The sequence below is a fragment of the Natator depressus genome, chromosome 10 (genome assembly GCF_965152275.1).
Source record: "Natator depressus isolate rNatDep1 chromosome 10, rNatDep2.hap1, whole genome shotgun sequence".
In the NCBI taxonomy this organism is placed as follows: domain Eukaryota; kingdom Metazoa; phylum Chordata; order Testudines; family Cheloniidae; genus Natator; species Natator depressus.
The window spans coordinates 17,533,156-17,645,140 of record NC_134243.1 but is presented as its reverse complement, the minus strand read 5'-3'; the positions used below and the strand labels follow the sequence as shown (position 1 = coordinate 17,645,140).

The 111,985-nt window shown below is 41.6% G+C and overlaps 3 protein-coding genes across 13 annotated transcripts; 2 read left to right on the top strand and 1 right to left on the bottom strand.

Annotated features, from left to right (window-relative positions):
* The first annotated feature begins 10,277 nt into the window (after positions 1-10,277).
* TMC5 (transmembrane channel like 5) lies at positions 10,278-65,353 on the top strand. 3 transcript variants are annotated; one of them, XM_074965366.1, is made up of 24 exons: positions 10,278-10,452; positions 26,287-26,454; positions 27,269-27,486; positions 28,251-28,358; positions 30,620-30,736; positions 31,502-31,531; positions 31,892-31,991; positions 33,125-33,215; positions 33,597-33,845; positions 35,272-35,423; positions 36,058-36,202; positions 36,733-36,888; positions 37,428-37,591; positions 38,174-38,252; positions 38,822-38,919; positions 39,303-39,398; positions 41,719-41,794; positions 42,820-42,953; positions 45,490-45,663; positions 58,578-58,656; positions 60,209-60,295; positions 63,587-63,688; positions 64,010-64,052; positions 64,735-65,353. In XM_074965366.1, exons 2-24 carry the CDS (start codon positions 26,381-26,383, stop codon positions 64,848-64,850), a joined length of 2,688 nt encoding a protein of 895 aa, XP_074821467.1. In that variant the 5' UTR covers positions 10,278-10,452; positions 26,287-26,380; the 3' UTR covers positions 64,851-65,353. The 3 variants fall into 3 exon arrangements, with proteins under 3 accessions (XP_074821467.1, XP_074821469.1, XP_074821468.1); XM_074965368.1 differs by lacking the exons at positions 64,010-64,052; positions 64,735-65,353 and adding an exon at positions 62,958-63,012 and having other exon boundaries at positions 63,587-63,664; XM_074965367.1 differs by lacking the exon at positions 31,502-31,531 and having other exon boundaries at positions 10,279-10,452; positions 64,735-65,352.
* A 4,840-nt stretch (positions 65,354-70,193) lies between these two features.
* Positions 70,194-84,748, bottom strand: GDE1 (glycerophosphodiester phosphodiesterase 1). Of its 3 annotated transcripts, none has more exons than XM_074965363.1 (6): positions 84,650-84,748; positions 77,800-77,975; positions 76,867-76,972; positions 75,979-76,071; positions 73,508-73,719; positions 70,194-72,917 (listed from the first exon to the last, which is right to left on the bottom strand). In XM_074965363.1, exons 2-6 carry the CDS (start codon positions 77,904-77,906, stop codon positions 72,770-72,772), a joined length of 666 nt encoding a protein of 221 aa, XP_074821464.1. In that variant the 5' UTR covers positions 77,907-77,975; positions 84,650-84,748; the 3' UTR covers positions 70,194-72,769. The 3 variants fall into 3 exon arrangements, with proteins under 3 accessions (XP_074821464.1, XP_074821463.1, XP_074821465.1); XM_074965362.1 differs by lacking the exon at positions 84,650-84,748 and adding an exon at positions 82,170-82,507; XM_074965364.1 differs by lacking the exon at positions 84,650-84,748 and adding an exon at positions 82,170-82,253 and having other exon boundaries at positions 77,800-77,971.
* A 452-nt stretch (positions 84,749-85,200) lies between these two features.
* Positions 85,201-110,731, top strand: CCP110 (centriolar coiled-coil protein 110). Of its 7 annotated transcripts, none has more exons than XM_074965356.1 (15): positions 85,201-85,341; positions 88,243-88,392; positions 89,024-89,152; positions 91,239-92,856; positions 94,258-94,385; positions 95,699-95,903; positions 96,641-96,777; positions 97,252-97,368; positions 98,535-98,636; positions 98,839-98,955; positions 99,501-99,580; positions 100,645-100,707; positions 102,278-102,337; positions 102,912-102,994; positions 108,140-110,731. In XM_074965356.1, exons 2-15 carry the CDS (start codon positions 88,255-88,257, stop codon positions 108,190-108,192), a joined length of 3,030 nt encoding a protein of 1,009 aa, XP_074821457.1. In that variant the 5' UTR covers positions 85,201-85,341; positions 88,243-88,254; the 3' UTR covers positions 108,193-110,731. The 7 variants fall into 7 exon arrangements, with proteins under 7 accessions (XP_074821457.1, XP_074821460.1, XP_074821459.1 ...); XM_074965359.1 differs by having other exon boundaries at positions 85,202-85,397; positions 95,714-95,897; XM_074965358.1 differs by having other exon boundaries at positions 85,202-85,397; positions 95,714-95,903.
* Positions 110,732-111,985: the final 1,254 nt, after the last annotated feature.

Here is a 111,985-nt window from a genome sequence, read left to right as displayed (position 1 = left end):
GGAGGGCCCAAAAAGCCTCTGGAAGGGGCTTGACCCAGCTGACTCGTGGAGTAGGTATACCTGATTTGAGAATCCTAAGCACTGTAAGGAATTGTTTATTTTGTTATTGTTCATTTAGTTTGTTATACTCGACAAAATAGCTTGTGTTAAGAAGATTGCTCCTAATAGTGAAGGTCACCTGGACTTTTAAAACAGTACCAGTGCACTAACTTTTAACAGAAAAAAAACTATAAAAAGTTTAGTCATTTTTTCTATCTTGACTCCAGAATTGTTCTAAATTAACCTGGACACTGAAAAGTATTCAGGGGTAGCTGCAAACTTTTGTCTTTGAAAACTTTTTGTATGTTTGTATAGTAGCTACAACCCCACAGGCTGTATTTTTAAATATTAATCTGATGTAACAACTTCCTTCTTGTTCAGCTGTGGGTTTATAAAGAATGTCTAGTATTTTATAGCAAATGCTTGTGATCACTATCTGAGTAAGGGTGTACCGTACCTGTACTACAAATGCTTGTGATCACTATCTCAGTAAGGGTGTACTCTACTGTACCTATTTATGCTTTCATGACTGCAAAGAAGCAGATAGTATAAACATTAAACTAAGAATAGGCCAAACAGGATAAATAAGATTTTTTAACAAAGAGCAGGAAAAAAATCATTCTGCAGTAGCACAACCTAACAAATACAAAAGCCTAAATCCTGTGACTGTGCGTGTGGACTGCCTGTGCACCCATTCAGAACCCCATTGAAGTCCGTGTTTTCAGTGTATTGATCTTAGGTTTTGTAAAAACTTATTCTTGCAAACCTTAAATTCTAGGTCAAATTTTATCAAACAATGAGGCCTTAATTCTGCAATTTACTCTGATCAGGTGGACCCTTTAAAGTATTCTCCTGCAGAGTTACAATGGAAACAGTGCAGCATTAGATTTAAATAAAAGTATCTATCTGTGAAACTGCATAAAAACCTCCATAAAACAGAAGTGAGACAGTTTTTCTGTCTCAGTTGATGGAAAGGTACAAGGAAACAAACCTTGAAAATTTATATTTGATCTTTTAGCTTTAATGTAAGCTAGAGTTGGTAGCAGAGGTAAGGAAACGTTTATATTATGTTTGACCTGAAAATTTTCCTTTAATCCTGTGCTCAGCTTTGCACAGAGGACTTATTTTCTGGAATACTTCATAAGTAGATTTATGAAAGTTACCTGGAAAAGAAAAATATATTAATTTAAAATGAAACTTTGTGCTAAATCCAGCCATACCATTTGTGAAAGAGATTCTAATCGGAGAATTTCTAATTGTACTGACTGCATTCTAATAGCTATGCACACCTTTCTGATTGATTCTCTGTAGTAGACGTGAGTGAGTCACCACTGCGTAATGCTATAGGCTTTCAGGATGATGAGGTGGTAATGAATCACAGATGGAAGGAGAAACTTCATAGATCTTCCACTTGTGATTGGTTACCTCAGACAAATACATGTTTTCAAATTGCTTTATTAACACTAACTAATCTTCAAGCTACTCTATGAATAGATAAGGCAATCGGTTTTCCCCAAGTCTAAAATGTGGATAACAGATAGACACATTGACTTGGCTAGGTGAAAAAGTATGTGAACAGCCTAGTGTAGTCAAAGCAAGTTGTAGCTTTAACACGTTACCTGGTTGAAAGAAACCTGTTAATGTCTCTGCACTAGGAAAAAAGGTGTATTTTAAGTGGCCCAAGGCCACACAATAAATGACTGTCAGAGCAGAGCTTCTGACTAGACTTTGCAAAGAGCAGTTTTCTTCCTCCTCGTGTAGCTTTTTAAAATGCACAAGTATGTGTTTTCACAGATGACAACTTCTGGAAGTAAATAATTTTGTGTGTGTGTAATTACAACAGCGTGGCTCTTTGGCCCCTTCTTGTGGTAGAGCTGTAGACTTCTGAGAATCTGCCTGGTGGCCCTGAGATAACAAAACTGTATTGTAGCTTAAGTGAGGTTCCTGCATTTAGATCTTGAGATCCTGGGTTTGACTCCTGCTGTAGCCAGCACATCACCTTTCAGATGTTGAACTGTGGATAATCTCCAATCCATTTCAGGAGGTTTGAAATCACATATAATGACGTTTCATATTGGAATTGTTGAAAAATGATTTCACTGTTATTGCCCAGCTCTATTCCTAACTCCACAATATGTACACCAGAGGCTACTTGTGCCAAATTTGCCTAATAATTCATTTTTGCTGTGATAGCGGCTAGGAACCAACCAAGAATGAATTCCCATTGTGCTATGCATTGAGCAAACATGGATAAGAGATGGTCCCTGCCCTGAAGAGCCTACAGTCTAAATAATGATTCTTCCAATGACATCTTTATTATAAAGAATTTCTTTCTATAAGTGTTACTTTCCTTATCACTAAGACCAGTTTCCTGAATGGAAGAAACAGTGCAACTGCTAATTAAAAACACCTTCCTTCTGAACTTCCCAGAAAAGCATAACTTTCCACATGACACAAAATTATTAGGTGAATGCCCCTCTAAAATCATTCTTTAAATTGTAGAGTTGGTTGAAAAGGAACACATTTTTATTGGAAAATGTAGAAATTTTAAATGGTTTGTCCAGCTCTATACAATTACCACAGCAGCCTTCTGCCAGGTGGGGCTGTAGGAGAAAAGCCATGCAGCTGAAATCACTTTAAATGATACTCCATGGATTCATAGGCTCCAAGAGCATAGGTGGTCTTGCTTTTTCCACATTATTGGTACGACACACTTTTCTCCAGTGGCTCAAGTAAAGAGGAATTTGAATGACTGCTGAATACACTCTCCTGTTGCAGCGTGCTTTGTCATCACAGGGCTGAATCTCCATCCAGCAGCAGCCACCAGATTTCAGGGGACAGTCTTTCTCTGGTGGTTCTTTCACAATACAACATTTTAAAAAAAAAACCCAATTCTTTCAAGTGCACTTCTCAACATAGGTCAGTCCTTCAACCTTTTTTCGTTCAGTGCCACTACTCCCTTGCTTTAGCGTGTAGTTTGGTCAGCATGTGAGCAGTTCCTAATTTGGTGGTACAGCATAGCTACAAGCTAGTGCTTTACAATCATGCCAAGATTGTGGCCTTAAGAAAGGTGTACTGTTATGGCATAACTCTAAAATTTCATTCAGAAACAGTACATTTAATAAGGGCATTTAATGCAGCATAAACACTCCTTAACCATCTCAGAAGCTTGGAAAAGCACCAACAGGTTGGTAACCAGCCAAAATAAACCTCTGCCATCAGAATAACAAAGCTTCAGTAGCCCTCTAGAACTGCATGTCACAGAATTTATCATGTATGTCAGGCAACCCTGTACTGACTATTCAAGCTTGCTGGTTATTCTTTCATCCAAATATTTATAGAAGTCACAATTTTCCAGCTGAGCAAAGAGCTTAACTCTTCCTTAGACTTTCAAAAGGTACATGTAAAAATTCTCTCTGACCTCTGCATGTTAAAAGGGCAGCTCATGTCATGCTAACTAAAAAGTCTAATGGCTAGGATAATATACATAATTAATAACAACGTGTAAGAACAGAGACAGTGTCGTCTAGTGGATAGGACACCAAACATGGCTCAGGGAACCTGGGTTCTACTCCTTGCTCTGTTTCTTGATTTTGAACAAGTTGTTTCCACTTTCTCTACCTTTTGCCTTTTTTATCTGTTTTGACTGTAAGCTCTTTGGGGGCAGGGTCTGTTTCACTATGTGTGTGTACAGGCCTAGCTCACTGCAGCCCTGATCTCAGCTGACCCTCTAAGCACTACCATTATACAAATAATATGAAGAACAGAACCAGTACTAAATTCTACAGGTAGGAGCCATTATTCCAAAGTAACTTTGCTGGCTGTATTTGAGTAAGCTAGAGCCTTGCAGTCAAATGTTTTTGGATCATTCATTTAGAATAAAATACATATGTTACTTGAATTCTTTATTGAATGCTTTCAGACTCATTCATGTTCAAATTTATTTATATTAACAAATGGAATTGAATCAAATACAAGTAGCTGTTGCATCATAAAAGGTGTATTACATAAACTGACTTGTAATTTTAATCTGTTTAGAAACATAACAGTTTCAGATCCTTGGCAGATAAGATGAAAAGTTTTTGATTTTAATAATATTAAAAAAAACAGCTAAAGAAGACACCTCTCGACCTATTTTTCCCCACTTCTCAGAGTTTACATTTGTGGATTTGAGTCTTAAAGGAAGAAAGGCGAAAACTTGCCCTCATTGTCTGGTTTAGCTCAGCCATCCAAATGACTACCCTGCTATAATGCATTTGTATATGACAGAAGGCAGGATTTATTAAGTTGACTCTTTTGGGTCCTGATCTTACTCTAGGGTTGCCAACTTTCTAATTGCACCCTTGCCCTACCCCTTCCCCGAGGCCCCGCCTCTGCCTCACCGCTTCTCCAAGGCCCTGCCCCCTGCTCACTCCATCCCCCCTCCCTCTGTCACTTGCTTATTTTCACCGGCTGGGGCAGGGCGCTGGGATACAGGAGGAGGTGAGGGCTTCAGCTGTGGTCAGAGATGAGGGGTTTGTGTGCAGGAGGGGGCTCTGGGAGTGGGGCTGAGGGGTTCGGCATGTGGTAGGGGGCCCTGGGCTGAGGCAGGGAGTTGGGATGTGTGAGGGGGTATGGGCTCTGGGCTGGGGGGTGTGGGCTCCGGGGTGGGGACAGAAATGATGGGTTCAGGGTGCAGGAGGGGGATCCAGGCTGGGGCAGAGTGTTGGGTGCTGGAGGGGATGAGGGCTCTGGCTGGGGTTGCGGCTCTGGGGTGGGGCTGGGGATGAGGGGTGGGGTGCAGAGGGGGGTGGGGTTCAGGCTCTGGGAGGGAGTTTGGGTTCAGGAGGGGGCTCAGGGATGGGGGTGCAGGGCGTGGGCTCTGGGAGCGAGTTTGGGTGCAGGAGGAGGATCAGGGTGCTGGATCTGGGGGGCACTCAAGTCGGGAGGCTCCGCACAAGTAGCGACACGTCCCTTGGCTCCTAGGTGGAGGAGCGGCCAGGCGGCTGTGTGCGCTGCCTCCACCCGCAGGCGCCGCCCTCACAGCTCTCACTGGCCACGGTTCCGGACTTTTAATGGCCTGGTCAGCAGTGCTGATTGGAGCCTCTGTTATGCTATACAAAGCACATGGGATCTTTTATAAGCGAGAAGGCAAATATGCCATATTTATTGAAAATACAACAGTTAACATATGCTTTTCAGTCACACAACATACACACAAACACACAAGTCCTGCAGATGGTCTTTATAGTTACCAGTCTGTTGTAGCTCGAGTCAATCTAATGGCCAGTTAGACTGAGCACGAGTGAGGAGCTGGGCTCTGTCAGTCGTGATCCGATGCTCCGAGGCTTTGCAGGACTGAACCCAGAGTTCCATGGCAAAACGCCCCATCTTTATAGTTGTAAATTCCCATTTGAGTCCATGCATTTTGCAATGTCATCCTGTAATCATTAGTCCTTAAGTGGTGGTAATCTTGGGGTTTTCTGCTGTTATCATTTGATGGTTATTGTTGGGCTTCCCATCGTTGTCTCCTATTTGTTGTCTCGCCTTCGGGGGTGCCTGCCTCACCTCTGAGGTCGTCAGTGCTGCTAACATGTTTAGCCTCGGATACAATGGATGTTTTCTGATTTCTCCTGGTGTTTCCAAGTCTCTCACTTTTTCTTGACCATCTGGACATTTGTGATGGCCTTCACACCTTATCTTTTTCTGATGCATGCATTCCTCATTCACACAAACAGTCTCTCACAGAAACCTTCAAAGGTATACAGAATACATTATAAATTAAGTCTTGCTAAATCCTACAATTAAAACAATTTACACTGGGGCTTGAGGCCCTCAACATTTCTCTAATCTATTTATCATAGACACAATACAAAATCCTTTTACTTACTAAACCTTAAAACAAAGAAATGTATATTTAACTAGAATGCCTAATTTGTAATACATATAGGAAACCATAGTAGACATTTTTCAGAGTAACAGCCGTGTTAGTCTGTATTCGCAAAAAGAAAAGGAGTACTTGTGGCACCTTAGAGACTAACCAATTTATTTGAGCATAAGCTTTCGTGAGCTACAGCTCGCTTCATCGCATGCATACTGTGGAAAGTACAGAAGATCTTTTTATACACACAAACCATGAAAAAAAGGGTGTTTACCACTACAAAAGTTTTTCTCTCCCCCCACCCCACTCTCCTGCTGGTAATAGCTTATCTAAAGTGATCAGTCTCCTTACAATGTGTATGATAATCAATGTGGGCCATTTCCAGCACAAATCCAGGGTTTAACAAGAACGTCTGGGGGGGGGGGGTAGGAAAAAACAAGGGGAAATAGGTTACCTTGCATAATGACTTAGCCACTCCCAGTCTATTCAAGCCTAAGTTAATAGTATCCAATTTGCAAATGAATTCCAATTCAACAGTCTCTCGCTGGAGTCTGGTTTTGAAGTTTTTCTGTTGTAATATCGCAAGTTTCATGTCTGTAATCGCGTGACCAGAGAGATTGAAGTGTTCTCCGACTGGTTTATGAATGTTATAATTCTTGACATCTGATTTATTCTTTTACATAGAGACTGTCCAGTTTGACCAATGTACATGGCAGAGGGGCATTGCTGGCACATAATGGCATATATCACATTGGTGGATGTGCAGGTAAACGAGCCTCTGATAGTGTGGCTGATGTTATTAGGCCCTGTGATGGTGTCCCCTGAATAGATATGTGGACACAGTTGGCAACGGGCTTTGTTGCAAGGATAGGGTCCTGGGTTAGTGGTTCTGTTGTGTGGTATGTGGTTGTTGGTGAGTATTTGCTTCAGGTTGGGGGGCTGTCTGTAGGCAAGGACTGGCCTGTCTCCCAAGATTTGTGAGAGTGTTGGGTCATCCTTCAGGATAGGTTGTAGATCCTTAATAATGCGTTGGAGGGGTTTTAGTTGGGGGCTGAAGGTGACGGCTAGTGGCGTTCTGTTATTTTCTTTGTTAGGCCTGTCCTGTAGTAGGTGACTTCTGGGAACTCTTCTGGCTCTATCAATCTGTTTCTTCACTTCCGCAGGTGGGTATTGTACTTGTAAGAATGCTTGATAGAGATCTTGTAGGTGTTTGTCTCTGTCTGAGGGATTGGAGCAAATGCGGTTGTATCGCAGAGCTTGGCTGTAGACAATGGATCGTGTGGTGTGGTCAGGGTGAAAGCTGGAGGCATGTAGGTAGGAATAGCGGTCAGTAGGTTTCCGGTATAGGGTGGTGTTTATGTGACCATCGTTTATTAGCACAGTAGTGTCCAGGAAGTGGATCTCTTGTGTGGACTGGACCAGGCTGAGGTTGATGGTGGGATGGAAATTGTTGAAATCATGGTGGAATTCCTCAAGGGCTTCTTTTCCATGGGTCCAGATGATGAAGATGTCATCAATATAGCGCAAGTAGAGTAGGGGCGTTGGGGGACGAGAGCTGAGGAAGCGTTGTTCTAAGTCAGCCATAAAAATGTTGGCATACTGTGGGGCCGTGCGGGTACCCATAGCAGTGCTGCTGATCTGAAGGTATACGTTGTCCCCAAATGTAAAATAGTTATGGGTAAGGACAAAGTCACAAAGTTCAGCTACCAGGTTAGCCGTGACATTATCGGGGATAGTGTTCTTGACGGCTTGTAGTCCATCTTTGTGTGGAATGTTGGTGTAGAGGGCTTCTACATCCATAGTGGCCAGGATGGTGTTTTCAGGAAGATCACCGATGGATTGTAGTTTCCTCAGGAAGTCAGTGATGTCTCGAAGGTAGCTGGGAGTGCTGGTAGCGTAGGGCCTGAGGAGGGAGTCTACATAGCCAGACAATCCTGCTGTCAGGGTGCCAATGCCTGAGATGATGGGGCGCCCAGGATTTCCAGGTTTATGGATCTTGGGTAGTAGATAGAATATCCCAGGTCGAGGTTCCAGGGGGTGTGTCTGTGCGGATTTGATCTTGTGCTTTTTCAGGGAGTTTCTTGAGCAAATGCTGTAGTTTCTTTTGGTAACTCTCAGTGGGATCAGAGGGTAATGGCTTGTAGAAAGTGGTGTTGGAGAGCTGCCGAGCAGCCTCTTGTTCATATTCCGACCTATTCATGATGACAACAGCACCTCCTTTGTCAGCCTTTTTGATTATGATGTCAGAGTTGTTTCTGAGGCTGTGGATGGCATTGTGTTCTGCACAGCTGAGGTTATGGGGCAAGTGATGCTGCTTTTCCACAATTTCAGCCCGTGCACGTCGGCGGAAGCACTCTATGTAGAGGTCCAGTCTGCTGTTTCGACCTTCAGGAGGAGTCCACCTAGAATCCTTCTTTTTGAAGTGTTGGTAGGGAGGTCTCTGTGGATTAGTATGTTGTTCAGAGGTGTGTTGGAAATATTCCTTGAATCGGAGACGTCGAAAATAGGATTCTAGGTCACCACAGAACTGTATCATGTTCGTGGGGGTGGAGGGGCAGAAGGAGAGGCATTATAACTTATCCTAAAACAAAAGGGTGACCATAATCCGTCATAAGGATTGTTCTGGTCTGTCCCTGCCTTAACATCAGTACAGACACTAGCAGTCTGTCAGATGCATTCCTACCAATGTCCCAAAGGGTCATTCCTTTCTGCTATTCAAAAAGGGTGGCTGGTAAAATGAAATCAAGACATACATTAGTACCTCTATTCTTATAGTACAATTATAAAATCCTGCTCCTACACCTCCAGGGTCCCTTTTCGACCAGGCATTCTGGTCGAAAACTGGACACCTGGCAACCCTAAGGCTCACTCCCATTTAAGACAGTGGCAATGTTCCTGCTGATGTCAGTGGGTGCAGGAATAGAACACATTCATGAGCACACAGAACTTGAATGAAGAGACAATTCAATCTGTTTGGATTATAAATTTTTCAAGGCAATAACTAATTCTGCACTTTTTTGTAAAGTCCATAGGACGTGAGTGACCTATTTTTGTGCCTGTCATGTGCTATCTTTTTGCCATGCATACAGGAATATTTTTTTGAACTTCTGGGTTCTTTTCCTAATTTTGATCCAGACTCTCTGTATAATCTTTGGGCATACAACGTTCAGTACAGTTATGCAAGTGTGTAAGTTTTTGCTGTTTAGTAATGAGTTAATGGCATTCTTAAGAGATGTTTCAAAGGAAGAGAGAAAATAAGTCATAGTAGGGGGAGAATTGTGCTATGATCCCCAACCTGTAGTGAGCTTCTTTCAGGCACAGTTGCATCACTGCAGCATGGGGCTTATGTGTGGCTAAACTTGATCAGTTTTTTAATTGAATACTATGGAAACTACCCTGGGAACAGGCACCCAACAGAAGCACTTTTTTGTATAATGTTATACATCAAAATAAATGAATATATTTCAGAAGTCTCCATGAAATACAGAACCCACCTGACGTCAACCACTGGTCCTTCAGCTAGAGAATCAGCCAGCACACCTTCAGATGGTGAGAAAAGAGAGCCCCACCATTGCAGAAAACAAAATACAGCCAAGATAAACCCCAGCGCCAGGCATTACAAAGTGGGCCTAGCACCAAGACTCAGAGGTCTGGTCTTCAGGAAAAAGGGTGTGTTCGAACACGTGTTAACTACTTAACACCCCTGTCAATATTCCCTCTAAGTTTTGACAGACCACATGCACAAAAAATTTCTTCTGTGCAAATTTTTGACAGGCTGTGTACACAAAACATTTCTTCTGTGCAAATTTTTGTGCACACGGTGTTTCACCGTGTGCACGGGGTTTGGGATCTGTGTGGGCACGCACACGCGCTCATCTTAGAGGGAACAGTGACCCCTATCTACATGGTGGCTGGGAGGTGCTTCCCAGCGCCTAGACAGACCGGCCCTGGCTCCACAGCAGCTGTGTGTGGCCATGGCCACATTGGCAGCAGTTGTGTCTAGCCCCAGACTACAGACCCGCCCCGCCCCCCTGCCAGGGTACCCACGCAGCACGTGGGCACCTACGTGTTAAAACTGCAACGGCCCCGTCTACACTAGGGTTCCAGCCCGTGTTAGAATTCCCGCTCGGTTTGGGGGGGTTACTGATCGCGCCCTAACCCTGTGCCGGGCGCCTCCGCGGAAGGGCAGAAGCACAACTCCCCGCGGGTGGAGCCAGGGCGTCCGGCTGCAGAGCGCAGCCACCCATCCGAGGGCAGCTTCGGGTGTCCCAAGCAGAGCGCCCGCCTGCTTTGAACGCCGCCTGCCAGCCAGCGGAGCGAGCCCTGCCTTGCGATTCATCCCCCTCCCCGCCCCCGGGAGGTGCGAGCGGCCAGCAAGTCCTGCTGGATTTCCGGGAGCAGCGGCTCTGGAGGTGCGTGAGAAGCGAGCGCTCTGTCCTGCCCGCCGGGTGGCTCGGATCACCGCTGTGACTGGGCTGGCGGCGGCTCCATCCCTCCCTCTGCACGGTGCAGGGCTGCAGCCCGGAGAGCGGACCCCAGCCCACCTCCTGTGGGTAAGTTACAGAAGCTTCTCTCTGCCTCTCTCCTCTGCTCTCTTCCCCCAACGCCCCTCAGTTTAGTCCAGGGGGCGGCATCTTGGATGAACTTTCTGGAAGTTGCATCCCCTCTGGAGATAGGGGGTGGCAGCGGAGTTTGGCTCTGACTTTACTGTGTCTGTCGGGGAAGGAGATCAGCTCTAGAACGCTTGGGTGAAAGAAACTCTGTCCAAGCGGTTGCCTTTAGACTGTGTCATTCCAGTTTATGCCACACCAAGGCAACCATGTAAACGCTGCTTGGCTAAACTTTGGACCTGTTGACCTATGAGGAAGTGAAATGAATAAATTGGGTTGATGAGGAAAGTTCTGACCATCAGTGATAACGAAATGTTATTGAAGAAGAGCAGGTTTATAGTGTTGTTGCCAGTAACAATCAGTAAAGTTTACCAGGCTCTCAAGACCGTGTACGGATTTGAGCTCTATTGTTGTTGTGATTTCTATTGCTATTTTCAATGGTTTAGAAGTTCATTATATTTTACACACTCTCTCTCCCTCTCTATATCTCTAGAGCAGAAATTTAAGGTCAATGTACACCAGGATGTTTTACATGTCAAATAATATTGATTAGTACTGAGCTTCATACGAAAATGTATGTAAGCGCTATAAAGTCCATTCTCTAATTCACAGCAAGATGTAAACACATGCAAAAGATAATTTTAAAAATTTGGATTAAGGCCTCCATGACACAGGTAGGACAGATTATCTGAACTCTGTTAAATTTAAAAAGCAAACACCGGCTTCTAAACCTTGATACTAACTTAGATGGACCAAAAAAACCTCTGTATCCTATACGCTCAGTGAAATGTTCTGCCTCTTTTAGACTAGGAGCTAACATGGAAATGTAGATCCCTGCCGGTGCTGTGTGCTGTTGATAGCCTGTGCTGTACAGGAGGTCAGACTAGATCAGGGGTTCTCAAACTTCATTCCTCTGCGACCCCCTTCTGACAACAAAAATTACTTCATGACCCCAGGAAGGGGTGCTGAAGCCCAATCCCCACTGCCATAGGCAGAAGGGCGAAAGCTGAAGCCCGAGCCCCGCTGCCCAGGGTGGGGGGCAAAGCCAGGAGGAGGGCCAAAGCTGGAGCTTGAGGGCTTCAGTCCTGGGTGCAGGGGCTCAAGCCGAAGCCTGAGCCCTGCCACCCAGGACTGAAGCCCTGGGCGGCGGGGCTTGGACTTTGGCTTCAGCCCCAGGCTCCAGCAAGTATAACACCAGCCCCGGTGACCCCATTAAAACTGGGTCACGGCCCACAGTTTAAGAACTACTGGACTAGATGATCTGATGATCCCTTCTGGCCTTAAACTCTATGATTCTATTAACGACACGGAAGGTCTCCAGGACAATGACACCACTGAGGTTTGATCCTGCTTGTATTGGAGTCAGTGGCAAAACTTCTATTGACTTCAACTGGAGCAGGATTGGGTCCTTGCTGAATAAGTTGCAGCAATTTTCCTCCCCACTCGAGAGGTTAGCCCCTTGCTGTGCATTCATTTTAAAATAGTCGCTCCTTGCCAGGGGATGTTGTGAAGGCCAAGACTGTTGCAGGGTTCAAAAAAGCACTAGATAAATTCATGGAGGATAGGTCCATCAATGGCTATTAGCCAGGATGGGCCAGGATGGTGTCCCTAGCCTCTGTTTACCAGAAGCTGGGAATGGACAACAGGGGATGGATCACTTGATGATTATTTGTTCTGTTCATTCCCTCTGGGGCACCTGGCATTTGGCACTGTCGGAAGACCGGATACTGGGCTAGATGGACTTTTGGTCTGACCCAGTATGGCCGTTCTTAAGGGACAGAGTCTGACACCCATACTGCAATATAGTAGCAGTTGACTTCACAGTTAGTTCCCCTGACTTCAGTGGGACGACTTGTAGAGTGAGGTACCATTCAATGGGTACAGAAATCTGGCCTCTAGTTACAGGTTAATGTGGAGCAGTGTTTCTCATCCAGTGGGTTGCAACCTCCCACCAGAGGTCAGAAGGCATTGAGTTTTATTATAGTCGATAGCAAAGAATATCTTGCTCTTACACACCCTTTACCCTTCAAGGCCAGGTATTCTCTATCAGCCTGGCACACATACATAAATTAGGTAGGCTTCTTATTATCACTGATACCTTTTTTAAAAAAAATATTTTTTACTCTTGCTTTAATAGTAAATATAAGGGATTTGAAATTTGTTGACTTTGAATAAGGGGTCACCAACCAGAGAAGGCTGAGAAACACATAAGTAGAGGATCAAATAAAAACACTCAGACTTTGGCGCGAAGGCTTGGCTGCTTTAATCTGAGAGACCTTGATTCACTGGAATAGCACCCGTTCATTTGCTAAAGTTGGTTAGCCACTGCAGCCCTGTAGTTTGGCAATAACATATTTGTTACTGCAATGTGAACATCCTATAGAGTGCAGTCTGATTTAATTTGTACAGAAACTTATCCTCTGCCAGGAAAGGGATTGTTAATCAATTTACTGTTGGTAGTATGATATTACAGTTACTGTACTGCACCTACAGAGCTAAAAGCACAAGCACCTTGAACTACGTAGCTAAGGGTATGTCTACAGTACGAAATTAGGTCGAATTTATAGAAGTTGGTTTTTTAGAAATCGTTTTTATATAGTCGATTGTGTGTGTCCCCGCACAAAATGCTCTAATTGCATGAAGTGCATTAATTCGGTGGAGTGCTTCCACAGTACCGAGGCTAGCGTCGACTTCCGGAGTGTTGCACTGTGGGTAGCTATCCCACAGTTCCCGCAGTCTCCGCCGCCCATTGGAATTCTGGGTTGAGATCCCAATGCCTAATGGGGCAAAAACATTGTCACGGGTGGTTCTGGGTACGTCGTCAGGCCCTCCCTCCCTCTGTGAAAGCAATGGCAGACAATTGTTTTGCGCCTTTTTTCCTGAGTTACCTGTGCAGACGCCATACCGCGGCAAGCATGGAACCCGCTCAGCTCACTGTCACCATATGTCTCCTGGGTGCTGGCAGACATGGTACTGCATTGCTACACAGCAGCAGCAACCCATTGCCTTGTGGCAGCAGATGGTACAATAGGCCTGATAATCATCGTCATCATGTCCGAGGTGCTCCTGGCCACCTCGGTAAGGGCAGTCAAGAGTGCCTGGGCAGACATGAGCACAGGGACTAAATTAGGAGTGACTCGACCAGGTCATTCTCTTTAGTCCTGTTGGCAGTCCTATTGTACCATCTTATGGCGAGCAGGCAGGAAATGAGGATGGCTAGTAGTCTTATTGCACCATCTTCTGCCGGGCAGGCAGGAGATGAGGATGGCTAGCAGTCCTATTGCACCGTCTGCTGCCAGCCAAAGATGTAAAAGGTAGCTGGAGTGGATCAAAACAAGAAATACACCAGATTTGTTTTGTATTCATTTGCTCCCCCCTCCCTCCCTCCATGAAATCAACAGCCGACAATCGTTTCTGTGAGGTCTGTCAGGGGCACCTTGAAAAGTTTAATGGAGATTCAGTCCTGCCTGAAATACCGGGGGGAGGGATAGTTCAGTGGGTTGAGCATTGGCCTGCTAAACCCAGGGTTTTGAGTTCAATCCTTGAGGGGGCCATTCTGTGTGACGGTTGTTCTTGTTTCTCCTTGATGTAAAGCCACCCCCCTTGTTGATTTTAATTCCCTATAAGCCATGTCATCAGTCACCCCTCCCTCCGTCAGAGCAACGGCAGACAATTGTTCCGTGCCTTTTTTGTGTGCAGACGCCATACCACGGCAAGCATGGAGCCCGCTCAGATCACTTTGGCAATTAGGAGCACATTAAACACCACACGCATTATTCAGCAGTATATGCAGCACCAGAACCTGGCAAAGTGAAACCGGGCGAGTAGGCGATTTCAGCGCAGTGACGAGAGTGATGAGGACATGGACACAGACTTCTCTCAAAGCACGGGCCCTGGCAATGTGGGCATCATGATGCTAATGGGGCAGGTTCATGCGGTGGAATGCAGATTCTGGGCCTGGGAAACAAGCACAGACTGGTGGGACCGCATTGTGTTGCCGGTCTGGGATGATTCCCAACAGCTGCGAAACCTTCGCATGTGTAAGAGCACTTTCATGGAACTTTGTGACTTGCTTTCCCCTGTCCTGAGGCACCAAGATGAGAGCAGCCCTCACAGTTGAGAAGCGAGTGGCAATGGCCCTGTGGAAGCTTGCAACGCCAGACAGCTACCGGTCAGTCGGGAGTCAATTTGGAGTGGGCAAATCTATTGTGGGGGCTGCTGTGATGCAAGTAGCCAATGCAATCAAAGATCTGCTGATATCAAGGGTAGTGAGCCTGGGAAATGCGCAGGTCATAGTGGATGGCTTTGCTGCAATGGGATTCCCTAACTGTGGTGGGGCCATAGACGGAACCCATATCCCTATCTTGGCACCGGAGCACATAGGCGGCGAGTACATAAACCGCAAGGGGTACTTTTCAGTGGTGCTGTAAGCACTGGTGGATGACAAGGGATGTTTCACCAACATCAACATGGGATGGCCGGGAAATGTACATGACGCTCGCATCTTCAGGAACTCTGGTCTGTTTCAAAAGCTGCAGGAAGGGACTTTATTCCTAGACCAGAAAATAACCGTTGGGGATGTTGAAATGCCTATAGTTATCCTTGGGGACCCAACCTACCCCTTAATGCCATGGCTCATGAAGCCATACACAGGCAGCCTGGACAGTAGTTAGGAGCTGTTCAACTACAGGCTGAGCAAGTGCAGAATGGTGGTAGAATGTGCATTTGGACGTTTAAAAGCACGCTGGTGCAGTTTACTTACTCGGTTAGACCTCAGAGGAACAAATATTACCACAGTTATTACTGCTTGCTGTGCGCTCCACAATATCTGTGAGAGTAAGGGGGAGATGTTTATGGCGGGGTGGGAGGTTGAGGCAAATCGCCTGGCTGCTGGTTACGTGCAGCCAGACACCAGGGCAGTTAGAAGAGCGTAGGAGGGCGCAGTGCACATCAGAGAAGCTTTGAAAACCAGGCTACGGTGTGAAAGTTCTGTTTGTTTCTCCTTGATGAAACTGCCCCCCCCCAGTTCACTCTACTTCCCTGTAAGCTAACCACCCTCCCCTCCTCCCTTCGATCACCGCTTGCAGAGGCAATAAAGTCATTGTTGCTTCACATTCATGCATTCTTTATTAATTCATCACACAAATAGGGGAATAACTGCCAAGGTAGCCTGGGAGGGGTGGTGGAGGAGGGAAGGACAAGGCCACACAGCACTTTAAAACTTTAAAACTTATTGAATGCCAGCCTTCTGTTGCTTGGGCAATCCTCTGGGGTGGAGTGGCTGGGTGGCCGGAGGCCCCCCACCGTGTTCTTGGGCGTCTGGGTGAGGAGGCTATGGAACTTGGGGAGGAGGGCGGTTGGTTACACCGGGGCTGTAGCGGCGGTCTGTGCTCCTGCTGCCTTTCCTGCAGTTCAGCCATACGCTGGAGCATATTAGTTTGATCCTCCAGCAGCCTCAGCGTTGAATCCTGCCTCCTCTCATCATGCTGCTGCCACCTTTCAGCTTCAGCCCTCTCTTCAGCCTGCCACGTACTCTCTTCAGCCCGCCACCTCTCCTCCTGGTCATTTTGTGCTTTCCTGCACTCTGACATTGTCTGCCTCCACGCATTCATCTGTGCTCCGTCAGTGTGGGAGGCAGCATGAGCTCAGAGAACATTTCATCATGAGTGCATTTTTTTCGCCTTCTGATCTTCACTAGCCTCTGGGAAGGAGAAGATCCTGTGATCCTTGAAACACATGCAGCTGGTGGAGAAAAAAAAGGGACAGTGGTATTTAAAAAGGCACCTTTTATAGAACAATGGGTACACTCTTTCACAGTAAACCTTGCTGTTAACATTACATACATAGCATATGTGCTTTCGTTACAAGGTTGCATTTTACCTCCCCCCACCGCATGGCTAGCCCTTCCCCCTCCCCATGGCTAACAGTGGGGAATTTTTCTGTTCAGCCACAGGCAAACAGCCCAGTAGGAACGGGCACCTCTGAATGTCCCCTTAAGAAAAGCACCCTATTTCAACCAGGTGACCATGAATGATATCACTCTTCTGAAGATAACACAGAGAGATAAAGAACAGATGTTGTTTGAATGCCAGCAAACATACACTGCAATGCTTTGTTCTGCAATAATTCCCAAGTACGTGCTACTGGCCTGGAGTGGTAAAGTGTCCTACCATGGTGGATGGAATAAGGCTGCCCTCCCCAGAAACCTTTTGCAAAGGCTTTGGGAGTACATCCAGGAGAGCCACAAATGCCAGGGCAAATTAATCATTAAACACGCTTGCTTTTAAACCATGTATACTATTTAAAAAGGTACACTCACCAGAGGTCCCTTCTCCGCCTGGGGGGTCCGGGATGCAGCCTTGGGTGGGTTCGGGGGGTACTGGCTCCAGGTCCAGGGTGAGAAACAGTTCCTGGCTGTCGGGAAAACTGATTTCTCTGCTTGCTTGCTGTGAGCTATCTACAACCTCATCATCATCATCTTCCTTGTCCCCAAAACCTGCTTCCGTGTTGCCTCCATCTCCATTAAAGGAGTCAAAGAACACAGTTGGGGTAGTGGTGGCTGAACCCCCTAAAATGGCATGCAGCTCATCACAGAAGCTGCATGTTTGGGGCTCTGACCCGGAGGGGCCGTTTGCCTCTCTGGTTTTCTGGTAGGCTTGCCTCAAGCTCCTTAAGTTTCAGGCGGCACTGCTTCGGGTCCCTGTTATGGACTCTGTCCTTCATGCCCTGGGAGATTTTGACAAATGTTTTGGCATTTCGAAAACTGGAACGGAGTTCTGATAGCACGGATTCCTCTCCCGATACAGCGATCAGATCCTGTACCTCCTGTTCGGTCCATGCTGGAGCTCTTTTGCGATTCTGGGACTCCATCATGGTCACCTCTGCTGATGAGCTCTGCCTGGTCACCTGCAGCTTGCCACGCTGGCCAAACAGGAAATGAGATTCAAAAGTTCGCGGTTCTTTTCCTGTCTACCTGGCAAGTGCATCTGAGTTGAGAGTGCTGTCCAGAGCGGTCACAATGGAGCACTCTGGGATAGCTCCCGGAGGCCAATACCATCTAATTGCATCCACAGTACCCCAAATTCGACCCGGCAAGGCCGATTTCAGCGCTAATCCCCTTGTTGGGGGTGGAGTAAGGAAATCGATTTTAAGAGCCCTTTAAGTCGAAAAAAAGGGCTTCATCGTGTGGACAGGTGCAGGGTTAAATCGATTTAATGCTGCTAAATTCAACCTCAACTCCTAGTGTAGACCAGGGCTAAGTCTTTCTAGCTGGGGCTGTAACAGATTTGTATTCTCTGTGCACGGGGTACAGAGGGGGATGGGTAATGCACTCACCAATGTGTTACACTGTATTTTAAGTACTCATGGCTTGTCTGAAAAAAGCAATTACATTTTGTTGCTATGAAGTTGTCTGAGAACTGGATACAAGGAAGAACAGAGTGGACAGAAATAGCCATGACAAGTGGACAGTTTTCTGTTACAAAACATAGTTTTCTATGTACTGAAATCACTTCTGAACTCATTCATTACAACATATTGGGGGGTGTGTGTGTGTGTGTTTCCCCACTTGAGTCTGATGTTTTAATTTTGAAAATAAATGAACTCCCAGAGGTAGCCACACAAATAGTAGTGAGGTTAAAACATTCTAAAAAGGAAGTTGGGAAAAGTATCTTTTGAAGCTTGAAGACGGTAAATGTCTTGACCATTCTTATAAAATTATAACTACTTTAATTTACATTGGTCTTTTCAATTGGACTAGTTGATGAGGCTCTTGAAACTGATACATCTCATTAAATTATAATCTGAAACTGGCAACAAAATTGGTTAGGTTTACTTTACCAGTGCAGAATAAAGAAGCTGATGCAAAACAAAAGGAGCCACTCTATTAAAATTAAACATACAATAGTTAAGACTTTTTAGCATATTGTTGTACTATGCTGTGTCTTTCCATATTTAGTTATCATTCCAAACTTTCATTTTCTTGTGTCCAAACCCAGTTTCTTCTAACACCAGTATTCTGTTGACTGGAGCTGTCAGTGCTGACTAGTGGAAAGTAGGAGTTGCAAGATTACTATTTATTTTTAAACGCAGACTCAGTTCTGTTCTGCTTCACAGAATGCATCAGTGCATAGTTTGGAACGGTCTCTTACTTACATGTGAGCCTAGATATAACTGTGATGGGTCCCTTGGGAAATATATATAACTGGTTTTCCAGTGATCTAATTATGGGCTGGATAAAGTCTTACAAGTTCTGTAAGTAGGGGCACAGCACAAGATTCAACTGATCTTCCTTCTGATTCTTTAGCAGAAATCTCTCTCCTCGTAGGATTCACAATTTCTTACTCATGCAAATCTTTCCTTTTCTCTCTGATGCATCACCCTACCTTTCAGTTTGGCTATTTCTAATGTTAATAGTTATAACGTTTTAGGACCCCCTTTTCCCAATCAGAGAAAGTTTGGACAGAATGGTATAGCCTTTTATTTTATTTTATTTAAAGTGAATTCTGTAATATGGTATTACACCACCATGGGTTTGGCTCTGGCAGCTACAGTTTCAAGCTTAACAGAGTGAAAGTCACCTCCTCTACTTTCTTTAGAGTTAGAGTCTCTAGGAACACCAAAGAGCAAGGGTAGTGACCACACGTACATTCTATTTTACAAGTATTATGAAAGTTACAATGAAAGCTATGATTACCCAAGCATATAGAAATTCTATACCAGTGGTTCCCAAACTAGGGGTGCCACTTGTTCAAAGAAAGCCCCTGGCAGGCCAGGCCGGTTTGCTTACCTGCCACGTCTGCAGGTTCAGCCAATCGCAGCTCCCAGTGGCCGCTGTTCACCACTCTCGGCCAATGGGGGCTTCAGGAAGCGGAGCAGGCCGAGGGACGTGCTGGCCGCCCTTCCCACAGCCCCCATTGGCCTGAAGCGGCGAATCACGGCCAGTGGGAGCTGCGATCGGCCGAACCTGCAGACGTGGCAAGTAAACAAACCAGCCTGGCCCACCAGGGGCTTTCCCTGAACAAATGGCGTCCCTAGTTTGGGAACCACTGTTCTATACAGACCTATGCACAATTTGCAAATATAGCTTTACTCACATCCTTAACAATAGTGTTAGGGTCTGATCTGTCTCCCGTGGCTTGATCATCAGTAGAGAGAGGGTTTCTGCTGGACTCTCCCATAGGGAGCTCAATTTTCCTGTTCTGGGCATCCCCTTTTTATAATATGATTCTGTGTATACCTACATTCTGTGCGTGTCCATAAAAGTGTCAACCCCCTTTTCTCTTATTGGTCTGTGTCCCCTAGAAACATAAGGGACCCCAATTTTCTGTAGGCTGTGTAAGTTCCCTTTGTTCTCACTAGCATCAATGCACAGCCTGTATCCTGTGGTTAAGACACATGTCTAAGACAGGTGCACCTTTACACTATTTTTATGATCTAATATTAATCTTCTGGGTATTTTTGTGCAATATTACCTCTTGGTACCTCTTTTCCCATAATCTTAAAGCATCAGGTTACTTTTTTTCCAGTCACTTATGTCATCATTTCTTATCTCCAAAGCCTAAAATAGCTAAGCTAAAGTCTTGCGGGCATCAACCTACAGGTTTTTGCATTTCAGCTTGTCCTACTCATGTCTATTACTTGGGTCCACTAAATGCTGATCAATCTTATTCTTTTATAATCCTACAAATTCATTCTGCTTAACATACAATGAATATATATGATAACATCACACAATAAATGGATAATAAACTAAAATCATTGGCTACAATGGGCTGAGTTTTTGTAGTTGCCTTATACAATAGAATCTCAGAGTTACAAACACCTCAGGAATGGAGGTTGTTTGTAACTCTGAAATGTTTGCAACTCTGAACAAAACATCATGGTGGCTCTTTCAAAAGTTTACAACAGCACATTGACTTAATACAGCTTTGAAACCTTACTATGCAAAAGAAAAATGCTGCTTTTAACCATCTTAATTTAAATGACACAAGCACAGAAACCGTTTCCTGACCTTGTCAAATCTTTTTTTAAAAATTTATTGTTTCAGTAGTTTACGTTTAACACAGTTCTGTACTGTATTTGCTTTTTTGTTTTGTCTCTGCTGCTGCTTCATTTCATACTTCCAGTTCCCAATGAGGCGTGTGGCTGACTGGTCAGGTCATACTCTGGTGTTGGGAATGCTGAGGTTCTACTGGAGTTTCTTTTAAAGATGTTAGGGAATAAAAATAGCGGATGTCACATGCTGGGTTCCAGGTTGTGTCATCCTCTAATAGCTTGTCCACAGAGGATAATAATCGGCAACTGGTTTAGTGGAGTTATTCCTTCAGCTTAAGTCACAGAGGCCTGTGTCTTGATGCTGAAGGTCCCAGGCATCCCCTGAAAAATCACTCTATTCCCATCAGATCAGTAAACATTACTACTGTATATTTATACTTACATAAAAGCAAAAAATAACGGGTTGCATGGACTCTGCTCTTGATCAAAGTATACCAAAAATTTGATATTTGCATACAAATAAGTTACTTTTCAATGCCATTCTGTTACATTGATACTGGGGCTATTACTATGCAAGGTGGGGCAAAATAAGCATGGCTTAGCGTGGCAGCTACTGGGAGTTCAAAATGGAAGAAGAAGGGAAAAAACAGCCCACAGTATAGGGGCGGTTAACCATTTTACCATCAATCCTCAGTCAGTAATGGAGTATGGAATAGACCTTAGCTCTGGACATGAAGAGGGAAAAGCACAAGCATTTCAGTGCTTTGCAAAATCTTCAAGACTTACTGCAAGAACCTCAAAATCGGGTAGTGTCATGCTACTGTCATGCTGCATTGCGTTCTAGCCTGGTGAGTTGGAATAAATCATATGGTATGTATTTGATTAACTGGGCCTGTCTCATGTCATGTGACCAAGGAATCAGGCCATGGCAGTAGGAGCCCTTGCTAGCTGATTGCTCAGGGAGGTTGCGTTGTGGTTGAGCTGTGATCCAGTGGCCTTCTGTAATTGCCCCAGTTTGGGCCTGATGCTGCAAGGTGCTGAGCACCCTGGGGCTATTGGGACCTTTCCAGAGAGCACCCCATCCTGAAAACCTCATTTAAATCAAATGTGGAAAATGTCCACATATCTGGAGTGGCTGAATTGTGAGTTACAACAGTGCCTTAAAAACATGCATGTGTGCATATGTGCACACATCCTCCCTCCATGGCAAGGAAAGGACCGTCTGGTCTATTGCTACTGTACATTTTCAAATTCAGTATTGCAAGGATGCCTAACTCAACAGCCCCCAAACAATGAGGGAAACAACATTAGTGCATGAGATAGGACATGAGAGAGTTATATACTCTATCCTGTACCACCTCCAGGATTATTTTCTCAGACTGTGTGTGTGGTAGGTGGAGTCTGGGTAGGCGTGTCAAGAAATGAAAGTAGTGGTACAGTGTCTGGACCTTGCTTGCTGTGCTTATGAAAACATAGACATTTGCACTGTGCTTGATCTAGGAAGATTTGCAGGATGGGAGAGAAAAACATGGCCATTGTGTATCAGTCAGCTGGCTGCACTGACTTGCTTCTGCCAATCTGGAAACATGTTAAATCAAAAATTAAAGCATCAACGAAGCAAGAGACAGATTAAAAAAGCTAAATCTATTTCTAGAAGAATCTCTAGTTTCTAGACAACTGAAAATGACTTTTTAATGTAAGTTTATCCGTAAGAATTATAAATGTGTAGGGGCTTTACTTTTTGGGATGGGGAATCTACATGTGTGGGGGCGGAATAGGCGAAGAACATTGTGGTCTTCATGAAATTTAGTAAATTATTTCAGGTTTCAGAGTAGCAGCCGTGTTAGTCTGTATCCGCAAAAAGAAAAGGAGTACTTGTGGCACCTTAGAGACTAACAAATTTATTTGAGCATAAGCTTTCGTGAACTACAGCTCACTTCATCGGATGCATGCAGTGGAGAATACCTGTGTTGCTTATATCCATCCCTATTCAACAAATAATTCTAAAGAGCATGTTTCAGTCCCATAGAAGTCAATAGGGCTTAATCATATGCTTAAGGTTAACCACATTTAAGTGCTTTTCTGAATAAGGCTAGGCTGCTGAACTGTGCTATAAGAGGGAAAGTGAGTCCGGATTATGACACTTATCTCTCACTTATCACAATCAAATTGATTGCCACTAAAACTAGCTGTCCTTCGTTGTGAAGTCACTCGATCTCTCGTAACATACACAATTCAGGCTCTATCTATCTTGAAACAAGGGTTCAGTGTAACAATGAAAATGTCAAAGTCTCAAATACACCCAACAGCTTAAATAAAACCAGATGCCATGGGAAAGTCAAGTCACAGCATTTGTTGTTGTGGACCTAGTCCTGCACCCTCTTACGTAATTGATAAAGTTCCCACAGACATCTGTGGTTCATGAGTCAGCCTTTTTTTAATGGTTATCTTACATAAACTTCAGCTGGTGCTTGCCAGAGCCTGTATTCCTCTTAGAGTTTTATCTCACAGGGTCTGACTGGTTTTGTCCCTAGTTATTTTGCTTCAGAGGCAGACACTCCATTAGCTACTGCTGTGTTGGATCAAATAGGACTTGCCTGATCTGGTGAGTCAGCAGAAGAGCAGTGTAGAATCCTAGAACCTGATACCCTGTCACAATATTAATTTCTTTTAATATCAATTTCAGATTGACTAATTAAAATGTGCTAGTCATGAGGAACTGGGTAGAGTATATTAAACAGGAAAGGAATCCATAATATAAAAGCTCAGAGGGTGACAATAAAGAGAGAAGCAGCCGGGCCTTTTATAAACTAAAGGCTACTTGTGGGAAAGAGTGTAGTTTAATCTGCTATATCAAATATTAGTGGTTCTTGGATGACTGACATTGCTTTTGTGCTTGTAGTAGTTCTTTATAGTTCAAACAACTATTGTTGGCTTTAAAAAAAAAAAAAAGATCTTCAAGTAACTTCTAGATTGGTTTCTTTTTTTAACTTCAGGATTTGCATGACTACAAGCAGACACTTTGTTTGTATACTGACACTGCTAGGAGTATAATGGCAGCACTCCCTCATGCTTTAACTCATTTATTTGAAACTTGATAAGACAGGATGTGCATGTTTACTAACACCTTCCTGTGTGATTAACATTCTACATGAGGACAGAATGAAATCCCCATATTGGCAGAACTAGGGCCTGGAGCTGCCTTACCACATGCGTTTTAGAGGGAGGGAGGAAAATGCGGCTGTTCTTTTGGATCTTGACCCAGAAAAAATGAGCCTACAAAAGTGTCTGAGGTACCTGAACTGTGTAACCCCAGAGGCTATTTACTGATCCAAAGGAAAGTGCCCGCTCCCTAATGGCAGTCTATCCCTTTTATATGGCCCCTGTTACCACAGTATCTGAGCGTCCCCCAGTCTTTAGTGTATTTAACATCACAGCAGGTCTGCGAGGTAGGGAATTGCTACTATCCCCATTTTCCTGATGAAACACTAAGGCACTGAGACACAGGTGACTTGCTGACAGTCAGTTAGGGAGTCTGGTGGAGTAGGGACTTGAACTCAGGTTTCTTGAGTCCCAGGCTAGGGCTTTAACCACTGGACAAGCCTTCCTCTCTGTGACACTGAGACTTGCTGAATGACTCAGTAATGACCCTTAATCTTCTCCTCCCCTCCCCTCCCATCTCCCAAACAGTAGTTGTTCTCCTGTGAAGATTCATTCAATCAGAGAAGAATTTTTGAAGTGAGACTAGTGTAACAATATTTAGCTCTTGCTGACTGAGAGGACCAAATCAGAGGTCAAAGAGAAGGAAGGCATCACGTGACCTGACGATGACCCCCCCACTTCCTCTCTAATGAACCTTGGTGAAAAGGTAAAAGGGCTGGGCCCCATTCCACAGCAGTGCCTCCTGGAAATTCATGGAGAGATCATGGTACTGGTTGCACTATTAGAACCTAAACAGAATGAAATGGAGACCAGTGGGGCATGGGACCTACCTTTTATGAGTTTGTCTCTCAGGGTTGCTCTGCAAGTCCTCATGGATGAGCTTTATTTTTTAGGGGGAGCAAGAAGAAGAGGTGGTATGTGGATTTTTGTGTCTGGCTGACCTTTTCCCATGGGGAGGTAGGCTTGCTGTGACGGAATCTTCTGTTGCCTTTCCAAGAGCATTGTGTGTCTCAGAAGTAGAGCTGGTCAAAAATTTTCCAACAGAACTGTCTTTCATTGGAAAATGCTGAACTGGTTCTCCCAAATCGAATTCTAAACAAATTCTTCCTGTGAAAAATTACTAATTTTTGACTTTTGTCCTGAATCAAAACAAAAGTGTTCTTGTTTTCCAAAAATTTTAAGTTTTTTATGCGAGGGAAATTCTGTTTTCCAGCCAGCTCTCCTCAGTAGACTGACTATACTGTAAACCTGGCAATTCTTGTAAACCCTATGCTTTTAAGTTGGGTGTGGTGTGAACGTGCTAATTACTAAAAAACTGGTAGACAATTTTTTTTATTTAGCACACACCAATTCTTAAAAAACATATTTATCAAGTGTTGTCAAAGAAAAATTCTCACTATTATATTAATAACTGGGAGTCAGTCCTTCCTCAAGCAAAACCCCCATTTTGTCTGCTGCAAAGAGGAAGGATTAGGTTCGGGATTTTATATACATATATATGTACATTTGTATAACTGATTAATTTGGTCAGCTGATTACTGGCTTAATATGTTACTTTAAGGCTCTTGCAATCTTTGGTCTATCTTGATATGTGTGGGATTGTTACCAGAACAACATGACAAGTTTAGCATTAAGTGCTTATGTTTATAGTTTCTTGTGGGCAAATATCAGATTCCATTCAGTAATTGTTTGCAAAGTGGGATGGGCAATTTCAGAATATATTTAAGTTGCTTAATATAGTTTTTATTGCCAAGTACTCAAAGGCATTAATCTGGATATAGCTGTGTGACTTGATCATGATATAATACACAATACTAAAACATGATTAATATATTATAATACACTTGCCTTTTGTACTAGTTTATTTTCACATAAACATGGATATTTTTGTGGGGTGCTATCTGCTGGGCCTTTACCCTATGTTCCTAGCATTCACTGAGTATAATCCCTCCCCTCAGGGTTGACCTCGACTAGCTACATTGAAACAAAAACTACAGTGTCTTGTCTCATTAGGGTTGTACAGTGAGATAGTTATCTTGATGTAAAAACCTACCTTTTTTAAAGCAGTGAAGACATAACCAGCTATACTTAACCACCTCTCTACAAGACTCTTCAGATCTACTAATGGAAACTTCTATAGCTGTGCCAATTGCAGGAGCTGGGCTCTGGTTTGAAATCAGTGAAATGTACCTAAAGAGAAACAGGATCCGTCTGTAGATCAGGGATCATTGGTTTGTTATATATCTTTAAAAAAAAAACAACTGATTTCTATGTTGTCAAAATGTTGGGAAAATCTTTTTAGACAAAATCTTCATGCTCAAGTGCAGTGCTTTAATTTTAGATAAGGGCTTGTATTTCTACATAGCAAATTTCACTATCTTTGTAACTACCAGTAAATACATGTTGTCCAGAGGGTAAATAGGACCCAGATGATGCTATACTCACTTGAGACGGTTCTCCATTTATACAGATCTTATTGCTTTATTCATTATTACTCCAGGAAGAATAAAGCAATTTTTTGTCTTGTTCAGATTCTATTATTATTATTATTCTATCTATTATTTTTGTTCCTTGCTACTAGGCAGAAAATCTATGGGATCTAATTTTGTCTTTTATTAGATTCTAAATGAATCACCCGCTAATATAATACTGAAGCACTAAAGACTTCAGGTAAAGAAGATTTCTCACCCATAATCAAGAAATCAGATGCATCATGTTTTATCACGATAATGAAGCCTTTGAAAACCCAGACTATCATTACTCAGAGACATTGGAGATTGACAGAAGGTAAGTTTGAGGAATAATTTATAAAAGTTCTGACCAATAGTACTGTTGGTAATAAAGGAAATTGAATATTTAGAACTCATGGGAGTGTGGGGGATGGAACTTGTTACCAGTTCTATTTTTGCCCTTCATTTCAATCACTCCTTAGTTCTTGTCTGAGAATGTCTGTGGAGTCTCTCTTGCAGTGTTGTTGTAGCCATGTAGGTCCCAGGATATGAGAGAGACAAGGTAGGTGAGGTAATATCTTTTACTGGACCAACTTCTGTTAGTAGAAGGTACAGATCTGAAGAAGAGCTCGGTGTCACTCAAAACGTGTACCTTCCACCAACAGTAATTGGTCCAATCATACCACAACTACTCTCTCTGTGTTTCTACATTTGTCAGAGTGGCTCTGTTATTATTTTACACTTTAGAGTAATATGTTCCAGGATTTATAGTTGCAGGTACCAGGGATTTGTTGGTTTCATCAATTTTTCAGCAGATGTGCAGCCAAAAAGTTTACTGCATGCTTGGAGCCTGGAGCCTGACTTTACAAATGCTTATGCATATACTTACTTTGAGTGGTCCTCCCGCTGATTTCAGTGGGACTGAAGTTTTAGTCTTTTTAATTCAGTTTGTGATTGGCGCTTATGTCAGAACTTTGATTCTAAGGATTGTATATTATGAAAATGTTTTTAAAATGTGGTGAAGTGAGATGATACATAACTTATTTATGTCAAAACATTGTTTGAATACTGCACATCTAGAAACAAAGGTAAAAAGATATATCTTACCTTTTTGGTCACTGTTATTCACTCCTTTTTGTTTGCTCACACAGCAGAGAAAGGAATTCATCCTTTCACCAAAACCTTCATGATTCCTCCCTGGATGATGACTCGTTGTACGATTCCTATGAAGGTCACAGTGGAAGAGGACAAAGAAACCAGGATTATCCCTTGGCTATACCGATGGCCTCAATGCACCCTGGTTTCCAATACAGCTACAGCACATCGAGATCAGCTATGCCCAACACAAATCCATATGGAAATCCACATAGTACGTAATTCCACATACCAAAATCCTATGTATAATAGACAGTATTTTGGGGGTTCATTCCTGAGGTTGATCCAAATACCTGCTCTTCTTGGTTTCTAAAGGAGCTCTACATTCAAGGCATGTTTTATAGAAGTGTTTTATAGAAGTATCCCTCTTAGGAAACTTAAAATGTAACATCTTTGTGGGCAAAATGAGAGGGAGGAAATCTTAGTTTTTTTTTTAAAAAAAGAACATTTTAGCAAGGATTATTTCCATCCTGTCACTCCAGAGTTTTATTTTTTCTTATGTTGTGTTTGGGAGGGGGAAAAACAGAACATTAACATTAGTTACCTACATTTTAAAAAGTGGGTTTTGGGTGCTTTCTTTTCTGCGTGCCCAACTTGAAACGCCTTAATGAGGCCTCATTTTTAAAAAAAATATTTTTTTGAGCACTTTCTGAAAATCTGGTACCTTTATGATGTCTTATGTTGAGCCTCCAAAAATTGAGACACCCACAGTCACTAGCTACTCTTGAAAATGTAGGCAGCTAGCATCATTAAGTTTGCCTTTCAGTAGTCTACGGCATGGTGTAACTATACTATACAATATAATGATTGATTTTAAATGGGCATACTGTATTAGAACGAAGGAAGAGCATAATTCTAGAGTCTATTGTGCTATGCACAGTAGCACTGAGTTTATTACTGTATCAACAAAGCCAATCTTCTGTGAAGAGTTTTAAACATTTCTTTGTGGCTTAATACTTCTGCTTTTCCCTCTAACAGCTAATCCTTCCTTTGAGTATGAGCCAGAACTAGCATACACACCTCCCTCCACCTTTCATGCCGCGGATGGTCCTGATGTACGCAGATCTTCTGATATGTCTGATGGAGGTAAGGCTTAAGGCACAAAGATGGAATGGCCAATGAGAACATTGAAACTTTAATCTCTAAAGGAGGATGACAGCTGTCTTTGGCTTGAACTAAACCAGACTTTATCCCTTGATAAGACATTTCATACTAACGAATGTAGAAGGTTCTTTATTTAGTTCAGGTGGCTGATTGTCCAGTAGTCCTCACTGAATCCTAGTCACCATTAAATATAAAAATCTTTCTTAACAACACCACTTCATTGTCCCGGAGCTTCCTGGAACATCCTTGTGGGTGGTGGACCCCATCTCGTGGCAATGAAAGTGGAGTTGGTTGGGAATTTTTTGATGAATTGTTTTTTTATGAAAAAATGCCCGTTTATCTAAACTGAGACTGTTCATGAAACAGGTTTTGATTTGAGGAATCTGCCAACTTGAAAAAAAGGTTGTAGGGGGGAAAATGTCAAAATGTCTTGACATTTTCAAAACAAAAACATCAAGTTTTCCAATTCAGTGGCTTTTCACTTTTAAAACCTTTTAGTTCAATTTCAGAGGGTTGGGGGAGGGGCTGAAATTGAAACAAAAAGTTTTGATTGACCTGGGTTGGGTTTGTTTGGGGTTTTTTTTTTTTTTTTTTTTTTGGTTTGTGAATATTTTTGAGATTTTGACTTTTCGTCATGATTCGATCTGAGAAGAAATTTTGAACTCTCAAAAATTTATGTGTGGGACATGCAAACTGCTCTCTCCCTCCACCCCTCCCCAGCTGTATGTGAAGAGTATGGTATGAAGCAGAGTTACCTATTTGAACGTGAATTCTCTATAAGCAGGTGTACCCCTGTGAAGTTATTCAGGGGGTTGTGGGCCCAAATTCTTTGCTACTGTGCTTCCACTGACGTCAGTGGAATTACACCCGCAGAGAATTTGGCCCACCATGTCTCTGTGTGAAGGATAGTCCTTAGTAGTACCTAAAAGGGTGGGGCTTCAGGCAGAGGGGTAGGGGCCAGGGGCTAGCCTCCCCCACAGACACATTCACCCACCACCCATGCAATTAACCGACAGGTCCTTTGGGCCTAGAATAGTGTAGTTTAGGGTTGAATCTTTGACTAGATACTGGAACACCGTCTGTCTTAAAATGATGGTATTAGTGCCACTTTATTGTCTGTGCCATGCATAACAGACTATATTGTGGATCCATCAGGTTTCAGCATCCTGTAATCCTTTTCATTGTGACATATTTGGTAACTATTGGCTGCTTCTAGAATTCCTTTAATGAAGAATTCTCTTCTAGAGTTGTTGCCTAGATACGCTGGAAAAACAGACCTCTCTTAGCTATCCTTAACCAACATTAACCTTTTAGGAACATGTAAATGGATCTGATTAGCATCTGATTTGGGAGGGAAATTGGAGTCTTACTGGAAAGTAACAATTATGTTGCTTCATGGAAATGACCTGTTTCAAAGTTCCACATTATAGAACATAGAGTGAGGGAGAGAAACTTAATAAATTTCTCCTTAAGACTTCTAATGCTTGGGAAATGGATACCCAGAACAATCAACTGAAGGATAAACTTCCAGACATTGAGAGTCCAGGGAGTAGCTCAGAAAAAAGACAAACACATTTTCCTTTCTCTAATCCTTTTAAATGGATACAAAGAAAACTGGCTCTGAGTACAAATGCTACTATCCCCATTGTTTATTCAAATCTGAAGGGAGACATTGCTGAAGACCCACAAAGGGAGCATTTGTTAGCAGACACTTCAGAGTTTCCTGGTCTTCTAACCCCAGAAAGCTTAAATGCAGAAGGGGAATGCAGCTCTGAGCTGCCTGCATCTTCTTCCCAAGTGGCTGCTAGTGACCAGAAAAAGGTGTTTGTAAACTTTTCTCGCTCTTCAGCTTCAGTAGAGGAAGGTATAAGCATCCAGTGAACATAGTGCTTTTGAATATTGGGATGGGGTAAGAAGATGTGTTGAACTCTGATAAGAAAATGGGAGCCTATCTCTTAGGGCCAGATTCAGATACCCTTACTTATGCTGAATAGTATGTTATTCCAGCAATAATCTCACTGAAGTCAGTGGGAGTACTTGTGTAGTAGGGTTTACCCTGCATGTATCCCAGTCTGGCCCTTAATGTTCAGTTTTCAAGTCTGAAAAATTACACATCAAATGTGGGAGGATGGGTATTCTTTACTTAACTGGACTATGTGGAAAGTGAATGCGTAATGAACAGGTCTGGCTAAGCTAATTTGGCATTAAATTTCTTAGTTCACTAAAAAGTGTGTCTTGTTCAGGTAGCTTCAGTCAGAGATATAACAGAAGACAAGCTGACCTGGTCTACAGGATGCCTTCCAGCCTTCTCAGACTAGACTCAAATGCAGAAACATATAACGAAGACACACATAAACAAGGTAAGGTACTTAGAGAAGTGGTGCTGGGATTTAAATATATTCTTATCCCAGAAAATTGTGGAGGGCCTTGATAGCCAATATAGAACCATAAGAGAACTTGAAACAACTTGCCACAAATGGCATTCTCTACACTAGAGAAACCCAGTTGTGAAACAGTAGGAGTGTTGAGGGTTGGGCTTGCTAAATACATTAGCAAGAGCTGGGTGTAAAAGCCTGACATGGTTGTGTTTTGCAATATTTGGCCTTGTCTTCACTAGGAAATAAGATGTATATTTGACATGTTAGCTAACATGTTCCTTAATTGTGCTAAAATCCTGTCTAGATAAGACAAGTTGTAGTTCTAACACATGTTAACAGGTTGCGGTAAACCTTAAGCTCCCCACAAGGTTTTATTGTGCCAGGCTAACATGGGTTAAAATGATAACTGTTTAATCTACACTAGAATTTTAATATGTTAATTAACATGCTACCTGACATGTTTTTAAAATACACCATTTTTCCTAGTGTAGACATGGCTTTTATGCCCCTAGCTGATGCTATTTTACATTTTTTGATTCACATTCAAGTGACCCTCTCAAGCTGACAATTATTAAAACGCATAATAAGCCTCAAAATAACAGATCAGAGCACTATATATAAAAAGCTTTTCAGCAAATGTACAACTTGTTTCCATTAGCGCAAAATTTACACACTACTACTAATGAAAAATCTTTTTTTAAACAAAATTAATTTTCAGTTCACTGTTTGTTTTTTATGAAAATTTAGAAACCAAAACCCAACTAGAAAAAACAGCAGGTAAGAACCTTTTTGGAAAGTTTGAGTCAATGTTTTTGCTTATTTTGTATTACAGCCCATTGTACTAACAGTAAACCATCACTGGGTATGAATGGTTTTTGAAAGCATTAAAAATTGTATTCTCCCAATGTATCAGTATTACAGAACCATTCATTCCAGAAAACTAAGAATATTTAGTGCAATACCACTGCTAGTTATCACTAGCTCTCAATTTCATATAGTTTAGCTGAGTCTTGGTAGCAGTGCATATTAAAAGTCTTATTTCCAGTCTTCTTCCTCTCATTGTTTGCATGAAAGTTACGATGTTGTTATCTAAAGTTCTGGATAGATATAATTTTTTTTTGTACATCCCACCGACAGAAGAAAAATTGATCAAAAATCTTGCAAGCATGTCCAGCAGAGAGAGAATTAAAGCAATCCAGAAGACACAAAAGACCATGAAAGAAAAGAGAGACATCAGGTAAAAGCAGAATGTTTATTACAGCTTAGTACTAATGTGAACACACATACTGTTTCTGGCATCTACTTAACAAATGCAGGTGTCTGCTTATTTCCTTGCTAGATTCTCAGTCAATTATGGAACAAAACAACTGGAAAATAACTTACATTAATAACATGTTTTAAAGTAGCATCTTATAAGGCGAGTCAGCATTCGGTAAGGATGGCAGGATATGCATTTTTGTTGGATGGGAGCAACATTTCCTCTTGTTGACAGAAATATCCTGTTCTGTTTATATAAGAAATGTCATATGAAATATGGATTGTGATGTTTAAGAGTTTCAAAAGTGTTTTCAGCAATAAGAGTGGAGAAGAGGCCAAGCAAAAGAGGTTGAAAGTAATGGCTGATTTACCACTATCACAGTGCCATTGTAGAGGCTATCCAAAGCCCATCACCAACAATAAGCAGGTGTTAGATGCAAGGATGCTAGACTGGCACCAGACTTGTCTGTCCTGAGGCAGGTTGCGAGTTAACAGAAAGACAAACAGCAAAGCTGTCTCCCTAAAGTCCACATTTGAGTAACTTTTTGGCTGCTACTGAGTAGAGCTGGCTGGGAATTTTTTTATCACCTTTTTTCTGAAAAATGCTGATTTGTCAAAACTAAAACTGTTTTCAAAACCAGGTTGATTTTTAGTTGAATTTTGCAACTTGAAATTTTTTTAAAAAAGTTTTTTAAATGTCAACATGAATTTTTTTGATAATTTTAATATGAACAATTCTGATTTTTTGCTCTGGTTTGAAACAACTTTCTGTTTTGAAATGTGAAACTAATTAGACTGAAAGCATTGTTTTAAAAAAATGTTGAAATTGAAATAAAATATTTCGATTGACCCAAACTGAAAGTTATTTGTTTATTATTTTGGGGGGACTCTTTCATCTAGCAAAATTTTTTTGTGATGTTGATCTTTTGTCCTGATTTAGGATGGTAAAAATTTTCAAACTCTAAAAAGAATACACTGGCCATATCCTGCCCAACTGTGCTCCTGAGCACGTACATAACATTTGTGTTTGCAGCAGTCTGTAAAACACAATATGGTATGTTAAATGAGAAGTTCCTCTTTGTTTTAATCACCCTCCTCCATGCTGTTCCACAGAAATAAAGTTCTCATGGAGAAAACGAAAAAATCAGCGAGCTACCGTACTCAGATTAACTGTTGTACACAGTGTCTGTACAAAACAGCATTGGTAAGTGTAACCTGCCTTGTTCACACAAGTTGGGTTAAACTTTTTAAAACGAAGATCTCATTGCTAACTCCAGAATTGCATAGCATATTCCCTTGTGTTACCTTTACTTGCCAATAGGCCAAAGAACCAGTGCACTTTTATTTTTATTTATTTATTTATTTATTTATTAAGTTGGATTATGGTAGCATTTAAGAGCTCAAATCAAGGAAAGGCATCCTACAAATGAGAAGAAAGTGACGGAGGGGAAAATGTTCCTAATTTAAAAATACAAATATGAGAAATGGGGGATTGTCTTGTGTGACTTTAATTTGAATACTATGTAACAAGTGCAGTATCAGATTACCTGTTAATGATCATATTTCTGTCTCCTTCTAATATTAGTCCTATCAGCAATTTAAAAATGGCCTGTCGGAATATTGGCACCTATTGCAACTATGGCAGAAGACTCTGAAAGTCATCGGTGGCAAGTTTGGAACTAGTGTTCTTTCATATTTTGTTTTTCTGAAGTGGTTACTGACTTTCAACATCTTCTCATTCCTTGTAAACTTCAGCTTCATAACAATCCCACAGCTTATAGTATCAGGACCAAATAACCTTTCGTTCAACGGTCTGGAGCTTCTCTCCGGGGCTGTGAGTATGTAGAGGCGGGCACAAACTAATACTGTATACAAGAGATACATTTTATAAAATCATCCTAATACAAAAAAACAGCCACAAGTATTTTCTAGTAACAGCTGGGTGGAGTGGAAAAAGTTTTAATAGTGCTCTTATTTGCTTCCGGTCACTGTAAAAATTTTAAGTTGACTTATAGTTCATATTGAACAAAAGTCATAACCAACTAACAGCTGCCCAGTCGCCTGTATGATATTAATTGATCTCACTCTAATTCCTAGAGCATTTGTGTCCTATTCAAAAACTGCTTGGTGCCTTTTTGACAGCCTCTCAGCAAGCGATTGAATAGGCATGAAGACTGCATTATCCTTTAACCCCTTCTGCATTATCCTAAGACACTATCAGCAGTGAATCTTCCTATGCTATCCTTCCTCTGCAGATGTGTTAAGGACTTCAGTTTCTAATGCTGTGAACCCGGCACATTTCATAAGCACTGAATTCTTGATTTTTGCAAGGAGCTGGGCAAATCTTGCATAGAGATTTGTTGAACTCAGAGGGGCTTTACTTGAGTGGACCTTTAAATCTGTGCTGAGATCTCTGCACCATCAGGGCCTAAATACCTAAATATTTTTTGGTGGAAGAAAAACCTAAAGTTAAACACCCCAGTATCGCAAACTGTGCTAATTTTACTGACACTCCGCTCCTGTTTGGTTTGTTTATTTGGTCAGAGAGGAGGAGCTGTTCCATTTTTGGGGAGGTTAGTTTTTTCCACACCTGACCTTTACAAGAAAGTTGCATCATTTCCATTGTACGCCTAGGGGGAGTCTATCTACACCTGGGGCGGGGTGGGAGGGTCTATCTAGTGAAATAATAACTCAGACTGGTAGCTAAGACCTTCTCAATGTGAGGAAGCCATGTTGGTTTTTTTAAGAAGGGTAAATATGAACATTCCTGCTGGAATTCTCTTGCAATGTTGCATTTGTGCATTTCAGTTAATGGTTCTCAGTCTTCAGGTGTAAAACGGTTGTGCTCCTAAGTTTCTGGATGCAAAGGAAAAGTACAGCGATAAGGGATTACAGTATTTGCAGAGTGCTTCTTGGGAAGGATGGCCAAATAAGCTTTGATCTAGTGCCAGTTGCAATAATTTTAAATAAGGTCCACTCCTTCAAGGTGTTGTGCACCTGCAGCTCCTTACGATGATTTCTAGGAAAAGGAGGGGTGATCCACTGGCCAAAAGAAGCACTTGGCACCTGTAAAATTGTGATCAGTAGTGGGGGGGAAAGAAGGCCCTAATCCTGCAAAAACCTTACTAGAGTGATCTCATTGGGGTGAATGGGTCTGTTCCTGTCAATCAAGTTTTGCAGGATAAGACCCTTGCATACTCCACTATATTCAATCAACAGCATGTCTTTTGAGTGCTAACCCAATTTCCATATCATTTTAGGGTTATTTTAAAAAAACAGTGCTCTACTACGGTTTTTACACCAACTCTACAATCACGAAAACTGAGAACAACTCTTCCTATAATATGCAGCTGGCCTATATTTTCACTATTGGGATTTATTTCATCATCTGCTTCTTTAGCTTGGTGTACAGGTACAATAACTATATATTCCTCCTGCACTTTAAAATGGATATATTTGTATGAAGACAAAAAAGCTATTAATTAACATTTTAAGAGCGTCTACTAATAGTAGTAATAATATCCTGGGCCACTAGTTTGGACATGCTGCTGTTGACAAATTCCTGTTTCTAGTTCCTGATGGTAATAAAAGAATCTGGTAAAATTAAATACGCTGTCATCAAATTTCCCCAGTTTAGGGCTACGTAGTGTCCAAAGGGCTGCCAGACCCACCAGAATCACTGCAGAGCCACCAATGACCCCCAGAAGAATTCTGGCTCAGTCAGTTGAGTGTAATCCCCTGTTATGAATGCTGCTGTCCATAACTTCCACGAGTGATTTGCTGCATTTAATCAGACGCAGCCATGGCTGACATAGAATAGGGGAAAAGAAGGCAGGAAGTAGGAGGGTATGTAAGGAGACCTGACCATAAAGGGAAAGGGGAGTGACTGTAACTGAACTCTGCATTCACTAATCAAGGAAGGTAGATTTCTGTAGTTTGCAAGACTGATTTCCCTCTCCCCCCCGCGCCCCCTTTTTGGGTCTTTCCTCTCAAAGACTCCCTGCATTTCCCTAATACTGATCTCCTGCATGTAACTTCTACTGCAGCATGGCAAAGTCCTTCCGTAAGAACTTCATCAATCCTCACACTTACTCTGGAAGTGCTGCCAAGCTTCTCTGCATCTGGGACTTCAATATAACCAATGAGAAAGCTGTGAAACTGAAGCAAAGCAATCTCAGTACGCAAATAAAGGTACAGAATGAAATGGGTCAGAAAGAAATCCTCTCCCCGTGTGAGCAGATCTAACTCTCGGTTTGAATGTATGACTTGCTCAAGAAAGTGCCATCTGATACTTCAGAGATCCGACTTCTTCCTGCCCCACTAGTTGACTATGTGAAGCTTTTCTGTTATGAGCCATTTACTTACCTGCCATTGGCTTAGCAACATATTTCTAAAGGACGTCTTTTTTGTCCTGGCAGTTGAATCTCTACAAGTGGCATGAATATTTTCCCATCTCTATTTTTTTCCCCCGAGACCTGCAGCCAAATGGTGGCCTTTAGCTAGAAGGTAGGGGGAGCACTCTGCTCTTTGCCTGGCATTATTTAGTGTACTGCTGATTTAACTGAGATTGTTTCCATATAACATGCTTCTGTCCCTCTTTGTGGCATATCCTACATAGCTGTGCACATGAACGAACAGTTGCCTTGCCCCTAGCTCATGTTTTTCCCTTTATTTTTGTTATACTATTGACTAAGGCCTAATTCGCAAGTGTTTGATTGCAGGAATCCCTGTCTGAAGTGACTCTCGAGGTACTGAACCTTTCTCTAAAGCAGAGAATTGCTCGTATCGCTGTGCATCTGGTGGTTTGGGTGGCTTCCTTGGGAATAGCAGCTGCTTGTTGTGCTGGTGTTTACTTCCTCTCAAGAAATAATCTACAGGTAAGGACCAGGTTTGGTAAACTGCTACCCTAGAAACACAGGCTTCAACATTGGTATGCTGGACTCTTGAGTGCCAATGACTGTTCATGATTAAGGCTTGAAAGACAATAAGGCAGTATAGGTGTTGCTTCTGCCAATACTCTCATATAACCTTCAGTAACTTAGTACTAGGTTAAACAATCAAGGCCTAGAAGGCAGAAGGAAGAATTGCTTAGTTTGGATTCCAGTAGCCTTATTCTGCTAGGTACTACAAAGAAAAACAATGAAAAGACTGAACATGCTATCTCTGGTGCACTGACCTATCTCTGGTGCACTCTAAGGCCCCAATACTGCACTCGGATCTGCGAGTGCCATCCCTTAGCCAGTGTGGCTACAGAGGTCCATCCTAGCAGGTCGGGGCATATGAAAGCCTAACAGCATAGGTTAAATGCAGAGCTGTGACTCTCCACGAGAATGCAGGCAGCGCTGCGTGCAAACTCTTCCACAAAGACCACGCTGAGGGGAGTCTCTCTTGCACTTTATTTTTCTTTCCCTTTAAGTTCCTGGAAGGTAACAAAAGTGAGCTGGAAAACGAGGCTGCCACGCTAGTGCTGCCCATTGTTGTGTCTCTCCTCAACCTCCTCGTCCCCTTCTGCTTCGCCTTGTTTGAACTCCTAGAGAAATTCCAGTATCCCAGACATCAGCTCTACGTCACGGTTATCAGGTATCCAGTGCCATCCTCTCCTAGTTAGCCGCACGAGCTGCCTGAAGCTGGCTGCACATTTTCTGTCGACGGTAAGGCCCATGACAAAAGAGTACTGAAAGCATCAGGGCAGTCACTTCATTCAAAGGACTTGTGACTCCACCTCTAACGCTGCCTGTTATGTACTCGGCGCTCGCTACAGTGCCACAGCCTCAGTGGAGGCAAAGGTATTGTTTCCCTCTCTTCCAGGCATATCCTGGTACACTGGGCTTTGCTCAGCCTGTGGTGCAGACCCCAGGGCGGGAAAGATGGAAAATGGAGGGAGGGTTGGTTACAGCAGTACAAGGTACCAACATCCCTGCTCCACTGAGAGTGTCTTCTAAAGCTGGCCAGGTGGAGCGGCACCATACTTCAAAGCTGACATCCCTAGTGTAGGACAGTGTGCAAATACTGCTGCCTTTGTCCCACATGGAACGTCACACATCTCACTTGCAACATTTGTTTCACAGAATCAAATGCATTAGAAAGGAGTGATGTGCTACTGATGTCACATCCCTCCATGTTTGTTTAACAGGAATCAATATAGTCACTTCTTCTTTGTAGAAATATTTTTCTGAAAATATCCATAATTGGAATCCTCTGCTACTACTGGCTTAACGATGTGGCTACATCGGAGAAAGAGGTAAAGTTTTAATCCCTCATGTATACAAAACTTTGCCATAAAACACGTGGTCAGGAATTAGCCTTAAAACACTTCCATAATATTTTGTCTAAACATCAGGAAATATGTGATCAGTGGAGGAAAAGGTATGGGAAAGATGACAGACTGTTGGGATGAAATTTATAGCCCAGGTGCAGAGGGCTCTTAAGAGAGGGAAGGAATTGTGGCCTTGACATTCTTCAGTTGGATCCAGGAATCTTTGGAGAAACAATTGTTGTGGGGAAAAAAGTCATAGAATGACATTATTCATCCGGCGTAGGTCAGAACTAGCTGTAGCTCACTCTATAGACAGAGACAATGATGAACTCTGTTGTACCGGATCTTAGCACATTTTTGAGCTATATCCTCACTGGGGTTGTTTTGGGAGGCTGTCTGAGGGGGAGGGAAACTAGAGTGAACAAGGATCTGAGCCAGAGCCTCTTGAAGTTTTTCCATTTGTCTTTCAATGAGCTTTGGATCAGGATCCGGAAGTTCAAACACTAGACAGAAGGATTTGAATTAAATACACCCTTTATTTTTCTCTCTTAAAGTGCTGGGAAAGTCTAGTTGGCCAAGATATCTACCGTCTCATTGTGATTGACTTCATATTTTGCTTGTTTGGCTCTTTCTTTGGAGAATTTGTACGAAGGTGAGTGCGATTTCTAGATTATATCCTTACTGATTTGATGTCAACCCTTAAATTAATGCTCAGTTTGTACCCATTATCTGAAAGAGAAGTGTTTTCACATTTACATTTTAGCAGCTTCATCCTATATAGCATAACTCTTGGCACAAATGAAAAATGTTCTTTAGCTTCTGTCATCCATGCAGCATATTCATGAACATCAGTATTTTGCCAAACATATATGTGCTTATTCTTCCATTTGCTGCCTAACTGACAAACGGTGCACACTTTTGCATAATACACCATTAATATAGATCCACATATAGTTAGTTATTGTTACTTATATGCAGGAATTTCCTTTAAAGATTGTTGCAGTTCTATAGTTAATGATTTTGTGTCATTTTCAGAATCATTGGAACTAAATGTTGCAAAAAACTTGGAGTGCCAGAATTTGATATTGCACGAAATGTTTTAGACTTGATCTACACACAGACTTTGGCCTGGTAAGTGATGAGTTTTCATTCATACTTGCTGTAAGATATTATTATTTATTCCTAGAGAGGCACTATGAAAAACAGCCTGATGATGACGTTTGCAATGGATAAGGATATGGCAGGAAATTGCCCTGGGAGACCTCATTGAATTAAGTTTAAGTAGCTTAGGGTTCATTGTATTAAATGAATGATTGATCTATTATTGTGGGCCAGGATTGTATGTAACCTGGTCTTTTGAAGCTACACCCTATTTCCTGATTATTCTTCCCGAGTCTCATGATCAAAGGCCCAAGCTGTATAAAGGAAGGACTGACCTATTCCTAGGTCGGCTAGTTCTGAGCTAAGGCTTCTATGAACCTGTAACCGCAGGAAAACTCTCTGTGGGGTTTGAAGGACTGACTCTTACCAGAGCCATTGTTGGAGTTGGGAATGATCTCTGGGGCGGGGGGAGATTAAAGCTTATTAGCAGGTTTGTAGACTCCTTTATTGTTTTTAATATGTTTTCTCTGTAATGCTTTCACCTTAACAATAAGTGTGTTTTGCTTATAAAGAGCTGTGTGGTAATCTGTAACTGCTGGCAATACACTGGTCACAGCCTTCAGCAAGAAAGCAAAGCACAGACAGAGGCCTGTTTAGGCAGTCTGGCTTGCTAGTGTAGGCAAAGGACTGTGCAGCCTGGAAACAGGCCAGTCAGGAGGGAGAGAGACATGGGTCTTTGCCCAGGAGAGGCGACGGCTAGGAGGTGGGAGCCTAGAGCGGGTCCCATGGTGAACCACGGAAAGGGAATACAGATGCATTTGCCCTGAACTGTGACCACTTTTACAAGTGCTTGGCTACCACAATGGTACAAAAACCTCGATAGAAAGACATTTTAACCTACCTTTTATTAAAATTGTAACTTAAAGGCACTCCCATCTCCTGTTTTTTGTCATCCCCCACTCTGTAGAACATAGGCGTGGGAAGTAGGGGTGGGGTGCTGCAGCACCCCCAGGTTTTATGCGAGGCCGCTGGCCCTGTGCCCCGCTCCCCAGCCGCTGCCTCTGAGCAAAAACCTGGGGGTGATTCCTGTGCCTATGCCTGGCCCAGCCCTCTGCCCGCACTCCTTTCCCCAACCCCTTACCTCACCTGGGGCTCAGGTCCCAGCCACTGGCCCCACTCCCCGGCCGCTGGCCCTGTGCCCGAGGTGTCACACCTGGCCCCACGCCCAGGGCTCTGCTCCTGGGGCCCTGACTGCTGGCCTGGTTCCCCAGCCGCTGGCCCCATGCCCAGCCCTACCCCCTGCTCTCAGGCCTTCGCTCCTGGGGCCTGCCCCGCACCTGGGGCCCCGCTCCTAGGGCTCCACTCCAGGGGCCCCATGCCCATCCCCACAGCTGGGGCCCTGCTCTTGGCCCTGCACGTGGGGTCCTGGCTGCCAGCCCCTGCCCGGGGTTCCACTCCTGGCCCCACACCTGCCCCTAGCTGTGGCCTCGGCCCCCTTACTCCTGTCCGGGTGCCCCCCTCCTGGAGACACCATCCTGCTCCCAGCCTCAGCGGGGGGTGGGGGGGCAAGGGGGCTGGCTTTCAGCACCCCCACTACTAAAAATATTCCAGCGCCACTGCTGCAGAATTGAAATAAAACTAATAACAGTGACTTTATGCAGCACCTACACAAAGTAGTCTTCTTTCTGGCCACAACTGAAAACTTGGGGGTGGAAGGAGGTTGTAGAAGGAGCATCCTGGGTCTTTGATATTATGTCTTACTTCCCTACTGAAGCAGCATCACCACTGAGGCTTTTCTAATATCAGATGGTGTTAGCAACAAGGAGGGAAGGAGTCTGTCCAATGAGCGACAGAATAAGGAAGGTTTCAGAGTAGCAGCCATGTTAGTCTGTATTCGCAAAAAGAACAGGAGGACTTGTGGCACCTTAGAGACTAACCAATTTATTTGAGCATAAGCTTTTGTGAGCTACAGCTCACTTCATCAGATGCATCCGGTGAAGTGAGCTGTAGCTCACGAAAGCTTATGCTCAAATAAATTTGTTAGTCTCTATGGTGCCACAAGTACTCCTGTTCTTTTTGAGAATAAGGAAGGAAATTGTTTTCCAGATTCTAAAAGAATATTGCAAGGGGAGGGTGTAATAAAATGTTTTGCTTTATTTTTAAGTATAATTTTTAAAAAGGTTAATTTATCTAGTAGCAAGTTTTGCTTATTGTTACATTTCACAATATTAATATTACAATAACTTTATCCAAATATATTCTACTTTCATACCATGCAGTAAAAACCAAAGACTGAGTTCTCATACATTTTTGGACTCTTTCTCCCCTACGTTTTTTTTTTTTCTTGTAGGATTGGCATCTTCTTCGCACCTTTAATGCCAGCCATGCAGATTATATCATTTTTTATAATATTTTATGTAAAAAAGGTAAGGAGCTTTATATTTTCTCTTCAAGAACCATGAACCCTAACTAGTCCAACATCAGCAAGAGCAAATTCTTACTTGAGTTTTCAGGAGCAAGGTGGAAGCTTCAGGTTCTCGAAACATGGATTGTTACTGTCAGGAGCCTTGAATGATACTGTATCTATGTACTGCCTCTGCAGAAAAAGCTCTTTGGGGGGGCAAAAAGAGAGGTTAAAGGCAAAATGTGTCAGGTGGAGAGAATGAAGTAGTGAAATGAAAGCTTGGGTGGGTGGGTGTGACACACACACACACACACACACTCTCACACACCAGCCAAAACCAGAAGCCCCCCCATTGTTGTATGCATGACCACACTATTTTCAGTAATTGAACACTTAGACTGTGTCTACACTATGAGTGCTACCGCTGCAGCTGTGATGCTGTAATGTATCCTACACTGAGAGAAGGGGGTTTTCTGTTGATTTGTAGGCAATCCACCTCCCCAAGCGGTAGTAGCAAGATCAGTGGAAGAACTGTTCCATCGACCTAGCCACATCTATACCAGTGGGCGAGGCTGGCTTAACTACGGCGCTCAGGGGTGTGAATTTTTTCTAAATTTTTCTAATTTTTTAGCTAAATTGATCTAAATTGTAAGTATAGACCGCCTGAGTCTACTGCCATAGCATATAGGAGAAGTTGACTTCCGCTGAGTCCTTCTCAAACTCAACAAATATTAAATGTTTTGTGGTCTTGAAATCAGAATTATACCATTGATCAAAACTCCCTTGAACTTTGGGGTTCAGGTGAAATGCCCCTTAGTCTGTTTTTCAAAATCCTGACCAACAGAATCCAGTTTTGCCTCTCGCTATTTGAAAGGCTGTACTTTATAATGATGTAGTATGTTTGTTGCTGGAAGTGCCGTTTGGAAACTGCTGATGAATGCTATTCCTATGAATTTGCTAGGAATTTCAGTTGGATTGACTGAAACACAGGTATTTAAGTGGCATGTAACACAACTCCATCTGTGTGTGTGCATCTTTTTTTTAAAGGTCAGTCTAATGAGGAATTGTCAACCACCTCGCAAAGTCTGGAGAGCTTCTCAGATGACAACGCTCTTCATTTTTCTGCTGTTTTTCCCTTCCTTTACTGGAGTCTTGGCTGTAATGGCGGTCACTATCTGGAGGTAGGAAAGAGCCTCAGCATTCAGTCTTCACTATCTCCAATCTGAATTACACCTTTCACAGAAATCAAACAGGGTAGAGATATTTTAATACATAGTAAAGAAAAATCTGCATTTTCTTCCACTGAAAGCTTTAGAGTGTTGCTCATAAACTGTTCAGGACTCTGAAGAACACTATTGCAAACTCACAGAGTTTAAGTTAATCTCTTGAAAGCTGTGCTCAGCTTTTGAAAGAGAGTGGAAATTGAGACCTTGCGGCTCCCCACAAAGGTCTGAGGGATGAGAAGGAAGCAGAGGAAGGCTGGTACTGGCCTGTGATGTGAGTAATCTAGGTTCATTTCTTTCCTCTGCCACAGACATCCTGTGTGATTTCAGGCAAGTCATATACTGTCCCTTTGCCTCAGGTCCCCATCTGTAAAATGAGAGAGAGTGGAATTTCCCTACTTCACAGGGTAATGTGAGGATAAATGCACTAAGGACTGCGTGAGGCACTCAGATACGATGGTAATGGGAGCCATGTAGGTATGATAGATAGAAGCTGCTATTCCTGTTTGTCCATTTTCCCTACATTCACTTCTGCTCTCCCACCTGGAGGAACAAAAGGAGGCCCAAGAAACAATGCAAGATGTGTGGAGGAAGAAAACTCTTATAAGAAAAATCAGATGAGCTGCAAACCTCTGTTTGGCAGCTTGAGTTTAGTTTGGTTATTACATGAAGCATTTGCTGTTCCAGTCTGGCTCTCCCTCCTCTCTTTCTCTCAGAAGTTTCTGTGACAAACCCATTTCCTCTTTTCTCTTGCAGTTCTCACCCCAGTACAGCAGCCTCACTTGCTAGCTACCAAAAAGTGACTTAAGATCAAGGGCAGGCCCAGAAATCAGGGTTCAAGTGGGATGTTTCCTAATAGTTCTTCCTAAACACTGGGAGGTTTCACTGAATTCAGACTTGCATGGCTTGGCTCCGTTCCGATCTCTGCAAACCAAACCATCCACCTTATCACAAACAGAAACCTTTATTAACCTATCTCATGAATGCTAAGACCTTTTTATTTTTAGTCTGAAAATTATTGCTTTTGCTAGGGGCTGAGTCACATCCTGTTTTTACCAAAAATCGTATCTGAATATTCTTCTACAAAAAATGGGGCGGAAGAACAAGGTGGTGGTGTTGTGGTTTTTATTAAGCATGCATGATGCATCTGTAAAAGCAATGGTTTCTTACATTCATAAGTTTACTGCAAAATCTATGGAGCCTCTACTATGGCAATTAACTTGTTATAACTAGCTAGAGATTTGCACCTGAAAGGCAGTGCTGCCCACTGATCTACTGTGAGAGGGTCTTGTGTCTCTGCTCAGATAGTCAACTGGGCCCATGCTATCGGCCGGGGAGTCACCATGTTATACCAATAAATTAAAAACCAGCAGGATCTTATTAAAGGGAAAAAGGCACAATACCACATTTATTGTGAATACAGAAAGAATCATAGTAAGCAGTTAGTTATAGCTATAACATTCCATTCAATCTCATATTTATTCACACATTCATTCATACAAACACACACACACACAGGTTCTGCAAGGTTGTTATCATAGTTACCAGCCTTAGAGTTGCTCATGCCAAGCCACTGGCCAGGTAGCCTGGACGTGAGGAGGGAGCAGGGCCTTGTCAGATGCTCATCTGATGCTCCTGGAAGTTGGTTTGCAGAATCAGACCCCGAAGTTCTCACTTTCTAGAGTCTATTTTTATAGGAATTTCTTCCTATGCCAGTCTATGGGAATTGCTTCATCATGCTGTTGCTGAATCAATCAGCAGATGGCACATTCCTGACGGCTCCGTGCTGCCAGATGTTATCTTGTTCTTTGGTTCTCCCATTCTGGAGGCTGTTGGGTGGATTCCAGTCTGCCCTCCGGGGGTCCTCTGGTTATTTCCACTTGATGCCTTCTTCAGCCGATGGACACTGGATTCTTAGGCTGGCACCTCCCTGATCATTCAGTTATTATCCACACCAAGCATCCATCCACATACATCCTCTATCTCTGTTTTAATCACAATTGTTAATACAAGAAAAGGGCGGGGAGTCTCTGGGTGCTGTTTCTGTTGTTACAGAGTATTGCTTTGAGTCTCTCTCTGTGTGAATTGCTTTGAGAACAGACTCTGTCTTAGAATGTACTAACGCAATTAGCAGCTTGCAAGTTTCACATACAGAGGGAGAGAAACAGTACCAAAAACCAAGAAACCTCTTAATTAGTAATACCCTGGAATTTAAACTCTGGGGAATCAAACTCATTTGTGATTTTAATACAGAACTTCTTTAATATGATCCAACAACCAGTGTAAAAACTCAAACACAGACATGCAGCAAGCCTTCTATCAGTTAAGATTTGCTCAGGCAGTTACACTTTAGTGAGTTGAACTGCAGGCAGTCTCCCAAGAAGACCTAGTACTCAGCGGCAACGGGTGTAACTAACCCAAGGGTGAAGGTACAGAGGCCCAGAGGAAATGAACTAGCACTTTTTAAAAAATATACTTTGTCTTGTTTTTCCAGGCGGACGCCTTCAAACCAGTGTGGTCCATTCCAAGGCTTGACCTCCATAATTGATGCTGTTTCTGGGTGGATACATATATTGGACAGCTATTCCGGCTTGAAATGGGTGGTGTGGATTTATCGTAACTTAATTGGAAGTGTGCATTTCTTCTTTATCCTCACCGTCATCGTCCTGTAAGTGTCCATAAATGAAACTAGGTGGGGAGAAAGTGAGCGAAACTTCTTCATGAGGTGATCATTTTCTGTGATGCAAATGCAAAGGACATTTTAAATCTTCATTGGTGGAAACAATAAATCTATTGGAATTTAGTGAGAATTTGTGGTATGTGAATAGAGACGCAAAGACAATTTGTTCCATTTTATATGAGGTGCTCAGAGCTCTTTACAAAGCAACCTCACGCTAGCCTTATGAGAGACCATTCTTCAAGTACACCCACTTTATTGGGTATCCAGATTTACAAAGCCTCTTCCCACTAGTGCACTTAAACTTACAAAATAAGCAAATCATCTTGGGTACAACTGATAGAATGGTTTGTTCTTCCAGTTTGAAAGGTAAGCAAATTGATAAGTAAACGGGGCAGATTTACAAAGGCCCAAATGACAGGCCGGGTCTACACTACGAACTTTTGCCAGTATAGTAACGTTGATTAGAGGGTGATTTATTTTTGGTGACATTTTTATACCAGCAAAAGCCCTAGTGTAGATGCAATTATGGGTGGCAGGGGAAGGGGGTCCTTTTGCTAGCATAGCTTCTTTTGTTTCGAGGAACTAGTATAAGTTATGCCAGAATAGAGGGTTTGTTTGGGTTGCTGGCACTGGTAAACTTTTTCTAGGCTGTGGGCCAACACTGCAAAGCCCTTTAGTGCCAGAGATGCAGCTTATATTAACAAAAGGAGTTCATTTGCTGATATAAGCTGCATCTTCACTGGGTTTTGCTGGCAGAGCTTTGTCAGTTAGGGGTGTGATTTCCTACTCCCCCCTTTCCCCCCCCCCATCCCACCACCTCCACACGCTTCCAACCAATGTAGCTATGCCAGCAAAACTTTGTAGTGTAGACCTGGCCTATATCTACGCTACAGACTTCTGCTGGCATAGCTATGTCAGTCAGGGGTGTGATTTGTAACTAGCACAGCCTGTGCCAGAAAAAGCCCCTATTGTAGGTGCAGTTATACCACTGACACGGTGCTTTTTACCTGACAAGCTTGGTTAACTGCTGTACCGGAACAAAGCATGGGTAGGCTGGTATAGCTGCATCTGCACTAGGAGCCCTTTGCTATTTTATACTGGCATTCCCATACACCAGCAAAGCACTTCTAGTGTAGATTTGGCCCTAGTAGAGACCTGGCTTTGGCATGTAATTCCCATTGGCACCTAACTGCCAGTTGTGCCTTTGAAAAGCAATCCCAAAGTGTAGGCATATTCCAATATTTGTGATTCTGTTCATAAGAAATTGTAAACCTGCAATATTGATTCATAATATTTATTAAATCTGCATTTATAATTCTTCTATTTGACATAATTGTAAATCTGCAATATTGATTTACAATTCTGTATTAAAGCTTGCAAACCGTACCTTGCAAACCGCTCAATTGGCTTTGCTTTCTCTAAATTGATACTTTCTCACTTGTTATTAAGATTGACGCTTGTAAAACTAAACGGCTTAATTGACTCTGCTTTCTCTGTATTGGCGCTTTTCATTGATTGTAATTGAGATTGACGCTTATAAATGTAAACCAATCAATTAACGTTACTTTCTCAAATGGTTATGTTCAATTGGCTCTACTTTGCAAACAGATACTTTGTGATGGAGATTGACATGATTGTTAACTAACTTCACTTTATGTTCAATTGGCTCTACTTTGCAAACAGATACTTTGTGATGGAGATTGACATGCTTGTTAACTAACTTCACTTTATGTTCAATTGGCTCCACTTTGCAAACGGATACTTTGTGATGGAGATTGACATGCTTGTTTGTAACACCCATGAAGAACCGCGAATTGGAGCGGCACTCATAGAAATGTCACATAGAGACCCCCCACCCTCTATAGTTTGGATCAGGAATGTTAAAAAACTGGGAGTCTCAAATAAATAACACCTTTGTATAATAGAAGAAAGGCAATACCGAAGGAATGTTAAAAGACAGGGAGTCTCAAATAAAATAACAATACTCGGTGAAATGAGAAATACGTTTTTTTATTAAAGTAAGGAATGTATGTGAATGAATGGTGGGTTTTGAATAATCAGGGAAGTGCCAGCCTAGGAATTTAACATCGATTGGCCGAAGAAGACGCCAGGTGGAGACAACCAGAGAACCCCACCGGAGGGCAGACTGGGATCCACCCGACCAATTCAAAGGATGAAGAAAGCTGATGAGCACCTGACAGCCGTCCTGGAGCAGTCATGACTAACAATATGACAAAGCAAATTCCATGGACTGGCATAGGAAGAAATTCCTATAAAAATGGATACTAAGGACTGAGAACTTTGAGTCTCCAGTTCTGCCACTACCCTTCAGGAGCATCGGATGCGCATCTGACACGGACTCGGCTCCACTCTCGTGTACAGGTTACCTGGCCAGTACCCTGTCACGAGCAACCTCTAGGCTGGTAACTATAAACCCCTATGCAGAACTGGTATGAATGAATGAATGAATGAATGAATGAATATATATATATATATATATAGTTAAGCAAGGAATAAGTAACGATAGGACAGTGTGAGTTTTATATTTCTTTATTATATTTACAATAAATGTGGCATTTTGCCTTTCCCCTTTAATAAGATCCTGCTGGTTTTTAATTTATTGGTACAACATTTTGGTGGAGAATTGCGAAAGGGGGAATATTGGTAAAAAAACCTCAGTTATTGTAAATATTGGTGTGCACACCGCCAGCTCTAGTGAGCTAGGCATTTCTATTAGGTTAACCAGACCTGCTGGCCTCCGAGAAGGTAGCAGGGGACCTGCTGGCCTCCGAGAAGGTAGCAGGAAAAACAGATTAAACCAGACCTGCTGGCCTCCGAGAAGGTAGCAGGGGACCTGTTGGCCTCCGAGAAGGTAACAGGAAAAACAGATTAAACCAGACCTGCTGGCCTCCGAGAAGGTAGCAGGGGACCTGCTGGCCTCCGAGAAGGTAGCAGGAAAAACAGATTAAACCAGACCTGCTGGCCTCCGAGAAGGTAGCAGGGGACCTGCTGGCCTCCGAGAAGGTAGCAGGAAAAACAGATTAAACCAGACCTGCTGGCCTCCGAGAAGGTAGCAGGGAGAAACAGGTTAACCGGACCTGCTGGCCTCCGAGAAGGTAGCAGGGAGAAACAGGTTAACCAGACCTGCTGGCCTCCGAGAAGGTAGCAGGGAAGAAAAAGCATAGATTAAGCACTGAATAAAATCAGGAGTGATAGAAAAATTAAAAATTTGTTAGAATGTTAAAGAAAAAACAGGGTAAAGCAGGTATGGAGGGAGGAATGAAACCGGAGGGAGCTCCAGCCTCCGCTTTCATTAGAGAAATTACACCTTTCAAACAAGTCCTCCAAAGATATGGACATAATCCATGGACTGAACAAGTCCTTGTAGATGTCTGTACTATATCAGACCTAGAGGATAGATTGGCTCAATACATCCTCATGTACAAACCTTCTAGTGCTGCCAAACGAGACGCAGCAGCTATTTGGCTATTATGGGAGGCATGTAATAACAGTTACCTCCGCCTAACTACCTGTAAAGAAAATAAAATTTCTCTGCAGGAAAAACTAACCCAATTGGAAAAAGGGATAGAGAATTGGAAAGTGGTGGCAATAAACTCACAAAGCCAGATGGAAATAATAAAAGAGGCACTGCAGGAATACAAAAGTAAAGAGAGATTCCTGACAGAGCAAACTACCGCATTTAAACAAATAGAAAAAGAAAACCAAGCCCTAATTAAAGAGAATCAGGTCCTACAAGGGATGGTTAAAAAGCTAACATTAGAACAAGGCAGAACCCCGGTAAACCACAGTCGTTGTGAATCTATCATCAAACAGCTTAAATTGAAATTGGGCTTTGCCACCCGTCAAATTGCGGCTGTTAGCTCAGGAGAATGGGACCCTGCCGACCTTAATCTAAAATCAGATTGCGGGGGGGAAGCCTGGGATCACTGGGATCCCCAAGGAATTTGGGAGAAAGATATTTTGGACGACCTAAAGGAAAGTCCTTCAGCCTCAGTGGCTGCTTTAGAACGGCGCACCATTACTACCCCCAGGGCGGACGCTGAGGGAGGGGGTAATGAACAAATCACAACTATCCCGGTGTCAGCAGCAGACCTAAAAGCAATGGCGGACCACCTAGGTACACTAAATAGGGAATCCTTTTCCCGGTGGTGTACCGATGCCTTCCTATTAGCCGGGAGGGAGAGATTAACCACTACAGAGATCTACCGGCTTATGGGGATATGCGCAGCTCCAGAAATAAGAGCCACACTGGACCGCATTAGGGTAGAAGAAGCTACCAATGAATTATCCCTAATGGCGATTTTCGGGGAACAAATAGGCAGGAGAAATTTTATAGCCCAAGCTGTGGCTTCAGCCCAGGGTCCTAATGAAGACCCAGAAAACTATCTTACTCGATGGGCATTAATGCAGGTGATGGCCGGTCTAGTAACCGTGGCTGGCATTGCCAATTTATATACCTTACCATTCCCCATCTCCTCCCTGAGAGATTGTGCTGCGTCACTACTACCATATTATTCAGGGAAACTGGCTGTTTGGCAGGATGGCCATCCTGCTACTTTAGAAGAATTAAGGGGGATGGTGCAGCAAATTACCACACATGCAGGACCAAAACCTAACATAAAAAAAGAAAGAGTGGCATATGTAGCTGCCATGGAGCCAACAGTCACCTATTCAAATGAAAGTGGGGAAAAGGGAATTTTAGCACCCCGTGGAGGTTCCTGGAGAGGGAGGTCTCGAGGACGGGGAAATTATCATGCAGGAGGGAGGTTATATCCAGAAACACACAGAGCTCGAATAACTGAGGAGAATAGACCATCTCAGGGATGCCCCGATAAGCTCGATCCAGATATGCGTCGAATGATGTGGAGATTGTTAATGCAGCTGGGAGGGGATCGGGAAAAATGGGACAAGGCTCCTATGGCTGATATCATGAGGGAAATCCTAAGACTGCAAAGCCAGCAGAGGAGGGTATCTGGGGTAACCACCCCAAGCGCTCCTCCGATGGATTTGCCTCCTCCCCCTGCAGAGGATCAAGAATACTTCTAGGGAAGCCCGCTGAGTGTAGAATCCCCACCTGGTATAGGAGCACAGCAGTGGAGATTCATAGGAAAGTTAACATGGGATCCAGGAGGAAGACCCCACATATACATTCAGCAGGGAGACCAAGCTCCTACCCTAGCCCTAATTGATACCGGAGCCTCAGTCTCCTTAATTAAGACAACCCCCCACAATGGCAGGAAGGGGCAGGAGGTAATCCTGCAGTCATTTCAGGGGAAACCCAGTATGGGACAAGAATGGACACAAGTCCCTTTCACAGTACAAGGTTTCCCGTCCTCAGTGCAATGCTATAGCACAACTGGGAACTTAATTCAAACAAAATACATGACTAACGATGTAATTCTAGGAACGGACTGGTTGTTTAAAAACAATATCCTAATCGATTTACCCCGGAGTGCCCTGTGGAGGCTGGAAGCTCTCCCCCCTTTTTTATCAAAAGAGAGCCAAAACAACGTGGTTTCCAAAAGAGGAGACCGATCAATTGCAGCCCTCACTGCCCAACAGAAAGAGGAGTGGCGTGCAAAGTTTCCCGTGGTCTGGACCCAGAAGAAAACAGATTGTGGTAAAATCAATGCTTGTGTCAAAATTATAGGGGAACTAATACCGCCCCAGAAACAATACAGGTACCCCAAAGAAGCTGAAGCACAATTGATCCAGATCATCAAGGACCTGGAAGAACAGGGGGTTATTAGGAAAACTAACTCTCCCTTTAACTCCCCTGTGTGGCCAGTCATAAAGGCAGACGGACAGTCCTGGCGACTAACTATTGACTACAGAAGGATCAACAAAGGAAGCATACCCATGGCTCCCATTGTGGCAGATATGACACAAGTTATCCAAAAAGTACAAGCCACCTCCAGGTACTTTTCAGTTATAGATCTGGCTAACTGTTTCTTTGCAATACCCTTACACCCTGATTCACAGGACCGGTTTGCCTTCACCATAAGGGATCAGCAATACACATTTCAACGCTTACCCCAAGGATTCCAAGACTCTCCAGCTATTGCCCACAGACATGTGGTAGATATGCTGGATCAATTAAGTCCAGCAGATCGACTACTCGTTTTTTCCTATGTGGATGATATTTTGGTTTTCGGGGAGCTCGAGACGCAGGTACAAAGGCTTACAGAGGATGTCCTCACACTGATCCAGGACACCGGATTCAAGGTAAGCCTGGAAAAAGCACAATTGGTGCAAACCCAGGTCAGTTACCTAGGGATTATCATTGGTCAAGAGGGAAGGCAGGTAGATCAAAGGAAGGTGAGGGCATTAATTGAAATGCCAGCTCCTACCGATGTACACTCCTTAAGGGTTTTGCTAGGGGGATTCAACTTTTTACGGCCCCATATCTATAAATATGCAGAGATCACCCTTCCTTTATGGAAATTACTTAAGAAAAAGACACATTGGGAATGGGGTCCAGACCAGGATACGGCTTTAAACACCTTAAAACAAAAAGCCCTAACCGCCCCTGCTTTGCGCTTCCCGGATGAATCAAAACCATTTGTCATCCGGTTAGCAGCTAATGAAGTGGCCATGGCAGCCACCCTCTTACAACAAAGTGAGAACCAGAAATTGGTACCCGTAGCATACGAATCTAAGAAATTGCAGGGAGCGGAATTAAATTTTGACACTTGCGAACGGGAGTGCCTGACAGCAGTATGGGCTGTTCAATCCTTTGAGCCGCTTACGGGCAGTGCCCCAATTACAATACAGAGCACACATACACCTCTGAAATACATCCTGTCTGGAAAGTTGATAGGAGGCAGGGTATCTAATACCAGGATGGCGCAATGGACCCTAACCCTGGTAAACAGAGGAGTCCGGGCTGACACAGTGGCTAAACCTGACATGCTGACTCATGCTCTTATCGAAAGGGGGACTAAGCATGAATGTCCGCTAGTTACACTAGAACAGAGAATCATGCAAGCCCAAGCGCCCCCCCTTGAAGAACTAGATACAGTGGGTCGGGAAAGACACATTTGGTTCACCGATGGCAGTTCCATGGTGATCCATGGCAAAAAGAGAATCAGATATGCAGCCATAAATTTAGAAGAAGAGGTGTTAACAGGATATTTAGATCACGGCTCGGCACAACATGCCGAACTCCATGCAATATATCAAGTTTTAAAACAGTATGCAGCAGACAAATGCCCCAAAACTGTATACATCTATGCTGACAGCAACTATTGCGTGAATGGAGTGCAATATTGGATGTTTGATTGGCAAAAGAATGGCTGGAAAGCCGCGGATGGTAAAGAAATAGCGTACATAGAGGAATGGAAATGGATTTATGCCTGGGTTACCTCTCATCCCGATCAGTTAAAAATCAAACATGTAAAGGCACATGGGAAAGGCTCAGCAGCTGAAACCATCTGGAATAACCGTGCCGATGCTATAGCCAGAGACTATGAAGGGATAGCAGCAGTAACCCGAAGGCAGGAACAGAAGGTATTAGGATCAGTCCACGTCCCAGGAAGAATTGAAAGGCAGGAACTGGTGAATATAGCTCACCAATTCATGCACGAAGGAGTGGAGGGGACGTTGGGAAGGTTGAAGCAAGTGGCAGAATGGAGGGGGATGAGAGATGATGTAGAAACATGGGTCAGGAACTGTGTTCAGTGCGCCAGAGATAAAGCCCGACCCCCATACCAGCCTCAACTGCTACATCAAAGAAGGCTGGGTCCCTGGCATAGGATCCAAATAGATTTCATTGACAAATTACCACGAAGTAAAGAAGGATTCCGGTACTTGCTAGTAATCATAGATTCGTTCTCAGGATGGGTGGAAGCTTTCCCTACTAGGGACAATAGCGCTCGTACCGCGGCTAAGAAACTATTCTCTGAAGTAGTTTGCAGATATGGGACTCCCGAGATTATTGATTCAGACAACGGAGGATCATTTGTGGGAAACATATTTACCCTAATGCTTAAAGCTTTGGGGGTGTCACACAAACTTCATGTTCCATACAGACCCCAGTCCTCGGGACAAGTGGAACGAATGAACCGCACTATTAAAGAAGCTCTCAGGAAAGTTGTGGACCGCACCGGTAAAGACTGGCCTGAGAAGCTTCCACTAATACTGGCAGCTATCCGCAGCAGCAACAGGCTGAGAACTAAAATACAGCCTTACCAAATCCTCTTCGGGCAGGCAATGAGGCTGGTCATTAACCCTGAGCAAACATCAGATACGGAGATAAACAATCCGCTCGGAGCTCATGAGCACTGGCAGTGGCTAAAGCAGCTGCAGGAAGATAAAGCCACCTTACAGCATAGGGTGAGCCAAGCCATTGAGCTCATGAATACAAGAATGGAAAACAAAAAACCCGGGGACTCACTGTTATGGGAGCCAGGGGATCAGGTAATGTACTTAAGGCTGGGCAAAAGGGATCACACATTAGAGTCGAAGTGGACTGGACCCTACTCCATAGTTGATCGCCTCAGCCCTCTCATTTATCGCATAGACAAGAATGGGAAATTAAAATGGGTTCACGTTTCACAACTCAAGCTGTTCTCATGACTTAATCCTCTCACACTGTAATTGTATTTTCAGACACAACACCCTGATAACAGTTGTGAACCAGGACCTGCAGACGTGGTACGTTTATTTTCATTCCTGCAGGCACCAAAGACTGCTGCTTAAAACCGCCAGCTCTGATCCTTATCAGAAGGGCAAAACAATGCCTCCAACGAGATGGAAATCAGAGCTGCCACAGAGGCGGCAGCCCCCGTTCTGGATCAAAGCGTTAACCCTACTTACAGTGGTGAGCACACGACACTCAGGCGCTTTCATGACCATCAATAACAATGATATCCATGCTCCGGGATACATGGGACAAGGTAAATCAATTCTCACTGCCTTACTAATACATGCACAAGCCAACAACACACCATGGCTTCCACCACAAGAGACAGACATTCACTTAAGATGGGTTGATCTAAAAACTAATCTCACATTAACAACTTTAGGGGAAACACATGTATATATTGGAGAAGGGGAACTGGGGCTACAAGTAAATATCTCAGTCGCCGCAGGAAGGAAAAAATATTGGATGGTGGGGGTACGGACGGCAGGATATGTGGGAGATACCACCATACTTTCAGACTACCCCTCGCTCCCTTATATATGGGAGGGCTTTATAAAATCCGGGGACCTTGTAACCGTAATTGTAGTCTACTGCCCAAGTCACACACATGCAATGACATTCCCAGATGGGTGTGAATGGACTTGGGAAAAAGAGTATGTGTTTATAAGAAACACCCCGGTACAAATGGCAAAACCAGCGTTATTTAAAACTCAGACTACCCCGGTAAAAGCCTTGGTGAGCCCCCTGCTGGTTAAAGTAAGAATTGACATGGATTGGACACGACTAAATGTATCAAAAGTAGAGCCCAAGTGTATGCCTTTTTCTCTCCCCATACTAATAGCCTGGCTAAAGACACATAAGCTGTCCCCTCCAGATACCCCTCACCCCAGAACTAAAAGAGACATTATGGATACCATGCTAGGTGGGTTCGGAGCAGGAGCAGGACTTGCCAACTCAGTAGATTTGGAAACTATTAAAAACAAATTAAACTCCCTGGCTCAACTACAGGACAACCTGATACAAAAACAAGTACATGCCAATGTAGACTTGGTCCAAATTGGTCTGGGCAACTTAAAGGCGCAGTGGAATCTCTGGCAATGGCTCAATACTACTACATGGCTTATGCACAAGAAAAGTTTAGATATAGGAAACCACACGGCCATAGCCATGGGATGCACTGAAATGCAGATACTTGCCCTAGCCACGCTGGAACATGAAATGTTCTGGGTCATATCGGGAAATATTAAGGTTTTGATGCATTTGGTAAAACAAAGAAAGAGATCTTTATTTGACACTTATCAATATGACTGGATGCAGTACGTTTCCAGTAGCGTAAAACCAGACTTGTTAATAGGGGAAATTGTTGTCAAAATTGCACACCAACGGTCCCTGGAGGCAAAGGTATGGAAAGTTAGCCCACTTCCCATATTACACATGGGATCCTTCTGGCTACCCCAAACCTCGAGCCAATGGGCTGGGGAGGGAGGGAAGCTATTGGACACTAGAGGTTGTACCGAATGGACTCCTCAACAGTGGGTGTGCCTCACCTTGCCTGTGGCTCCAGAACCTTGTAGTAAAGATACATCACTAGGATCATGTATATGGGACGAATTGGACAATGAGACCAAAGTATTGTATAATGGACAATGTGTGTGTATTAATTCTTGGGAGGAAGTATTCTGGGAAGACGGGAGTGTTAGCAGTCCTCCAGTAGATGAATGTAAGTGCAATGTAAGTGCTATATTCACTAAAAGCCACACATACTACTTACCACAGCCAAAAAAGTCTCAGCTAACATTAAATGCAGAGTTGGCTGAATTCTCCATTGACCTTGGAATTCAATGGCACGACCTTACTGATAGTCTAATAAGAAGTAAAGAAGTGACACATTTTCTAGAACAAACAAATGATCAGGTGGGAAATCGAACTATTCATATTATACATACCAATGGGGACATGTTAAGAATTGCCACAGCAGAAAAACAAATAACAACTTATCACTGGTATGATATATTCTCTGGATGGTCCCCAACCACCACTGGTATCCTATCAGTAATGCTACATCCCTTGATAATAGTTTTATTATTAAATTGTATCTGCATAATCGGAATGTGTGGTATGGGTTTTTGGATAAAAAGAATGTACACTCGATTAGAATCGCAGAGTCAAATAGCCTCACAGTACCTCCTCTTGAACAGGCTACATAATAGGTGACACTGACGATTATCTGTATATCTTAGTGTCAAAAGGGGGATTATGTAGGCATATTCCAATATTTGTGATTCTGTTCATAAGAAATTGTAAACCTGCAATATTGATTCATAATATTTATTAAATCTGCATTTATAATTCTTCTATTTGACATAATTGTAAATCTGCAATATTGATTTACAATTCTGTATTAAAGCTTGCAAACCGTACCTTGCAAACCGCTCAATTGGCTTTGCTTTCTCTAAATTGATACTTTCTCACTTGTTATTAAGATTGACGCTTGTAAAACTAAACGGCTTAATTGACTCTGCTTTCTCTGTATTGGCGCTTTTCATTGATTGTAATTGAGATTGACGCTTATAAATGTAAACCAATCAATTAACGTTACTTTCTCAAATGGTTATGTTCAATTGGCTCTACTTTGCAAACAGATACTTTGTGATGGAGATTGACATGATTGTTAACTAACTTCACTTTATGTTCAATTGGCTCTACTTTGCAAACAGATACTTTGTGATGGAGATTGACATGCTTGTTAACTAACTTCACTTTATGTTCAATTGGCTCCACTTTGCAAACGGATACTTTGTGATGGAGATTGACATGCTTGTTTGTAACACCCATGAAGAACCGCGAATTGGAGCGGCACTCATAGAAATGTCACATAGAGACCCCCCACCCTCTATAGTTTGGATCAGGAATGTTAAAAAACTGGGAGTCTCAAATAAATAACACCTTTGTATAATAGAAGAAAGGCAATACCGAAGGAATGTTAAAAGACAGGGAGTCTCAAATAAAATAACAATACTCGGTGAAATGAGAAATACGTTTTTTTATTAAAGTAAGGAATGTATGTGAATGAATGGTGGGTTTTGAATAATCAGGGAAGTGCCAGCCTAGGAATTTAACATCGATTGGCCGAAGAAGACGCCAGGTGGAGACAACCAGAGAACCCCACCGGAGGGCAGACTGGGATCCACCCGACCAATTCAAAGGATGAAGAAAGCTGATGAGCACCTGACAGCCGTCCTGGAGCAGTCATGACTAACAATATGACAAAGCAAATTCCATGGACTGGCATAGGAAGAAATTCCTATAAAAATGGATACTAAGGACTGAGAACTTTGAGTCTCCAGTTCTGCCACTACCCTTCAGGAGCATCGGATGCGCATCTGACACGGACTCGGCTCCACTCTCGTGTACAGGTTACCTGGCCAGTACCCTGTCACGAGCAACCTCTAGGCTGGTAACTATAAACCCCTATGCAGAACTGGTATGAATGAATGAATGAATGAATGAATGAATGAATATATATATATATATATATAGTTAAGCAAGGAATAAGTAACGATAGGACAGTGTGAGTTTTATATTTCTTTATTATATTTACAATAAATGTGGCATTTTGCCTTTCCCCTTTAATAAGATCCTGCTGGTTTTTAATTTATTGGTACAACAAAAGCAGTTATGGGTTTTGCCCAAGACTCCATAAGTCAGCAGGAAAATTGGGAATAGTAGATGGGAGTCATTGCTCCCAATCTCATAGTCCAATCACATTCCCTTCTAAGAGTCAAATCCTGATCCCATAAAAAAATCAATAACAAAACTCCAAGACATTCCAGTGGAACCAGGATTTGCCTCTATGTGATAGTTACTAAGGTTCATGAATTGGCAGGGGAGGGGGAGGGACGGTGCCAAGAACTGGTACAAGGTTGGTTGAAAACAATGGATTCCTGTCTAGAACTAAAAGGTACCTTATGGTGTTGACCTGCCTGCCTTGTATTTGTGTAAGAGCCCATAGAGCTTTGGGTCTTTCCCAATAGAACTTCTGACCCATTTAGTATTTGCCTGCCATTACTCATAAGTGGGACAAGGTGGGTGAGGTAATATCTTTTATAATACTGCATATTACTTACAAATAATCACTGTGTAAAATGAACAAGAGCTCTTCTTGTTTGGCAGTTATTTGGAAGAGAAGCATCACCCAAAATAAATACTTCTGTGCTGAACTTTCTTTTCCTTTCAGAATGATCACATATCTTTACTGGCAAATCATAGAAGGAAGAAAGATAATGGTCAGACTCCTGCATGAGCAAATTATTAATGTAAGTTTGTTTTTCAGGTTTCTATTATTTAAATAAAAAAACAGGCAGCAAACATGTTAACTGGTTTCCCCATGTCTGTTGCATACGACGCGTACACACAGATAGGTTTCTGTTTTAGCACAAGTGCGAAGAGGAAAAAATCTCCCTACATACACTTGACTAATCAACTCTGTATGCAGTTTATTTTAAGGTTATGCAGGGCATTACATAATTTGTCAGAGGCATTACTTGAAGCAAGGAGATGCTTTGCTTTCCGCAGAGGTGTGGTGTCAGATGGCTAGGTGTCAGGCTATGGTACTTGCAGGATTAATAGTCTGATCCGGCTCTGCAAACTGTGTGTCTTTGTTAGATTTGGTTTCTAAATAGACAGAAATTGCATTGGTGGGTATAGTCTTCTCAGTGCAAATGCCATTCCCATTAATGCCAATGTCTAATAGGACAGTAAAGCCTGGGTGTTGTAAAAAACACCACAGAGCAGTTGCTTTATTTTCTTTGTGAAATATTAAATTGTGAAATAAACTTTCGTAAATATTATTTTTATGCTTTTTGCTTGGTATGTGTGAGGAGGGGTCTGAAGTTCATCATCCCAAAGGCTTTTGTGACAATAAAGACAGACTTAGAGTAGCACCTTGAGTTGTGTGAAAGTTTTGGGTCATGCGCCCCCATCCCTCAGACTTTGGGCTAAGCAGGATTTGGTTAGTCTGGAGAGCTGGCGGGCTTGCTAGGGAGAGGACAGGAGCTGCCAGAGCTGACTCACTTTCTGAAGCTGGGATGTGGGGCCTATTTTCTGCGTGTAAAGTCTGTGTAGAAGTGATCTTGGGTGAAATTCAGCAGTTGGCGAAGGTCCTGTGTATGCTCCTTGGGTGCAAGAATAAGAATTATCATGTCCCAGGGAGGTGGGCTCCATGCTGGCTCCGAATGTACTGATATGTGGGCACCACTGGATCTGTTCTAGTGGCCCAGACCACCCTGATGGAGGCAGAAAGATACAGCCTGTTGGCTAGAGCAGTGACTGCAGAGGGGCTGCACTGCAGGCTTCCTGTCTGTATGCCTGCAGCTGGAGGAGATGTTTTTATCTCTCCTCCCCCCACTCCCCTGCAGGGTAGCTACGTAATCTGTTTAATCAGATTCCTGCAGGATTTGAGACAGTAACTATATGCATAACAACTCCCTCTTCTGCATTCTCTCAGCTGGCTTTGGGAAAGCTAATGCTTCAGGCTGCTTCTCTCCCTGCCTCCTCAGTAAACCTTTGGGGATACAGCCCACCTAGAGATAACACTTTTGACTAATGGAGTTAGAATAACTTGGGTCTGATCTACTTTGGGAAATTATTCTGCTATACATATGCCAGTCAATTTCTGTTATAGCTGTGCCAGCATAACTCTTGTGTGGACATGATATTCTGGAATAAATGTGATTTTATTCCACAATTATTCCACTTCGATTGTCATTGCTATCCTGGTCAATTTCCCTGTGTAGACAAGCCCTGCGATTGCATTAGGACTAATATGCACACTCAGGTTACTAACATTCTTTTTTTTCTTTATTGTAGGAAGGAAAGGATAAAATGTTTTTGCTTAATAAACTACGTGCACTGCAGACATCAAAACTAGGCCCACCAAAAGGAGAACAACAAGAGGTCAGTTCAAAGGCGTGGGTGTTGCCGTGTTCACATTCTTTAGATAAATAATCATAAGGCCAGAAGGGAACCCTGTCTATGAACGGCTGATTTTATAAATCAATCACCATTTTGGCATACATCCACTCTAGTTGTTAACACCTTTGCAAAGGTTAGTTTGGACAATGCCAATGCACTTCTAACTTACCCGGGGGATCAGCCTAAGGTAAAAAATCTCAAGTAAAGACAATCTCCCTGTTGGTGTTTACAAAGCCATAGGTAAAACCTTCCTAACGTAGATGTGGTGTCACAGCCACAAAAGGGCTCATCCATTCTCAGGTCTCCTATAGACTAGGGGAAAAGGTGCTTTCCCCTTCACCGTCAACTGAGCTAGGTCACAGGAGCTTATTACTCCACAGAAAACCCCATTCAACATGAATCTGGACAGTTTTTAATACCTTTTGGCTGGAATATAATAGGTCATGGTTAGCCTGAACTGGGGTTTTCAATCTTTAAATGAGCTCAGCTGAGTTAATTTGACTTGAAAAAAGGACCCTTTTTTCCTAGCCTAGACAAGGCCAAGGTAAGAGTCCGTCCCTAGAGCGGATTCAGCCTGGGAGAATTGTTCTGATGTTGATATGCTATCCTGCTGGTTGTGTATTGTCACTCAGTATCCTGCTGGGATAGATGGATGGAGCTCTGAAATAAGACAGGAATATTCCTGTCTAATTTCTTTTTACCATTGTGCTGGTCTCAAATGCTGGTTAATCACATGCTGTATCTTCAAAACTCTCCTCTGGGCTCTTTAATGCTAAGACCACTTGTTTCTCTGTTACAGCCATTCTGCTTTTCTTTACAGATTCCCCTCTCTTCCTGTGTCACCCCCCACAAAGCCACCAGAAAGAAAGGGAAGCAAGCTAAAAAATAGTAAAAGAGTAAACAAAGGACAAGAGACCAAAGACACAAAGAAGAAAATAAACTCTATTTATCTCAGGAAGCTCAGTGCATCCAAATTCTCAAGCAGCATAGACAGAGCAGGCCACTTGTTACAGCTTCTAGTGCAGCTGCCCAAGCTCTGATGTCTTTCCTCTGCAGTGCACAGTTCTCTTCTATTCCACCTAGTTATTTGTATCGAAAGCAATAAAAGATTTTTGTGGTAACCGATGAATTGTCAGTGTAACTCTAGAGGGCCAAATATGCCAATCCAGAAAACAGGAGACAGACCACCAGCATAGCATAGTGGTAAGAGCAAGGAACTGGGAACTGAGATCTGAATTCTGTTCCTGACTTGCTGGGTGGCTTTGGGCAAGTAATTTACATCAGTGCCTCAGTTTCCCGATCTGTAAATTGGGGGTTATGAGATTCACCTGTCGTTGAGATTATTTAACAAAAGGTTCTGTACAGTGTATGCCAAAAGCACTATTGTTATTTCACAATATCTCCACGAGATGGAGACAGAAGCCAAATAAAACTTTGTAGCACCAATTCTTCAATAAAAGGTACTGACCTGCCTAAGCAGGCCTGTTCGCATTATCTCCAAGCCAGCTGGAGATGCCTGTCCCTGAGCTAATGAACTCAAAGCACTTTGGAGGACAGGATTAGAGTTCAAAATGATCTTAATAAATTGCACAATGGGTTTCAAGTCAACAGATTAAATTCAGTGAAGACAAGTGCAAAGTATTACACCTAGGAAGAAAAAAATCAATTTGCCCAAGTACAAAATGGGGAAGCAGTACTGCTGAAAAGGATCTGGGGGTTGTAGTGGATCACAAATTGAATATGAGCCAACAATGTGATACAGCTGCAGAAAAGGCTAATATAATTCTTGGGTATGTTAACGGGAGTGTCATATGTAAGACATGAGATGTAATTGCTCTGCTCTATTTGGCACCAGTGTGGCCTTAGCTGGAGTATTGTGTCCAGTTTTTGTCACCACACTTTAAGAAAGATGTGAACAAATTGGAGAGAGTCCAGAGAAGAGCAACAAAAATGAGAAAGGATTTAGAAAACCTGACTTACAAGGAAAGGTTTAAAAAAAACTGGGTACGTTTATTCCTGAGAAAAGAAAGCCAAGTGGGGGGGACCTAGTAAGTCTTCAAATATGTTAAGGGCTGTTATAAAGAGGATGGTGACTGATTTGTTCTCCATGTCCACTGAAGGGAGGAGAAGTAGCAATGGCCTTAATCTGCACCAAGGGAGACTGTGGTGAGACAAACTATAAGGATTGTTAAATACTGGAAAAGGGTATTAAGGGAGGTTGTGGAATCCCTGCCACTGGAGGATTTTTCAGAGCAGGTTAGACAAACACCTGTTGGAGGGTCTAAGTTTACTTGGTCCTGGTTTAGCGCAGGGCGCTGGATTAGATGACCTCTCGAGGACCCTTTCAGCCCTGCAATTTCTATGATTCTATAAAATGTTTTGAGGGCTGTTCTCTAACTTGTGATGGCAGGAATAGCCTCGCTCAGTGCTTCACAGAAGGAGATTTTTTATTTTTCTTTTCTTTCCCCAGTGCGCTGTGCTCCTTGTTTCCATTAAAGTCTAATAGTGAAAATTCTACTGATTACTTTGGGGTAGGATTGAACTCTGTGTTGGGGCTTCCCTCTGCTTTCAGCATCTTACCTTCATGGGTAGATTAGGGCTAATCAGGGATTGAATCCACCAAGATTTTTTTTTTTTTTTTTAGACCTTCTGAAAACATGTACCTCTGCCTGAGCTGGACAACCCTGTCCCTGATAGAGGTACATGTGCATTCTTTATTATTCATATATTATACAGACAGGGCACCCCACCCTTCTACTGAATGCATCCGATGAAGTGAGCTGTAGCTCACGAAAGCTTATACTCAAATAAATTTGTTAGTCTCTAAGGTGCCACAAGTACTCCTGTTCTTTTTGCGAATACAGACTAACACGGCTGCTACTCTGAAACATGGGGAAATAGTTTTACTTGTGTAATGATCCATCCACTCCCAGTCTTTATTCAAGCCTAAGTTAATTGTATCCAGTTTTAAATTAATTCCAATTTAGCAGTCTCTCTTTGGCGTCTGTTTTTGAAGTTTTTTTTTGTTGAAGAATTGCCACTTTTAGGTCTGTAATCAAGTGACCAAAGAGACTGAAGTGTTCTCCGACTGGTTTTTGAATGTTATAATTCTTGACGTCTGATTTGTGTCCATTTATTCTTTTATGTAGAGATTGTCCAGTTTGACAAATGTACATGGCAGAGGGGCATTGCTGGCACATGTTGGCATATATCACATTGGTAGATGTGCAGGTGAACGAGCCTCTGATAGTAATCTGACATGCTCTCTTCCAGAGGAGTTCATCTTTGTACCAGCCATCTAGACAAGCTGCTCTGCAAATGACAGCCTCCCTAGAAAGGCCATTTGGGAGAAATGGAAGAGACTTCTATGCTGAGGTATGATAAGCCAGCCAAGAAGGGTACTTGTATGGAAGATAGTAGTTTTCATTTGGATGTTGTGATGATAATAGGACCTCCGCAGTTTGCAAACACCACTGTCCACCCACCTCAAAAACTATTTTTAATATAAAAATGTACCAAGAAAAGCTTTCAGAACAAAACCCAACTAGTTCTTCACAAAGCCACATAAGATCGGCAGAAGCAAAGGATACGTTTGTTTAAGTGATCAAAGTTTGCTTTTAAACATAAAGGTAACAGGCATATTGGTGGGAACACATGGAAGTAAATATTCTGATTTACTGTGAATTTTGTTTTCAGTCCTTCTCTGCTGGGATACCAGAAAAGACTGGCCTTTCTCCTGGTAAGTAATAACTCTCAACACAGAGAAAACAACTCGAGGACGTTCAGCTCAGTAAGATTTTGAAATGCAGTAGGTTAAAGTACCAAAATGGCTGCAGAATAATCAGAATAGGCCATTAAAGCCAACATCTTCAGAAGCGGACATTGGGTTTTCATGCCTCAGTTTTTGAGTGCTCAACTCTACATCTTGGGCTCCACTTCGGTACACCCTTAGCTCTACTTGATTCAACGGGAGCTGTGTGAGCTTAGCGGCTCTGAAAATCAGGCCCAAGCTGTGTCATAGAATATGATGGGGTATCCAAAATCAGTGGCTACTTTTGAAATGTGGCAGCAGACTTATCTGTACCTGAAAAGTGAATTCCTTGAAACAAATGAAACTCCATGTCCTCTTAGGGGAGTAGGTCTGGAGGGAATACTGTATCACAGTAAGGGATGTACTTCACTTTGCATTTATTTCAAAGAGGGTTATTAAGTGTGTATGGTGGTCTAGAAACCTTCACACAGCCAGAAGCAAGGCAGGCATGGAATCTCACACATGAGCTTGATCTGGCTTGCACACACATGTATCTTCCTTGTACTTGAGAGATGGTTTAATTTAACAGCATAGGCACTTTCTGACAAATGGAGGACTAACATTGTTATATGTGCACTCACCAAATCAATCTTACTTCCTTTGCTAAAAGCGGACTCAGAAGGACACCGACCGGCGATTTCTGAGACCCTTGCACTGGCTCTGAGAGCCAGACAACAGGCTGAATGGGAAATGCAGGACTATGACGACAAGGACTTTAGACCATGAACTGTACAAAACAATTATAAATACGAATTGCTAGAAGTACTTCTACCAGAACCTTACTGTTTTGCACTAATGGCTGGAAACCCATTGGAAATGACTGACTTTTTCAAATAAGACGCTAAGGGAAAAAATTAAAGCAAGAACACATCAGAAAATGCACTTTGTTGATTGCAGTTTAAATTTTACAATTTCATAGTAAATGAACTATACTGTTTTGTTTTTAAAAAATGAAATCTTGATGATAGGAGACCTCTCTAGCTTCTGCTATGAAATCTTTTGCTGAAATATAGCAAATGACCACCATTCATCAGGTTAGGGAGGAATTTTTTATTGTATCAATGTAATGTGTGCCTAATGACAAATGTAAATTACAATTCTGCAACCCTCGATGGTATTCTTATACTTGACTTGCTTTGATCTGGCTGTTCTTAGCTGTATTTTTTAAAAACAGAAATGAAGTATTTATAAAATAAAAAGGATTCTAACCTATTTAAAATTATTTGTTACAGTAAATTGTGACCCAGAATGGTGAATATAAAACTGTTTGTGTGAACCCTATTGCTCTCAGTGTCTCTCTCTTCACAATTCAGATTACTCATCTTTTGAGCCTTTTTTGACAGAGGTTAAAGTGTCATTTTGGAATGGCTATAACGCGATAAACTCTAATCTTGTCAGCCGAGTTGTGGGTTTTTGTGTGTTATGACTTCACAGCTGCAGATTTTACCACTTACACCAGCTGCCCCAGAAATCCTTTTTCTTCATATTTGTGGCAATTCCAGCTGCCACCTGGTACACGTTAAGCTACAAGCACAAATTGTAAACAAAGAGTCAATAGCACCTCGCTATTCCAGCATGCATTGGAAATATTTGTTGGGGATTTTATCCAGGTGATTTTGGGCTGCATGTTGCACTGCTTCTTTTGTTGCAGCAGTCTGTGCCACCTGCAGAGCCCGAGCCTGGCTATGCTGTCCATCTTAATTTGGTTCTCATATCTTAGATACTTTTAAATGTCTACCTTTGTCATCTAGTTTTTCCAACTGCTTTCCTAATTTAAGAATTACCCTTCAGTGGGGTTACTGTTGTAACTGTTTCTCTGGGAATTGATTTGTTTCTTCTGTTGTTGTCATCTCACATCTCCTCCCCTGCCCAACTCATTTCCCTGGGTTATATTTTTTGCTTTTTCTTTATATTTGTTTCCTACCTAATACAATAGCACGAGCGTGCTTGAGGCTTCAGGAAAAAATCCAGACCTGCCTCAAGGAGCTTACAATCTAAGCTAGCGCTGGAGAGATGCAACAGCTGAAGGTGTAGGAAGAGGACAGGCTTTACACAATGGAAGGCTGAAGTATTGTGTTGCTAGTGTACACCTCGTGCTGGGGCCTGATGCATACATATTTAAGTCTAGGCTTTGTTTTGCAGTGGCAAAGTCTACATCTGTTAATTTGCAAAATGCATTCAGCCCCAACTTAAGTGAACATTCCAGAAAAGAGAGTTTTCTAGAACACATTGCAATTCTCATATCTGCTCCACCCCAACGGACTAAGATGTTTTTTATAATTAAAATAAAACTGAAAGATAAAAATCCTGAGCCAAGGTCCGCAGCTAGTTCTAAAGTGAGGAGTAACATGTCTCCTTCCAGAACCAAGTACACAAAAACAGCAGCTTGTGACACAACTGCCAAATTTATTCAAGTATATGACCTTAATGCCCACTAGGAAAGATGCTTTTTTTCTCCACCATTAACATTACAAAATTGAGTAGGCTTGCCCCATTTAAGATAACTTCACAGTAGCAAACCTACGTGTGCTTTACTTGATCAAAGTTTAAGAAGCTTTAAGGGAAAACTATTTTCATTCCACTGTACATCTTTCTCATATGGGCACCGGTCCACTTACAAAAGATGCTTAACTCCACTCTGCCAGGGTACTGCTGTGTTAAAAGACTGTCATACAAATTATCTGCTGTCATTAACTTCTTACCTGAGGTATAGCTTCTGTAAGAATCAACGTCTTGTCCACTACAGTAATGGTATAGTGCCATAGGCAGCGTTTCAAAGTATTTCTTCAGGAGGAAAGCATCAGACAACCCTAAGTGGAGCAAGCTATATTTGGAAGATCATTGTTTATAATGGCAGAAGAAAAGAATACTAGTCTTTTTCCACTTAATGGCATTCAGCTCAATGACTTTTAATTAGAAAGTAGTGTAAGGACAGCTACCAGACAAAATAGCTCATACCAACTCACCTTACAATAAGATTAGTACAGATTCTTTAGTCTCAGTCTAGGAGTAGTTAATGAGGAGGCAAGTGTTACAGCAGAATCTATGTAGAAGTAGCTACGTGTTAGTAACTTGGATAGGGAAAAGGAAGCTTTCTGCTTAACATTAGTTAAGTTTTCTACAGACCTCTGAATGAAAGACACAAGAGAACAAACTGTCACTTGAAGAGAATATTTTATTAAAAGTGGATTCAGCACATACATGTCTATACTGTTACCAACCATGCCACTCTCCGGGAGATGTCTTACAAGTTCAGCCTTTGATTCACTGTGCAATGGCTGGCTTGAACCAAGGACTAGGTTGAAGACAGGCTGGTAAGGCTGAGAAAGAGTAACTCTTGAAAATAAGCAACCTTTGTCAGTTCATAGAAGTTCCTCAGCAGGGACTTGTTTTACATCTATTGTCCTACCACAGATGCAGTACACAATTAGTCACTGCTGCTGTAATATGCACATGAGCACCTATCCTTTCTTTAATCAACTTTTAGTTCCTACATTACACGCAGCTTTCATCTGAGTCAAGTAGTGCTATAGAACTGTATACACAATTAGTTATTGGGCACAAAACACTGACTTTACCTAATCTATTGAGGTAGATTTTAATCCCTGATTGGTCATATGAGATATGCTATAGCCTATGAAGAAAGTGATTTCACCCAACAGTGACATGTAGCATATGAGTATCAGGCATCATTTAAATACAAAATAGAGTGAATTGGAAAGTTGATCCTCTCAGTCTGTTATCCTAGCTTTGACAGGGAATGCTACTCAATTCCCACCACCTGAGTCTCAAGAAAGTGACTAGCCACTTGTGCAATGCTGTATCTGTGCTGACGGGGCATGGGACAGGGGAAGGTGGAGTTCTAATGCAAGAGGCTAGCCTGCACGCTCAAGTATGCGATTACCCTTTTTAATCTGAAAGTACATAGTTACATATCTATTGGTTAAAAGTTAGCCCATTCGGCTACATCTCAGTGGTCGCCAACAACAGCAGGTAAACAACTGGTTTTAAGTATGGTTATAAGTCTTTCTACTTTTAAATGACATGGAAGTGACATTTTGTCCTGGAGGTAAGGTATAAAATTGATACTTGGGCACCCTTATTTTACAGTATATCCCCTCCCCACACATGCGTCCTTGCAGGGCTGTGCCATTCATGAATTTTCTCCTCGAGCTACAGGTTCCACCCAGGGTGCAGCTACTCCAGTTTGATCATTTAGTGGTACTCATAACAAGAACAACATTAGGAAAAGTATCAAACCTACTCTCATGGATGCTACTCACAATACATGATGCATACCTGCCATACTATAAACTAGCCCTGAACTGTCTGACTTGTTTATTGCAAGTCTAAACCACCCTGATTTTTACAGAAGTGTGAACCCAGATAAGTAGGAAGAAGCCCAGGGAAACAGCAGCAAGGGCTAGGACAATACACGCCCTGGCTGCATGTTATAGAGTACCTAGGCTGCAACCCAGTGTTGAGCGCGGGCTTGGGTTCCCCTACCAGCCACAGGGCATTGGAGATGTCATCTGGACAGCTGGTCCAGAAGGACTACGATTTCCCCAGAATGGGAGGAACTCAGAGAGCTGGCTGAAGAGCCAAGCCTCGAACCAGAAACTGCCACTCAGAGAGCGAGAGAGTCTACAGACTGAAAGACGACAGGTAAAAAGAGTGCTGAGGAGGGCACAGCACCTGACAGAACTAATCCCCAGGATGGCCACGAGCAGTGAAGGAACCCAATCACAAGTGGCCAGGCAAAGAGTCACCCCGATACAAGGCCCTGTGTGAAAGACTGTGCAACAATTGACCCAGATACAAGGGGAGGTTGAGAGACCTGAGCGGACTGTAAAGGAATGCATAAGGTGTTCACACCCATATAAGCGTGCGCGGAAAGCCATAACAGAAAGAGGGGACAATGGAGCCACAGTACGCAGAAGCCTTTTTTGCAGAGAGCACTTGTAACCTCCCAGGCTGGACTCTAGAGTCGGTACCCCTGCAGAAGAGGACTGACAAAAGCCAGGGACAGATCCAGCTGAGTCAAGTGGTGGAGAACCAACAGAGGCAGTGGGAGGCACATGTGTACCTGCAAGACTATTTGACACGGCTGGCTGAACAGCACCTGTATTTATTTAAGGTCCTGTGGAAAGAAATTAGTAGAGGCTGCAGGGAACGAGATTGGAAGGGAGGTGCCAGGGCAAGGAGGCCAGAGGCTAGCCAAAGCAGTCTTATGCCTATGTATGCCTAAAAAGGAAATGCCCCTACCTCTACAGGGACAAGAAGCCTCACCCAGAAGGCAGGAAAACAAAGCCCCGAAGAGTCCTACCTGTGGGGACAGGAAAAGGAGGGGCATCTTTTGCTTGGCAACAGAAGGTACTTCTGGGGGGATTCTGCGCCCCTGTGGGGGCGCACAATTCATGTGGCCTGCATTTTTTTGTGCCCCCGGGGAGAAAAATGCAAAAAAAAAAAAATCTGCTGGGGAACACATGCCTCTTCCCCCGTACCGCATCTGTTCCAGCATGCCTGAAGCAGCCTTGGGAGGAGGGGGGAAGAGGAGGCTAGGCATGCGTGATCACCATGGCGGGTGGGAGGGAGGGAGGCTGGGCATATGTGTGTGCCACTGAGAGAGACTGTCCCTCTCCCTTGCTACTGCAGCTCACTGGCATGGAAGGGTAGGGCTTTTTATTCTGCAGGAGGTAAGCTAGGGGCACAAATGTAGCAGCCCTGCCTCAGTGAATTGATTCATTCTCTGAGGCACTAGCAGCCTGACTGTGTAGTTAGTAACACTGTTAAAGTTGCTGTTGATGGTTAATTGATCTCATTCTCTGAGGCAGAAATGTAGCAGCCGGACAATGTTAATGTCGCTATTATTAGTTAACTGTTCCCATTCTCAGTTAATTCCCCCAGGAGCATAAAACGTGTGAAAGTTTTAAGGCTCCTACATTGCCAGAGTGATGTAAAGGAGCCTTATTATAGATGACAGTAAGGGAATCCGCAGCTAGGAAGATCTATGTGCTCACTTTTTTCCTGTGCCAAAGTGGCACAGTAGGGTTAGGTTACAGTTCAGGATTTATGTTACTTACCCATTTAAAAAAAAAAAAAAGAAAGAAAAAAAAAAGACTGAGGGCAAATAAAACATTTAACAAACAGTCAATAAAATGTCAGGACAATCAGAACCAAGCCCCTTCCCAAAGTACCCAGCCAGGTCCAGGACGATGATTAGCAAAACTGTATGATTTTCATGTGTGAAAGTCTGAGCAATTTAAAATGACATTCTACTTTTCTTTCCTTCTTTTTTTCCTGTTTGGTGTTCTGTAATGTAATTTAAATGAAAATCTAGCATTATAACTGGAATGCAGGGTATTAGTTACCGAGTGTTTGTAACTTAACTTTCATGTGTTTAGGAAATGCTGAATAGTATTGTGATTTTTCTGTATTGTAGTTGAAATAAAATCACCAAAACAATTGAAACTGGTGTGATTTTATTGCATTATTTTGACAAAGTATGCAGAATTTTTTGCTGCAGAATTTTGAATATTTTGGCGCAGAATCCCCCCAGGAGTAAGAAGGGATGCCCACATATGAACTATGAGGTGAAGACTAGCCCAGGAGAAGGGGCTGGACAAAAGAAGGCCAACTGGAAGACTACTGCTAACACAAGGCAAAGAGTTTGTTTTGCGTGTTGTGAGGTTGGCCATATAAGGGGGCACTGCCCTCTTAAGAAAGGGCGGGATAGCACAGGGATATTTCATGGACTCCAGTGAAACAGATAATAAAGAGGGGGTGTCCAGGGACTAAAGCATGCCAGAGACTGTCAGGATAGAGACAGTGGCAATCACTATGGACCTGGCAGGTGGTCAATCCCACACACCCAAGAGGAGGTAGTAAGGAGGTTAACAGATGACTAGGGTGGAGAGGGCCCACACACATAGGAACGAACACTGAAGCAGAGCAAATTATGGTGGGAACTCAAAGCCTGAGGGAGCCCGTGGGGGCAAGTGAAGGAGCTATAGGGGAAGCTAGCAGTAGCAGAGCAAGCCCTGTGAATAGCTGAAGAAGATCTGGAGTTCCAAAAGGAAAAGTTTAGGAATGCCCCGGACGACCAGCATAATTTGTGTCTCCTGGTGGAGGAGACTGAACAAGAGAGGGATGACCTGCGGACACAGCTCAGGGAAATGCAGGGCAGGAGGCCACCACAGCCCTGTGGGTTGTAGGCCGAAGGAACAGAGTATGTGATGGGATGTCCACCCCGCACAGGACTGGAAGGGGTTAAGATGACCAAGCAGGCCAATTAACTCCCCAGGCTGCATCTGCAGGAGGAGCTAGGGAGCAGGGGTTCATTAAACCAGGCCCAGCTGGGCAGGAACAGGAGGGGCCTCTATAAAGTCCAGGAGCTGAGAGTAGAAGGGGCTACAGGGAGGTAGTCTGCAGTATTCCTGTGAGGAGGAAGGTTGTAGGAAGAAGCCCAGGAAAACAGCAACAAGGGCTAGCACAGTACAGGCCTTGGCTGCATGTTATAGGGTCCCTGGGCTGGAACCCAGTGTAGAGGGCGGGCCTGGGTTCCCCTACCAGCCACTGGGTAGTGACACAGAGCATTGGAGACATCAGACAGACAGCTGGTCTAGAAGGACTGTGATTTCCCTGGAAAGGGAGGAACTGAGTGACCTGGCCGGAGAGCCAAGCCACAAACCAGAAGATGCTGCAGGCTGAGAGAAGATGGGTAGAGCGAGTGCTGAGGAGAGTATAGCACCTGGCAGAGCTACTCCCCATAGTGGCCAGGAGGCTGTGCCATGAGTGTGTGGGAACCCCGTCACAAAGCCCTTCTATCCCTTTATCTCTGTAAACAATTTAGCAGCAACAACAAAACAAAAGAAGTGTTTCGGCTACTGCTTAGCCTATGGCTAACAGCAGCTCCACAGCCTCTGTTTAGGAATAATGATTCAGCTATAGCATCATCAGGAGGAAGAACCCTTCTAACCTCCCTCACTCCTTTTTAAGGTCAAGTTTAAGACTGAAGTAAAAGGAATTACTCAAGTTTACCCACAAGGTTTTAGTGCAGTATTTGCCCAGAACAGACACACCTATAGTCTCTCCATACTGTAAGAGTACAGAATATCCATCCTTTCCAGCCTGTTAGAGAGTGAATATACTTCACTTCTACATTAACTGACCATATTGTATTCAAAGTTACGGTATGGGAATACACCTACCATCTGCTCTTAAGATTGTGGTAGAGGTACCCCCCACTATTACTTATTTGAGGAGCAGATTGTTTAATTTACAGTTTAAAATTAGGCCTTCAAAAGCTGCTGATGACTTAAAATCAAGGGTTAAATCAAGTAAAGAAACAGTTTGATTAGATGACTTATAAGCCACCTGCCTGTACTACTGGTTACCAAATCATTTGATCAAAACTGATGAGAGGCACGCAACATTTCTCCCCAGCACTAATGCTGATTGTGACTCAGCCTCTGTCTAGTAGTGTGACAGAAGGGTTTGCTGTGATTAAAGATCCAATCATACAGTACAAGCAAAAAACCCAACCTACGTAAGCAGCTTCATCTGCATTTTTGGAGCCCTCTGGTGCTGAACTCTGATCTGCCTGAACCAGGATGGCATATTTAAGAGTCCCATACAGCATAAGTCTAATAGTGAGGATCACAGTCCTCTACTAAGCTGTCTGTGATGTAGCTGGTCTCAAGGATGGTCTCATAGTACATTTTTTCTGTAAATGTGTTCACTGTCCAGCCAACCACTTGAACGCCTCGTGAAGACCACTGCCTCACATACTCTCTGTAAAGAACAAAGATGCTGTTAGGAGAACACCAAGACTACCATGAACACAGGCTAAAACAAATAGCTTTCCTATACAATATACATTCTCCACAGCAGGGGTAAAGGTCCACATTTCTAGGTTCAAGTATAGTCAAGGTCCAGATGCCAGAAAAAACAGTAATAATGATAATAAGTACTTAAGACTTCTTTGTCTGTTCAAAAACATCTGGAGGTCTGGATTTGGCCTACGGTCTGCCTATTGACTACCTGCTCTGCAGTGACCACATTCCACCTTTCTACAATATCCCTTTACAAACAGGCAACAGCAACAAATTTCCCTCTTTTATTTTAACTTAAGGTGTATCACTGGGGGTAAAAATATGAATGGGGAGGACAAAGATTATAAATATGAAAAAATAAATTGCATATATTATTGAAGAGGAGACCTGTTTAAAACAGCACACAGTACACTCACTAGAGATTCTGGTGTTCGTGTACATCAGACTCTTCTAAATCATGGTCTCACCTTACCTCTTCCTCCCTATTTTATTACATGATTACCTCTGGATACGTTAGCTCCTCCTGAAAATGTATGTTTCAACACTTACTGTGAAATGTAATTTTTCTGCATGAGGAAAGCTGAAACCCCACACAGGTACCACAAGAAGTTGTGCAAGCTCCAGTCCAGAATGATGTCCATCATCATATATCCATAATGCTTCCAAAAGCAATCAAAACGAGGCTTCCCATCTCCAAAATGACTAAGGCTCCAGGGCCTGTGTGTTAACGCTGTAACAACATTCCTATCAGATTGCCTCATCTGGAAGACCAAGGTGAGAAAGTTGTACTTAGCAGATGATGCCAAATTGCCAGGGCTACACTCTAGATTAGACGGATTTGCAAACAGGAACATTTGAAGATGAAGGAATGAGAGGCACTAGTTTGTGAATTTGCAGTTCTAGCAGAGTTCTTTTTCCTCCAAGATGTTGTTTAACCTGGTTTTGAAACTATTTATTGTAACTGCTTGTATTGTTTCCCTTGGTAATCCCTTTATTGAATAAGTGACACTTATGTTAAGGCTTGAATCCTACATTGCTTGTGCACACAAGACTCCCATTTAAGTCAATGGGAGTTATCTGTGTGCAAGGAAGGTAAGGTAGGGTCCTTAGTCTCAAACTTTGACTTGCTAGAAGTTAATGGTTGACATGCAGATACTGACAAGTGTACAACTTTAGTCTCTGTATAAATACAGCTTAGCATGCTGTTTAGGAGGCTACACAGTTTAGTTGGGGATTGGTCCTGCTTTGAGCAGGGGGCTGGACTAGATGACCTCTTGAGGTCCCTTCCAACCCTGATATTCTGTGATTCATCTAGACCAGTTTGTAAATTCTCTAAAGGTTGTTTGACCCAGTATGTTCTCACTGACTAAGCTGTGTTTAAATTAAACAGACTGAACTGTATTGAAAATCACTTCAGCAAATGCCAATTTAACACTACCAAATACAGAGTTTCAAAGAGCAGTTTCTGAAACCTAGTGTCTTCAACTTTTGTAATAACTAGGACCTACAGATTGCCACATAATTATAACCGGTCCGTGTTCTATCATTTATTTATTTTATTATACACACAGATGAAATGCAAAGCCTTAAAAAAGAATTTTATCTTAATATCCCAAATCATTAATGGAAAGCGGTTTAATAGTTCAAATTTGCCAGTGCATTTATATTAATGCAGTTTCCCCTACACTTACTAAAGAGCCTGTTTCAGGTAATACCTTGTGATGTCACCAGCTGTTACAGAGCAATCCTGTAACCCTAAACTGAGGCCTCACAAGTAAACAGAGGAAACTGAGTTTCAGCTATTTAACTTGAGGCTCTTGACTGCTATTAAGTAGCATAAACCCAACACTGATGTTGTTTTATAAGACCCAAGAGAAGTGTTTTCATGCTATTTAAATGTTTAGACCTGGACATTTCCTTGCACAGCTTACATCCCAAACATTGCAACATCCTGCTAGTGCAGGAGGTAGAGTGTGAACAAATCTATCTTCACTAGCCAAGCTTAAAGAAGCATGCAAAATAACAAACAGCATAAATGGAAAATGAGGAGTTAGAATTAACTATTCTTTAACTTTAATAAGGTATTAATACAAATAGAAAGTTACTAAAAATCTTAATTAAAAAAAACAAAAACAAAAAACTGACCCTCATACTTCACACAGGTCCCCATTGTTACCAATCTCTTAGCCAGGGACTTATGCATCAGTGCAGGCATGTTTAATTTCAGCTTCACCCCATCCTGTTGCAGAGCAAGCAGTAAAATGAAATTAACAATACACAAAGCAGTATTAGTATCTTGCTTCAAGTGTGTTGTTAATTTCACTTTACCACTGAGCTTGAAGCAGAAGAATGGATGGAAGGACAGTAAAGCAACAAGGGATTGGGATGGGGAAGTAGCTGAGACAACGAGATAGCAAAGGAAGAAGCAAGGAAAGTAGGAAAATATGGAACAAAAGGGAAAGACTCAAAGGAGGAGGACAAAAATAGAGAAAAATTCAGGAATGCCTATGATTCTGTAAGGTAAGAAGGGAGGGGAAATAGACAGCTGAGCAAGGAAACCATGCACAGGGAGGAAGGGAATGACAAATAATGGGAATTAGGAGACAATTTATTTGAATATATACTAAACTTCTATAATAATCTGACACCGGTGTAATCTGTTAATAGATACCTTGGCACCTCAGTGTCAATATCACTTAGTGTCAATTTTAAGCTAATGAACCTTTACCAGTGTAATTCTTAGGGGAGGGGGAGTTATTCAAGATTTATCTAATCAGTATGGAAGGGTCTGACAAGGTGGCAATGGTGAGTGGGGGTATATGAGGATTGAGAATCGAATACCCCAGTCCTCCCCTCATTTCAACACCGACTTTTAAGTGTGTTCTTAATTACTTAAGAATGATCCCCATGTACTCTGGAGTTGCACTTCTCCACAAGACCATACTCATCATATTACAGTGATTGTGACATGGTGTACATAAAACTAAAAAAAAACAAAATAAACCTTTAGGAAGTTTTACCTTATAGACGATCTCTGGTATGAAAGAGCAGACAATGCTACTGTTGTACAAACGAGGATATTCCAGATAGAGGAGTTTTAGGGCATCAACTGCCTATCAATGAAAGATAAATACATAGAAGGTACATTGTAGTTTAAAGAGTTCATTAGGATACAGAAAGACCGCACTAAAGTGCGTTGTTGTTTTTCCTGGGGGGTTGGAATTAGAAAGGGGAAGGAGGAAAGCAGCATTTAAGTTTGTCTACAGCTCAAGGTCCATAGACATTGTTTGTTATGCAACATTCATAGACTGCAGCATAAAAGGATGTACAGTATTTATCATACTGTGCATGCCTCAGGCAGAATGCTTTCAATAGCCAGGAAGTGTGCTAAGAGATACACACCCCTGACAAAGTCTATTGCTATAAAACGTTTGCAGCATTAACTGTGGTTTGGTTTTGAAAGAAAACATTTTTTTCTATATATCATGTCAGAGAAAAACTATACAGTTTATGAACAAGCCAACCATTACCTACCAAAAGTACCCCATGTCATGATGCTAACTACTACAGACAAGCAGGACAGCCCATCGTGATTTCTCTTCTTCCACACAACTAGGTGGCAGGGAGGACACACTTATTCATTCACTTAGATTCAGTGCATGCTTGTGACATTACCAGAGCCCAACATGCCAGTGAGCCATGTTCTAATTACGCTTGTCAGCGTCCTTGTTCAATGGAATGGAAAGAATAAAGCATGAAAAAGTTGTCTCAGTTTTATAAAACCAAACTTAACTTTCTGCAAAAACAGGCCCAAGACCTCTCTCACTGAAGTTAAAGGGAGTAGTGCCATGGACTTCAATGGGAGCAATCCAATGAAATGGTGAGTGACGCATTCTTAGCAAAAATACCTGATTTGCATGGCCTTTGACATCGAAGTAGATAATGAGGTTATAATGCATACATTCCATAACGGCTTCTTTCAAAGTTGGTACTTTTTCACCACGGAAATCTCTCCTACAGAAAGGTATGAAGAGTTCAGTGGAATGCACCCAATCCAGGAGAACTCCAAGAACAAAGAGGAAGGAAAGTCCATTTGAACTGTGCCGAGGTGTAGAGTATATTAAATTAAAAAGACCAAATGTATAAACTAATGGAGATCCCTCAAAAAAAAAAATCATTCACAGTAACATTTTAGGAGACTTCTTCTTGTAAATATTCCAGCAAGTGTATATATTTCTTTGCCTACATATTGCAAGAATGGAGATAATTAGCACCTTATGTCAAGATCAAAGGTCTTATCTGAGACCTTCTTAGAACTCCAAGTAATTCCTTTCCAACAGTTTAACCCTTATGTTTTAGAAAAAATGAGTCATCCCACCATTCATACAAAGATACAAATGATCATTTAAATAAACAAATCTAATCAAGAGATGTGTCAATAAAATTTACTTTAGAAATAGCTACCCCAGCAAGCTTTGAAAAGTAGCAATAGTCCCAATATATCAAGTGTTTTTCAGACCAAACCCTGTCCTAAAAAGCATTTGGTCAAGATTAATTTGAGGTTAACACTGCTTATGCATTAGATGTTGGAGAATCTCATCCTTAAAATCAAAATCATTCAGTTCTGCTTCATGGTTCCCACTCCAAGAAGGGGCAAGGAGACAGATTCTGATCTGCCTCCAACATGGGTAGGAGGCATCACGTGTGTATTAGAAAGTTTCAAGGGGTTTTTAGTCACAGATGGGTCAAAGTCAAATTTTATTTATGATGGTTGTTTTGGTACTGTAGAAACATTTTCAGAAACAAGCAGAAGTACTAGTAGACTGTTGCTGATCATTTACCATAGTCTATGTTTTGCAGATGGATTAAGCTTCCTAATTTCTTCAAACGTAAAGTCACGTAAACTCCCAGACCCATCAGTTGTTCTTTCTACTGTATCATCATGCATTAGAATGGGAATGCCATCTGCAGTGAATTCAAGGTCTAGCTCCACGCCTGTGGCTCCATTCTCAGCTGCCTTTAAAACAAAAAAGAAAGACAAAAACTATTTAAATATAAAGGTGGGTGCTACAATGCTTACTTTGTATTCTAATACAGATGCCAGGCTACTATATTCTCTAAGATTTGTCAGCCCACAAAACACAGTGGGCTTTAGCTAAATTCTTATGAGGCCTGTATTTATAGATCTAATATGAAGATATGTCCTATACTCCAAATGGTAAATTGCTGAGCAAAATACACATGAAGGGAAGGAACTCAACCCTATCTCTACCCCACAGCCAGCTGGTGATGTCCTGGTTACCCATGGCCTAGCCACAGTAAATACATTAGATAGATTTATCCTATCAGGATAAATTAGTCAGGGCAATGGATCTTAATTGGGAAGCAGTCCAGGCTTGTGGGAATTTGGCTGAGTTAAGGTGGAAACCAATTATCCTGGGCCAAATAACCAAGATATGTAATAGAAGAGAATTTGGCAACTTACTTTTCTACCACGCATAGCAAGCATGACATGGGGCAACTGTTATTAACAGCAGAGGAAAAGGATCCCTCACTGTGGCTTTTTTCCTCCCCTGAAAAAAATTCCTAGTCCATCAAATACCAGGTATTTTAAATATAGACTTCATACCATATTTCTTTTTCTGATGATAGATTGAATTAATCCCTTCATCCAATACAGTATTTGAGATCTTAGACATTTCTATTGTAAAATTAAAATGGAAGAGATTCCCATTCTCCCTCCGGGGGGGGGGGGGGGGGCCAAACAACTTTGTGAACAAGCTTTATATCATCTGGTAATTTTTACTTGAATTTGAAATAAATTACATAATCTCAGTTTCAAGATAGTGGTGGCAGGGGCATTCTGATTTACATGAAAACAAAGACAAATTTAATCAAATCCCACTTGATTTTATGAAAACAAGAGAATAAAAGTGAGAGTCTAACTTCAGATAATCATATCTGCAAAAAATTTATTTTAATTTATTTGAGACAAGATCAAAACTAGAAAAATCGGGACACTGTTTTCAAGATGGACTACTAGATTACAAGTTTTAGCTGCCTGTGGGTAAGTGATTGGAATTTGTACCCTTCTCCACAATACTGGGAGATAGTGGGATCAGTTTCTATTGTACACTTGCAAGTTCATAAAATCAGAGAGCTACCTGGATCTTAATGTTAACTGTACACATACAACTTTTATACAACAGTCATCAAGGAGATGAGGCAAGATTATGATTAAGTAGGAAGGTGGTCCACACAATGAAAAGTTTGAATACCCTTGATCTAGAATGATCCTGTTTTATCTCCTTGTTTTATAGTACTTGCCCAATCTTAGGACAGTCCTTACAGAATTAGAGAATGACTAGCCCAAGACATCCTAAAACTGAATTTTTACAATACAGAGGGTGGAAAGCATGCATAGTTTTTGCTCTTGACTAGTCCATCTTCCCTTCTTTTGCTCATCCCTTTTCTTCCCCATTCCCAGAAAGATATGCCTTTTGTACAGATCTCCTGTTTTCAGCACTTAAAAGGTGCTGGGCTTATATTTACAGGATATGGTAGCTCAGTCACAGAGATGTTTTGAGATATTTAGCAAGAAGAGTCTGACTACTGACATTTCCAGAATTTTCTTCCCTTTATCTCCTTGGGGAGAAGTGTAGCCTGAGTAGCTGAACAACACTGACGTTAGAATAGTAAACAGCATCTACCCTGTAATTTCCAAATTCATTCTGTTGTGTACCAAGTTTGCTCTGGAGTGACTTGGGCAACAGTTGGTTACTATATTTACACAATGATTCACAAGTATGTACATAATAATTCCCCTGTTGTCTCTGTTTGGTTTTAGCTGCTCTACTTAATCCCTATGGTTTGTTGATTAGTTTGCACTAATCACTCCCATTTGCTTGTAGTCTTTTATTTGTTTATCACACCTTTAATTGCAATCTTTTGCTTGATTTCAGGCAACAATTTGTTTATGATTTTTAAAAATGGAAAAACAGTAAGTGTTGACATTTTGATTGTTGTGGAATTTTACTGCTATGATTTGATTTCTGGTGATGTGTACTCCCTGCAGATATTCCTATAAATAAATTTTGCTATTAAAATTTTAAAACAAAAATATAGTCAGTCATACAGTATAAGGCCAGAAGGGACCACTAGATCATCTAATCTGACCACCATATCACAGGCCACCAACAGCACCCACACACTAAATCCAGCAATGGAAATGAGACCAAGTAAATGAGACCCACAGGAGATTAAACTATTCTGTGCCACAGGCTGAGGACAGGAGGGACTGAGGTGCATCAGTGCTTGAGGCCACTGCAGTGGCACAGAAATGATTAAATGAGGTACACCCAGATAATCTCAGCAAGTGACCCACATGTTGCAGACGAAAGCAAAAACACCTCAAGGTCGCTGCAGATTTGACCTGGTGGAAAATTCCTTCCTAATCCACATATGTGAATCAGTTAGACCTGGGGCACCTGAGCAAGAACCAGCCAGCTACACATCTGAAAGAGACAGAATACTCAGTACCAGGTCAGAGCCCTGGCCCACCCTGCCCAGTGTCCAATCTCCAGCTGTGTCCATCCCTGATGCTTCAGAAGGAACCTCCCAGAATACACTGGGAGAGAAAAATCCCATCCTAACCCCTGGGGGGTTGCTGGCTGAAACCCCAAAGCATGAGTTTTAGGAACATCAGCTGTGCCCGCCACCATCACTTTCCTCCCTTTCATAATTTGATAAGTGAAGGTATTCTTTACCGAAGAGGTTAATACATTCTATAGAATTACCATTTAAGTTGTTGGCATCTCTTTGTTAGAATTATTTGGAATTGGATGTGAAAAAACAAAATTGGATTATTCTGTTCGCTACTATGCCAAACTGATTTAAAAGCAAAAAAAAGTAATACACAGTTTTTACCACACACCTATTTCTGCTGCTCATGGCTTTCTCAAAGAACAGCAAAGTGAAACCAGACCACTCTTTCAGTTTCTATTATTCAGACCTCTGAGGGAGGCAGTGAAACTGACAGGAATTTGGTCCAGTTTAATTTGCTGCTGCTTTGAAAGCAGAGGGGGGAAGTAGAGCTATTTATTCCAAATACAACCGCAAAATTGGAGTTTGTGGAACTGGCAGAGTAGCAGAAAGCCCGCCCCGGTACCATCCTGGCAGCAGCTGGGATGGCCCTGCATCTCTTAATGTCATATTGTCCATAATTTTCTGTCTCTCCCTATCCAGCTGAGAGGACCCCTAGAACAGTGTTTCCCAAAGGGTGGGTCATGACCCAGTGAGTTGCGATAAAGTTCTCGATGGGTCACAGGGACCTAGGCAAACGTACACTTCTCCCAACCCAGTACGAAGGTGAGGGAAGAGTTTGGAGAATAAGCCCATTATGCACTCACCCCATAACGGGGGCTCCTGTCCTGCAACACTGGGCCCAGCTCCCCATTATGGGCATTGCAACCTGGTACATGGAGTGGCAGTGCTACTCCTGTTTGGCTGACTACCCTGCCAAATACAAGGGGCACTAGGCCACAATGCCACTCACCCAAATTTGGTCCACCTACTCCTCCTGAGTGGCGCTGTGACCCCATGTGCCAGGTCGCCATGCCAGGGAGCAGGGCCCAGCCCCCTGGGACAGGAACTGCCACCATTTCACTCTTCAACCCCCCCACTCCCAGGGCCTCCCCTCCCCACCAAGCTGGGATTAGGGTTGCAGTGCCAGATTAGAGGGTGTATGTAGGTAAGGGTAGGTGGCAAAACGCAGCTGGTGGGTGGCTTTAGTAAAGAGTTTGGGAACCACGGCCCTGGCAGGTACCACTATGGGAGGAAAGGGGGGCAGGGAAGCCAAGGGCTGAGGAAAAGTAGATGGTCCAGGGGGTGAAGAACAGTAACTCCTAGCACGCAAAGGGACAGGGCTCCTGGGGGTCCTGTCCCAAGATTAAGGCAGGAGCCTCAGGGTCAGCTGGGTGGGCCAGGTGACTCCTGGAAGGGGTGGGGTCCCAAAGGACGGGGTCCCCACGGAGCAATACCTCTGGGGGCGGGGGAGCACTCCTGGGGGCAGGCAGAGCGAGGGGTGCAGCGGGCTCAGTAAGAAGAAGGTAGGGGTGTGCTAGCAGGGGGAGGGGCTCGAGGGGGGCATCCCAGAGGTCCCCCGGGGGGGGTGTCCCAGGGGCCCGCGGGGGGGGGGGTCTCGGTGGCTGACCTGTCTGATGGCCGCCAGCGTGTTCTCGGGCGCGTCGTGCCCGCCGCCGCGGTGGGCGATGCGGGCGGCGGTGCCGCGGGGCTGCAGAATGTGCTGGGCCCGCGGCAGGGAGACGGGCTCCAGGCTGAAGAGCCGCAGCGCCAGGTAGAGGCCGCACGTGAGCAGGCAGGAGAGCACCGGGCTGCGGCTCAGCACCAGCAGCGCCCCCAGCAGCGTCGTGAAGGTGCCCAGCATAGCGGCGGGACAGGGGATGGGGAAACCCCCCCCTCACGAGCTCCCGGTCCGAGCCAGGGCCTTTACACCGTGATCACACAATCACCCTCACTGCTACCGACCAGCCAATCAGCATCCGGCAATCGATTTCCAACCACCAATCAACCGCCAACAGATATCTGCCGTCTGACAGTCAACAGCAGACACTGGCAATCGCCAGCCAATCACCATCCAGCGCTCGCCACACCTATATCCGTCAGCCAATCCTCAAACACAGTCTGACAGAATCTGGGGGAGTGACGTGGCACTGTCTGATGGTGGTTGGTCTGGTCGCACCAGCACTGAGAGAGCGTGAGTCTGCTCAGACCCTCCAGGAAGTGTCCAGAGGGGGATGTTCAAAGGTGCAAAGGGGAATCTTGCAGCCAACTCCTAATGTTCAATAAATCATAAGTCTAGCATGCCAAAAGAAAACACCAGAACAACTTAAAATCGTGATTAAAAAAATGCACTTTGGCTTCTTTTTGTCTTCTGTTTCCTGCGTCTGTAGGGGGGCATCCTGTTCATGTTTTCAAACTTTCCTCTACAATTGTGAGGGCTAGAAACCTACTTTTTACACTTAAAAGCTGAGATTATCATACAATCATTTGATTTCCGCAGGTGTAACTTTAAGAGAAACAACAATCTAGAGAGGTGGAATAATTCCTATTTGTGCCTTTGAAGAGTCATGATAAAATTCCATTTAATTAGCCATTTATGGATGTCTGGCTAGTATTCTCAGGGTTTGGCCATCAATTTAGTTTATTCTAGGAAAAATATATTGTGGTTGGTATACTTGGATTTTGTAACTTTGGCAATCCAGTGCCTATAATAATTCTGCATTTAGTAACTAGGGTGATGCAGGTGTTTTGCAGTGATGCTGCAGACACTGATACAGTTTTTCTTGGATTATGACTGACTTTGTCATGAGTATTCATCCTCTCCTGCATCAACAGATGTTGGGAATAGCTCAGGTATTAGTTCAAGTAACGCCTGGCTCATTGAAGCCACAACGTAATCGGCCTAGAGTTGGTCATAATGCTGGCTGTATCCTGACAAAACCAGCCAGACACATATAGGACTGAAATAATTTATGATTAATTAAGTGGCTCAGAAAAGTATTTAAAATTTTTTTGACAAGTTCTGTGTTATTTTAAGATTTAAAAAAGCAGCCTCAGAGAGTTAAAGTAGTAATTGATGTAAGGCTCTTGCTACTAATGATAACTATTAGCCTCTATGCTTACCTCCCCCAATGTTTCTACAAACCTAAGCAGACTTAGCCTGAGCTAGTGCAGCAGCTGTGTGTTTTTCAAACCCACCTGCCTCATGCCTGCTTGCTAAACACCTTAGCAGCTGGCTGTACCCAGGGCTGCAGAACAGACAGAAGTGATGACATTTTAGAGAAAGTCTGAGGGCCTGATGACTTGTGTGAAAGGGTAAAACTGGAGTGTGAATGATGTCTCTGTCTGAAGGCTGCATTGACATGTTATCACCATGTCTATCAAAATATCGCCGCCTCTCAAATGCAGTATGGTGACATCCCACTTGAACTTTACTGTGATGCTGTGAAAGATGGTGATGATTTCAGGACCCTTGAAGTGTTATTAGGACCTTTGCACAGATTCCATTGAAAATCAGTCTGGGGGTGCTGGAACAATTTGCATAGTGGGGATGCTGAGAGCCATTGACCCAAACTTCAAACCTTGTATATGATGGAACTTCAAGCCAGGGGCTGCGGTGGTATGCCCCACACCCCTAGTTCCAGCACCTATGAATCAGGGTGATTCTGGGAATAACAGCATAGGAAACAAGACTCCCTACACCTGATATAAAATGGGAGTCACCTTCACATTTAAGTCGGAAGCACAGCACAGCCTCCACCCCACCCCCAACTACAGATCCTTGCATGCAATGCTCCATAGCAGTGGTGGGCAAACTTTTTGGCTTGAGGGCCACATCTGGGTATGGAAATTGTATGGTGGGCCATGAATGCTCATGAAATTGGGGGTTGGAGTGCAGGAGGGGGTGAGGGCTTTAGGTTTGAGCCAGAATGAGGAGTTCAGGGTGCAGGAGGGGGCTCTGGGCTGGAGTGCGGGTGGGGGGGGGATGAGGACTCCGCTGGGGGTGCAGGCCCTGGGATGCAGGAGGGTGGGACCAAGGGGTTTAGAGGGCAGGAGAGGGATCAGGGCTGAGGCAGAGGGTTAGGGATGCAGGCTCTGGATGGCGCTTACCTCAAGCAGCTCCCAGAAACAGTGGCATGCACCCTCTCTGGCTCCTACGGAGAGGCACAGCCAAGTGGATTTGCGTGCTGCCCCGTCCGCAGGCACCGCCCCTGCAGTTCCCATTCGACCTGTTTGCTGGCCAACGGGAGCTGCAGGAGCGGCGCTTGGGGTGGGGACAGCGTGTGGATCCCCCTGGCTGCCCCACGTGTAGGAGCCAGAGCAGGGACCTGCCACTGCTTCTGGGAGCTGCATGGAGCAAGCCCCCGACCTTGCTCCCCGGAGGGAGCTCGAGGGCCGGATTAAAACGTCTGAAGGGCAGGATATGTCTCCGGAACGACAGTTTGCCCACCCCTGCTCCAGAACGAGGCAAGCAGGCTAGAGCCCAATAAGACTACTATTCCCAGCATGCAACTCTCCGCGTCAGATTGCGTGAGGAAGTGGGCGCGGGGAAGCATTGCATGCTGGGATTTGTAGTATCCGGCTTGGGTCACTTAGCTGAACAGCTCGGTTAGTCGCCTCCAGCCGGAAGCTCTGGCTGGGGGTGGGAAGGGCTGGCGAGAAGGGCGGGGTGCGGCGAGGTTTGCGGTTGCCAGGAGCCAGCTGCTCTCTGGCGGGGAGCGCCGCGGCGCGCTCTGTGCAGGGAACCTGGGTGCGCTGGGCCCGCCCGCACTGTATCCACGCTCCTTGGAGCCTCGGAGCAGGTACCGGGCTGTGGGCGGAGTCTGCCCTGGCGCGGGGACGGGGACGCCGTTCCGAGGTGTGTGCCGGGGCCCTGCGGCTGAGGGGTGCGACTGATTCCGGGCCTCCTCCTCCAACCTGAACCTGAGGGGCCGCGGCCGCCACCTGCCTAAGGGGACCAGCCAGAACGGGGGCGGGGTAGCCCGAGTGAGGAGGCGGGGGGCGTTTGGCGCGGGGGATCGTCACCCCGGGTTTAAAATGCTCCAGCGTTATGTGGTGGGGGCGGGGGCTCTGCCCCCCGGGGTCCTGGCCTGACAGCTCCGCTTGTAGCCCGGCGCGTGTGGGGCCGCTGCTGTCTCCGCACTCTCAGGAGGAGGCGAAAACTGATGCGGTTCTCCCCCCCACCTCAGCCGCTGAAGGCTGACCCCTTGCGGGACTTGGTGTCAGGGATGTGCTCGGCGCGGTATACGATGAAGAGTCCCAGTCCCACGGAGTTTGCGTTCTGAAAGGCAGCTGTAGCTGAGACAAGGCTCAGAGGGAACTTTTTAGTTGGGGGAGGGGTTGAGTGGGTGTTTGGGGGTGGGTGGACAAGGCATTTGAGTCATATGGGTTAATGCTGGTGGACTTCACAGAAAGAGCAAGCCTTTCAGGAGGCGTTTGGATGAAGAGGGGATAGGGGCTGCGAGGAAATTAGGAGGCCGTTTGAAACTTAAGGGAGGGGCATTTTGGAAGAAGGCAGGAACGAGAGTGAGGAAAAACACAAAGCATGCTAGTCCTGCCTCTCCTTTTGAGTTTCTTGCTTGGCTGTGAATTTTTAATCTGGATGGGGGTTGCGACCATATCAGCATTGGTGGTGGTGGTTTTGAGTGGAACCAGCTTTATGATTTGTAGGGAATTTCCGGTTTCCATCCAATTTGCAAGAGAGCCTGAAATTTAACATAGGCATTGGGGTTATCATTGCCATAATGAGACCTGATCAGATAAAAGGGAGATGAGGTGAAAGACAGCTGGCCCCAAATAACTTCCTGACCCCAACAATCCTGAAAACAAATAACACACAAGACCAGTTACCAGCTGAGAATATTTTTTTTTTCTTGGCTGAGAAGATTTTAGCACTACTTGTAGAATGGTTGCTTTTGGATTCTCCATCACAGATTCAGTGACTCAGATCTTAATTTCTTCTCTGCACACTTAATAATTTGAGGGCTTTGGTTGAAAAGTCCACATACTTCAGACTGGGGCATTTTGACAGCAGTGGTTCAATCACTTAGTACAGAAGTGCAGTGAATTTATATTGTGGAAGAAAGGGAGTTCTGTAAAAATAGGGAACAAGCAATTCTGGTAGTTGTAGCAGAATTTTCTTCTCTTTCTTGGTTCTGAGCTCATGGACTCAAGCAGAGCAGGTTAATAATTTATCAACCCAGGAATGTATTTTTCCCCTTATATATGTAGTTGTAGGTGGTTTGCATCATAAGTAACTCACAGTAATGTGACACACTACTTCTGCTCACAGCTTCCTAACTTTGGTGTACCTTTCCTCCTTGCAGTCTCAGAATTGCACAAATTATTGTATAGAAGATCTAACAAAACACTTTGATTTGTACCCTGCCCTCTGTAGTAAAGCTGTAATTCCAGTAATGATTCTAATAGCATTACCATTAGGAAACTGGAGTAACTTGTACATGTTGGTTATAATTCCATTTTAGGATTCTAGTAATCTGTGGGGATTTTGTAATAACCATATTTTATATTCGTGAGAACATAATGAGGGGATTGGAAGGAGGATTTTGTGCATTGGTGGAGATATGTCTTTGGGGGAATATGTCATTGATTTATTTGTTTAACCATGTGCTTTGTTAAATAAGGTACATAGATTTAAAACTTGCAAATATCTGTCATGAGATTCAGGTGACGTACAAATCTTTCAGGCTCTAATTTTCATGGCTTTATGATGTCCTCAGGATTCACCAATGGAATAGCTGTACTGGTTCATTATGTACATGTCAGGGCACATAATTATTTGCCTTTTGGTTCTTGCTAGTGCTTCTCAATCACCTGTATTAGAAATGGTTGTTTCAGGTGTTTGATTAATTACAGCACCTGCAAACACATGTGTTTGCCTTCTATTGCTAACTTAAGTGGTTTATTTATAACAGTGCGTTCTGTATTGCAAATCTCTATTATGGTACATCATAATCGAAGGAACCATCTATTCTTGTGATTACATCATGAACATTTATATTGAGCTGCCTATTTCTTTCCTCGCCCAAAACAGCATTCAAGGGAGGATGTACTTTTTGTAAAACAATAGCACTGCATTCATCTTAGACGCATTGAGGGCACAAACAATATAGTTTTGTTTATTTTCTAAACTGTTAGTTTAAAAAAAAACTTACTTACCTTCCTATAGCAAAGCTAGTTTGAGCCTAACCATCTTTATAGTGTTAGTTTGTTTTCCCAGTTTACTCTCAATCAAATGCATGCTTTTTTTTTTCTTCACAAGTAACAATAACAGCATGGCCACCATCATATTTTTAGTACTAGTTTTTCTGATGTTTCACTGCCAAGATTGTAAAGAATGGCTCTGTCAAGGGAGAACTGTATAGAGTAACAAGAGTTACCAGTAACTTGGTACCTCAAAGCCTCTTTCTTTAGCAACTTAAGGTCCCAGTCCTGCTCCCACTGAAATCAATGGGAATGAAGCCCTTTATGAGACAGCAGTCTCTTAGGAACAATTTAATTTGGGGTTGATAGTAGCACAGATTAAAGAAGAATAAGTATTGGTTCTTTTTTTGTTTCTGGTGGCAGAGACAGAAACATAACACATTTTAGAGAACAATTTATTATCTAATTCTGTAAGCCAAGATTGTCATGTATATTGCTGTACTTCGTGTTTTTGTCAGTAATATTTTCTCTATGTGCAGTACAATATTAAGATGGAGGACTATGAGGAGTTCTGTGAAAAGCATCTTGCCAGGATCCAAGGAGAGTCGATTCAAAGGGAAACCTCTTCATCTGCTCAGAAGAATATCTCACTTATTCAATTCTATGGCATTCCTGTGCTTTCACCTCTGGTAAGATTTCCTTGTCAGTTAGGCATTTCTATTAAAAAAGAAGAGGACAACCATTTTTGTTTAGTTATTTCTGTCTCGATAAAATATGACCAACCTTGAGTAGTACAGGAGACAAGTAGTTGTCTGTAATGTTGAGGTTCAAAACCAAAATAAGGGTGGTGGGATAGGGGGATTGTCATGCAATGTAGTACAAGAGGATTTTGTCATTTGAACAAATTAGATTGTGGTGCCTATGACTTGGGGAATGCCTGCTGGATGGACTCCTTTTTTTCTTCCCTTCCTGCTATATCCACTGGTCTTTCTTCTCTAAAGGCTGCCCTTCCCCATTCAATAATACCCTCCTTGCTACAATAGTCCACTCCCGCTATATCTGTCTTGCACCACATCGACCCTAGTGTATTTCATAGACCGAATTCTAACAGGTAGCAGTGGTGTAAATTGTAGTGTAAAAAGGGCATAGGCATTCTTTACTGCTGTCGTTTAACTGATCCTTGACACTACAGCTACTGCTGGTGGAGCTGGAGCAGTAGGGAATTACAGCCATAACATATCAATTTTTTTTTTTAAATATTTTTTACATTTAATTTTCTTTTTGATAAAGAAAAGGAGTCACTGATACTTTGTTTTTCAGCTGAGTCTTGAGAGAAAAAAGGAAATGCATCAGGATAAACAAAAAGCAATTGATGTAGAGATCTGGAAGCAGAATTCCAGGAAAAGAGCTTTACTGAATCGTGTTCGGGAGATCCTGGAAAACGTGCAGGCAAGTTTGATGCAAGGTTTTTTAATTAGTTGTTGTAGACATTTTCATACACATACCAAGGGTCACTGAAGGCTCATAAGTTCCCTAATATAAACTTGCGGTTACTAGCAGTTTACCCTCTTTAGACCAACATTTGCTAGTAATTTATATTGTATGACCTGGTGAACAATTACAGTGAATACATGTAATAGTTTTAAATAATGTTGTTAAGTTTTCAGTTGTGGTCAGTGCTCAATTTGGTTTTTGTAGAAATGAGCTAGTTTTTGTGGTACAGCTGTTGTTTTCATAACACCATTTAAAATAGCTAGCTAGATTTCCTTCAGACTGGTCACTAGTATAAAAACTGTTAACTAGTGACATTACCCTTTTTTCCGCCTGAAACTGTAGGCTAGTGACTAAATTTTGCAAAATAAATAACAGTGCTGGTGTATGCTTCAAAATTTATATTGTAGTAATTTTTTCTTGTGCAATGATGGGACTGTTCTCAGGGGTTAGACAGGTAGATATTTAAAATCAGTGGTTCTCAACCAGGGGTCTGGGGCCCCCTGGGGGGCCATGAGCAGGTTTCAGGGGGGCCACCAAGCAGGGCTGACATTAGACTTGTTGGGGCCAAAGGCGCCAAAGCCCCACCACATGGGACTGAAGCCCAGTGACCCAAGCCCTGCCACCCAGGGCTGAAGCCAAAGCCTGAGCAACTTAGCTTCGTAAGGTTCTCTGTGGTGTGGGACTCTTGGCAACTGCCCTGCTTGCTACCCCTAATGCTGGCCCTGGCTCTTACATGCAAAAAACCAGTAGTTGTGGGCCGTGGAGTTTTTATAGCATGTTGGGGGGACCTTAGAAAGAAAAAGCTTGAGAACCCCTGCTTTAAATTTTTTTTTTTTTAAATAGGCTTCTTAAAACAGTGTAGTTTGGGTTTTTTAGTAGGATGTAATAAAGCCCTTGAACTAACCTACCAGCTAAATGAACACAGTTTGCATTGGGCTTAAGTTTTATTACTGAGGTGGCAAATGTAATCTATTGAGTTTCTTGTATTGTTTACTACTGTGTGCATGGAAACTATCGCCTAACTTGGGATTTGAAAGGCAGACCAGGAGCATATGTTAAGAATACAAAAATAATGCGAAAAGAAAAGGAGTATTTGTGGCACCTTAGTGTAGCTCACGAAAGCTTATGCTCAGATAAATTTATTAGTCTCTAAGGTGCCACAAGTACTACTTTCCTTTTTGTGAATACAGACTAACATGGCTGCTACTCTAAAACAAAAATCATGGTTTGCTTTCTTCTAGACCTCCTGCGGTTAGTGGGCACTTACGTTGACACAACTTGGGCAACTTTTTATTCTTTAGTTTAAATGTGCCTATTGTCAATAGCTGCACTGTTACCTATACCTAAAAAGGACTATGAATTTATACAAGTATACAAACACTGAATGGGCTGTGCACATTTTTTTTTTTTTTTTTTGGTCAGTTGCTTGCCACAGAAAAGTTGATATTTCTTAGCTCTGGTTACATAATAATGAAAACCAAAAAAGTTTTCTTGTATGTCCATAAATGTCATTGAGAATTATGTATGTACTCTTTTGCATAATGCTTCTCTTAATTGGCAGTGGGTGAATCTGAGTTGAAGTATACTTAATGTTAATGCTGAAGTTATTTGAATTACATGTCTGAATAAATACCAATGATACATTTATGTAACGTACTATTAAAGAACAATGTTCAGGACAATTGGCAGCCACAATATTACTTAAAGAATATATGTTTAAATATCCATTTTTCTTTTAATATAATTCTATCGTAGGTGGTGGTCTGATGATGATAAAAACTTCTGACTAAGCCAAATATTAAAATATTTATGTTGCATTCTCCTCAAATTACCTTTGCCAGTTGGAAAGGTCATCTTCTGCATCGTAGATTAGTGTGGTTGCCATAGTTCCATTCTGTTCAAGTTGGAAAATTCATGTTGCATTAAAGTGACAGCAGTCTAATTTTATAGATCAGAAGGCATATGTACTTAATCTTAATTAGAAAACAGAAGGGCTTTATTACATTGAATTGACATAATAACTTTCCGTTTGTCTTTGCAGGTCAGAAAGGTGTCTGGTATGAGTGATTTGGATCAGTGGGAGCCTGAGAGTGGTCACTCTAATTCAGAATCAAAAGCCTCAGATGGCTTCACAATGCTATCAAACATCAATTTGTCAAGTTCTATTACATGCAGTGGTACTACAGATCTTGAAAAAACATTGGAAATTGTGCCAGCTATCCAGATTACATCAAGTGGAATAGACTCAGTTAGAGGCACAGAAGAACATATTCCTCCTGAACAAAGTGAGAGCAACCTCTCAGAAAATATTGCTTGCCCGAAGGTTACATCTCCTGATAAAACACAAAATATGACTACTTCAAATGCACATGTAAACCAAGAGCATACAGAGGTGCCACCAGATGGTGAGGAAGTACCTGATCCTTATGTAATGAGTCTTCAAAATCTTCTGAAAAAGTCTAGGGAGTACATAGAGAGAGAGCAAACCAGATGTAGCTTAAGAAGTAATTCAAAAAGAAGTATTAATGAAAGTCTTTCAGATAAAGAAAATGATGCAGTTAAAACAAATCTCTCTGGGAAAGAGAGAGCGAGGTTTACAGGCAGGAACTGTACTCCTCTGACACTTGATAAACCAAGTCTTAATAAATCAAATATTCTTCTTCAAGGTGCCTCTGCCCAAGTAAATAGCACGAGTACATCAGCTTTACCCAGTTTTTCTAAAGTGGCTATACCTACCAGAGCTGGAACACCCCCAGTTTTGGATTCGGATTCAGATGAAGAGTTTAAAAACACCTCTACCTTTGATAATGACAGTAGTATTGTCAGAAGCCTTACAGGTTCTTATGCCAAATTACCCAGCCCGGAGCCAAGTATGAGCCCTAAAATGCACCGAAGACGTCCAAGACCTTCATCAATGGGACACATAGTTATCAATAACCCTGTCAATGCCTATGAATTAAGCCCTATAAACAAGGGAAGAGCAATTGACTTGATCATACAAGATGCTACTGATCAAACCAATGCATCTGAACCTGTGCCAAAATTCACTGCTGACTTCACTGCAGTTTGTTCTAGCAAAGCTCATGTTGTCAACACGAATTCTTCAGAGACTTCAAATCACATGTGTCAGCATTCCATTAGTCAACTAGAGAGCAAAGGAATGATGGTGTCTTCCATAATGGAGGGAAAGCTGGATGGTAGAAGGCCACACAAAATGGACAGTACTACTTGTACTGCAACTCCAAAATTGCATGAGTCATATGCAGTCAGTCAGTCGATGGTGACTCAAAAGCTCGTAACTATGAATGGAATCAAGCCAGATAGTTTATTAGAAAACACCAAAAGTAATTCACCCGTGGAACTCAATAAATCTTATGATGTAGAAAATCCATCTCCATTACTGATACAAAGCCAGAATAAGCATCAGCAGATGGATACTCCAAATGTTTCTTCTGGAAATGAACAGTTTGTAGAAAATGGTTTTGAAAAAGTGAAACGTAGGCTTGATTTGGATATTGATAGTTCACAGAAAGAGAACAACCCATATGTTTTAACAGATGGAACAGAAGAACAAGAGAAGTGGAGGTTGCAAGACCGAAGATGCCCTATAGGATCCGTTTATTGTAACAAGAATGAAACCTCGGGCAGTAGTACTAATGGTGAGATAACATTTTCTGTAGTCAGCCTTTTTCCAAGTTGGAAAGTTACCTTTAGTTAGAAATTTCATTTTTAGAAAATAGGCCACTGTCTTTCATCTGCACCTTAGTTTTTTGATTATTCCCCTAACTTGTGCATCATTTATGATAAAATGACAGGATACATTTCTGTATTTTTAATCCACTAAACATTGAGTAAGGCCCTGTAGTAAACCAAGTTTTTCTGAAGGTTGCTATAGAATGACCAAAATGATCTTCCATAGATGAAAGTTGCCTCGTTAGAGGCAAAAGCCTTATACCTCCTACTTGATAACGAATGATACAGGAGTATGTGCTTAGGCATTTTCATATAGCATATACCAGAAAAGGTATTCATTTTCTTGTTATATAAAACATTTTTTTATCTGATCTGCTTGCTCAAAATCACCATTTTCTGCCATAACCAGAGTTTTTCCTCTTTGTATTATAAAGTTTTTTGATATTGTTCTATTGAAAATTGTTGTGTATATAATTAGATTAGAGAGATTTTAAAAAAAGAAAAATGAAAGGCCACTGAACAGAAATTAAACAATCATGCCAATAAAGGTGCTTGCTATATCTTGGTGGAACATAAACATGAAAGGAGGAAAACTCAACTGAAAAATAATCCAAAGAAAATTTTACAAGAGCATGCATGGGTTTGTGGGGTGTGTTTTAAATATTCAGCCATTTTTAATCTGAAACCTCCAAAGAGACTGGAGAGATTCTAGCAGCACAGACTCACTGTGCATGTACGGGGACTCTTGTGAAATTTTTAACAACAGAAAGAAAATCTAAGGGAATTCTTGTGTGCCAGGGAAAGGTCAGTAGGGCGCATGAGTGTGGTGAGCAGGACTATGGTAGAGCAGTTTTTTTGAGTTCTTAAAATGTAAGTAAACAGATGCACACTGCAAATAGAAATGTACATGAATTAAAATATTAGCTGTAAGTAACTTCAGTATTACCAGGCTTGGTGGTGGTCCAGTTCAAGAATAAAAATGTCATGTATATGTCTGTTAATTTTTCTCTAATGAAGTCTATAAAGAAATTATCAAAACTGAGTGGAATAAATGTTTTGTTCACTCAATCAAGTAGTCATATTCTTTTCAGAGCTAGTCTCTGCATGTGACCTCTTGAATCTGGGATTGGTCAGTGCCATTTATACCATCCCATCCATGGATATGCTGATCTCACAAACATGAATATGAAATAAAAGAAAAATATTCTACTTCATGTTTTTGTGGCTATACCAACGGTGCTGTATAACACCCAGTGGAAAAATGTATTGAAAATGTAGAGATTTGTTTATCTACCTTGCAGAACACTTAGAAAATGTAAGAATATACGATTAATGCTTTATGATGCGTGTATTTTTTTTCTTTTCAGAAGAAGAGATTTTGAAAAATAAACTGTTGGCTTTTGAAGAAATGAGGAAGAGACTTGAAGAGCAGCATGCACAACAACTATCAGTACTGATAGCTGAACAAGAGAGAGAACAGGAGAAATTGCAGAAGGTGGGGGAACAAGATAGGAAAATGCTAACATGAGATGTTTAGGGTTAACTGCTCAACTTGCTATTTCAGTATAAGGAGCTGAAACCATATAATCTTTCTCTGAATGTCATACTCAAGATGGATATTTGTAATAAATCTGTCTGAATTTGTGGAAGCTCTTTGAAAAATATGATTGTGTGAAACCTTCTCTGAGCTTCCATTTTGGTCTGGCTAGCAGCATTTAGAGCATTGAGAAAACTCATGCGACAAAAACAGGAGGCTTAGGACTATTCTCTGTTTTAGTATAGAGATGAAAGGGTATTTGCAGGAGAGAGATGTATAATAGATGCATGCTTTTGTATCAAACTGCAAAAGGCAAGAGATGCAATGGGGACTTAGACATCCTGGAAAAGCTAGACAATTACTGCACAGTCAGGTATTGACTTACATAACATCTTCATGATCTATTAAAATAGCCAAAAGGGATAGGAAGCCAGGTGTGTATATTATTTGGGAAAGGCTGAGCTCTCCTGGGTTTCTTACAGTATATTTATTCAGCACATCTGTTTTAAGTGCAATTACCCGTTCATTAGCCCGTTAGTTTATAAGCCGACCCCCAAGATGGATAGGTAAAAATAGTAAAAACTGTATGACCCTTTCATAAGCCGACCCTATATTTCAGGGGTTGGTAAACTTTGGCTCCCAGCCCATCAGGGTAAGCTGCTGGCGGGTTGGGACGTTTTGTTTAACTGGAGCATTCACAGGCATGGAGCCCCTCAGCTCCCTGTGGCCGCGGTTCGCTGTTCCCAGCCAATGGGAACAGTGAACCACTGCCACAGGGAACGGAGGGGCTCCATGCCTGCAGACACTCCAGGTAAATAAAAGGACAGTGTATTAGATATTCAATTCAATGATTTGATAGAGTTTTAAATCATCAGATTTTGGTGTAGACCTGTTTATAAGCCGACCCCCGCTCTTTGATGCGTCACTTTTTTACCAAAAATATGCGGCCTATGAACGAGTATATACGATATACTGTTTGTTACATAGAGATTAATGGAAATTAAGATGCCTTTAGATCAGTGATTTTTCAACCTGTGGTCTGTGGACACGTGGGGGTCCACAGCCTATACCTAAGATTTCCAAAATGGTCTGCACCTCCATTCAAAAATGTTTAGGGGTCCGCAAATGGGAAAAAAGGTTGAAAACTGCTGCTTTAGATAGTAGTTAAACTGCCTATGTTGTATTGAAGCTTATGCCAAGGTACAATTAATTGCTTGCTCAAAATGTATTTAAATTCCATTATGTAGAATCAAAGATCTGGTTTATTTCAGACTTTTAATCTGCAGGAGATAGAAGAGCAGGAGAGAAGGTTTAAAGGAAAGAAGAGTGCTACAGCAGACATAGAAATACCCAAAATGACCATTAGCAGTGGGATGGAACTGGAATGGAGAAAAATAAGCGAAAGTGGCTTGCTGGAAACAATGCTGACTCAAGTGGAGACAATCCATAACACAAACTCGAATAGCACTGGTAAAAGTAGGGGGCAAATAATTATTAAAAGCTTACTGGGCACTTTAAAGCAGAATATAGAAAATGTACTGGCTTGTTCGTGGTATTGATGATGGCAGCATCTCCGCTTCTTCACTGGTTGGAATCCAGTCTAGGCAGGAAGTACTGAAAGTTAGCACCTTACAGCTGTTTAGCAGTCTATGTAAAATGTATTAGTGGTCTTAGCAGGCTTATGTCCACTTTGCAGGATCGGAAACTACTACTGTAATAAAATTCTGAAAGTATCTTCCTTGGTCATATGCCTTTTGGATAAGATCTGGTACAGTATCATTTTACTATCTGACATGCCATCTGTCGGGGACTTTTTCACACACTAGCATAGTGGTGGACCCTTTCCCACTTTGATTAGGATTTTTCTGCATTTTGAACAAGCATACGTGACATAAGAACATAGTGCATACAACACAAGGGAAAATGCTGGCAGCAATTTTAGTCCAATGTATGTCCCGATGTAAAGTAAATTCAAGAAAGATTTGGTTTTAATAAAGAATGTTAGCTGCTATCTCTAAGGTGCCACAAGTACTCCTGTTGTTTATTTGGTTTCATAGAATATCTCTGTACATTTAAAAAAAAAAATTGCAGATGTCATAAAACTGTGTGTGTGTAACTGGTGTATGACGTGTAAGTATTTGAATAGTAGTTTGTGTGCACAGGCTTCCTGTTGAGTACTCATTTGTTTAATCATCCATTCTCTTTTCATATAGGTTTTGCCAACACTACCATGCCCAGTAGTTTTGGTTCAACAAATGAAGCTCCATTCTACCTCTGGGGACCATCTGGTAGTGGAATGTCAAAAATATCAGCATCCAGGCTTATTAGGGCCAGAACCAGGTGGTCTCAGGTGTGAAAATTAAATTGACTTAAACTTCTCTCTTTTTTTTTTTTTTTTTTTTTTTTTTAATTTGCTTAACCATGTAATTCTTTCAGGACAACTGCTACTGCAGGTATGCATTAATAACTTCCAGTGCAAAACTACTAGTTGATCCACAGTTTTTAGATGGATTTGTACTAGCAGACACAAGAAGAGAGCTGAACAATATTTTTCTCATTGCAGTACAGGCAAACTAATCATGTAACCACATCTTTATTCTGTTAACCAAATTAATACTGGGGAGTTCTGGCTAGCCAAAGTGTATTTGGCAAAATTTAATACCTGGCTGTTAATACAAGATAGGTGTACAGACATTTTTGTTAAACAAGTTGCAATCAATTCAGTTTAATTTATTTTGAGAAATTAAAATTCAGAACTTTTATCAGAGTTGATATTAAAGCAAAGAAAATCTCTTAATTTTAATTTCTTTTTATCTCTTAAAAGGCCTTCAATCCAGAGATGCAAATGAAGTTCAGTAAGATCACTGCCTTGGCAAAAGGATTTCTGACTCGTAGGCTCATGCAAACAGAAAAATTGAAATATCTTAGGCAAACCGTAAAAGTAAGGAGATAACTGTAAAGATGCTTGCTTTATGCATTCCCTCCACCCCCCTCCTGTTGGTTTCTTCTGCTTCCTTTCAGATGACAAATTAGATCTAGACTTTTTGCCAGAGCACAAAATTCATTTTACTTTCAGGATTAACTAATGAAGTTTGCTTCATAAGTAGTATAGCTCTATCGTTTTTAGAGAATGAATTAAGTACCCAAAACATAGTTGTTAATTATTGCATGCTGTGTGCATACCACTTTTTTATAGTGTCCCAACAGAACCTTTTCTTGTGCTTTTTTTGAAGTGACCTATAAACCATTCTAATACAGACTGAAGTTGGATAATTGTTTCTTAGATATATTCTTAATATATCTAGTGTGCAAACTGTTAGTTGAAATGAACCTTGCATGGCAGAATATACCTTATTCCAACTTTCATATCTGCTGTTTTAAAACTTTTTTAAATCTAACTATATGTTTCCTGGATCCTGAGTTAGTACGGAGGTTTCCTGTGTCAAACTTATGCTGTGATTTTGCAGCTTCCTAAATATTCAAATAGTTAGATGCTAAAATTAGGGTCATCAAAGGTATTTGTTTAATGTCCGCTATCTGCCCCTCTGTCCCTGATTAATTTCATATGAGGAGAGGAAGCTAAGGACAAGGGAGTGAGAAGGGAAAAGAGAGATGAGTGATTTACCCCTGTCACTGCTGTTGCTCAGAAAGACAGCAGTAGGAAAAGCTGGTGAAGTGGAATGCCATCTCTATGAATTTGAATATTTCTTAGGTCTAAGGTGTAGATTTAGTATTAGTTGTTCCCGTACAGCACAAGTGTGGAGAATGGTGTGTGTGTGTGTGTGTGTAGGCACAAAGTAAAAGATGTTGAATAGGATACGGTGTATAGGGGAACCCAATCTTGCAATAGTGAGAATGCTAAGTTACTTCTGCTTTGTTACAGGAGTAAGGCCAAGGAGGAGATCGTCTAAGTGCCCCCTTTTTTTTTTTTTAAGAGGGTTATGGTTAAATCCATGTCTGTTTAGCTACCCACCACTCTCTGCCAACACTATCCTTTTCCTCTGAACTTTTGAGATTAAGGAAGCAGATGTATAAATGGTTTGAGATTTACTTCCACTCAGTGTGAAAGATTATGTATTACGCTTAATCTTTCTTTTTATTTTTTAGGATACTATGGAGTTCATAAAAATTTTTCAATCTGAAGCTCCCTTAAAGAGAGGAACTGTTTCGGTGCAAGATGCATCCCTACAAGAAAGAGTGATGGCTCAAGTAATGTATATTCTAAGCTTTTCTTTTATAATTACTCCATCATTGTAAAAGAGAAAAATTATTTTATCTCCGACAGAGATATCTGAAGATTTCAAGGTCAATATCTGAAATAATTTTAACTATGGCCATTTTGTACTGACACAGAGGGTTTTAAAATTTAGTTTCACCAAGAAAGCCTCATGGAAGCTTTGATTTATTTCAGCTGCGAGCTGCGCTGTATGACATCCATGATATATTCTTTATAATGGAAGTATCTGAAAGAATGCATATCCTGCGTCATGATCGTGAAGTTCGCAAAGAGAAAATGCTGAGGCAAATGGTATGTTCCAAGTTTTTATCCAGTAAGAAACACTTAAAACTAGGAAAATGTATACTTTTGTCACGAGGTTAAATATCTGTTGTTAGTGATTGGAGTAAGATACAGATTTTCTTTTTTTCCCCTGACCCAGTAAGAAATATAAACCTTAGCTTTTGAAAACAATTTTCCTGATAATTGTGTGGCTTTAGCTGTGGTGCTCCAGTAGTTAAACTTGTTCAGAAAGACTCCAGTCTACAGTAGGGACTTGGTGCCTGGATGCTTCCAAAGTGTGTGTGTGTGTGTGTGTGAGAGAGAGAGATGATGGAATTAATTTGATAGCAAGAAAAAAGGTACACATAAAACTTTTTTTATTGGTTTTGTTATTTTAAATTAAAGTTTGGAATGTTAAAAGCTACATCACCATGTAAACTAAAAAGAGCTGCATTAAATCTTTTAAAGCGGATTTTATAATGAAAAGTGCCAATCTTTTCATTAAGGTGGGTCAGATGGGGCAACTGTAACAAAAGTAGTAACAAATATTAGTATCCACTACTGTGTTTCTGTAGGCTAAAATAAAGACTCCACGAGAGAGAGTGACACTTTCGACAGCTACGCAGAAGTCTCTGGATAGGAAGAAGTACATGAAGTATGTATATATTTAATATTTTTACTAGAGAGAATTGGAACGAAGGGAGTTTTACTTTGAATACAGCTGAATCTTTTAGCAAAATAGTTTCTTACAGATTTTGAAAGTCTCATATTTGCTAGAAAGTCTTTTTTATATGTAAGATTCCTTTTTACATAAGGGTATTGAATTCTATTTCTTTATAATGGCATTTTTTTTATATAGACATTCAATATATATTTGTTCCCATGCTGAAAACAACATAAACACTCCTCATCTTGTTCTCTGTACCTACTGACTGTTCTCTAATTCACTCTGAAGTCTAATCTCCAGAATCATGGTTTACGTTTATCATTGTCCAGATACCCTCTGTATTTGGCTGTAACAACTCAAGTGAATCACATTACTGCAGTTAATGGTGCTGGTGACATAAGCAGGTGACATTCCTGCTGTTAGCAGTAATGACCCAATGCCGCACCATGGTTATAGGGGACTCTCTTCCATGTGAGATGCCATCCTTTGGATAAGGTAAAATTTGCCTGCTTGTAGCCAATAAAATCCATAACCATTTTTGAAAAGATTAGTGGTTGCCCCACTCCCGTGACAAAATTCAATATAGGTAGCTGCATCCTGCCTACAAAAATTTCCTCTAGTTCTCGGTTGATTTGATATAATCTTCACTTTGTCCTGAGCTATGTGTAATGTCGCTATGTGCTGTTAAGATGCTGTCTCTGTGATGAGTGAAGTGACTCCTGTGTGACTAGTCTGTACTTGGTTTGCAAAGTGTGAGTGCTGTATTTTTAAATTATTTTCATGGCTTTCTCCAAAATTAGCTGTGTATGATAACAAATGCATGCATGTTGGTAGGAGTGCCTTATGGCGTAATGGAGACAATTGCTTCTGTTTGTGTTGCAGTTGGAAAGTGTAGTTTGTACTGTACATAATTTTGCCAAAATAGTGGCAATATTACTTAGGTGGCTTCCTTTTATTTTTCTAGCTTCTTGTCTGACAATTTTTATAATTTTTTCTTAAGAAATGTTTAAAAAAATGTATTTGGATACTTAGACTTTTTTTTGTTTCATTAGGGCTTCAGAAATGGGAATGCCAAATAAAAAATTAATCCTAAAACAAAATACTCCTGAAGCAAGGTCAGTGAAAATGACTTGTTTGTAATTTACACTAAAATGTTAACAGTTTTACAATGCTAGGTCTATTGACTGCTTGCTTGCCACCAACTAGTCACCTGTCGTCATTGCCCCGGGTAATGAAGAATGCACAGGGCTAAACTATTATATGAAAAGTTATTAACTTGCCTACAGTTAATAAATAGTACTTTTCCAACTTTAGTTTTTCAAGATTAATATCCTCAAACATGACCCTTCGTGTCTGTTTGTGTTTATTTCATTCAGTCCGTCCTGTTCCCAAGTTTCTCAAGTGTTAGGTGCACTGTTTTTTTGAAACAGTATGATATTGTTCTTTTCACTTCCCCAGACATGAACCTTCATGTAGCGAGCTGTAGAAACTTGTCAAAATGGGGGTTATTTAAGAAGATCCTCAAGCTTCAGTAGCATTCTCGCCTCTAGATTGTAAAGAGACAGGTTCATGTCTCATACCTGGCCTATTTTATACTCTGTATTAATAAACTAGTACTGAACTGTTAAAGGTGCTGCCTTCCAGATAACGTCTGTCTACACTAGAGAATATTGGCTAATACCAGTTCAGATGCTCAGAATGCTTGTAAAATAGCATGCAAACATCATGCTTGTAAAATAGCATGCAGTGTTTCACAGGTATGCCCTCTACTGGTATGATAGCATCATCTTTGAGCAAATCTTAAAAATAGCTTTGCCCACTTAATTTCAAACTGTGTCAGTGCGAGTTTGATCGGAAACCTGAAGCACTGCAGCTGCACTGTTTCAGTTGGGCCTCCCAGGGCAATCCCATGACGACAACTAAGAGCCACTGGTCATGTCATTCCCAAACAAACATAGTTATATACAAAATTTAATGTAAAAAATTACAAAAATAATAAAAGCAAGATCTGTCTTCCCAAGGACCAACGTATGAAGTTGGTGATGCTATTTATTGTGAACCCCAGGCAACTCTGTTGAGCAGCAGGTGCAGGGGCAAGTTATGGCCTCTGCCATGGCACGTGTGTAGTTCTGCCCCCACAATGTGTGTGTGTTGATCTACAAGCAGAAGCAAATAATTCAAATAAACCACTGGTGGGGGGGCAGGAGGGCAGCATCATAGTAATCAGTGAAAATATTTATTACTTGTATGAACCTGCTCCAGGTTTCTTATCGGAAGTCTTGTGATAAGTACCACAACTCAGAGCCACAGCAAATGTAGGAGGTGGTGCTGTGTGTGGGTTCACTATACCAGGGTAATAAGTGTATGCACACAGAACTGTTGCAATAACAGTTGGCGCTAGAAATGCGTAGCAGCTATGTTTCTAAATTGAAACAGTTCAGTCCTTTAGTATAGACACCTGTAAAATAGATTACTTCTTTCTGTCTCTGAAGGCTGTTTCAGTGCTTTTCTTGAGTTTTAATGGTTGACACGCATAACTGGATGCTCTCTGCATTAGCAACATGTAACCAAATACTGTGCTGGCTTCTTTGGGATACTTGGAATGTGGAAGGCAATATATAAAAATAAAACTTGTTTAAAAACAAAATAAACAAACAAAACTAATACAGATTTTGTTTTTAACAGAGTACTTCAGCCAAATCAAGGACAAAATACTCCAATTCATAGGCTTCTTTGCAGGCAAGGGTAAGAGTACAGTATGTGTTTTAATGCACAACTTAAAGGTTGAAAGCAAATGCAGTATCTGAGTCAAATAATTTCCAAGTAAGATCTACATGCACAATGCAAATATTGTTCAAATGCAAAATGGCTAACTTCTTAAATTTCCTAGCTTTTGTTTTTCTTATACTGTAAGGGAAAAAGTGCAGTGGTCTCATACTCTGTTTTTCATTTACACTGTGTTCTGACATCTGTATTTGTAACATTCATTCCATTAAGTTTTGCTTCCACTCACTGAAAATGAAATATAATTTTATAAGAAACATATACCTCCTAAATAATGCAACGTACTCATTAGATCAGTTTCTTGAATAGAGTAGTAAGAAAAAAAGTGTGCATGGAGAGTTTCTCCTATAAATGTATATGCATAACTCCTAGTAATGTTAATAGGAGTTTCACATGTGCAAGTTCTGGAAGAGACTCTACTGTATCACTTACAGTTGTTTTCATACCACGAACAGTTTGATAGTGTGTTTCTTTATTGGATACAATCTTTGGATTTTAATGCAAGTGACTTATTAACTCTTTTATATTTAATTAGAACCCCTAAGACCTCAATGAAGGGGGTTGAGCAAAATAGAAAGAAGTCCTCAGAGAGCAGAGTGCCTAACAAGGCAACTTCAGGTGTGTAGAAAATGGGTTCTTGGATCTCTTTTTAAAATGAAGATATGAGTGAGTTACTAGTATCAAGAAAATTTAAATGGGATATCGTGTTTTCCTTTTCTTGCTGCAGTAGCTTTGCTATAATGCACTTTTGACTAAATCAACCATCTTCCTATATATGTTTATAAAAACAAAAAATGTGAGTAACTTAATAGTACATTTTCAAATTCTATAAATGACATGTACAGTTTGATTACTGCTTATATTCCTTCTCTCACCAAATGCCTGATTGCCAAAAATACGCAATTTTTAGTAGCATATGTAAAAACGCACTAATCATAAGAGACCTGCAGAACTAGAGTAGATAGATCTAGACTCTGACCTAGATATTTATATTTTTGTGCCATTTATTCCTATTTCTTAATATATGTAAGACTTGTCCTCAGAAACTAAAACTCAGAGGTCATGACATGGATTTTCAGAAAATTTACCAGCAGGAATATTATATGAATTCCCTACTTTAAAACATCTTGTAGGATGCTATGCTGTACATTAGATATTAACAAAGAAGATTTTATGACCCTTTTTTCCTCTGATATACCCAACACTGTGCATGACAGTTTTAGATGAGGGGTAGTCCAAGTTCCAGATATGGAGTTTAGTAGTTTGTTTATTTATTAATAAAAAGGGGTTTGGATGGGATGCCTAGCTATTCATAGATGTGGTTTTGTCCATTCCATGCCTTAACAAAACATTAGTGAAGCAAACATTTTCTGATACTTTTCCACTTTAAAACTTGAATGTAAACAGTTGTGATTGATTAAAACTAAGTAAAATCTTTTTACTCAGTTGGTCTTTGTCATCTACTACAGAAATATGATTTAGGAACTTAATTCATGTAACTCACTTCTAAAATTAATGCATTTGTATGGTTGGGTACCAATGAAAAATTAGGAACATCTGGGATCCTATTAAGGAAGGAGAACCATAATTTTTTGGGATGCAACAAGTGAGCCATAGTACTCTGTTTGATTTTTCTATCCAATCTTCTTGCTGTATATAGGGGGAAAATTCAAAATCCCCACCCACTGCTCAGATACTATTTAGCTAATGAGAGCTGACAAAAACACAGGCCAAGGTAGGCAGGAATTGTTCAGACATGTAAGGTCACTCAATTAAAATTACAGAAACCACGCTCTGAGGAGTCAATGTATTCTGGCCTGCTTACTTTAGCTAATCGTAACTTGGATATCATGACATTTTGATACTCAGCAGTGAAAATAATCCCATTTATGATAATGGCTCCAAATTTTGTCTGGCCTGCCTTCATGGCCCTTTGATGAATTGCTGTAAAATGACTGAATGTCTCATAATAGCCATTTTGAACTTCTGACAGTTGTTTCTAACTGGCTGTATGGAGGTGTGGTTTAGTTATGCTACATAACTAATCTCCTTATTTCATCTAGAGTGTTTGAGCATCAGTGTTTCCATGACATTTGTAGTATCAGCACCTCCATGTTCTTCCAAATACAAATAATAAATCAGGCAATATCCATCTGTACTAACTTAACAGCAGTGCACTGAGAGATCATTATCTGGAAGAAGCCCTAACAAGTGTAAAAGAAATAATCTGAATATTTGTGCAGTATTAAAAAAGCTTAAACTTGAATTAATATATGTAAATAAAACTTGCATTATGTACATGTTCAAACTAAATTGAATAGTTTACCAAATTATTTACAGAATAATTAATTATTCGATTATAAAAAACCCACCTTGAGTTTGGAATATAACAAACTGTTTTCAAAAGATGCACTGTAAACTGTTTAATGTGGGCAAGGCAACAAATTGTTTTCAGGGAGTGGTCATGCCCAAATAACTAAAATCTTAAAAAAAAAAAAAAAAACTGAAAGCTAAACAAATTCATGTACGTTCTTTTATTTTATCTTACATTTGTGAGTGTGCTCCTGAAAATGAAGATTCAGCACTGGCTTGGTGTAGGCATATTTCTTTCCATAACTCTGCTAGTGCATGTCAGTACTGACCTAAAACACCTCTGCTGTTTTAGTTTTTGACATTCCTTAAGCACAGACTGAAAATGACATGGTGGGTTTGTTGGGTTTAGAATGTGGCAATCGGACTTAATCTTACTTCTGAGCCAATCAGAACTTGAATGCCTATCACTAGAAGTGAAATGCTCATGTACCAACCCATCTACTCTTTCTTCCTCTTTTTTTTTTTCTCTGACTGTCATTTGAAATTCCATCTCCAAAGCTTGGTCTTCCTCTCTCAATTACAACCATTGATTGAATATCTTCTCCCCTCTAGTACGCAAAATAATTTTTCATTTAGGACCACTAATTGAACACTTCTGTTTTTGTGTCCTTCTTTTGCTTTTAATATTGAGCTTTGGAACAAAGGTGAATTTCAAATTAAGTGTCTATGCCTTTTGCTAGTGAGTTTAACTCCTCTAATTCTGGATCTACATGCCCACTTCTATCTTAGTTAAGAGAGAAGGTTTTTTTGTTTTTTTTAAACTGGAACATCTAAACATACTGGGCATGTTTTGAAATCTAGAGTTGCACTTCTGCTGAACACAGCTGGTACACCTGACAGCAGAGAAACAATAAATAGCTTTTACTTTTTCCATCAACTATGTAGGTTGGGAGTATAGACTAAAAGCCAAAACCTTAAGGAAATGTCCTATAGAAATTACTAGAAAAGGAGAAACTTTTTGTAGTTTAGTTTTTGCAGTTGTCTAACTACCACATACACAGACATTAATATAGAATTGTATCTCTTGTATATATCCCTTGAATTCTATACAGGGTTAAACTATAAAAAGGTGAATTTGTAATAAATTCTGTGGACTCGTACTAAATTTCTATATAGCCCTATTGGTTTCATTCCTACTGAATTCTATAAGACTTTTCCATAACGATAGGTAAAATAATCTTTCTATATACTCTGTTTCTCTCTCACATACACTCATGGCTATTCTTAATTGATTTGTAAATTGATTTTAATGGGAAATAAGACTGCTTTTTGTTTTTTAAAGGTAAAATCCAGATCAGTGGTGAATATATTCAAAACTGTCAGTTTATTTCCTGTAGGTAGGCTTTGATCCATGTAGTGTGCACATGAGGGTTGAGAGAGTAGTGTTGTGGCACTGTTAAGGCACCATGTTCATCAGCCCTGTTACTTCATCTTATTGGACCATGGGTAAGCTGAGGGGTGCAGGCATTGCACGTTGCTGGGTCAGCAAGAACATTTTTGTGATGAGCTGTGAGGGATACTGATGTGGTAAGACCTTTAGAATTTCCGAAGCTGCCTTGCTCTGTTTCTTCTAAGTGCAGCTCTTAAGCGCCTATAAGTACCCACTTTTCCTGGCTGCCAGTAGGAGTAACAGAACATCCTAAAAATAGCATCTACTCACATCATCCTATTCAGTGGATTGCATGCAAGTACCTAAGACCTGGTCTTTCTCCACTCCTCTTCCCACCCTTTCATCTCACTGCTGAGCACTGTGCATATTTCGCTACACAGGTGTCTGGAAAATGTTGAAGTCTAGCCCTTTGCCCAGTAGCCTGCAACAACTGAGCCATTAATCTTGAAACATGCTTGTTCCCAGCATGATAGAATTCTTCCAGATTCACAGAATTGACATATCTCCCTTTGGAGAGGCGTAAGCCAAAATGTGACTCAGATTCTTAGTATAAGAACAACTCTGTTTGATGGCTTATATATACAGTACTTAAATTCTGGTTATGAATTTCAACTCAGAGACCTCTAATAAGTTACTCCTGAAAAGACAGTTCAACTTTATTAGGATTTGAGTGTTCTCTGACTTGTATATTTTCCCTGTCTTTGTTCTAGTCTGTTTAAGTCTATAGTCTCCTTCTTGACATTGATGTAACTCCTTAGGTAGTTTTTCTAGATACATTAGAGCTAAAGGGAAAACATACCTCTTAGTGTATGTCCACCTCACCTGTTCCTATAGTAAAATCTGTTAGAGGAGCTTTGGGGAGGAAATCTCCAAGAGGATCTCTTCAGAGTTCCTTCTCTTGTTTGTTTGGTGGTGGTGAGAGGAGGGTTTGCCTCCTCACCCCCTTGAAATAAACTGGATGATGTTGCAGGAAGCCAAGGCCATCTTCATGAAGGTGCTCTATTTTTCCATCCCCTCCATCATATCCATTGGAGCTATGCTACCAGGATGACCACTCGTCTGCAGCTGCCTTGGTGAAAGTGGGGTAGAAGGGAGAGTTGATTTGTGGAAACTAAAATAGAGCCATTGGGAGACGAATGTGCACCTTGCTCCTGATCTACCAACTGCTTCCTTCTGACCTGCTCAGGCTTCACTCCTCACCCTGTGTGGACTCCATAGGGTGGGGTGAAAGGGATGCTGTGGAGGGGCTGAACCCCCATTCCCTTTTACATGCAGAGAGTTTCCTCTGTGCATGGATATTTGGGGGTGGGGGAGATCAGGCCCATAAATAACTTACTGAAATACTACAATTAAAATGTAAGATGCTAATGTATTTAGGTTGTGTATTTATGCTTTGCGTTGTTCTTGCTCAGTCTGTCTTTCTTGGGTGGTTCTTAAGATACTTCTGCCTTTGAGGGTGGGAGTTAGGGTGGTGAGAAAGATTGAGTTTTTTATATTTGTCTTATAGGGATGTAATATAGTAAAATGATGGTAGATATTCATTGTATAATAGTGAAGAGTTAGGCAGTTTGGAAGAGTTAAATGATCCATAGTAGCTTAAAATGCTTAGCTAATTTTATGTAATCAAGTGTTATAGAACAATATAGAAACCGCCATCATTTCAAGTTTTCTAATCTTTTTAAAATTTATATATTGCAGTTATAGGTGTTTTGGAGTAGCAGGAAAGCAAGGGGAACACTTACTGAGGAAGAAAATGCTATAATGTATAGTTATTTACAAGCCTTTTTACAACTCGAATAACCTGTTTTATTCATTTTAAGGTATTTGAGATATAGAATTATGAAAAATATTAATTTTAAAATACATCTATTTAAAGGCATATTTGAACAAGTTTGTGTATTCCTGTCCTTACATTTTTCAGTGTTTATTGGACAATTTTTTTATAAAAAGAACAGTTACAATCACAGAATGTTAACTTTTTGTTTCTGCTTTATTTTTAGGAGTATATGCAGGAAGAATCCAAAGAAAGAAGCCAAATGTTGTGACAATTTAAGACGACAGCACTCACTCGGATAAAAAAAAAAAGGCTATTTTAATGCAATAGTCTCTTCACCATTGGTTCAGATCTTGCATCTCCTATATGTATGCTTTGAATTGACAAACATACACATCTAACATAACATTTTGCATATTTTAAGGACATACAGTAGATTTTTATGGAATGATGTTAAAGTAATGGAGAAGGCTACAAATAAGTTCAGTTCTTATACTCATGAAAACAAATTGCATGGTACAAACCTGTTAGGTATTCAGATTACTGCATACATATGTTCACGTTCAAAATGCTTTGCTATAGAGAAGAATATAGTGCAACATTATGTTTGTTTGTATCTTTTTGCCATCTCTCTGACTTATTCTTGTATCTATCATGCACTTTTTTGTACTCTCGGAAATATATTTACAATTGCAGTTCAGGCACGGTAGTCTGCATAACTGATTTCCTATATGTGTACCTATTTTAGCCTTTTACCCTAAAATTAGAGAAGTTACACAAAGAAAAGATGACTTATTCAACTGTAACAATACTGTGTGTTTTTCCTCTGTGTATTTGTTTGAGAGCAGCATCGCTGAGTGTATCATCACATATGAATGTGTTAACCTGTCAATTTAAATACTAATGACTGATATTGTTAAACTCATTTCTGTTGACTGTGTTTCAGACATGGACCTGAATTAATTGTTGGCATAAATGTGCAATTCCATGTACATGAATGAAGTCGCCCCTGTTCACACGGGTGGTGAATTTAGGCCACTATGATGAAACATTCCAGGCAATTTTTCCTCCATACTGTTTACTGCATTTTCTAATTCCAAACTATATTTTGATCAAGATGAAATATAATTAAGATGTAGCAATTCTATGACACTGTGTACAAGAGTTCCAGAAGGAAAGACTTTGTTTGCCGCTTCAGACTTTAATTGTCCTCAGCAGTCATACAGATGACTGTTTCATACCATTGTGTCTTACTGTTTTATTTTTGACATTCCTAGATCTACTTTGTCTAAACAAGTAACTTGGAACAGTTTTTTTTAAATAAAAAAATACTGTCATTAGTAATAGATCCAAGCACTGAAGCCATGCTTCCATGTTCTGAGTCCCTAAAACTTTGCAAGACTTAACCTCCAAAACACATGCTCCTGTTTGCCCCTGTCTTTTTGGCTATTTCAGCCATTATGAACATGCTTCTTTAAAGAGAGGCTGCTTAGTAATTTTAATCTTGATAATGAGCTTCTTTGAAACTTTCCTTGGTTTTCAAATAAAATAGTGAAAATCTTTCCCCTGTGTATATCCATCCTTAAAGGCAGGTATTATTCAGTCAATAGCATACTTATGTATCCCCACAGCTTTAAGGGTGGTAGAGAGGAGGACTGCTTAAACAAAATAAAGGGTACATATTTAATAAAAATGTCAAGTTCTACTGATTCACTAGTATAAATTTGCTATAACTCTTAACTTCAGTGCAGTTAATCCAGGTTGGCATTGGTATAACAGCAGACTTGACCCAAAATATTGTCAATATTCATTAAATATCTCAATATAAAAATTAAATAGGTGGAAGGAAAAATGCCTTAATACAAAAATGCATTTATGAATTAATAGAACTTGTTTGGGGATGGCCTTAAACCTACAAGTTATGGTTTCCATCGACAAATCAGTAGCTTATCCTGTACCTTTTGTTGCATTATTATAAGCAAATGTTACTTATCATGCAGTATTTTAAACTGAGCCAGACATGTACTTGAAAAAGAGGCAATACTAATACAAAGAAATATTTAGAGGATTAACAGACTACTCAGTGGTTGTGTACTGTGGTCTTATTTGAAGGCTCTGAGGCAGATCCTCAGCTGGTGTTAATTTACACCAGCTGAAGACCTGCACCTATCTGTTTAAAGGTTATTGTTCTTTAGTTTCCCACCATAATACAAAGACTTATTATGATAATCTGAACTTCTTGGATTTCTAGTCATTTTCAAAACGTTATTTTTGTTCTTAATTTTTGCATTACTCTACTGTTATCAGTCTTTTAGAGGAAAACATTTCAAGAGTAACAAAGAATGACAAGTGAAATGCATCCTATTTTATTAAGAATTCTAGACTACCTTGAAGTTGGGAACTTTAGACTGGCTTACTTGCTGTTGTTTGCTAGTGCTAAAAATTGATTGTAGATGTTTTCTGTACTTAATTGGCATTTGAGGCAATACGTAAAAGTAGGCTTAGTCTAAATATTTATTTTAAAAATGAATGTTCAACTTTTGTTGAGGTTTCTTAACTAAACCTTTTTTACTTTAAGACTGTTTCAAAGTTTGTGTACTAAAATATCATAGCAAAAAATTTTTAACTTTCATAAGGCCTTCTTGACAAGTGCCAGAATTTGTTTTTGTAATTTGATATATTTTTATTTATTTATACATATTTAATTTTCAATTCACTTTATTTTTGTGGAATGTAATGTCATTATTATAATATGAAGTGTATTTATTTTTTGTACTTTAGTTCATTTTCACCAGTCTTGCCCCTTTCATTAAATATACTGCAAAATAAACTTTTTAATCTTTAAATATTTGCATTTTTTCTGGATTAAATGCATGAGATAAATTCAGGAGAAAGCAGACTTGAAATAATACAGGGCCAAGCGCATCCAAATTATTTTGAAATCAGAGCTGAAATTTAAGAAGCAGCAACATTATAGCTTCACCAATTTGATATGACACTGCTTCCACAGTCCTGCATTCCTTTTACACTTAACTCTTATAGACTTCAGAGAGGATTCTGGTTGCTTAAGGGTCCAATCCTGCATTCTTTAAATTGCTGCTTGTTCTGAATGATTAATTACAAAATGTGGGAGAACGATGCAATATGAACTATATATATTTTATATTTAAAGCCAAAGACGAGACTTACCTAGCTGTGTGGTATTCATGGTGAGCTTATGGTTTCCCTTCAATGCTCTCTGAGCGGCACTGTAACTCTGCCAACGAAGACATACCCTTAAAAAGTCGCTAAAAGTTATTTACATATTTTATAGACTGTGTTTGGGATATATTTTAGACTTTGTCTGGTGTTCTGCTACTTGTATCTTTTTCTGAGTTTTCATCACCCTGAATTTACCATGATATTACAGCAGAGACTGATAGGACATAAATCACTAGATAGTCTTTCTTTCAGTGAACTATACCATTAGTGACTGATTACACTAATGACAAACATACTCCTTGAAAAGCCTTCATGCATCAAGCAATGCTAGTGTGTGTGTGAGAGAGAGAGAGGTGTGTATGACTGTAAACTGTTAGTTTCAGAGATTTTTTTATAATATTGAAGTTTTAACAGGTTATTAATCATTTCCATGTAAGATACAACATGATCATTTACACTAGTGAGCTTGCTTTTTTGTTTGGAGAAACATTATGCAGTAATATAATCTGATTCAGAGATATTTTACATCGGACTGTTCTGAAAAGGCTTTCAAGGGAAGTTATCAATAAGCAAGGAGAAGAGGCCTCCTTTCCCTATGATCTTTGTTGTTTTAGTACAATCCTATCTGTAAATAGTCAGTTTCCAACACAAACTTCAAGAAATCTTTGAAAAGTGACCCAAATTTCTCTTGTCACTTTCCCCACTAGTTTAGGTATGAATCAGAAAAAGACAAACATTGGCATACTCAAAACCACACCCACCCCCTTGGATACTTTTTCTGATTCATACCTTTTTATTATTACTCTTTCTTTCTTATCACTAAAGCAAGTGATATATAATGAAATACAGTCCTAAAGATAGTATGTAAAAT

Bases quoted from the DNA above. Each gene is read 5' to 3' on its own strand.
- TMC5 (XM_074965366.1), top strand. From the start codon at position 26,381: ATGTTTTATCACGATAATGAAGCCTTTGAAAACCCAGACTATCATTAC. The intron at 39,399-41,718 runs GTAAGTGATGAG...TTTTTCTTGTAG, and splicing joins TACACACAGACTTTGGCCTG to GATTGGCATCTTCTTCGCAC. The intron at 42,954-45,489 runs GTAGGAAAGAGC...TTGTTTTTCCAG, and splicing joins ATGGCGGTCACTATCTGGAG to GCGGACGCCTTCAAACCAGT.
- GDE1 (XM_074965362.1), bottom strand. From the start codon at position 82,403: ATGCTGGGCACCTTCACGACGCTGCTGGGGGCGCTGCTGGTGCTGAGC. The intron at 77,976-82,169 runs GTCAGCCACCGA...TTTGTTTTAAAG, and splicing joins CGCTGGCGGCCATCAGACAG to GCAGCTGAGAATGGAGCCAC. The intron at 76,072-76,866 runs GTATTTTTGCTA...TTTCATTGATAG, and splicing joins TCAAAGGCCATGCAAATCAG to GCAGTTGATGCCCTAAAACT.
- CCP110 (XM_074965356.1), top strand. From the start codon at position 88,255: ATGGAGGACTATGAGGAGTTCTGTGAAAAGCATCTTGCCAGGATCCAA. The intron at 98,637-98,838 runs GTAATGTATATT...GATTTATTTCAG, and splicing joins AAGAAAGAGTGATGGCTCAA to CTGCGAGCTGCGCTGTATGA. The intron at 99,581-100,644 runs GTATGTATATAT...TTGTTTCATTAG, and splicing joins GATAGGAAGAAGTACATGAA to GGCTTCAGAAATGGGAATGC.